A 121,964-nucleotide genomic window follows, 5' to 3' on the forward strand; every position below is an offset into this window, starting at 1 on the left:
TTTGGGCAGGGCATAGTGGCTCCCAACTATAATTGCAGCTCTTTGGGAGGTGATCAAGGTGGGCAGATCACTTGAGGTCAGGAGTTCAAGACCAGCCTGGCCAACATGGTGAAACCCCGTCTCTACTAAAAATACAAAAATTAGCTGGGCGCCATGGTATGCATCTGTAATCTCAGCTACTTGGGAGGCTGAGGCAGGAGAATTGCTTGAACCTGGGAGGTGGAGGTTGCAGTGAGCCAAGATCACACCATTGCACTCCAACCTGGGCAACAGAGTGAGACTCTATCTCAGAAAAAAAAGAAAGAAAGAAAGAGAGAGAGAGAGCAAGGAAGGAAGGAAGGAAGGAGGCTAGAACGGAAGGAAGCTAGGACGGAAGGAAGGGAGGGCTTGGAAGGTCATTAGGTCAGGGATGCTGAACCTTCATGAATGGGATTAGCACCCTTACACAAGAGGCCTGAGAGAGCTGCTTTGCCCATGTGTTGGCCATGGGAGGAGACAATGAGAAAACACCACCTAGGAACCAGGAAGCAGCCCTCATGAGACACCGAACTTGCCAGTTCCTTGTTCTTGGACGAATCACCTCCAGAACCATGAGAAATAAATTCCTGTTGTTTATAATCCACCCATTCCATGGTATTTTGTTATAGCAGCCAAAATAGACAAAGGCTAGGACAGGATAGGATAGGATAGCAAATATCAGAGCACATCACCAGTCAGTCCTATTTCAGTAAACTGGAATCAATGTGTAAGATGTATTTTTTTTTTTTTTTTTTTTGAAATGAAGTCTTGCTTTGTCGCCCAGGCTGGAGTGCAGTGGTACGATCTCAGCTCACTGCAGCCTCCGCTTCCTGGGTTAAGCAATTCTCCTGTCTCAGTCTCCCGAGTAGCTGGGATTACAGGCATCAGCCGCTGTGCCCAGCTAATTTTTGTATTTTGAGTAGAGACGGTGGGAGGGAGTTTCACCGTGTTGGTCAGGCTGGCTTCAAACACCTGACCTCAGGTGATTCACCCACCTCCATCTCCCAAAGTGCTGGGATTACAGGCATGAGCCACCTCGCCCAGCCTGGAAAATGTGTTTCTTAGTATGAATCTTCATCAAAATGGCTTGAAAAACACTGCCCTATGGGAGTAAAGAGAAGACAGCTGACCTCTGCCACCTGGACCCTGGGTGATGAAATGGGCGGGTCACATGATACACAGGTAAACCCAACACCTAACCCGTAAGGGCTGCTGGCCCCAGCCAGGATGTAGCACCCTCCCCTTTTAACACTGCAACAGGGGCAAAAATCTGTTTGAAAGTCCATCAGGAAGCCAGATTTGCAAAGAGAAAGTAGTCAGGACAAGCTGAAGGTATGTGAGCAGACAGACCTCCACTCAGATCTGTGATAACCAGTCATGGCTGCGCCAAGTCCAGAAGATCCCAAAACCTCATCCCAAAATGCCAGATGGATAAAAACAGTCACCTATGTATGCACTCATAATGCTTTAAATAAAATATTGCCTAGTTAAGGTATTTAAATACCTCTTTATCGTGTAGCTGCTGGTGGAGAAAGCTCTGCACAGAGATGGACGCTATAGGAGACGGGTCCGCAGCCCACAGCCTCCTTTCTGCACAGTCAAGTCCCCAGAACAAAGGGCTTTCCCAGAACTGAGGTTACAGAGGCTGCCAGGCCGCACAGGAGGCTTTGACCACAAAGTGTCCTTGCCCACCAGAGAGACTTCCAGCCTTTGCCCGTTCCCTGCGGTGGCCTGATGGGAGGCAGAGGCAGAGAACATCAGTGTTTGTGTCTTCAGACCTACCAAAGCTCAGGACGAACTGACAAAATCGGGATCCAGCAGCCAGGACACGGGGTTGCTAGGAGGACTTAGGGAAATGGCCTTTACCTACCTGGCCTCTCAGGGAGCAAAACCGCTGGGTGTTGTGGAAAAAAGAAGCACGTGACCTCCAAGGACCGTGAGCTGAATTCCAGGCCCCGCCTGCACCAGCTAGATGACCCTGGACAAGTCACTTAACCTGTCTGACCAACCTCAGTATCCTCATGTAGCATGAAAACAGTAATTTCAGCCCAGCACGGTGGCTCATGCCTGTAATCCTCGCACTTTGGGAGGCCGAGGTGGGTGGATCACTTGAGGTCAGGAGTTCGAGACCAGCCTGGCCAACGTGGTGAAACCCTGTCTCTACTAAAAATACAAAAATTAGCTGGGCAGGGTGGCAGGTGCCTGTAATCCCAGCTACTTGAGAGGCTGAGACAGGAGAATCACTTGAGCCCGGGAGGTGGATGTTGCAGTGAGCCGAGATTATACCACCGCACTCCAGCCTGGGTCACAGAGTGAGACCGTGTCTCAAAAAAAAAAAAAAAAAAAAAAGAAAGAAAAAGAAAACAGTAATTTCATCTTGTGAGGTTCTGGAAGAGGTTCAAGAAGAGGGATGCGAATGTGTGCATGTTCATAAGTGTGCATATTATCTCTTATACTGGTAAGAAGGGAGATGGTGTGCAGAGATGTATCCATGGGATGCAGGTCATGGTGTGCCTGTAAATTAGCTCTCCAAAAACACGAAGGTCTGATCTGTAGCATTTGCCCATCACCGTGGTGTAAACACTCACACCTTGGTTAATTTCACCCTATCAGTCTTCTAATAACTTGCAAAAGCCTGAATATGTAACAATCGGTCTCCAGGGTGCCCTAAGGATGTAAGAACACTGACACCTTCAATGACTCCTCATCTCCCGCCCCAGCAGTGGAGCAACATGAGATGGGATGGTATACCCTCCTCATGTAAAGTGCTCATGGTTCGCCCTTCAGCAGCGTCCCCCCTACAACCCATATCCCCTCTTCTGCCGCCCACCAGATCAGCAGCAGAACAAGTGTGGGCCTCCTCCTGCCTCCTCCTCTCCACACCTTGCTCTTCGTGCTAGGGTTGACTGTTCTGTATCTTCCATATAAAACAGCTCTCTGGGCCGGGTGCGTTGGCTCATGCCTGTAATCCCAGCACTTTGGGAGGCCAAGGTGTGTGGATCACCTGAGGTCAGGAATTCGAGACCAGACTGACCAACATGGTGAAACCCCGTCTCTACTAAAAATACAAAAATTAGCCAGGCATGGTGGTGCACACCTGTAATCCCAGATACTTGGGAGACTGGGCCAGGAAAATCGCTTGAACCTGGGAAGTGAAGGTTGCAGTGAGCCAAGATCGCACCACCGCACTTTAGCCTGAGCAACAAGAGCAAAACTCCATCTCAAAACAAAACACCCCAGCTATCTTGCAGTAGGTCCCTGGATGCCCAGACTCCCCAGGGATGGGGACAGGTGTTAACTGTGGAGAATGGTCAGTCCAGTGACAGCAGGCAGAATGGCAGCCCTGGCTGGGGCACAGACAGCAGAAGGCAAGTTATACCTAATTTCTTAGTGTGGCCTAGGGAAAATACCTGAGATATGGAGGGGTTGACTTTACGTCAAAAGATTCTCATTGCAGACTATGTATACAGATACAAATACATCCTGAATTACAAGAGTGGCTAAATAAATTCTGGCACATCCATTCAATGTAGACTTTTAAAATAATCTTTACAAAGTGCTTGAAATAACATGAAAAAAATACCTTAAAAGTGGAGGTTGGGCACAGTGGCTCATGCCTGTAATCCCAGCACTTTGGGAGCCTAAGCCGGGTGGACGCTTGAGGTCAGGAGTTCAAGACCAGTCTGACCAACATGATGAAACCCCATCTCTACAAAAATACAAAACTTATCCGGGTGTGGTGGCGGGTGCCTGTAATCCCATCTACTCAGGAGGCTGAGGCACGAGAATCGCTTGAAACCAGAAGGTGGAGGTTGCAGTGAGCCAAGATCATGCCACTGCGCACCAGCCTGGGTGACAAGAGTGAAACACCATCTCAAAAAAAAAAAAAAAAGTGGGATATAGGCCAGGTGTGGTGGCTCACACCTGTAATCCCAGCACCTTGGGAGGCCGAGGTGGGTGGATCACTTGAGGTCAGGAGTTCGAGACCAACCTTGCCAACAAGGTGAAATCACATCTCTACTAAAAATACAAAAATTAACCGGACGTAGTGGTGTACGCCTGTAATCCCAGCTACTTGGGAGGCTGAGGCAAGAGAATCTCTTGAACACGGGAGGCAGAGTTTCCAGTGAGCCGAGATCGCGCCACTGCACTCCAGCATGGGTGACAGAGAACCGATCTCAAAAAATACATAAACAAATAAAATTTAAAAACCAAACAGAAAAAACTGAAACCCTGATGTGTGTATAGCACTTGTGGATCGTGATCTCCATTTGATAAATCAGGAAACTGAGGCACAGAGCGGATAAGGGACAGGCTCAAGGGTCTTGCACACTGGTTTGTGGAGAGCTGGATTTGGGTCAGGTCTGACTGGCAACAGATTCTGGACTCCTACGATACCATTTCTGAGCATCTCCATGACAGAGCTGGCACTGCACAGGGCCCCTTTGGGGCGGGGTTTGTTGTCACCAACGTCACATCCCTGGCTTCCCTGGCCAGGCTTCATGAGAGGTACAGCTGGGAAGTGGCGGAGCAGGAGGAGCCTGCACCTGGCTTGTAGCATTTGTGGCGACCAATGACATACATTGCTTTCCATCCTCGGCAATGCCAGTTTGGCAGCACAAAATTGACCCTGGCATGAGTATTTACACCATGGAAATTGACAATGCTACACACCAGAGGGTTTAAAACAATTATTCTCTTTTTTCTTTCTTTTGACATGGAGTCTAGTTCTGTCACCCAGGCTGGAGTGCAGTGGCACAATCCCGGCTCATTGCGACCTCTGCCCCCCAGGTTCGAGTATTCTCCTGCCTCAGCCCCCTGAGTAGCTGGGATTACAGGCGTGTGCCACCACAGCCGGCTAATTTTTTATATGTTTGGTAGAGACGGGGTTTCACCATGTTGGCCAGGCTGGTCTCAAACTCCTGGCTTCAAGTGATCCACCCCCCTTGGCCTCCCAAAGTACTGGGACTACAGGCATGAACCACCACGCCCCACCAAAAAAAAAAAAATAGTCTTTAATATTTTTAAAGGTCAGCTTTCCTCCCTGGGCAAAAGATTTGGAGGCAGTGGGTTTCCTTGCAAGCAGCCAGGTCTGGCCAAGGGCGGGAGGCTTGGGTATTAGATAGTCCTGGCTTCAGTGCTTTGCTCTGTTGGTTAGAAGCTCAGTGCCCTTGGGAAAATCACCAAACCTCTCTGGGCTTTGCCTTCCCGCTTTGCAATATCAGCAAATGATCCTTACCCCACGGGGGAAGTGTGTATGAATCGGTGAAGACAGCATCTGTAAAACCACCAAGGGAGACTGGCACATGGAAGAGACCCAGACAGCTGAGCCTCTGCCTGCCCCAGCTTCCAGCTCCTTCTTGTCACACCCGCCGAATACCAAGCCTGTGACATCAGCATGCTCATTGGAAGCGGGTGCTGGAATTGTCACTGGCTCTTTCTGAATCCCGCAGATGCTGTCCCCAGAGCCTGCATTTCGGCATCTGGTTACATTGTACATGGTGGCAAACTTGACAGGTGCCCATCTCCCAACCCTTTGACCTCTACCTGCCCCCTCTCAGCACCCACGGTGCATGAAGCCAGCGTCGGCACCCTTAGCACCCCAAGCTGCCCCCATCTCCCACTTCCTGAGCCCAGTAGCAGGGGCTCAGGCATCAGTGGAGGAAAATGCTCTGCAGCTTTTGCAAACTGATATGGAAAAGAGAGTTTGGGATATGGTGGCTGACGCCGGTAATCCCAGCACTTTGTGTGGCCGAGGCGGGCAGATCACTTGAGGTCGGGAGTTGGAGACCAGCCCGGTCAACATGGTGGAATCCCGTCTCTACGAAAAATACAAAAATTAGTCGGGCGTGGTGGCATGCACCTGGAGTCCCAGCTACTCGAGAGGCTGCGGCAGGAGAATCGCTTGAACCCAGGACGTAGAGGTTGCAGTGAGCCGAGGTTGCGCCGTTGCCCTCTAGCCTGGGTGACAGAGCAAGACTCTGTCTCAAAACAAAAAGAAACGAGAGTTTGGGAAGCTGAAAATTGGGGACTGTAAAAGTGTTCTGCAAGCCTTCAGTGCTGTCATCCCCCTGTGCGAGCCTCCTCCCACGACCAAGGTGGCTTTAGATCTCGCGTTCTGGGCTCATCTATGTCGCCCTCCACACCCTCAAACGCCATCCTAGGATTCTCCCCTGCAGAGCCTGACGCTGATGGAAAGGAGCAGGCTCAGCGCCGCTCACACCACACCTTGAGCTTCCAATCCAGTGGGAAAGACCGCTCTGATCTGTGACACTGACTCAAATCCTTCCCTGGCCGGGAGGCTGTCGGTCCTGGGAGCAGCCCCAGCCAAACTCTGTCTGGGCCTTACAGGCAAGTCCTCCCAGCTGGGCATGCAGCCGGGGTGTGGGAAGTGTGTTGGGGGCCACTGATTCAGCTGCCCTCCCAAATGTGAGTCCGCTGAGCAGGACCCTGCCTCACTCCCACCTGCTTTCACTTATCCTGCCCTGGCAGTGCCCACTGCGCTCAGGTGAAGATGCCAACGAGCCCAGAATGTCACACAGGCCAGCCTGCTGCCAACTGCTCTCCTGACTCCCTGAGGCATGACCACAGCTCTGCTGGGTCACCGGGAACATCACCGCCCCGGGGATGGAAAGGAAGAGTGTTGCTGTCTGAATCTCCGGTGCATGCTTTCCCCCCGCTTTTTGTTTGTTTGTTTGTTTTGTTTTTTGAGATGGAGTTTCGCTCTTGTCGCCCAGGCTGAAGTGCAGTGGTGCAACCTTGGCTCACTGCAACCTCCACCTCCCCGGTTCAAGTGATTCTCCTGCCTCAGCCTCCCAAGTAGCTGGTATTACAGGCACACGCCACCATGCCTGGCTACTTCTTGTATTTTTAGTAGGGACGGGGTTTCACCACGTTGGCCAGGTTGGTCTCGAACTCCTGACTTCAAGTGATCCACCTTCCTCGCTGATCACTCGGCCTCCCAAAGTGTTGGCATTAAAGATGTGAGCCACCGCGCCTGGCCATCTATGATGTCTTTTTGACAACTTCAAGTTGACCCTAGGGGCTGCAAGACCTGGTGGCCACCCATGAGCCTGAATGGCAAGACAGCCAGAGCTGTGCTCGCACGATTATGGCATCATCCTGGGCTCTCAGCTGCCCAGGAGTGCTGGGGAGGCCAGAGCATCTAAGGGAATCCTGCCTCCCTGCAGCCCCCAGGCCTGGTTTACCACTCGTGGAAGACACAGATGGTGCCCACGGAAGTCATAATCCAGACCAGCCAGCACATGTGGGAGGCCCAGGGGCCCAGCTCCCGAAGGTTCAGCCTGGGAGAGAGACAGCCAAGGCCATGGCCCTGAGGGGGGCCCACCAGGACCCCAGCCCTTGAGGACTGGCCTGTCACAGGAAACGGACTCCAGGGAAGTCCTGTCACCTGTCGCTCCACAGCTGGGACATGGGCGATCACAGGCAGTTGGGTGAACAGGCAGAAAGGGCGATAGATAACTTGAAGCAGCAAGCAATAATTAGAGAAAAATTAGCAAAATTGATAATATCTAGAAGAAAAGGTAAGTAGCACCTCAAACTGGCGGGATTATGAACAAGTAAAGCCTGTTTGTAGGCAAATTTTGCATTCTCCGCCACTGCAGTTCCAGCAGCTAACCAAAGCAATGCTGTTTTGTTTTGCTTATTTTTTTTGAGATGCAGTCTCTCTCTGTGCCCCAGGCTGGAGTGTAGTGGCACAATCTCAGCTCACTGCAACCTCCACCTCCTGGGTTCAAGCGATTCTCCTGCCTCAGCCTCCTGAGTAGCTGGGATTACAGGCATCCGCCACCATACCCAGCTAATTTTGTATTTTTAGTAAAGATGGGGTTTCTCCATGTTGGCCAGGCTGGTCACAAACTCCTGACCTCAGGTGATCCACCCACCTCGGCCTCCCAAATGTTGGGATTTTAGGCCTGAGCCACTGCGCCTGGCCTTCAATCCTTTGTTAATAATTATTTTAAGAGACAGGGTCTTGCTACTTGAGAAACTGAGGCGGGAGGATTGCTTAAGCCTGGGAGGTCGAAGCTGCAGTGAGCCATGATCACACCACTGCACTCCAGCCTGGGCAACAGAGTGAGACCCTGTCTCAAAAAAAGTTAAAAATAATAATAATTTAGAAGTGAAAAATATGAGGAAGATCTGTTTTTACCAACATAGATAGATCTCTAAGCTATATTGTGAGGTGTTTGGGAGGTGGAGGGTATGAACCAAGAATAAGATGACTAATATTGTGTGTATGTATAAAGAGATAACCGTCGGCCGGGCACGGTGGCTCACGCCTGTAATCCCAGCACTTTGGGAGGCTGAGGCGGGCGAATCACGAGGTCAGGAGACTGAGATCATCCTGGCTAACACAGTGAAACCCTGTCTCTACTGAAAATACAAAAACAAAATTAGCCAGGCATGGTGGTGGTCGCCTGTAGTCCTAGGTACTTGGGAGGCTGAGGCAGGAGAATGGCGTGAACCTGGGAGGCAGAGGTTGCAGTGAGCCGAGATGGCCCCACTGCACTCCATCCTGGGGCGACAGAGGGAGACTCCATCTCAAAAAAAAAAAAAAAGAGATAACTGTCACTGCACAGAAAAAGATCTGAACCTCGTCCCATGTAGTTTTGTCTGGAAAGGTGTAGTTAATAGTGGTGACGATTGGGGAAGAAGAGGGTCCTTTAAGTTTCTTCTGGAATGAATTTCTATTTTTTTTTTTTTTTTTTTGGAGATGGAGTCTTGCTCTGTCACCCAGGCTGGAGTGCAGTGGTGCAATCTCAGCTCACTGCAAGCTCCTCCTCCCGGGTTCAAGCGATTCTCCTGCCTCAGCCTCCCGAGTAACTGGGATTACAGGCACCCACCACCATGCCTGGCTAATTTTTGTATTTTTAGTAGAGATGGGTTTCACCATGTTGGTCAGGCTGGTCTCAAATTCCTGGCTTCAAGTGATCCACCCACCTCGGCCTCCCAAAGTGCTGGGATTACAGGTGTGAGCCACTGCACCTGGCCTGGAATGAATTTGTGGAATGAGAATGTGTTACATAAAACTTCTGCCAAAAAAAGTGACCTGCTTGGAGTCTGTCATTATAAAGAAGTTAAGTAACATTGAAGAGTTTAAGAGTAAAAAATAATAACCCGTCTCATTACCCAAAATAACCATCAGTGAACATCATTCTAGATATCCTTCCAAGTAGACCTAAAATTAGGCCACCGGGTAGAAGGATAGGACGGAATGAAGGGAAAGGAGAAAGGGTGAGAATTAAGTTATACACATCATTTTTAATTAAAAGTATTACATTTAATTTTAACTTGACTTTAAAAGAAGAAAATGGACACTTAAAAGTTTTGCTGAAATTCAAACAAATGTTTTTTCACTATAAAATTCACTTGGATTCTGAAGTTAAGATAAATTATGTAAAGCACAAGAAAATTGGATTTTCAGCCGGGCGCAGTGTCTCACGCCTGTAATCCCAGCACTTTGGGAGGCCAAGGCAGGTGGATCACCTATGGTCAGGAGTTCAAGACCAGCCTGGCCAAAATGGTGAAACCCCATCTCCACTAAAAATACAAAAGTTAGTTGGGTGTGGTGGCGGAAGCCTGTAATTCCAGCTACTTGAGAGGCTGAGGCAGGAGAATTGCTTGAACCCGGGAGGCAGAGTTTGCACTGAGCCAAGATCACGCCATTGAGTTCCAGCCTTGGTGACGAGAGTGAAACTCCATCTCGGAAAAAAAAAAAAAAGTTGGATTTTTAAAATTACATGTAGGAGGCCGAGGCAGGCGGATCACCTGAGGTCAGGAGTTTGAGACCACCCTGGCCAACATGGTGAAACCCCGTCTCTACTAAAAATACAAAAATTAGCGGGGTGTGGTGGCACATGCCTGTAGTCCCAGCTACTCAGGGGGCTGAGGCAGGAGAATCGTTTGAACCTGGGAGGTGGAGGTTGCATTGAGTCGAGATCAAGCCACTGCATCCGGCTGAAAATCTAATTTCCTTGTGCGTTGCATAATTTATCTTAACTTCAGAATCCAAGTGAATTTTATGGTGAAAATTCTGGGCAAGAGAACAAGACACTATCTCAAAAAACATAAACAAAACAAAAAATAAAAACAAAATAAATATATACTTATAAAATGTGGCCACTGCAGTGGCTCATGCCTGTACTCCCAACACTTTGGGAGGCTGAGGCGGGAGGATGGCCTGAGGCCAGGAGTTCAGGACCAGTCTGGGCTACATAGTGAGACCCATCTCTACAAAAATAAAAGCATTAGCCAAGCATGGTGGCTTGCACCTGTAGTCCCAGCTACTTGGGAGGCTGAGGTGGGAGGATCACTGTTATTTGGATCGTTCACTTTGAATGAAGGAGAGAGTACTGTCATAGGACGATATGTTGTAACCAATCTGAGGGAGGAAGCATTCAGTCTCTCAGTCACATATGATAGCATTGGGCTTTTCATCGATGCCTTTGGTATTGTAGTAGATCGTATTACACCATTATGGTATGATAGTTTATATATTGTTTTTTAGAGTACTACAGTCTTACCAGTCAGTGACACATGATTCAGTTCCCTACCAGCCAACAGACAAACCAATCACGTACTCCTGTAGGAACAAAGGAACATCCTCAGCCGGGCGTGGTGGCTCAAGCCTGTAATCCCAGCACTTAGGGAGGCCGAGGCGGGTGGATCACGAGGTCAGGAGATCGAGACCATCCTGGCTAACACGGTGAAATCCCGTCTCTACTAAAAATACAAAAAATTAGCCGGGTGTGGTGGTGGGCGCCTGTAGTCCCAGCTTCTAGGGAGGCTGAGGCAGGAGAATGGCGTGAACCCGGGAGACGGAGCTTGCAGTGAGCCGAGATCACACCACTGCACTCCAGCAACGGTGACAGAGGGAGATTCTGTCTCAAAAAAAAGGAAAAAAAAAAAAAAAAACAAAAAGGAACATCCTCACTTTTTAATGCTGTACCACTCTCTGCTCCCAAGTTAATCCCTGTTTGGGCCTGTGGGAGCTTACACCATCCTCCTCTATGTAATTAATAACTGATGTCTGGCTTATCTGTTTAGTAATAGATGTTATGTGTTTAACGGTGCCAGTAAACGTAGGGTGCTAATTCCTTCCTCACCAGTGGGGTGCATGAGACGCTACTGAAACAATTGGCAACGCAACACAAAAGGAATGGACCAGCCCTCATAGAGGACACCTGCTCAACTTGAGCTACCTGCTGTCGGCTGATGGTTCCGTAACACATCAGCAGTCACCTAAGTCAGAACCATGAGCTGATGATGGGCCTTCCCTTTGGTCTGCACAGTGTTTTGTGGTCTTCAGGTGTTGTCATCTTCTCCCACACTAAAATGCTCTCATCTCCTAGACATGAATGTTTCATTGCACCCCAGCATGACATTTGGCCTCTGCTTAGCAGGCAGTTTTGAGGCCCTGGCTTATTAATGCACAACAGTGCAGCACACAAGCCAACACTTAAGTCCTAATTAGCAAGGATCAGGCTGTATCTCTGTAGTCCCTGCATCTACTCTGGTCACCATCTCTGTATGCTTAGGGCAGCCATGTGAACATTATTAATTATTGTACACTCCAAGACAATAGTTATTATGTAGGCAGAAGTAGTGGCCTTGTTTGTTTCTTGTGCTGCTGCTCCCCTTGCCACTGTCCCATACACCCTCCTGATGAGGTGTACATCTATGGTGTCTCATGGTTCAGGCACTGATGAGTAAAGAAAATGGGAAGAAACAGTTTGATATTAGCCCCTAGAGAAACATATGAAGAAGCGTCTCAGCTGCTTGCATTGAAAAATTCCTAGCCAGTGTGTGGGCTTTTCTTATCACTGCTGCTTATCAGCATGTCAAAAGTCGAATCTTCGGATGGCAAGTCTTGCCGGCCTTAGACATAATGGCGTTACTGCATGTTGAGCTAACCCCAGGAAGGTGGAGTGACAGTCTCTGGAGGATTAGGTGGTCTCCTCCAATGTGACTTAATGGGCTCCTGAACTCTTTCCTGTAACCATGCAGAGTGGTTTCCTGTAACCACTGCCAGTGATCATGTGCCACAAACTCAAAATATTCAAAATATTCTGAAACAGTTTCCATTGAAAGGAAAGAGAAAAGCAGTCAGGTGCCACGCTCTGGTCAAGAGGACTAGTAGATGGCTCACAAGAACACTCTGTTGCTAGTGTCTGTGTCTCTGTAACAACAAATATCCTGATCCTTCAGTTTTAAGGCTGCGGGGCCATTTTCCTCCCTTTCTTACTGGTAGTTCTCAAGATAACTGTATGATATGCCGGGAATGCAATATCCTGATAATCAGGTGACATTGGTCAGAACAGCCCAGGCTCTGTTATAGTCCCTGCTCCAAACAGAATGGCCTTTAACGCTTGTGTCTAGCAAACCACATCGTGGGAGAAAACCCAAGGTGGGCTGCTTTCTGGGGTCCCTCAGTTGTAGTGCAAGTGTTTACGTCAAAATTCCATCCATCTGCTCTGGGTAGCCTTCCTGATCTTGTTGTAGCAGTTCATATTGAATCCTAGACTTCTGTTGTGTTTTGTTTGCTATTTTTAAATAATAAATTCACTTTATGTAATTTATGTATGAATGTGTTTGGTCTCATTGTACTCAGAAAAGTTGGTAGCCATTGCACAGTGAACCCGCTTCATAATTAGTGAAACCACCTATGCTCCCCTTGTGCCACAGCAAGGAGGTTAATTCAGCCAAACATAAGCTTCATGTTCCTAAAACCCTGTAGCACAATTATTACCATGTGGGAGGCCTTTAACAATGGTGATGCTGATTTGAAGAACTCTGAAGGAAGAAATTTACACAAATGGGTTGGGTACACGGGAGTCCCCCCTAACTTAAAGCAAACCTTACTCCCCTCTACCTAAAAAGAGTGGAGAGGCCAGGCACAGTGGCTCAGGCCTGTAATCCGAGCACTCTGGAAGGCCGAGGTGGGCAGATCACAAGATATCAGGGGTTCAAGACCAGCCTGACCAACATGGGGAAGCCACATCTCTACTAAAAATACAAAAATTAGCTGGGCGTGGTGGTGGGCACCTGTAATCCCAGCTACTTGGGAGGCTGAGGCAGGAGAATTGCTTGAACCTGGGAGGCGGAGGTTGAAGTGAGTCAAAACCATGCCACTGCACTCCAGCCTGGGTGATAGGGCAAGACTCCATGTCAGGGGGGAAAAAAAAAGTAGATAAGAACTGAAACAGGTATAAAATTTCACCTAATTGGAAATGCAAAGTTTACAAAAATAATATAAAACGCTAAATGAGTGCTCATTGAATTTTATGCCTCCACAAAGTAGGTTGTGAATTAACTTCCACATCTGTTGCAAGCCACCAAAGTTGGGCAGCCTCCGTGTCTGAAATTCACATGTGGCTCAAATAAGAATTATACCTGGGGATACCCCAAAGTTTAAATATGGTATCCCCTGTGATATTATGAGGAATTACTGTACATAAAACAGGTTGTCTCCCTTTAACTCTGAAAATCATATTATCTTGCTTAAATTCTCCAGAACGCATCGCTCTGCAGTATCCTATGGTGGACATAGGTTTCCTGACCAATGAGCACTAAAAGTCAGTGTGTGCGACTCACCTATGTTCTTATCAAAATGGAAATCCCTGAATCCCACCAGTTAGAATAACATGACAGAATGTCAGATTTTTGGAATATATAGGTTTTCTGTAAGGTTATTAGGTATTGATTCCATTTTTAAAATAGATATCAATATATTTAGATGACCTATTTCTCCTATGTTTTAGTATTAATAGATTGTGTCTTTTAATTCATCCAGTTGGTCTAAGTTACCAAGTTTGTGGGTTATGGAGATTGTAATATTCTTTATTATTTTATCATCCATGGGCTCTCTAATATAAAGGCCTCTTTTAATTCTTCTATTATTAGGTTGGTGCCAAAGTAACTGTGGTTTTGGACCGTGAATTTTAAATTTTTATAACTAGGCTGCAACACATCTTTATTAATCAAAATAGAACCCACTACAATGGACTGGGCACAGTGGCTCACGCCTGTAATCCTAGCACTTTAGGAGGCTGAGGCGGGTGAATCAGGAGGTCAGGAGTTTGAGACCAGCCTGACCAACGTGGTGAAATCCCGTCGCTACTAAAAATACAAAAAGTAACCGGGTGTGGTAGCATGTGCCTGTAATCCCAGCTACTCAAGAGGCTGAGGCAGGAGAATCTCTTGAACCCAGGAGGCAGAGGTTGCAGTGAGCCGAGATTGCACCTTTGCACTCTGGCCTGGGCGACAGAGTGAGACTAGGTCTTAAAAAAAAAAAGAAACCATTACATTGAACACATTTTTGCCAATGAGAAATAAACTTGTTTATTCTGTGCTTTCAGGGTTCGATGAACTCTTGGAAAGCGTTTTCTTCATCCTGCTGGTTGTGTAAGTGTTTTCCCTGCAAAAAGTTGTCAAGATGCTTAAAGAAGTGGTAGTTGGTTGGCGAGAGGTCAGGTGAATATGGCAGATGAGACAAAACTTCATAGCCCAATTTATTCAAATTTGAAGCCCTGGTTGTATGACATGTTGTCAAGCGTTGTGGAGAACTGGGCCCTTCATGTTGACCAGTGCCAGCTCCAGGTGCTGCAGTTTTCCATACATTTCATCGATTAACTTGGCATACTTCTCAGATGTAATGATTTCACCAGGATTCAAAAACTGTAGTGGATCAGAAGACTGGCAGCTGACCACCAAACTGTGACCATGACCTTTTTTTGGTACAAGTTTGACTTTGGGAAGTGGTTTGGAGCTTCTTCTCAGTCCAACCAGTGAGCTGGCTGTTGTATGAAATCCACTTTTCGTGGCATGTCACAATCTGGTCAAGAAATGGTTCATTGTTGTTTCATAGAATAAGAGAAGATGACACTTCAAAAGGATTATTTTTAAAATATTTGGTCAGCTCATGAGGCACCCAATTATCAAGATTTTTCAGCTTTCCAATTGGCTTCAAATGCTGGATGACCATAGAATGGTCGACATTCAGTTTTTCACCAACTTCTCATGTATCTGTAAGAGGATCGAATTCAGTGGTTGCTCTTAATTGGTCGTTATCAACTTCTGGCCCAGAGCCTGGGGCTGAGGCTGCCATGACCACCCTGTTCTCTTCCTTCTGGGTCCCCAGGAAGCTCCTAGGACTGAATGATCCCCACAAAATACAGTGGCCAGGATGGGAGGCCTGGAGGTCTACTACCCCCCCGCTCCTGCCACCACAACCAAGAGGCCCCCATGAATATTGGCCCCAAGTTGTGGGTCCCTGTGGGATGCAGGCTCCCACGGATACTTCAGGGGATAAGCACTGGTCCTCCTGGCTGACAGGAGCCTGATGAGCACTGGGTGTGTGGGGCCTATATAGGAGGGTTGGACAGAACTGGGCTTAACCAGGGAGCCAGAGACTGGTGTGTCTTCCAGATTTCCTATGAGATCCCCTATCTGGTCATAGATGATGGTGATTTTTCTTTAAGTACTGAATCCCTGTAAGGTGTTAGGCACTCCATTCTTACCAAGTTTATTTTGTTACCTGGTAAAACTTGGCTCATAAAGAAGAAAATGGTGAAGAGGAGGACAGGAATCCTCATGGCTGAAGAAAGAAGAAAGTTTGGCTTCATTACCAGGAGGCAGAGAAAACTTCCATCTGTGGCTCTCTAGCACCAGTGGAATGTCTCTGTTTGGATAATAAGAGCCTTTCTGTACCTCATTCGGAATATTCATTGATAGAGGTGTTCTATGCATGCAAAATTGCTTTTATTGGAGGACTGATGTGGGTGCACAGTTTTGGCCAGGAAACCTTGTTAAATGGGAACATAAGCTACAAACATTTTGGCAAAAGATGAAAGTTTATGAACAAACAACAAATTATATTGTTACAATAAATTAGACTGTGTTGAGAAACCAGTTGCTTTTGTTAACGACCAGACATTTTGTTAGTGAACACTTCCCAGACTTCACTAGCCCTGCTAAGAATTAATCACCCCACTTGCTCCTGGTCTGAAACCCCAAAGTGCTTTGTTGATGTTACAGTGCTTACTGCCTTGTATGTTAGATTAGTGAATGTATATTTGCCTCTTCCACTACTGTATGATTTTCTTGCTTGCTAGGACAAGGCTATATTCCTCAGAGCAGAGGAGGGAGTTGAATCATGCGGCCATTTATTCTCAAATCCTCTTCACCAAGTGGAACAAAACAGAACGGCGAAAGACCACTGCACATGGAAGCAGGAGGTCTGGATTTGGGTTGTAGATCTCCAGATCTATTACTAACTGGACGTATGGATAGAGTCAGGAAAATTGTCTTCCTTAGGTGCTTCCTTGATAGCAGCTATAAAGGTTGAGATCTGTTGGATCCAGATCAGGAGATTCTCAATCATTACTATGCATAAAATCAACTGGGAGAGTTGCTTTGCAATACAGATGCTTAGTTCCATCTCATGATATTTTTACTGTTTTTTAAAATTGATCTAGTATTTTTCATTAAATAATGTAAACTTTCTTAGTCTACATCTAATAAAACTCCCACCGGCATACAAATACATTGAATGATATTAGCAGCAGAATCTTTAAATAAAGTAACCGTATACAACTATTAAACCACTTTTTTTTCATTCCTTATTATTTCATGCTGTTTGTCACCATTGTCATCATAATCAGCATCATCCTACATTGCTGAACACCCATTATGAACCATATGGCATAAACATTTTTCCTACTCGTAAGGAGCATATATTCTCTATATGCATATGAAATTAATGTCTGAACAAAGTGACTTAAACGAGGCAGAAGTTTATTTCTTTCTCACTTAAATCTATAGTTACCCCTATCATGGCTGGTACAGATGCTTGCCAAATTCATTAGGGACGCAGGCCCCTTCCAGCTGTCTGCTCTGCTGTACTTTAGAAGAGGCTCCAGTTTGGCTGCTAAATGCCCACCTATGATTTTTTAATTCCAGGCAGCAGGAAAGAAAATAGCCAAGAGAGAAAAACAAGGGAACATCTCCCCCTCCTTTTAAATTTTTTAACCAACCCCCTCTTTTTTTTTTGAACCCAATTTGTTGAGTTATGATTACATTTAAAAAGCTGTACATGTTTAAGGTATGCATCTCAGTGAGTCTGGGGATAAGTATACATCATGAACATCACTACCCTTAAGATTATAGACATATCCTTCACCGCCCAAAGTCCCCCCCATTATTATTATTATTATTATTACTGGTAAGAAGTTTTGGTAAGAACACAAAATCCACCCTTTTAGCAAATTTTAAGTATGCAATACAGTATTCTTAGCTATAAACACTATGCTGTAAATGAGACCTCCAGAACTTACTTGTATATGTGAAACTTTGTGCTCTAACCACATCTACCCATTTCCCCTGCACCACGGCCCCTGGCAACCACCATTCTACTCTCTGCTTTTGTGAGTTTGTCTATTTTAGATTTCAAATGCAAGTGAAATCATATAGTAATTGTCATTCTGTGGCTGGCCTATTTCATATAATGTAGTGCCCTCGAGGTCCACCCATGTTGTCACAAATGACAGGGTTTCATTATTATGTAACACTGAATAATATTCCAATGCATATATGTATTACCCATTTATCCTGATACTCTCCCTCCACCTGCCTCCCAACAGGCCCCAGTGTGTGTTGTTCCCCTCTCAGTATCCATGTGTTCTCATTGTTCTGCTTCCACTTGTCAGTGAGAACATGCAGTGTTTGATTTTCTGTTCCCAGGTGAGTTTGCTGAGGATAATGGCTTCCAGCTCCATCTATGTCCCTGCAAAGGACATGATCTCATTCCCTTTTATGGCTGCATAGTATTTCATGGTGTATATGTACCACATTTTCTTTATCCAGTCTATCATTGAGGGACATTTGGATTGATTCCATGTCTTTGCTATTGTGACTAGTGCTGCAATGAACATGTGTGTGCATGCATCTTTATAACAGAATGATTTATATTCCTTTGGGTATATACACAGTAATGAGATTGCTGGGTCAAGTGATATTTCTGGTTCTAGGTCTTTGAGGAATCACCATACTGTCTTCCACAATGGTTGAACTAATTTACATTCCACTAACAGTGTAAAAGTGTTCCTATATCTCAACAGCCTCATCAGCAGGTAGTTTTATTTAACAATTTTTTGAGAAACCTTCATACTATTATCCAAAATGGCCATAGTAGTTTGTATTTCCGCCACGAGTATACAAGGGTTATCTTTTATCCACATCCTCACTAATACTTGCTATTCATCTTTTCGATAACAGCTATTCTAAGAGGTGTCAGGTGACATTTCATGGTGGTTTTTATTTGCATCCCCCTGACAATTAGAGATGGTAAGAATTTTGTCATGTATTTGTTGGCCATTTGTATCTCTTCTTCTGGGACACGTCTATTCAGATGTTCACCTATTTAAAAAAAAAATTCAACTTTTATTTTAGATTCAGTGAATGCATGTGCAGGGTTTTACATTGGCACATTGTGTGATGCTGAGGCTTGGCGTATGAATGATCTTGTAACCCGGGTAGAAAACATAGTATTTCATGGTGTATATATTTTTCAGGTCTTGGTCCCCACCTTCCCTTCCCCTTCTTGTAGTCCCCAGTATCCGTTGTTCCCATCTTTACATCCATGTGTAATCAGTGCTTTGTTCTTACTTATAACTAAGAACATATGGTATTTGGTTTTTTCTTCCTGCATTATTTTAGAATAACGTCCTCTAGCTGCATCCGTGTTGGTGCAAAGGACATAATTTTTTTAATGGTTGCATAGTATTCCATGGTGTACATATACTACATTTTCTCTATCCAATGATAGAGAAAATATTCATGTCTTTGCTATTGCAAATAATGCTATAATAAATATATGAGTGCACATGTCTTTATGGTAGAACAATTTATTTTCTTTTGGATACAAGGGTCAGTCCCCATGGCTGCAGTCAAGGGCTAGCGTTGAGTGCCTGCAGCTTTTCCAGGCTCAGGGTGCAAGCTGTCAGTGGATCTATCATTCTGGGGTCTGGAGGATGGTGGCTGTCTTCTCAGAGCTCCACTAGGCAGTGCCCCAGTGGGGACTCTGTGGGGGCTCCTACCCCATATTCTCCCTCTGCACTGCTGTAGTAGACATTTGGCTTTTTCATACATCTTTTGAAACCCAGGTGAAGGTTTCTGATATGGTTTGGCTCTGTGTCCCCACCCAAATCTCACCTCAAATTGTACTCCCACAATTCCCACATGTTGTGGGGGGACCCAGTGGGAAATAATTGAATCATGGGGGCAGTTTCTCCCATATCGTTCTCGTCGTAGTGAATAAGTCTTACGAGTTCTGATGGTTTGATAAGGCGAAACCAGTTTTGCTTGGCTCTCATTCTCTCACTTGCCTGCTGTGATGTACGACATGCCTTTTGCCTTATGCCTCCTCCCAGCCACGTGGAACTGTAAGTCCAATTAAGCTTCTTTCTTTTGTAAATTGCCCAGTCTCGGGTATGTCTTTATCAGCAGCACACTCCTGTACTTTGTGCAACTGCAGGTTTAATATCCCATGGAAATTGCCAAGGCTTATGGCTTGCACCCTCAAAGCAGTGACCCAAACTATGTCTGGGGCCTTTTTAGCCGTGGCTGGAGCTGGAGGGGTTGGGAGGTAGAATGCTGTGAGCACTGTCCTGCGCTTGCCAGGGGTGGTGCAGCCCTAGGCCCAGCCCACAAAACCAGTCTTCCCTTATAAGCCTCCAGACCTTTGAAGGGAGGGGCTGCCACCAGCCAAGGTCTGTGAAATGCCTTTCAGGCTCTTTCTTCATTGTCTTCTATTAGCATCTGCTTTCCTTTTAGTTATGCAAATGTCTTCAGCCTGCTTGAATTTCAGAGGATACCAATGGCCTTAAAAGTACCATATGATGCCTAACACTTCCTGACTTCATTTCTGCAATATATTTTATTTTTTTACATCATCATGAATATTGAAACTTTTTATATCTATTCACTTTCCATTTGTTTTCAAGTCCAGTTTACTTCCAAATAATTTTAGAATATAGAGTCTCCATAAGACTCTAGTTTGTCTGGTTTCTTGCTGTACCCCATGACTGCGAATGTTTTCTAGTACATATAATACACTCAAAAGTACTTATGAGGCCGAATGCAGTGGCCCACACCTGTAATCCCAGCACCTTAGGAGGCCAAGGTGGGTGGATCACGAGGTCAGGAGATCGAGACCACCCTGGCTAACACGGGTGAAACTCCATCTCTACTAAAAAAAAAATACAAAAAAATAGCCAGACGTGGTGTCGGGAGCCTGTAGTCCCAGCTCCTCGGGAGGCTGAGGCAGGAGAATGGCGTGAACCTGGGAGGCAGAGCTTGCAGAGAGCCGAGATCGCACCACTGCGCTCTACCCTGGGCAACAGAGCAAGACTCCATCTCAAAAAAAAAAAAAAAGTACTTATGAATGAAAAAAGGAATGAATCTTCCTATTTTTCCTTCAAAATAGCCTTAACTCTTTGGTTTCCAAGTTTATGTGGGGTTTTTAGTAGTTGTCTCAAAAATCCAATCAAATCGAACCGGGTGTGTCTCCAGAATGAAGTTTTGATGAGGTTCAGTGTCTGTGCAGTCAGGGCATGTCTCTTGGAATGTAGTGCTGATTAGGTTTATTAATTGTTTTTTCCTATATAAGGGGAAGCTAATCAGAGGGTGTATTTTCCCAGAGAAGGAGCATCAGAAGAGTTTAAGACCTTGGGGGAAGAGAGTCTTGCTGCTTGCTTGTGGGACTTGCCTTGGAAGGTAGATAAGTTCACAGCATCCTCCAACTTTTTATTTTTGGTGAGTTCTCCGAGCACTGAGATGTGAACTGGCCTCATTCCCTTACAATGATACTGTTACCAGTAGAAGAGATTCGAGTTACTGGCAGCATATCTGCATGGGTCCGTAAGCAACTTCAGTCCTTGCCTCCTCAGAAGAAAGAATTCGACTGAGTGGCATACAGCGGAAAAAGAGACTAAGTTTCAGAGCAGGAGTGGAAGTTTATTTCAAAAGGCTTTAGAACAGAAAGGAAAGGAAAATTCTCTTGGAAGAGACCCAAGTGGATGCCTGAAGGTCCAAGAGAGAAAAGAGAAGGGCCTTTAACCTTGATCCTGGGATGGGCTTGCCTCTTTCCCATGATTCTACCTTTAGGGAGAGTTTCCGGCATGCACAGTGCTTTCCTTACCCTTTGGAATTGAGCATGCACGGTGTGTTTAGGGAGTTAGATGCGTGTCCATCTGAGGCTTTCTTTCCTTTTCCAGTGGAGTGTGTCCCCGGAAGATTATACTTTGCCATTTTTGTCTCTTAACATGAATGCCCAAGAAGTTGCTTCTTCCTGAAGTCTGCATTTTTTTTTTTTTTTTTTTTTTTTTTTTGAGACGGAGTCTCGCTCTGTCACCCAGGCTGGAGTGCTGTGGCCGGATCTCAGCTCACTGCAAGCTCCGCCTCCCGGGTTCACGCCATTCTCCTGTCTCAGCCTCCTGAGTAGCTGGGACTACAGGCGCCCGCCATCTCACCCGGCTAGTTTTTTTGTATTTTTTGGTAGAGACAGGGTTTCACCGTGTTAGCCAGGATGGTCTCGATCTCCTGACCTCGTGGTCCACCCGTCTCGGCCTCCCAAAGTGCTGGGATTACAGGCTTGAGCCACCGCGCCCGGCCTGAAGTCTGCATTTAACTAATATTTTTGATGTTGACAGGTGTAGACCATCATGAAATGGCCTCTCTCTGGCGCTGCCTAATTATCGTTTTTAGAGAGGCAAAGTGATCATTAACAGGCCATCACTTGACATTTCTAGTGGGTAGGGGAAGAGCCCTCTCCTGCCCTGCTCCTGCTCTTCTACCTGTAACAAGACAAGCCTTGAATATCATTAGACATGTGTCCCATCAAGGCAGCATCTCATTAGTAAATTTTACTGTGTGAATTGTTACTTCACATTCTCATATTCTGTGTTCACTATTTGTGTGCCTTTTCCATTTTTGTTTTGACCATATCTCATTATTTTAACTACCTTCTCCAAGATTCTAGATCTGCATTGACCAATAGAGTAATTACTAGTCACATGTGGCTATAAACTGTAAATTAATTATAATTAAATAACTAAATGGCATATCCTTAGTAGTAATAGCCAAATTTGTGGCCAAACTAGAAATTCTGTAACTACATATCTGTGGTAGTTACTGCATTAGAAAATGTAGATACAGAGAATTTCTTTCATCACAGAAAATCATGTTGGGCATGTTGGCTGCCACTTATTTTTATTTTATTTTTATTTTTTATTTCTTTGAGACAGAGTTTAGCTCTTGTTGCCCAGGCTGGAGTGCAATGGCATGATCTCAGCTCACTGCAACCTCCGCCTCCCAGGTTCAAGTGATTCTCCTTCCTAAGCTTCCCTAGTAGCTGAGATTACAGGCATGTGCCACCACGCCCGCCTCGTTTTTTTTTTTTTCTATTTTTAGTAGAGACGGGGTTTCTCCATGTTGGTCAGGCTGGTCTCAAACTCCTGACCTCAGGTGATCCGCCTGCCTCCGCCTCCCAAAGTGTTGGGATTACAAGTATGAGCCACTGTGCCCGGCCTTATTTTTAAATTCTATTTGTGTGCTTTATAGTTAAATTATATTCTGCTTCTCTATATTCATTTTCTTTCACTGATTTTCTCAGGCAATTTTTAAATTTCATTCATTTACCTTCTTGAGGAAAGTACTTAGATCATTTTTTAAAAATAATGTGCAGCAAATAATTTTTCCACAGATATTGTTTTAGCTTTATTGTGTTGGTACTTTTACATACTATATTCAGGCATTATTATTTTTCATAACTTACTTTAAAAATTGTGCCAAGTTTATTTAATAGAGATTTCTCCCTTGATTTTCAGAGGTCAGATTGTGTCTTCCATGGCTGTTATTTTAGTTTAATTTTATTTTATTATATGTGAATATGTTGCATATTCCTTTTTTTAAAATGTGAGATTTTTCTCTCTCTTGTTATACAAACTTTGTATGCAGTGTTCATTATGCACTTTAAAAATAAATATTTTGTTTCAGGGCATGGTGCTTTCACACATGCAACCTTAGAATAATTTTAAATTCCATTCCACTTTCACCATTCCTGAACTGCTTTGAATATATTGGATGTTGGAAGCCATGAGAGGTTTTGAATTGCAATCCAGTCAAGATAATAGGATTTTCCATTTATAGCGTAATCTGATATATATTCATTTCGGTTTCATACTTTAAAAAAAATCTATTCTCTTTTACTTTGTAGTGATCTTTGCTTTTCTATTTGTGCATTGCTAGAATGTCAGCTGCTGTTTCCCTAGCACCTGAGATGTTACTCAACACTGTATAGTGCTGGTGTTGAGAATTGAGAGAATCTACTAAATAATAGCACTTTTCGAGACCGCAGTTCTGAATTAAAAGGAAGGGAAAGGACAGGCAAAAGAATATAGACATCAGCTATTTGTACTGAAGATCTGTTGGAGAACATGGTTTTGGTGTCCAGGAACTTGAGACCTAATACTGCATTCCTAATACTTCACTAAGGTGTGCCTAAATAGCCCTGAAAGGGCTAGGAAGTCGCAAGTCAGCCTCTTAATTGTTATGGGTGTCCTTAAAATATTAAGGGAATATTGAGGATGCAGAATGTCTCCTTCCTCATGACTTTTTAAGAGATTTGGGCCGGGCGCTGTGGCTCACACCTGTAATCCCAGCACTTTGAGAGGCTGAGGCGGGTGGATCACCTGAGGTCAGGAGTTCCAGACCAGCCTGACCAAAATGGAGAAACCCCATCTCGACTGAAAATACAAAATTAGCCAAGCGTGGTGGCGCATGCCTGTCATCCCAGCTACTTGGAAGGCTGAGGGAGGAGAATAGCTTGAACCTGGGAGTTGGAGGTTGCACTGAGCTGAGATTTCACCATTGCACTCCAGCCTGGGCAACAAAAGCGAAACTCTGTCAAAAAACAAAAAAGGAGAGAGAGAGAGAGAGAGATCTGGAGGGAGATACTAAGCTGCGCAGGCTCTCATCTTGAAGTCACCAAATACGTAAGTTGTTATTCCTGCTCTGGTGAGAAGTTTGTCAATACATTTTTCCATGAATTAATGAACATTTTAGACCCATAACATAAGTTTTAAAAAATTTATCCTGAAGATTGCTTGTGTATGTATGTGTTTTGAAATATATTTAATCTCTATATCTTGAAATAGTTTTTATAGATTCCACACAATTTTATAGATTCATCACAAAATTCCTTTAGGAAATAAGTGTGCTTTAATTTTCTTATAATGTTTGTCCTTTTTGTCCCTGGCACAGTCTGTATATGACCATTTAAATTACTTTTAGTTCATGTTTGGGTTATAATCACACACAAATATTCTCTAAAGTCCAAATCTTATTTTGATATTCAAGGAAGAGTTTACATGGTAATAATATTAAGGGTTACAGCTGGTTTCACTGAAGCTTTGTAGGCATTCTCTAATACCTTATTTTTTTGAAGGAATATCTGTTCTGCTTGAATTATAGACTACATAATACATGTACTGTCAGGTACATTCATGGAACGGACAGGCAGATGGAGTCGTATGTTACTGGAGTCTTGATGAACAGATGTAGGAAATAGTCCAAGGAATAAGAAAAAAGTTGATATTGAAAAGTGCTTGTTGAAGTCTGTATATGTGCATTAAAATGTGGCAGTAAAAATAGACACAGTGAAGTTTGGGAACTGGGGTCTAAATCCTGGAGTCCCCAGAATCATAGAGAACCTTGGTTAGGGGAGGAATTTTGTAAAAAAGCAAGAAGAGGCAGTGACAAGGCAGAATATAATTAAAAGTATTGCTGTGTCATTTTCTAGTTTTGTAATTTTGTCATATTTGTCAAACTCTGTTGATCATTTATTAAACTGGTAAATAAACTATAATCAGCAGGGTTATTATAAGGGTTAAATAAGGAAATTTATGTATATCTGTAAGCACAATGTCACAAGTAATACAAGACAATACAAAAAAAAATACAATGTTTTTATTTTTCCTGGACTTCATGTACAAATGGGTCAGTTAACTTTTTGTTTATGACACATAATTATCATTTGTACATAAAATATATTTAATTATTTTTATATTTTTAGCAGAGAAATAATACATGCATGTTTTCCCCATCTCAAACACATGCGTTCATATAAACATATCCATCTATATACCTACATATCTATGTATGAATATACACATGGACATCACTATTTCTCAGCAAATATGTATCATGATAATCAGAGATATTGCAACTAACAAAAACTAATATAAACCATGATTGAAAGAATTTTAGATACTACCTTAGTAAAAGATCAGATTGAGCTGCTAAATTTCTCTCAGCCCTAAGTCATTTTGTATTTTCTGAGCATCGTAGAGGATTGTGACTGTATACACAGGATAGAAACACCATGACCCAGGGTACTGCTGCGAATTTCCGATGCAGGGGATTTTAAGGGCTAGATCAGCAGGATGGGAGTGTTGACCCTCCAAGTGAAATAAATTCCTGAATTGATTATCCCCATCCTAAAACAGTTTTTTTTTTTTTTTTTTTTTTTTTTTTTGTGCTACAGAGTCTTGCTCTGTCGCCCTGGCTGGAGTGCAGGGTTAGGATCTCGGCTCACTGTAATTGCCTCCTGGGTTCAAGCAATTCTTCTGCTTCAGCCTCCTGAGTAGCTGGGATTACAGGCAAGCACCACCATGCCCAGCTAATTTGTGTATTTGTAGTAGAAATGGGGTTTCACCATTTCGGCCAGGCTGGTCTCAAACTCCTGACCTCAGGTGATCCACCTGCCTTGGCCTCCCAAAGTGCTGGGATTACAGGTGAGAGCAACTGCACTTGACCGTAAAACAGATTCTTACTTGATTGATTTCCGAGTTCCAAGGGGAAATACAAAAGTTGAATTTGAGAGAAAGTAAAAGTGGAGTAAGGCTTCAGAAGGCTGTGATTGGTGTTGGAGAAACATTGCTAGGGCATAAAGCTGGGATAATAAAATCTGAGAAATCCCACAGTGTTTATCTACAAGTAGAAATCATATTCCACATGTGGGCAGAGTCAGGGATCCCTGTGTTTTAAAATCAGTGAGGGAATTGAATATCTGGACTTGTGTCAATTAACATACAAAACTCAGTGCTTTTGATGTTCTCATTCACAAGATATCTGTGTTCCTTCTTTGTCAGAAACCATCGTCATAGGCTTCCTAATTTTGACCATGGGAAAAGAGGAGAGGCCTGTGTGTGTTTGTGTCTGTTGGTTGGGCTGTGGTGCAGCTGGTGTCACACTTCAGTGAAGGTCTGGCTTTTCATCACAGGTTGGTCTGAAAATTATGTACAAGGCTGGTGTCTCACGTGTTCTTTCCCCAACCTCAGCTTTTCTTAGTGCCTGAAGTGTCTGCAAGTGGAAATCCAGAAGAAGACAGAGAGAAACTGAGTTCTTGACAATGCATTCACTAGTGAGTAGGGGATGCCTCTTTCTACTGAAATTATACCCATATTGCTGGCAAATGGGCAGTTTTCTCCAGTTTGCATGGGTGTTTCATTTTTATTCTTTTGTTTGTTTGTTTTTATGATGCAAAATCCACCCAGCCTGGGTGTTCCAAATGCAATCAGGAGAGTTTCAGATATCTGGCCTCCAATTAAGTTTTCTCAGGACTCTAGGTTGGGTATCATGTGTCAAAGATTCCTAAATTATCAACATAATTTCTAATATTACACTACTTTATTCCAGCCCCTATGCAGGCTATTTACAAAAAAAAGACATGAGAGGTCTCATTTATGTATTTGTTTTTCTTCTATCCATCCTATAACCTCATAGGGAAACAATTGACCCATTAACTGTCCCGTTGGCTGAAATAGACTTAGGATTGTGATGCATGCAGGCAATAGAGAAGTGTGAAGAGCAAAAGATCACAGCCCAATAATGAGGCTGATGTTCTAGCAGCTGAGTTCAATAAATCCCGTGTGATAGGCCTTGGGCAAGAGCTGCACAGTGTTGAGGAAAAAGGAGAGTTTGATAAAATATATTTATGCTTTTAAAAACTTTGCAAAAGGACAACTAAAGAGCCATTATTATTCTTATCCCCGTTCGTTTTACCTTTTGTAATTAACCTTTTTGCCTTCAGGTAACTGAAAGTAACATATAAGAAATACAATTACTTAATTATGGTTGCACACTCAGGAGAAGGAATATAGTAGATATAGTACAATTTAGGGTTCTGTGGAAATGCTTTATAAGGGCTGGTTAGAAAAAAACAAAACAGTAAAGAGGCCTTTTTATCCTTGAACAAGCCAAGTGACAAGGTGAAGTTAAAAGAGAGGCAGTGATAACTGATGTTTGGATTGCCCAGAGAAAGTTGAGAACAGGAGGCTTCATATCACAGAAATCATCAGACTAAGACTTCCTCAGTATAACAGCCTCAGCGGTCTTGTCTTGTGCTGCTGGACTGTCTTTGAGCCTTGTCATGAACACCTGAATTACATAACATTAGAGTGACTCTATGTATGAATTGAATCCTCTATTCTGCGTAAAACTTGTTCAGTTCTGAAGAATGCTGGAATCTGGTTCATTACTTTCTAACTTTTTAATGAATAAGGGACCAATGACCTGTATTTAATAAATATTTGCTAGATAGGAAACATGTTTTCTATTACTTCTTTAGATTATTCAAAGCACATAATAGGTCTTTTAACCATTTGATTGGTGAGAAACCTGTGGTTTATCTAGAGAAATAATTCATTTAATCATGGTCATGTTTAAAAAGTAGTAAATCATGGTTATTTGCCTTGTGACAAATCTGTAATTTACTTGAAATTCATGGTAAATTTGTTTTATTTATGAAGGTTCAAGCGAAATTTTATAATCAGTTATGTACAGGTGATTAACACATTACTGAAAAATATCTGGGCTATATTATGCTACATCTCATGCGATATTTCTTCGTAGTAAAGTTTAATGGATTAAGAGTGGGTATGTCTCTGTGAGTGAATCTGAAAGGCAGATATCAGCTTAGTATTGAGAATGAACTGGCTGGAACCTAAAACACTGAGTGTTCTGCATACCCAGCTCCTACCTATGTCATCTCAGCCTTCCTCCTCTGGACATTAAAAGGGATTGTCTGTCTAAACGAAAATGTCTGTGATGTTTTAGAACAAAGTGACTTTTGAAGATGTAGCTATTGACTTCACCCAGGAAGAGTGGGCCATGATGGACACATCCAAGAGAAAGCTGTCCAGAGATGTAATGCTGGAAAACGTCAGTCACCTGGTGTCCCTCGGTGAGTCCCTCAACATTCACATACGTATGTAGACACACATTGACTCATTCATTCAGTAAGTGTTGGAACAGCTTCCCCATATCTCACTCTAATCTCTTCTCTGATTCTCTCACAGATCTTATCTGAAAAAAGTTCGAGCTCTCTAAATCTGTCTGAAAGAAATAACTTTATTTTATTTTATTTTATTTTGTTTTATTTAGTTTGTCACTCAATTAGAATGTAATCTTGACAAGGATTTCATGGTTTCGTTGGTACTCAGTCTCTAATACTCAGAACAGACCTGGGAACTTAATGAATATTTTCAATGTATTTAATTAAATATTTTCTAAGTAACTCTTGTGCTTTAGTCGCTATGCTTAGGCTGAGACCAATTAGTGAAAACAATAGCAATATCTTTTCTGTATAGAACACCAATTATTTTTGTAAATCGAATTTTTTTTTGTTCTGCACGAGAATAATAATAAACATACTGTGCAGAGATTTAATTAATCTCTTTCTGAAAAGACTGTGTATTATGCATTGTGTCTTGGAACTTAGGCATGGACTCAGCATTGATAGGTCCTGACTGTTTTGAACTTCCTTTTCCTGATGGATCTTTTGTTTGGATTTATTTTCTAGTCTCATGTTGGGTCAGAAAAATCCTGGGGAGTTTTCTGTGTTCTAGGTCTTGTGGCCTGAGCTGACCTTCACTGTTTTTATTCTTCCTTGACAGCTTGCCTTACAGTTGGTGATAATGCACATTTATTGACAGTGAACTCAAAACACACGTACTGTTTCCACTAACAGGGTACCGGATAAGCAAATCCTATATAACTTTGCAGCTGGAGCAAGGAAAAGAGCTCTGGCGGGAAGGAAGAGAATTTCTCCAAGGCCAGAATCTGGGTAAGCAACAGGGTCCTGTGCTCTAATAGGAGGAGGTGCTTTGTCAATGAATAATATCAGTCAAATATTAATTAGCGGTTTTATTAAATGAGTGGTAATTTCTAAAATGTAGCTTAAGTTACTGGAGCAGAATTCCTTAGATGTTATTATCATTTTGTTCATATGTCAGATGCTACTCTTGTGTCCTCTTGCCTTTTCTTTTACTTTCGGGAAAAGGATAATTCATGTACTTGCTGGGGTTAAACTGTCACATGCTGACTCTTTTCCCGATACCCCTGTGAAGACTATCCGTCTATTTACCTGCCTGATATCTCATCTCCATTTTAACTCTTTTCACGTTTTAATTTTAAAACTCTTTTCTAATTGCTGACGCTGTACAATCTCTTTCTTCTATTGAAGAATTTTCTTTATTTGAGACATTTGCCACATCTAAGTGTCAATTTTTGAAAAAAGTAAATGGGCCTTGGGGTTTTTCAAACAATTTTATTACCATAATATCAAAGTAACAATTTATTTTTCAATTATTTCAGACAAGGAAAGTGCCCTTAAGAAAAAACACACAATATCCATGCATCCTATCAGAAAAGATGCATCCACCGGTATGACAATGGTGAGTTTTATAGCTGTGTACACCAGTCATCTAAGTTAAAGATCTGGTAATGAATTAAGTTAGTAAAGACGCACAGTCACCTGAGTGTAATTAGGCTGGCATTAAGTGCTTTCTAAGCAAAAAACAATTTGATAGTTTGAATTCAGTGAAAAAAGTGACCTGTGTTCTAAACTATAACATGAGATCTTTAAAATAGAACAAGTGCATTTACATTGCTCATGCTCAGACTTTGAAAGATATTGATATCATCACAATTAGTGGAATAACTCTGCAGTTGGGATCTTACAAAAGAGAAAATATCTGTGTTTACAGATCATGTGTATGCAAGTGTTAATCGAGAAAAATGATGAGACAAGTCTCAATAATTTTAAGAGATTTCTTTGCCAGAGTTAAGGACATACACCTGGGGGACAGGTGTATACCTTTCTCCAAAGATGATTTTCTCTAAATTTAAAGGGGGAAAGGATGGGATATTGAGAAGTACACAATTTTCATGTAAAAGGTGGGTAGAAAAAATAGTAATTCATCCATTTTTCTGGCTCAGTGAATCTGGATTTTTTACATAAGATGACATAAACAAATGAGGCAGAGGAATAATGCAGGAGAGCTGCATTTTATATAAGACAATATAGGCAAAATGGGGCAGGGAAACAATCGGATATGCATTTGTGTCTGGTGAACTGGTGATGACTGAGCCTGTAAAGACAAGCTATCAGTTTGCATTGCCATGGTGTACTTTTAACAGCTCATGAGGAATTTCCTTGTGGGCAAAATATGGGGGAGGCGTGTAGCTTTTCATCTTGTAGCCATATTATTTAGGAACCAGAACGGGGAGGCAGGTTTGTGTGACCCTGTTCCCAGCTTGATTTTTCCCTTTGGTTCAATGAGTTTGCGGTGCCAAAATTTAATTTCCTTTCACAAGTAACATTGGAAAGATTTCAACTGGGCTCTACCACTGAATGGTTGGTCTAGGATTCAAAGTTGGTGAAATGAATGTATAGATGTATGTTGGTAAATCATTAAGAGCTTTTAATCTTTGTCCCTAAAGGAGAACTCTCTCATTCTGGAGGATCCCTTTGAATGTAATGATTTGGGAGAAGATTGCACTCACAGTTCCACAATGACTCAGTGTTTGTTAACTCAGAGTGGAAAGAAACCCTATATCAGCAAACAGTGTGGAAAATCCCTTAGTAATCAGTTGTCCCCCAAACCACATAAACAAATTCATACTAAAGGTAAATTATATCAAAGTAATATATGTGAAAAGGCCTATACTAATTACTTTCACCTTAGACGGCACAAGATGACTCACACTGGAGAGAGGCCATATGCATGTCATCTATGTGGAAAATCCTTCACTCTGTGTTCTCACCTTAGAAGACATGAGAAAACTCACATGGGAGAGAGGCTGTATAAGTGTCATCAGTGTGGGAAAGGCTTTATTCAATCCTTTAACCTTCGAAGACGTGAGAACTCACCTTGGATAAAAGCGTTATGAATGTGATAAAAGTGGGAAAGTCTTTAGTCAAAGCTCTGGCTTTAGAGGACACGCAAGAATTCACACTGAAGAGAAACCACATGCTTGTCTTCTATGTGGGAAAGCCTTTAGCCTATCTTCTGACCTTAGATGATATGACAGAACATGCACTGGAGAAAAGCCCTATGAATGCCATTTATGTGGGAAAGCCTTCAGTCAGTGTACTAATCTTAAATAACATCAGAAAATTCACCCTGGAGAGAAAATTACAAATGTCTTCAGAACATATTCTGACTTTAGATGACATGGTGTTAGGAATGATGAATGTAAGGAATATGGAAGAGACTTCAGCTGTAGTTGTAACATTTAAACATGCCAAAGGACTCACATTTTGAAGAATTACTATAATCAACATGGACGTTACTTCAGTTACCTTTATTCTTCAGTCCACATCAATAAATTCATATGGAAGAGAAATTGTATGACATGTATGTACCAAAGACTTGTTAGTGATCTGATCATAAATGACATGAGAGAGCTGAAACTGTCAACATAATAAACTAAAAGTCTTCAGCAACAGTTTTAATAACTTAAAATACGGGGGACTTTCAGGTAGAGAATCTCTAGCTCTGCGTTCAGTGTGAAAATGTTTTTATGTGCAATTTGTTGTCAAATAACGTAAGAAAACTTTACTTGGATGAACCTTTTATTTGTATTTTCTGTGAATAAACATTCAGCCAAGCACTAGGCTTGATGTTCACAAGAAAACACAGTGATAAAATGCTGCTAAAATGGAAAATAAGAGAGGAAATCCTTTATAAGCTAAGTAAGAAGGGAAAGTCTTTCCAAGGGCAATGAATTCTCTTGGAATTCCAAACACTTCTTACTGGAGAAGTTATGCCTTGAAAAATCACGAGAAATCCTTTCTTCACAGAGAAACGCTTGTGGCACATGTGAGATTTCACACTGGACAAAACACGGTTAGCATCTTGAAAGGAGAAGATTCTTTAGTGGTAATTCATTTCTTAGTTGACGTTAAGTTTCTCACATTGAGGAGCTATCAAACTTGAAAATCACTGTGGAGAAACCTGATAGATTTCTCATCAGAAAAGTGAGTCAAGAAGATGGACCTCTAGAAAAAACTCTTAACACATAGTTTAGCAAAATAATTCAGAAATTTGAGAAAATATCTACTCATAAAAATGCAGCACACAAATGTATAATAGCAAAGTGACCTGGGCATAAATTGAATGCAGAATTATATAAGAAATCTCATTAAACATTTCCAAAAGATCAATACTTACAAATATTCAAAGAATACAATCGGTTGTTGAAAAAACTTAGTGTGTTGGTGAAGTCCTTCTTTCATTTATGCAGCCCTAACAAATCGATTTGTGTCTGCACTCCTTGGCTTATGGGTCGAGATTCTACCCCAACTTCTGAGTCTCCCCAGTCTTCAATGGCTCTTTCCTCACAGCTCACCTCCCTTTACTTCAATGTCCACTAAAACCACTTGTTTCCATCCAACCCTGGAACTGACACATCAGGGATCTTCAGCCCCACTTGCCAGATTTCTCAGTGTGTCATTGCATAGATTTAGCAAGGAAACGGAGGCTGGATCAAAGACACCTAGTATATGCATTTGGGTGTTCCCAGTCCTTGCCTCTGTCTCTGAGTAGTTACCTGGGATCAGAGAATAAGGCAGCCCTGCTCTTCTATTCCTCAGAAATCTCTTGAAATTTTGTCCCTGAAGCCTCTCTAAGTGGAGGTAGCAGTTCATCTCATGACACCCCAGAGTTTACTCAGGTAAGTCCTGAGTTATTACACAGAGACAGACACAGCTGTGTTCCTGTTACTTCTGTCCAGAAGATAAAACACCAGCACGATAAAACAGCCGAACCTGTCAGCCACCATGCAAGCCTTTCCTATGTTTGATTCAATGTACTTTTCCAAAAGCAAAATGAAAGTTCTCACAGATGGGACCTCCTCTGCCTTGTCCTCAGAATTGGAAAATGTATTGTCCATCAAGGAGCCTCAGTACTGAACCTAAAACTCAAGAGAAAACGTTTCCTGAATAATAAGTGGGATGATGACTTGATATTTTGCAAAACAGGCACAATCTTAATACGATAGGCCTTACTAAGGCTAAATGGCCTTATCCATGGTTGAAATTGACAGATCATTACATTAAAAACTCTCCACAAGTGATTGATTTTACTCAGAAGCCAGGGTTTATGTCAAGTGTGAGGATAACGAGCAAGAAATTCGAGCCCTTGGCAAACTGGTTGGAGAGGCAAGGATTGTGTCCAGGTAGAGCTCACAACATTATTTATTGTTTAATCTATTTAATTAAATATGTAATTTACCCTCAAACTGTGGCTGACATTATATGTAGTCCTGAGCCACATGAAGATGTACTATTCGTGCTGTGAAATTCTACGGGATTTGACAAATGCATGGTAGCAGATCTCCAGCATTAAAGCATAACACAGAATGCTTCTCTTATTCAAGCTCTTCTTCCCTTCACATAGAGGGAATCAATCGACTTTTGTATACTAACTTTCGAATTTGTTTCTTTATTCTCATCTTCTTTAATTAAAACACAAGATATCGTACTCAATTTCCATTTGATCTTCCAAAAAAAAAGGTACTGAATAATCCATACCTGAATTTCAGTGATTCAGACTCAGGTCCACCGCTAAGCAGTAAAAGCCAAACGTCCTGTGCTGCCACCTCATGGCCGGCAGAGGGCAATGAAACCCATCGTTCCGGCCATGCAAGGCTCATGTGAGGTCTGCTTCCCGCGGCGAGCTGGGTCTCCTGGGAGGACCTGAGTTTTCTTTACCCAGGGTGAGGGAGGCGCCGCCGCCCTGGCTTTGGGGCTGGGGCCTCCGGGGAGGTTCCAGGTGGGGGTGTAGAAGCGGCCACTCTTTTTGCAAGGCCCAAGATGGCAGGCCCTGCGCAGACCGCGCTGTTCCGCGCCCTCAGGGCGTCAGTATCCCGTTGGGGCCGGATGCCCCCACTGGGCCCGGAGCTTCCTTGGCCCTGCCCTAGCAGAGCCGCGCTGAGGCTGAGGTGGCGCGGGGGGCACGGGCTCCGCGAGGAACGGCGGCAGCGAGGGCTGGAGGACCCGGGCTCCGGGGCTCCCGGGCTCCGGGGCTCCCGGGCTCCCGGGTGTCTGGCCTGGGTGGGACTGACCCCATCCAGGGACTGGGACTCCCGGGTTCTGGTGCGCGTGGATCCTGGGCAGGCTCAAGACCAAGTCCCTCTCCTTCCACCAAGGAGCGCCCAGAGGCCGGCGAGAGCTCCAGGTTCACCTCCTCCTCCTTCAGGTGTTTACTTTTCCTTTATTTCTGTAAGGCCAGAAATTGGCGCCATCCTTCACATCGGTGAATCGGGACCCTAACATCCATTACCTCAGGTTTATTGTTATTGCCATTAACAGTGTTGGTGGCATTATCACTAAGATCATCATTGTTGTTATTGTCATCCATGATTATTAGCAGGTGTGTTCATCATTTCGTCTCACTATGCATTTTTTTTTTTTTGGTGATTGGTTTTGTATGACGTTGAATTGAACTTCTCTAATCTTGACTAGTGTCGTCAGATTCCTGAAGAGCATTCCGGAGGACAACTCCTGCCTTTAGTGCAGCCGCAGAATTTCGTGGGCACAGGAGAGCACCTAGAATATTCCCCTTTCATTGCACAGCGGCTTTGGGAAATGGTGGCTGCCTGGCTCTGAGATGAGGTGGAAAAGACCGGACACTGGGGCAAGTGATAACACCTCCACTGGTGTTTTTATGAAGCCAAGTGCACTGTCTCCCACGTAGACTTAGAATAAAATCTGATGGCTCTAAAAGGCCATGTTTGCCCTTCCTGGACTTCCTGGGAGCCTTTAAACCTTGTGTGGTTCCTAGAGTGGCTAAGTTGCTATATCTGTGCCTCGTATGGCAGCACCAGTCTTTTCTGGGCCAACAAGGGCACTTAGAATGTTTCCAGAAGCTCAGGCATGCTGTCTCAGTTCCTCCCTTCTGTTCAATGGCAATTCACTGGGCCCCTGGCTGACATAGAACATCCTGCAAAGGGGTGGGCTTGGGTGACTTCCTGGCCAACCTTTCCAGGCAGTTATCTTTGAAAAACTTGAAGAGACTCACAGAGGCCATTCACTGGTATTTCATGACTGCAAGTGGGGTTTCTGGTTCCTTGAGTTTACTTAGAATATTTGAATGGCACTGAATGGCCAAGAAACCCTCCCTGGTCTTGGAAGCTGCCAAGAGCTATTACTGGGACTTGGAAGAGTCTTTAAAATTTTTCCAGGTACAGCTGAGAATAGGAAACTTTTCCAGGTCCAGCCCAACCAGCTCAGGTCGAGTCCTGAAAAACTGGTGGGTATTGGGGGAGCTCATCTTATGAAAGAGCAATTGGTGGCAAAGCTGGGTCTCCAGGACAGCTGTGTGTGTATATGTCTGCAGAGCATGCCTTGTAGTCATCTTTAGTAACTGAACACCATTTGTGAATGGATAAACTATATTCCTTGCTGTACAATAATGAAGAATCCATATTAATGGTAGTAATAAAAATATTGATGAAAATTAACAGGAATGATGATCATCATCATACTAGTACTAGTGGTTATAATACTGATAATAATACTAACCCTATGGGCTTGGGACATACAAGTTTTCCCTAAGTGGATAATAGGCATAAATAGTTGGTGGTGTAGGGTTATTTCAAGTCCCAGAAAGCAAGGATGAACATCTAGAACGAGAAGAAAAGCAATCTGGAGGTTGGCATGTGCACACCTGGGGACTCCTGTGTTAACTTCTGGTGTTTCAGCCTAAGAGGGAATGCTAATATAACCCTGGTCCTGCAACACCATCCTGACCAACACCTACCAGCTTTCAGGAGGTAAGATAGCTGGCTGATGGGGCAGGGATCCAGAGAAGGTACGTGTCCAGACCCGTACATGTTGCCCAGTGGCAGAGTTCATGACAAGCAATAAACCCCAGGACAATGTCATTCCCAGCCACCTGGCTGTCATCTGCTCTTTCACGGCCCCTCTCTACTGGTACCTCTAGGCACTGGCATGTCCTCCAGAGGCTGTAGGAGGGCATCATACTCAGTACTCTGCCACCTGCAGGAGGCAAGAAAGATAGAAAGAGCTAAATACCATGGCTTCTGGATTCTTTTTGGTGGGCATGGCATATTTTGCATTTGCTTTAATAATGGTGGAACCCAGTCAGTGGTTTGCAATACAGCTCTGGATGACTCTGAACACCTGTAGAGATTTTGACAATTTCCAGGAGGTCATAAGTTCTTGGAGGACTTTTTCATGAGTTCTTTGACTGAAAAGGTGGTTCAAAGAACTACTGTACTGACTTAGAAAATGTTGCAGAGGCTGGGCGCGGTGGCTCATGCCTGTAATACCAGCACTTTGGGAGGCTGAGGCGGGCAGATCTCGAGGTCAGGAGTTTGAGACCAGCCTGAAACCCCGTCTCTACTAAAAATACAAAAATTAGGTGGGCGTGGTGGCATGCACCTGTAACCCAGCTACTCAGGAGGCTGAGGCGGGAGAATCGCTTGAACCTGGGAGTCGGAGGTTGCAGTGAGCCAAGATTGTGCCACTGGACTCCAGCCTGGGTGACAGTGTGAGACTCTATCGCAAAAAAAAAAAAAAAAAGAAGAAGAAGAAGAAAAAGAAAATGTTCCAGAGACTCTGGTGAACAGGTGGTCCCTCTCCTGCCACTCCAGGTAAAGGTTTCTTGACCACAAACCTGATTTAGCAGTATCCCTTCATCTTAGGTGGGTAACAGAAAGCCATTCACGACCTATCCAAGCATGGAGGGGGAATTTGACTTAGAAAACTTTTAGGTGGACTAGTTGGTGAAAGAAAGTGCATTCTAGGGCTCACAGGCCTACACATAGAGTTGCTAGCACATAAAGCATATGTATGAATTCTTTCTGAGCCCATGGCAAGACCAGGGTGCACTTCATCCATCTCCTATGCTGGTATGAATAGGTACTTGCCCATAGGTACTTGCCCAAAAAATAAAAGAATAACTCAGGAAGCCTATTCTTCTACAGGACACCAGAGTAGGAGTCTTGGGGTTGCTGTGGTATGTATGTTTTAAAGTTGTCTTTTAATCATCTTCAGCAAAAACAGTCTTCAGAACATAAAAAAAAATATTCAACATTGCATAATAACTACCACAAATATATCCATGATAAAGAACTGTACCCACATAATAATAACATTAATAACAATCACAATGGTGATGATATAAATGTCATTTTAATGAAGAGAATAATAAAAAAGCAGATATTTAAGAGCATATTCCTGTAAGCCTGTGACATTGTTCCCATATGAGCCCTCATGTTATTGATTACAGGGAGAGGCTTGGGGCTGCATCTTGAAATATCTTCTGTGATGGCAAAGAAGAGTGGCAGTAGGGAGAATAATTCTGAGCCACATGAGGGCTTGGGCAAAAGTGAGATGCCTGTGCCACGTGGAAATACATTACAAATGCACTATGGAAAAGGGTCTGGCCAGAGTCCTGCCTGACGCAGGTCATACAAAAGCTTTCAGTAGTTCACCCCAAGAAATGGCTGGTCCAGGCTGTAGATGAGAAGCACTAGGCAGACAGATCCACACCTGCTTCCTGAGTCTCAGAAGTCTGGTGTGCATCGAACATTAAGCCCCCAAGCCTACTGAGACTTCACCTCCTGGCTGGTCTTCTACCATGTGATTCTTGAGCCCCATCACGTAAGTGCCATCTCCATACTGGAATTGCTGACAATGTCTGATGGAGGGTTTCACCCTGGGTACTCAGTACCAGCAATGGATGAAATACCAGAAGGGAGGCTCCAGGGCTTCCATAGAAGACACATTCTAAAGTTGCTTGGGTGATCAAATGGTCATCTCATAGATTTTCAGCAGAACTGCAGCATTTTGTGAATACCTGAGTGAATGCAGAAAGTATCCAGACGCATGGGCATTCTAGGAAGCTCTCTGTGTAAATCAAATACAAGGAATATGTACTTCTGGGCTCAAAAGCTAACTTAGAAAATAAAAAAAGTGAGATGCTGGCAGAAGGCAAATAACCCCACTTCAGTTCCTGAGAGAAAAATGGTTCTGTAACCTCTGAGTTTATTTAGAAAATGTTTGGAGCCTCAGGAAGACCAAGTATATCATTCCTGATGTTTCCAGGGCAGATTGGACTCCTTAGGCCTCTGGGATTATTCTAAGTCCTCTCACGTTTCCATGGGAGACTGTAACTCTACTCCTAGAGCTCACACCACCCCCAAGCAAGCTCATTGTTTTCTAAATATTCCAGGGAAGTCCATCCAAGGTATGCCTGTATTGGTGAGTTTCACCTTGGACTGGCAGGAGAACTCTGAGAATGATACATCCTGACTTCACTTGATAAAGGTAGGGGAGCCAAGAAGTCCAGATTTGGAGAGCACTTGAAACACCAGATGGCAGAAGGACAGTAAGGAGGTGAAGTCAGCTATGGAGTTGGAGCTTCATGTTTACTGCATGTAGGATTCTGAGTTCCAGAAGTGATGGGCTGGTGGGGATCAGATACATGTCTTCTTTGCAGGGAGCCAAGCCAAACCAGCCATCTGGTTGCACTACTGAAAGCTTTTGTGTGCCCAGTGGTAGGCAAGACACAAGCCAAACTCTCTTCACCTCTGGCTGGTAGTCCTTGACTAGAAAGGTTTGCACACAAGTGGTCCTATTAGCCCATGCTCTCCTGTGGCTTGCTTTCCTTTCACCTCCTGTTTCTCATGTTTGCCGTCATGGAACACATTTCATAGTGAAATTCTTTGACTCTGACTCCAGATTAAACAAGGAGGACCCAATTTGTGAACTTTTCATATATTTAGGAGAATCTCCACATTGATTTTTGTATCCTTATGTTCATATTGTCACCAGTATTAAAATTCTTACTATTTAGGTCATTGCGTTCATTATCATAATTATTAATTATTTTTCATTTATCATTTATTTTTATTGGTTAATTTTTGTGGCAGCTGTTACATAACAATCACTAGAGTTTCTCTATTCATGAAAGATGTCCATGTTAATGGAGGGAACTAGGAGTGTTACTTTACAGGTATGTAAACACAGATAATCTTGGCTGAACTGTGGCTATATTGTCTGGTGTCCCTTTGAAGGTGAAGCCTCTTGTGTTATTCTAAGTGACTTCTGGAGACAGAAACTGTCTCATAATTGCAGGGACGACTTGAGAAGGCATCCTGAGCCTATGCAGAAATGCAGAAACACTTCCATGATCTACGCAACCTATGTGAAGGCCTGAAATCCAAAGCAAAGCTGTCCAACAAAAAGTTTTCCTAGTAACACTAGAGGTCTATCAGTCACTCCTCCCGGTCTGGAAATGCCAGAAATGTCCTCCATGGTCCTTTTGAGAGTCCAGATCTTTTCAAAATCACCTCAGGAGCCACAGAACCACTCCATCTTACCTCAAATTGCAGAATGACTCTTTTTTTGACCAGAGTCTCAAAAATATATTCATTGATAGTTTTGATTCCTGGGAGCCACCATTGCTTGCAAAAGATGTGCCAGAGACTAGACATTTTCTGTCTCCTCACTTGTCTGGGGAAGACTGAAGACTGAAGTTTTTCTGAAACACAGAAATGGGAATCTGACCCTCTGAGCAGCCTCAGGATTTTCTAAGTCTTCCAAGCTGTGTGGAAGTTCTGGTGAGGACCCATTGTACCCCCTGATGGTCTGGAATCACATAGGATGATACGTTTAAACAACTCTAGGTGGAGATACATTTTCTGAGATATTCCAAGGAGGAGGGACACAACTGGACCAGATGTTAAAAGGGCAGCTGAGCATTAAGTGCCTATGTAGTGTTTGCAGCTTAATGTCCCATGCAGAAGGGGACTCTGGGCTCTTGAGTTAGAATTCAGTGTAATTCTGGGGTCCTGCTTTTCTTCCAGGAAATCCCACTTCCATCTGGATGTCTGGATGAACTACTGAAAGCCACTGAGTGTCCTGCAGCAGGTGAACTGTGGCCAGAGCCCAAGGATGAAGGGGGCTCCCTCTGTCTGTGACTGTGAAGAGGAAGCCTGAGGTATAGCAGACCCAGGCCCCAGAAGGATGGAAAAAATGAGGTAGGGAGTGAGGGGACCTCAGGAGAAGACTGAGGTCTGCAGAATCCCAGAGTCAAGGAGACAGTGCGGTGTCCTGGTGGTGTCCTTGATGTTCCAAGAGGGGCGATAATCCATCTCCTGAGTAAAAGCTTCATATGGGGTGAGGAGGGGAGAATTAAACAGACAGGAAGCAGGGAAGGCCAAGACAGCGACCAGCCTTAGAGCAATTTTAACCAGAAATGGACACAGACCCTGGACCCCGTCGCGGGGTTGCAGGCCAAGGACTGTCTCTAGGCAATGCATAGCTCCCTTGTCAGGTTAGTGGGAGTAGGGATTGTGACGTCTCAGGTCTGGAGATTCTGTTCTCCCTCTCCCTATATAATTTTCTTTATTTCACACTTGATATGATTTTTTTTTATTATACTTTGTGTTCTAGGGTACATGTGCACAATGTGTAGGTTTGTTACATATGTATACATGTGCCATGTTGGTGTGCTGCACCCATTAACTCGTCATTTACATTAGGCATATCTCCTAATGCTATCCCTTCCCCCTCCCCCCACCCTACATCAGGCCCCAGTGTGTGATGTTCCCCTTACTGTGTCCAAGTGATCTCATTGTTCAGTTACCACCTATGAGTGAGAACATGCGGTGTTTGGTTTTCTGTTCTTGTGATAGTTTGCTGAGAATGATAGTTTCCAGCTGCATCCATGTCCCTACAAAGGACGCAAACTCATCCTTTTTTATGGCTGCATAGTATTCCATGGTGTATATGTGCCACATTTTCTTAATCCAGTCTGTCACTGATGGACATTTGGGTTGGTTCCAAGTCTTTGCTATTGTGAATACTGCTGCAGTAAACATACATGTGCATGTGTCTTTATAGCAGCATGATTTATAATCCTTTGGGGATATACCCAGTAATAGGATGGCTGGGTCAAATGGTGTTTCTAGTTCTATATCCTTGAGGAATCGCCACACTGTCTTCCACAGTGGTTGAACTAGTTTACAGTCCCACCAACAGTGTAAAAGTGTTCCTATTTCTCCACATCCTCTCAAGCACCTGTTGTTTCCTGACTTTTTAATGATTGCCATTCTAACTGGTGTGAGATGGTATCTTGTTGTGGTTTTGATTTGCATTTCTCTGATGGCTAGTGATGATGAGCATTTTTTCACATGTCTGTTGGCTGCATAAATGTCTTCTTTTGTGAAGTGTCTGTTCTTATCCTTTGCCCACTTTTGGATGGGGTTGTTTGTTTTTTTCTTGTAAATTTGTTTGAGTTCTTTGTAGGTTCTGGATATTAGCCCTTTGTCAGATGAGTAGATTGCAAAAATTTTCTCCCATTCTGTAGGTTGCCTGTTCACTCTGATGGTAGTTTCTTTTGCTGTGCAGAAGCTCTTTAATTTAATTAGATCCCATTTGTCAATTTTGGCTTTTGTTGCCATTGCTTTTGTTGTTGTAGACATGAAGTCCTTGCCCATGCCTATGTCCTGAATGGTATTGCCTAGGTTTTCTTCTAGGGTTTTTATGGTTTTAGGTTTAACATTTAAGTCTCTAATCCATCTTGAATTAATTTTTGTGTAAGGAGTAAGGAAGGGATCCAGTTTCAGCTTTTTATTTATGGCTAGTCGATTTTCCCAGAAGCATTTATTAAATAGAGAATCCTTTCCCCATTTCTTATTTTTGTCAGGTTTGTCAAAGATCAGATGGTTGTAGATGTGTGGTATTATTTCTGAGGGCTCTGTTCTTTTCCATTGGTCTATAGCTCTGTTTTGGTACCAGTACCATGCTGTTTTGGTTACTGTAGCCTTACTGTATAGTTTGAAGTCAGGTAGCATGATGCCTCCAGCTTTGTTCTTTTGACTTAGGATTGTCTTGACAATGTGGGCTCTTTTTTGGTTCCATATGAACTTTAAAGTAGTTTTTTTTCCAATTCTGTAAAGAAAGTCATTGGTAGCTTAATGCGGATGGCGTTGAATCTATAAATTACCTTGTGCAGTATGGCAATTTTCACAATATTGATTCTTCCTGTTCATGAGCATGGAATGTTCTTCCAGTTGTTTGTGTCCTCTTTTATTTCATTGAGCAGTGGTTTGTCGTTCTCTTTGAAGAGGTCCTTCACATCTGTTGTAAGTTGGATTCCTAGGTATTTTATTCTCTTTGAAGCAATTGTGAATGGGAGTTCATTCATGATTTGGCTCTCTGTTTGTCTGTTATTGGTGTATAAGAATGTGTGTGATTTTTGCACATTAATTTTGTATCCTGATGCTTTACTAAAGTTGCGTATTAGTTTGAGGAGATTTTGGGCTGAGACAATGGGGTTTTCTAAATAGACAAGCATGTTATCTGCAAAGAGGGACAATTTGACTTCCTCTTTTCCTAATTGAATACCCTTTATTTCTTTCTCTTGCCTGATTGCCATGGCCAGAACCTCCAACACTATGTTGAATAGGAGTGGTGAGAGAGGGCATCCCTGTCTTGTTCCAGTTTTTAAGGGGAATGCTTCCAGTTTTTGCCCTTTCAGTATGATACTGGCTGTGGGTTTGTCATGAATAGCTCTTATTATTTTGAGATATGTTCCATCAATACTGAATTTATTGAGAGTTTTTAGCATGAAGGGTTGTTGAATTTTGTCAAAGGCCTTTTCTGCATCTATTGAGATAATCATGTGGTTTTGGTCTTTGGTTCTGTTTATATGCTGGATTACATTTATTGATTTGAGTATGTTGAACCAGCCTTGGATCCCAGGGATGAAGCCCACTTGATCATAGTGTATAAGCTTTTTGATGTGCTTCTGGATTCGGTTAGCCAGTATTTTATTGAGGATTTTTGTGTCAATGTTCATCAGGGATATTGGTCTAAAATTCTCTTGTTTGGTGTGTCTCTGCCAGGCTTTGGTATCAGGATGATGTGGACCTCATCAAATGAGTTAGAGAGGATTCCTTCTTTTTCTATTGATCGGAATAGTTTCAGAAGGAATAGTACCAGCTCCTCTTTGTACCTCTGATAGAATTCAGCTGTGAATCTGTCTGGTCCTGGACTTTTTTTGGTTAGTAGTCTATTAATTATTGCCTCAGTTTCAGACTCTGCTATTGGTCTCTTCAGGGATTCAACTTCTTCCTGGTTTAGTCTTGGGAGAGTGTATGTGTCCAGGAATTTATCCATTTCTTATAAGTTTCCTAGTTTATTTGCAAAGAGGTTTTTATAGTATTCTCTGATGGTAGTTTATATTTCTGTGGGGTCAGTGGTGATATCCCCTTTATCATTTTTTATTGCATCTATTTGATTCTTCTCTCTTTTCTTCTTTATTAATCTTGCTAGTGGTCTATCAATTTTGTTGATCTTTTCAAAAAACCAGCTTCTGGATTCATTGATTTTTTCGAAGGGTTTTCTGTGTCTCTGTCTCCTTCAGTTCTGTTCTGATCTTAGTTATTTCTTGCCTTCTGCTGGCTTTTGAATGTGTTTGCTCTTGCTTCTCTAGTTCTTTTAATTGTGATGTTAAGGTGTCAATTTTAGATCTTTCCTGCTTTCTCTTGTGAGAACTTAGTGCTATAAATTTCCCTTTACACACTGCTTTAAATGTGTCCCAGATATTCTGGTATGTTGTATCTTTGTTCTCATTGGTTTCAAAGAACATCTTTATTTCTGCCTTCATTTCGTTATGTACCCCGTAGTCATTCAAGAGCAAGTTGTTCAGTTTCCATGTAGTTGAGTGGTTTTGATTGAGTTTCTTAATCCTGAGTTCTTGTTTGATTGCACTGTGGTCTGAGAGACAGTTTGTTATAATTTCTGTTCTTTTACACTTGCTGAGGGGTGCTTTGCTTCGAACTATGTGGTCAATTTTGCAATAAGTACAATGTGGTGCTGAGAAGAATGTGTATTCTGTTGATTAGGATAGTTAACTCTTCTTGTTGATTTGATCCCTTTATCATTATTTAATGACCTTCTTTGTCTCTTTTGATCTTTGTGGTTTAATGTCTGTTTTATCAGAGACTAAGATTGCAACCCCTGCCATTTTTTTTTTCCATTTGGTTGGTAGATCTTCCTCCATTCCTTTATTTTGAGCCTATGTGTGTCTCTGCATGTGAGATGGGTCTCCTGAATACAGCAAACTGATGGGTCTTGACTCTTTATCCAATTTGCCAGTCTGTGTCTTTTAATTGGAGCATTTAATCCATTTACATTTAAGGTTAATATTGTTATGTGTGAACTTGATCCTGTCATTATGATGTTAGCTGGTTATTTTGCTCATTAGTTGATGCAGTTTCTTCCTAGCCTCGATGGTCTTTACATTTTGGCATGTTTTTGCAATGGCTAGTACTGATGGTTTCTTTTCATGTTTAGTACTTCCTTAAGGAACTCTTGTAGGGCAGGCCTGGTGGTGACAGTCTCTCAGCATTTGCTTGTCTGTAAAGGATTTTATTTCTCCTTCACTTATGAAACTTAGTTGGCTGGATATGAAACTCTGGTTTGAAAATTCTTTTAGAATGTTGAATATTGGCCCCCACTCTCTTCTGGCTTGTAGAGTTTCTGCCAAGAGATCTGCTGTTAATCTGATGGGCTTCCCTTTGTGGGTAACGCAACCTTTCTCTCTGGCTGCCCTTAACATTTTTTCCTTCATTTCAACTTTGGTGAATCTGATAATTATGTGTTTTGGAGTTGCTCTTCTTGAGGAGTATCTTTGTGGAGTCCTCTGTATTTCCCAAATTTAAATGTTGGCCTGCCTTGCTAGATTGGGGAAGTTCTCCTGGATGATATCCTGCAGAGTGTTTTCCAACTTGGTTCCATTCTCCCCATCACTTTCAGGTACACCAATCAGATGTAGATTTGGTCTTTTCACATAATCCCACATTTCTTGGAGGCTTTGTTCATTTCTTTTTACTCTTTCTTCTCTAAATTTCTCTTTTCACTTCATTTGATTCATTTGATCTTCAATCTCTGATACTCTTTCTTCCAATTGATCGAGTCGGTTACTGAAGCTTGTGCATTTGTCATGTAGTTCTTGTGTCATGGTTTTCATCTCTATCAGGTCGTTTATGGACTTCTCTGCATTGGTTATTCTAGTTATCCATTCATCAAATCTTTTTTCAAGGTTTTTAGTTTCTTTGTGCTGGGTTCGTAGTTCCTTCTTTAGTTCTGAGAAGTTTGATCAACTGAAGACTTCCTCTCTCAACTTGTCAAAGTCATTCTCCGTCCAGCTTTGTTCTGTTGCTGGCGAGGAGCTGCGTTCCTTTGGAGGGGGAGAGGTGCTCTAATTTTTTGAATTTTGAGCTTTTCTGCACTGCTTTTTCCCCCTCTTTGTGGTTTTATCTACCTTTGGTCTTTGATGATGGTGATGTATGGATGAGGTTTTGGTGTGGATGTCCTTTCTGTTTGTTAGTTTTCCTTCTAACAGCCAGGACCCTCAGCTTCAGGTCTGTTGGACTTTGCTTGAGGTCCACTCCAGTTAGGCTACTCCCAGTTAGGCTCTCCAGTTAGTCTACTCGGGGGTCAGGGACCCACTTGAGCAGGCAGTCTGTCAGTTCTCAGATCCCAACCTCCATGCTGGGAGAATCACTACTCTCTTCAAAGCTGTCAGACAGGGACATTTACATCTGCACAGGTTTGTGCTGCTTTTTGTTTAGCTATGGCCTGTCCCCAGAGGTGGAGTCTAGAGAGGCAGGCAGGCCTCCTTGAGCTGCAGTGGGCTCCACCCAGTTCGTGATTCCTGGCTTCTTTGTTTACCTACTTAAGCCTCAGCAATGGTGGGCGCCCCTCCCCCAGCCTTGCTGCCGCCTTGCAGTTAGATCTCAGACTGCTGTGCTAGCAATGAGAGAGGCTCTGTGGGCTTGGGACCCTCCGAGCCAGGTGTGGGATATAATCTCCTCATGTGCCGTTTGCTAAGACCCTTGGTAAAGCACAGTATTGTGTGGGAGTGACCCAATTTTCCAGGTGTTGTGTGTCACTGTTTCCCTTGGCTAGGAAAAGGAATTCCCTTCCCCCTTGCGCTTCCTAGGTGAGGCGATGCCTTGCCCTGCTTTGGCTCTCACTCGTTGGGCTGCACCCACTGTCCTGCACCAACTGTCCAACATGTCTCAGTGAGACGAACCCGATACCTCAGTTGGAAATGCAGAAATCACCCATCTTCTGTGTTGCTCACGCTGGCAGCTGGAGGCTGGAGCTGTTCCTATTTGGCCATCATGGCACCAACCTCACTGGATATGATTTCTAAATTTAAATACTTTTGAGACAAATGTGAATTGTGAAGGGATTTTAAAATGTCAGTGAAATATTGATTTAAAAATGAAAATATATATCAACTTTATTTCTCAGTATAATCTCTACTGAGGTCAAGACACTGCATTAAGGGATGATCCCAACCATTCAGTCCATTGCTAAAGAACTGAGGGTCATGGGAATTTAATCATGTCAATGCAGTCTTCTACTATTAACTAAGGAAAAATGGGTGCCCTTTAGAGTTATTTTAAGATTAGGAAAAATAAGTTCAGAAGAAACCAAATCAGGACTGTAATGTTGAAGCCTAATAATTTCCCATGAAAACTCTTGCAAAATTACTGGTGTTTGACAAGAGGAAGGAACAGAAGTGTTGCTGTGGTGCAGAGGGACTCTCTAGTGAAGCTTTACAGGGCACTTTTCTGCAAAAGTATTTGCTAATTTTCTCTAAGAACTCTCCTACTAAGAAGATATGGTGCTTTGATCCTACAGAATGTCAACAAGCAAAATGCCTTGAACAGCCCCAAAACCTCTATGGCTTTTGCTTTTGAGAAGTTTGCTTTTGCTTTGACTGGACCACTTCTACCTCTTGGTAACCATTGCTTTAATTGTGCTTTGCCTTCAGGATCCTATTGATAAAGTCAGTTTCACTCCCTATTATAATTCTTCAAAATAATACTTCAGGAACTTGATTCTGCTCGTTCAAAATAGTCACTAATAGCTCTGCTTTTGTCCTTAGCTGATCTAGGCACAAGAGTATTCGGGACTCATCAAATGTAAAGTTTCTCAACTTTCACGTTATAGTCAGTATTGTGTAAGCTGAACCAATTGAGATGTCTGTGGTGTTGGCTATAATATCTCTTGTTAATAGTCAGACCTCCTCAATTAGGGCATAGAAACAATTTTTTTTCTCTCAAAAATTGGAATGGATGCCCCTCCTCTGTGGGCTTCATCTTCAACATTGTCTTATCTCTTCTTAGAATCAGGTATCCGTTTGTAAACGACTGATCCTTCAGGTCATTTTTCCCATAGACTTTTCATAAAGAATAATTTATTTCACCGTTTTTTGTACCCCAGCTTCACCATAAATTTGATGTTTGTTCTTGTTTCAGGTTTGGCAGAATTCAATTTGGCAGAATTCATGTGGCTCTTTTCAGACTGATGTTTTAAATCCTGTTCAGATATGTTAAAACAGGGCCGGGCATGGTGGCTCACGCCTGTAACCCCTGCACTTTGGGAGGTTGGGCAACATGGCAAAACCCTGCCTCGACAGAAAATACAAAAATTAGCCTCTACAAAAAATACAAAAATTAACCAGACAAGGTCCCAGCTACTTGAAAGGCTGAGGCAGGAGAAGCAGAGCATGGGAAGCAGAGGTTACTTTGAGCCAAGATTGCTCCACTGCACTGCAACCTCGGTGAGGGGAGTGAAACCCTGTCTCAAAAAGAGAAAAAAGTTAAAATAAACTAGTATATGTGTGTTTTGATGCAAAAGCTAAAAGTTCATGCATAGTTTTTTCATAATTGTTATTTTGCATGAACTTATTGAAGCCCCCTATTGTTTGCCATAATTTTCTCATCTTATTAATTTCTATATACATACAGAATTTCCGATTTGTGTAAACCTTTCTTCCCAGTTACTGAACAATTATTTTAAATTCGAAAAGTATGAGCTATTTTAATCTATATTTTTGTTTTCTATTTCTGAATATTTTAGAGAAAATATGGATAATGAGACTTGTAAAATGGAGATGTTTGGAAGTTTCTGTTACCAATGACAAATGAATTTTTAAATAATTTCAGGAAAATTTAGGTGAATGTCTGTACTTTCATATGAACATTCATAGTAAAACAGATTTTTGAATTTCTACCCTTGATAAACTTTAATGTAAAATATGTGAATAAATGTGTACTTCTCCATTTCTCATGAACATGCTCAAGTTTATGCTGTCTGGATTTTCTCAGGAGGAATTCTGTATATGCTGCTGAAGTGTCTCAAAGATTATGTCCCAAAGAGAGTGCCCTACTGTTTTTCCAATATTAATTTCTAAGTTTTACCAAGTTACAAGGTTTTTTTCCATAAAATATAAAAAATTTTGCCTCCAGCAGAAATACATTTTGGAAGATAACTTTCCTGTGGGTAAGGGGTATAAAGGAAGCTTGGATTTGTTCTGAGAAAGGGAGAGGGTACTTCTGCCCATTGCCATGCACATCTGATTTTAGGGCTGAATGCCTTTCTGAGCTTGGCTCACTCCTCTCAAACTTGCTGGTAAATGGACACCAATTAAAGAGAAATAATTGTACACCATTTGGGATCAAGGAATCCAGATATCTGAACCATTGTTTATTATTTGCCCCTCCCACCCTCTCACCCTTCCAGATATCTAGTGTCTTTCATTCCACTTCTATGTCCAGGTGTACAATTATTTAACTCACACTTACAAATGAGAACTTCATGTGTTCATTTGTACAGATTCTCTTCCACCTAGCTACCTCTGAGACTGCAAGAACAATCACTCCTCCCCCTCCTCCTTCTCAGCCTACTCAAACAGAAGACCAGGAGCATTATCTATCTATCTATCTATCTATCTATCTATCTATCTATCTATCTATCTGCACACACACACATGTACACATATATATACACACACATATATACACACAAATATATATACACACATACATACATACACACACTCATAAAGAATTTGCATTTTAAAGAATGGCAGAACCATAGTTGTTCAAAAATCAACTATATAATTCTATATATGATAAATGTCTACTAGAAAGTTCACGTTGAAAATTGCAAACAGGACTTAGAAAAAATAAAGTTTTTAAAAATTTTATTTTATTTCATTTTAAGTTCCAGGATACATGTGCAGGACGTGCAGGTTTGTTACATAGGTAAGTGTGTGCATGGTGGTTTGCTGTACCTATCAACCCGTAACCTAGGTATTCAGCCCCACATGCATTAGCTATTTATTCTGATGCACTCCCTCCTCACTCACCCTCAGACAGGCTCCAGTGTATGTTGTTCCCCTCCCTGTGTCTATGTCTTCTCATTGTTCATCTGCCACTTATAAGTGAGAACGTGTGTATTTGGTTTTCTGTTCCTGCGTTAGTTTGCTGAGAATAATGGCTTCCAGCTTCATCCATGTCCTTGCAAAGGACATGATCTCATTCCTTTTTATGGCTGCATAGTATTCCATGGTGTATATGTATCAGATTTTCTGTATCCAGTCTGTCACTGATGGGTATTTGGGTTGATTCCATGTCTTTGCTATTGTGAATAGTGTGGCAATGAACATATGCATGCAAGTATCTTTATAATACAAGAATTTATATTCCTTTTGGTATATACCCAGTAATGGCATTGCTGGGTCAAATGGTATTTCTGATTCTAGGTCTTTGAAAAATCACCACACTGTCTTCCACAGTGATTGAATTTACATTCGCTCCAACAGTGTAAAAATGTTCCTGTTTCCCCACAGTCTCACCAGCATCTGTTGTTTCTTGACTTTTTAATAACCACCATTCTGACTGGCATGAGATGGCATCTCACTGTGGTTTTGATTTGTATTTCTCTAATGATCAGTAACGTTGGGCTTTTTTTTTTATATGTTTGTTGGCTGCATAAGTGTCTGTTCATATCCTTTGCCCACTTTTAAAAATATTTTTATTTTCACTTTTTAAGACAGAGTCTTGCTGTGTCACCCAGGGTGGAGTTCAGTGGCACAATCTCGGGTCACTGCAACCTCTACCTCCCAGATTCAGGTGATTCTTCTGTCTCAGCCTCCTGAGTAGTTGGAATTACAGGCACCTGCCACCACATCTGGCTAATTTATTGTATTTTGAGTAGAGACTGAGTTTCACCAGGTTGGCCAGGCTGATCTTGAACTCCTGGCCTCAAGTTATCTGCCCACCTCACCTTCCCAAACTTCTGGGATTATAGGCATGAGCTACTGCACCCAGTTTTTGCCCACTTTTATATGGAGTTGGATTTTTATAGTTTTGAGTTTTACATTTAAATCTTTAATCCATTTTCAGTTCATTTTTGTATAAGGTATAAGGAAGGGGTCCAGTTTCAGTTTTCTGCATATGTCTAGCCAGTTTTTCCAGCACCATTCATTATTAAATAGGGAATCCTTTCCCCATTGTTTGTTTTCCTCCAAAATAAAATGGTTGTAGACGTGCAGTCTTATTTCTGATATCTCTATTCCATTCCATTGGTCTATGTGTCTGTTTTGTACCACTACCATGCTGTTTGGGTTACTGTAGCCTTGTAATATGGTTTGAAGTCAGATAGCATGATGCCTCCAGCTTTGTTACTTTTGCTTAGGATTGTCCTGGGTATATGGGCTCTTTTTTCATTTCATATGAATTCTGAAGTAGTTTTTTCTAATTTTGTAAAGAATGTCCATGGTAGTTTATGGGAATAGCATGGAATCTATGAATTACTTTGGGAAGTATGGCAATTTTCATGATATCGATTCTTCTTACCCATGAGCATGGAATGTTTTTCCATTTGTTTGTGTCCTCTCTTACTTCCTTGAGTAGCGGTTTGTAGTTCTCCTTGAAGAGGTCCTTCACTTGCCTTGTTAGCTGTATTCCTAGGTAGGTATTTTACACTCTTTGTAGCAATTGTAAATGTGAATTCATTTGTGATTTGGCTCTCTTCTTGTCTATTGTTGGTGTATAAGAATGCTTGAGATTTTTGCACACTGATTTTGTATCTTGAGACTTTGCTGAAGTTGCTTGTAGCTTAAGAATCTTTTGGGCTGAGGTGATGGGATTTTATAGATATAGGATCATGTCATCTGCAAATAAAGAAAGTCCGACTTCCTCTTTTCCTGTTTGAATAAACTTTATTCTTTCTCTTACCTGATTGCCTTGGCCAGAACTTCCAACACTATATTGAATAGGAGTGGTGAGAGGGCATCCTTGCCTTGTGCCAAATTTCAAATGGAATACTTCCAGCTTTTGCCTATTCAATATGATAATGACTGTGGGTTTGTCATAAATGGCTCTTATTATTTTGAGACATGTTCCATCAATACCTAGTTTCATGAGAGTTTTTAGCATAAAGGAATGTTGAATTTTATCAAAGACCTTTTCTGAGTCAACTGAAATAATTATGGGGTTTTTGTCTTTAGTTCTGTTTATGTGGTGAATTACATTTATTGATTTGCATATGTTGAACTAGCCTTGCACCCAAGGGATGAGGCCGACTTGATCTTGGTGGATAAGCTTTTTGATGTATTGCTGGATTTGGTTTGCCACTATTATATTGAGAATTTTGCAACAAAGTTTATCAGAAATATTAAGCTGAAGTGTAGTAAATACATTGAAAATAATAACAGACTGATTAAAAGACTAAATAATATGAATCCTAAGTGTTTTCACAACTGATTTATAGAGTAAAAGCATTGCCAAACTACATGAGCTTGGCCAAAAACTGTACAGGGTCTGAGATGTTGTCTCACCTTCCATTACTCGTTGTGAGGTGGACCTGCAGTAACTATATTTGATGCAAAATTTCATGTTGATGGAAGCTGAGATGTCCTGCAGTCTCAGAGGGACAGAACTCTGGTGTATCTCCCTTTGCCCTGTCAGGAAAAAAGATCTAGACTCTACAGGTTTTGTCAAAATTTACAAGATGTAGGAAATGGGGCAGGATTTAGGTTGTGAGGAAAATCCTAGAGATATAAAGAAACAGCTTCTGACCCAGGGCTCATGGAGTCAGGATAGTTTCAGAGGGGATGGTGGAGTGAGCATAGTACAGTCTTTGGAACCATTCCTTCCCCTTATTTGTTCATAGGCCAGATGTGCTCAACCAGGGGGCATCTTGGGTCTGATGAACAGAGTCCTGAAGAGACAAAGGGGCAATCCTGAGGAAGAGGCTCAACAGGGAGGAAGGAGCCACCATTTTCTCTCCTGAGAAAAATCCTTCTCCCTAGGAAACCATAGGATTTTCCTTGGTCCCAGTGAGACTTTTCCTGAGTGAAGAGGGCAGAGAGAGCAAGGGACTGATGTGTTATCTGTTTCCACCTCCTGCAATGATTCTGAAACCATGGGGGACAGAATTATCTTCAGAATCATGAGCAATCCAGATGCCATGGTTTCACACAAGACACTGGAAGTTCTTATCTCTGGGGGGTAGGCACTGGTCATTGATACTCTTTAAAGCTCATTCACTGATTACAAAGTGATCAAATTAATAATCTACTGCAAGTTGTACTAAGCTCACTTTACTTCACACACAATTCACACAGACACATTGTTAATATACACATTTTGATGCTTGGACAGGGTTGGACCCAAGATTCTGTACTTCTATGGAGCCCTGTGTTCTGCCCAGGTGTCATTTACTCTCAGGTAAGTAAACCGATCACCATAACTAACAAGAGATTGATCTGTGATGAATAGAAATGAGAAGAGCTGTTGGTTATGTTTTATTGGGATGGATTCTATTAACATTTAAATACAGTTTAAAAACACAGATTTACAATGAAAAGTAACAAGCAAATATAAAAAGTGAAGGGGCTATTCCCCAAACTAGTTTCCACTGAAATACCACCAGAGAAAAACAACTCTCAGAACAGGGATACTGCTTCAAAGATATAGATTTCACAGCTGGATGGTTGATCTAGAATTTTAGAAAATTCCATCCTTTACTCATGAAATGCACTTTATTTAAGAACTTTCTAATTTGACTGTAGTTTCATACTCACACACTTCAGTGTGTTGTGTATTATTCCATTTATGATAAGTATAAGTTATTTGAAAATGAATTACATACTGGTGAGAAAAATTTCCCTTTAAATTAAACTTAAACTGACACCATAAAATTAACAGCATCTGTTTGTCTGTTCCAAGAATTACCTAGGTTCTACCCAGGGAACCTGATGTCGGTTGAAAACAAATGCAAAAAAAGTTGGGATAAAAAATAAGAACACCCTTCCAATGTTACAAATGCATCCCAGTTTCAATTATTCATATTCATGAGAATGATTCACCTATATCCCACGTTAGCAAAATTTCACCTACTTTCACCTACCAATTGACTAATCAAAAGAAACCAAGACAGAATAATAAACTCAAATCCATCCAGTAACCTGAGGGGGAAACCTACACCTCAAAATGTAGTATACAGATATTCACATAGGATGTCATCCACTGTGAAATCACATGAACAGAGACAGTCCCTTCAAATGATCAGAATACTCACAAATCCACAACAACATATTAGATATGGGATCATGTTGAAATGCAATACTCACTAACCAGTTGTCCCTTCTGCATAGACAAAAACCTGAAGACCACATTATGTTATGTAGGAATGACTGTACACCTGTGTGTGTGTGTTTGTGTAGGGATCCGGGTAATCCATTAGATATTCCAGAGATTACATTTCTATGTTCAGCCTCTTGATGCTATATCCGAGAGAAATGACTTGCCAGTGGGGAACAAGATAAGTCTTTGCAGGAAGCGCTCTGGTGGGAGCTAGATACCCAAATCATAAAGCATCGAGTGTTGGAAACATGCACTGAAGTTAGACGAAATACTCAGTGCACAATTTAGATGGTGAAAGATTTTCGGATAATCATGCAATCACCGAGAGGCTGATTGATGACATTCCCTGAATTTATGATTGCAAGAAGAGAGAAATACTCATGACATTCTATTTCCGGTGGTTGGGGACGTTCGAGGGCAATTGAAGAAATCATGAAATCAAGAAACTTGAGTAATCGGAAACTATGCCAACTAAAACCTTCGGTTCATTTAACAAAGGATGAAAATAAAAACCACATATCACACAGCATGGGAGATGACATTTTCATATGTATGTGATAATGGATCAACATTTGAGAGAGATGCAATAAAAAGTTGTAAATTTGACAAAAGCAAACAACCAGAATTAAACACTGGAAAAGCCTGGGTTATGGGAGTGGGGCGCCCTGTCTCAAGAAGAAAGAAACAGAGAGATTTAAAAGCAGGGAGTGAAACAGAGGTTTGTACACCATTGTTACTACTGGCCTTTGTTTCAGGAGGAAACGGCGAAAAGAATTTATCTCATGGATTCTTGCATGGATTGTTCAGGATCTGCGATGTTGCCTCCGTTTCCAGTTAGGCATTGTGTGGTGGACTGGCAGTTCCCACATTTGGTGCAAAATTTAAAGCTGATGAACGTAGACATGCTCCCCAAATTAGGAGGGACAGAATTTGGTTGTGTCTTCAGGTCCTTTGACTTACCAGGAATGAAGATCCTGGCTCCAGGGATTTTGTCCAAATGTCTTAGAGAGTGAGAAACGGGGCAGATTTTAGGCCCAGCCCCAAGGCCTCGGCGAGGTGTAAAGAAACACGCTGGCCTCAGGGCCCATGAAATCAGGAAGATTTTAGGGAGGATGGTGGAATGAGAGGACTGTGACCTTTGGCCCCGTTTCTTTCCATTGACTTTTCATGGGGCAGGTGTGTTGAATCAGAAGGCGTCCCGGGCCCGATGAAAAGAGTCCTGGGGGAGGAAAGAAGCGCTGCGTAGAGCGTTGCTCCACAGGGAGAAAGGAGCCACCATTTTCAGGAGAATGATCCCCAGAAGCATGAGCAGTCCAGATGCCGTGGCTTCACACAAGACGCTGGAGGGTGTTATGTCTGAAGCGGGGACCTGGGCGTCGGTGTTCTTTCATGCTCATAACTGATTTTCAGGTGAGCCCAATGGATCACCTGTCGGCCAGTCATGCTCATCACACTGTACTTTGCACACACGTCATACAGAGACACTGTTAATACGCACATTTGTGTGCTTGAGCAGGGTTGCACCCAAGATTCTGTGGTTGTACGGAGCCCTGAGTTATGCCCTGGACACGTTTCCTCTCGGATTGGTCAACTTGGATCACTGTACCGAACGAGAAACGGAGCCTGAAATCCAATCAGCGAATACACAAAAGGAAGGGGCCGTTTCCCACAATCATTTCCACTGCAACACCACCTCGGATGAACAAGTCTCATTGCAGGTCAGGGACTGTGCTTCAGAGATGCACCTTTCGCAGCTGGACGATTGACCTGGAATCTCCCAAATGCCATTATTATACGCACCAAATGAGATTTATTTCAGTGCTTGCTGATTTTATTTTAGTTGAATACACACGCGCTTGTGTGTTTGATTTCCTTTATTATCAATACGACTTACTTCCAAATGACTCACGTACCAGTGGGATGATTTTCTGCTTCAATTCATTGGAAATGGACACCATTCAATAGGCAAGTGTGTCTGTCTGTCTGTCTCCAGCATTCTGTGGGTTCCACCAAGGGCACAAGTCCTAGGGCGCCTGACATCCATTCAACAAGCAATGTAAAAACGGCGAGGCAGGTTCAAAAGAAGAACACCCTTCCTCTCTTCAAATGCATTCCAGCTTCCACTACTCAAGGTAGCGAGAAGGATCCACAGAAGTCCCACGTTCGCAAAATTTCAACTTCTGGTGCTCACCAACAACTGACGAATGAAACACACGCCAAGAGAAAATAGTCAACCCCGTCCCCTGCAATAACCTCACGCGCAACCCTACACCACAATATGTCATATTCAGAAATTCACACTGAATGTCATCTACCATGAACACAAACACACAGACAATCCCTCCACAGGTTCAGAAGACTCACGACTGCAAAACTCGATGTTTCCCATGTCTGGGCTCATCCTGAAACGCAGCCATCACTATCCAATTGTCCCTCTTGTGTAGACAGAAACCTGTGCTCCTCATTACTTTATGTCGGATTGACTGTGTATGTGATGGGGTGTGTGTGTGTGTGTGTGAGTGAACCCCTGGTGGGTGTGTGTGTGTGTACGTGTATGTGTGTGTGTGTCAGTGTATGTGCGCATGCACTCCTGCGTTTGGGTGGAGACTTTTCCTGAGATCACTGGCACACAAACAGAGCCCTCTTGCTGTGTTTGTTCCTCCCTTTGGATCTCCTGATCCTCCCTTGCAGAGAAGTGAGTGTGCCAGTGTTCATGGACTCCTGAGGTGTCAGGTTCCTTGAAGAGAGGTTCAGCAGGGAGCTTTGCTGTTCAGGATGATGGTTGTTCATCCCACTCTTGTATTTTGATGGATGAATCACAAGCACGTTGGGAGGCAGGGTACATTCGACTTTTCTGACGTTGAAGTCAGGCTTGGTTTTGTTTTGCTCTTGGAGGAGCTTCCAGTGGTCTAAGGTGCTTTCCTGAGTGGCTCTTTCCACCAAGTGCTCCTCCAAGTCGGGTACCTGGAGGCAGGGTTCTCTCTGGAGCTCCCCTTGCGTTGCTCGCCTGTCTTTGTGTTCAGCGCCAAGGGCTCCTGGTTCCCTGCCTATTGACACACTCTCACTGCATCTTTCCAGTTGACTCTTCTGGATGTAAAAGAGGACATAGGCCTGTTGACTCAGGACAGAAGCGATGCTACAGGCAGTGACCTCGGCGTCATCCATTTTATACCACTGGCCTCCTGGAGCTTTGACATAAGAGAGGTAATGTCCGTTGTGACAACTCCACCCAGCATGGACCAGCACAGCATAGAGGACATAGACAAGAGGTCCTGCGTTCTGCTGAGACATGTATGGCTGCATGTCAAGGCACTCAGGGTATTGCACATTCTTGGCAAGTTTGTTGCCTGTGACATCGGAGAATCTCTTCAATACAAGGATGAGGACCTTGGCAGAAGAGTGTAGAGTGAACGTCTTGGAGGCAGGCGCCTTCTGGAGACAAAGACCACAATGATAGGCATTCTCTCCATTGAGTTCTTCGGGCTTCACCACCTGTTCCAAAGCTTGCTTCACACTCTGAGCTGCCTGGATATCCAGGGCGATGTCCAGGTAAAGGTCAAAGGTGTCCGAAACGCCCTGGCAGTGGAGACACTTGATTTGAGATCTCCAGCAGCCTCCAAATATCTGGTGGATGAGGGTGGTGTCCTCAGAGTCATGATCTACCTGCGTGTGCCCGGGAAGGCATGCCTTTTTCATGGCATCCACAATGAACATCAGAAATTCATGGGCGTCTTCCTGCTTGCCTCGATGGAAGCCAGCAGCCAATGCCTGTGAAGGCTGGATGACGTGGCCAGGACAGTGGAGGGCCCGTGTGATGTGAGCTTCCATCGTACACAGCATGCAGGACTTGTGACGATGACAAAGTTGAGAGTGCTCCCGGGACAGCATGTAGTTGGCAAGGGGTGGTGTGTATGTCAGGCACTGCAGGGAAGCATTCACGTGGCAAGTATTTCCCATATTCTGGAGCCCAGCCCCCACCGCAGCAGGTCTCCTGCTATTGAGAGGAAGCTTCTCCCCAGGGGCAGGCTGTCTTGCCACAGGAGCCAAACCATCACAGAGGTCGACATGGGTCTCAGATGACAGTGGTGACTTCTCAGGTAGAGAAGTCCGCTGGATTTCAGCAAAAGCTGCATCTGGCCGAGAAGATGTGAGTTTTGAAAAGTGGTTGAACTGCCACTCACCTCCCAAGTGGAGTGAATCGGCCTCCATGTCGCCAGGAGCAAGGATCACAAGCTTTCTCTGCTGGGACCGCACGTTGCAGAAAGACGCTATCTCTTCCGAGAGAGTCTTCAAATGACGTGCCATCTGGCCGCATCAGCCCTTATATAACTCACCCCCGCCTACCTCGAACACCCCACCCACCCATCAGGTACGCGGTCCACCAATCAAATCTCAGCACCCAATTAAGGAATGAGTCATAGGGTGTGTCCCCTTGTATTCCCCAGGGAGTTCACTTAAAACTCCTGGGGAATGCGTTAGTTTCCTTAAAACAGTGGTAGGGAATAATTCTGTCCTTACGAAACAATGTGTGTGCTTGTGTGTGTGTGTTTTGCTTGCGTGAGCTTGTGGGCACGCAGAATCATGCCCATGTGAGTGTTTCTTTGTGTTTGTTTATATGTCTGGGTGTGTGTGTGTTTGAGCTGCGATGTGCTTCTAACTATGTGCTTTTGGCAGATACGATCATCCTTTCAGGCATTGAAGGACAGGAAGTCAGACCTGTACTTTCTGACTTGAGAATCATCAATGAAGTACAGTTAGTAACAGTGTATTTGTTTCCTTAATATCAAAGAATAGATCTGTGCAGTCTAATAAGTATTCTAGCAAAAACCTTTCCATGTTCAGCCTATTGATTCTGTGTTCGAGTGAAATGACTTACCAGTGAGGACCAAGACATGTCTTTGCAGGAAATGCTCTTGCGGAAGCTATATACCCAAATCATAAAGCATCAAGTGTTGGAAACATGCACTGAACTTAGAGAAAGTAAGTAGTGCCCAAATTAGACTGAGTAGTGCCCAAATTAGACTGTGAAAGACTTTCAGGAAATCATGCAATCACCGACATACCAATTGATGACATTCCCTGAATTTATGATTGCAAGTAAAGAGAAATACTCATGACATTCTATTTCCAGTGATTGAGGTCATATGACTGCAATTTAAGAAATCATGAAATCAGAAAACTTGACTAATCACAATCTAATCCAACTAAAACCTTTGGTTCATTTAAGGAAGGATGAATATAAAAATAACATATCACGCAGCATGGGAGATAATATTTTAATACGTATGTGATAATGGATCAACATTTGAGAGGAATGAAATAAATAGTTGTAAATTTGAGAATAGCATATAACCAGAATTAAACACTGTAAATGCCTGGGTGATGGGAGTGACTCCCTGTCTCAGGAAGAAACCTAGAGATTTAAAAGCAGGGCGTCTAAAAGAGATTTGCATACCATTGTTAATACTGGCAGTTGTTTTAGTAAGAAAGGGAAAAATAAACCATTTGTCTTAGGGATTCTTGCATGTATTTTTCATCGTCTGAGATGTTGCTTCCAATTCCAGTTAAGCATTGTGTGGTGGACTTGCAGTTACCACATTTGGTGGAAAATGTCATGCTGATGAAGGTAGACTTGTTTCCCAAACTAAGAGGGACAGAATTTGGGTGTTTCTTGGGACTTTTGGCTTACTAGGAATAAAGATCCTGGCTCTAGGGATTTTCTTAAAATTTTTCAGATAATGAGAAAGAGAATAGAATTTAGGTCAGGCGCCAAGGCCTCGAGGTGTACAGAAGCATCCCCGGTCTCAGGGCCCATGAAATCAGGATGATTTTAGGGAGGATGGTGGAATGAGGAGAGTGTGACCTTTGGCCTCCTTTCTTTCCCTTTTCTTTTCATGGGTCAGGTGTGCTCTATCAGAAGGCTTCCCCTTTCTGTTGGACAGAGTCCTGGAAGAAGAAATGGGCGCTGCTGAGAAAGATGCTCCACAAGGAGGAAGGAGTCACCGTTTTCAGGAGCATGATCCCTAGAAGCATGAGAAATCCAGATGCCGTGGCTTTACACAGGATGCTGGAGTTTCTTTCCTCTGGATCTGGGAACTTGGCATCAGTGTTCTGTAATGCCCATAACTGATTTTGAGGTGAGTCCACTTGATAACCTGTCTGCGTGTCATGCTCATTACACTGCAATTCACACACATGTCACACCGAAACACTCTGAATGAGCATATTTATGTGCTTGAACAGTGTTGCACCCAAGATTCTGTGATTCTACAGAGTCCTGAGTTCTGTCCTGGACATCTCTACTCTTGGGTAGGTCAACTTTGATCACTATACCTAATGATAAATGTACCATTAAATCTAATCAGCAAATACACTAAAGGAAGGGGCCATTCTCCAGAATTGTCTCACTCTGGTAGGTCAACTTTAATAACTGTACCTAAGAAGAAATTGATCCGTGATGATTCCACATCAAAGAACCTGTTGATTTTTTGCCATTTGAATGAATTATGTTAACATTTAAATAGAGTTTAAAACCCCAGACTTCCCATGAAATCTAATCAGCCATGAAATCTAATCAGCAGATACACAAAAGGAAGGGGCCATTCTCCAAAATCGTTTCCACTGAAACACCACCACCAATAAACAAGTCTCATTGCAGGAAAGGGATCCTGCTTCCAAGATCCAGTTTGCACAGTTGGACGATTGACCCAGAATCTCCCCTAATGCCACTTTTTTACACCCCAAGTGAGATTTATTTCTGGGTTTTCTAATTTTATTTCAGCTGAATATACACACTCCTGTGTTTCAATTTCTTTCAAACACCTTTTAATAATGAAGTATCTTGCTGCTTCACCCCTTATATAACTAATGCCCACCCACCGGTTCCACTACATTTACCCATCAATTACCCAATTTACCAATGAAATATCAGCAGTCAATTAAGTTTTGTGTCTTAGGTTGTATCCTTTTGCATTCCTCAGGGAATTTAATGGACACAGCTTAAATTGTGATTATAGAACAGTTGAATCAGATTTACTAATCAGTGTTATGGGCAAATATGATAGGAGTGGAACTGGGTTAGGACAGTGGCTACACATTTGCCTTATTTCCTGTAAAACAATGCCAGTTAACAATTGTGTACATATTAAACAGTTTGTGTCTGTGTGTGTATTTGTATCTTTGTGTCTGGATGTGAGTGTGTGTGTGTGTGTGTTGAGAAGTACTTCCAAGCATGTGCATCTGGGAGATAAGATCATTCTTTCCGCGATTGAACGAAAAGAAGTTGGAACTACACTTTCTGATTTGAGAATGTGCAGCAATGTTATGTAATTAACACAGCATATTCTGTCTTAATTAAAATGGAGAGATCAATGGAGTCAAATAGACATTCCAGAGATAACCTTCCCATTTTTGACCAATTGATTCTATATCATGTTGCAATGATCTGGCTGTGGGGTCAAAACAAGTCTTTGCATGAAATGGTCTTGTGGAAGCAATATATGCAAATAATAAAGCATCAAAAGGGACTATGCCTTCAATTTGTAGAAATATTCACTTAAGTTTGATGAAATTCTCAATGCCTAAAATGGACTGCGGAACGCTTTCAAGAAAACATGCTATAACCCAGAGATTAATTGATGACATCCACCGAAGTTATAACTACAAGAAAAGATAAATATTCATGGAATTTTATATCCAAGGGTTTCTTGTATATGACAGCATATTTTAAAAAGTCAAAATCAGAAAAACTTGACAAACAGGAAGATATCTAAGCTAAAACCTTTTGTTCATTAAAGGACCGATGAGAGGCAGTTCCAAGATGGCCGAATAGGAACAGATCCAGCCTCCAGCTCCCAGCGTGAGCAACACAGGAGACGGGTGATTTCTGCATTTCCAACTGAGGTACCGGGTTCATCTTACTGGGGCTTGTTGGACAGTGGGGGCAGGACAGTGAATGCAGCACACAGAGCAAAAACCGAAGCAGGGCGAGCCATCACCTCACCCAGGAAGTGCAAGGGGGAAGGGAATTCCCTTTCCTAGCCAAGGGAAACCGTGATACACAGCACCTGGAAAATTGGGTTACTCCCACCCTAACACTGTCCTTTATCAAGGGTCACAGCAAACGTCACACCAGGAGATTATATCCCGCATCTGGCTTGGAGAGTCCCACGCCCACAGAGCCTCCCTCATTGCTAGCACAGTAGTCCAAGACCTAACTGCAAGGAGGCTGCAAGGCTGGGGGAGGGGCACTCGCCATTGCTGAGGCTTGAGTAGGTAAACAAAGTGGTGGGGAAGCTCGAACTGGGTGGAGCCCACCACAGCTCAAAGAGGCCTGCCTGCCTCTGTAGACTCCACCTCTGGGGAGAGGGCATAGCCAAACAAAAGGCAGCAGAAACCTCTGCAGATTTAAATGTCCCTGTTTGACAGCTTTGAAGAGAGTAGTGGTTCTCCCAGCATGGAATTTGAGATCTGAGAACAGACAGACTGCCTGCTCAAGTGGGTCCCTGACCCCGGAGTAGCCTAACTGGGAGACACCCCCACTAGGGTCCTATTGACACCTCACACCTCACACAACAGGGTACCCCTCTGAGATGAAGCTTCCAGAGGAATAATCAGGCAGAAACATTTGCTGTTCAGCAATATTCACTCTTCTGCAGCCTCCACTGCTGCCACCCAGGCAAACAGGGTCTGGAGTGGACCTTGAGCAAACTCCAACAGACCTGCAGCTGAGGGTCATGACTATTAGAAAGAAAGCCAACAAACAAACAGAAAGGACATCCACACCAAAACCCCATCTGTACATCAACATCATCAAAGACCAAAGGTAGATAAAACCACAAAGATCGGGAAAAAGAAGTGCAGAAAAACTGAAAATTCTAAAAATCTGAGCACCTCTCCCCCTCCAAAGGAATGCAGCTCCTCTCCAGCAATGGAACAAAACTGAACAGATAATGACTTTGACGAGTTGAGAGAAGAAGGCTTCAGACGATCAAACTTCTCCGAGCTAAAGGAGGAAGTTCGAACCCATAGCAAAGAAGCTAAAAACCTTGAAAAAATATTTCCTGAATGGCTAACTAGAATAACCAATGTAAAGAAGTCCTTAAATGACCTGAGAGAGCTGAAAACCATGACAAGAGAACTACGTGACAAATGCGCAAGCTTCAGTAACCGACTCAGTCAACTGGAAGAAAGTGCGTCAGTGATTGAAGATCAAATAAATAAAATGAAGTGAGAAGAGAACTTTAGAGAAAAAAGAGTAAAAAGAAATGAACAAAGCCTCCAAGAAATATGGGACTATGGGAAAAGGCAAAATCTACGTCTGTTTTGTGTACCTGAAAGTGAGGGGGAGAAAGGAACCAAGTTGGAAAATATCTGCAGGATATTTTCCAGGAGAACTCCCCCAACCTAGCAAGGCAGGCTGACATTCAAATTCAGGAAATACAGAGAACGCCACAAAGATACTCCTCTAGAAGAGCAACTCCAAGACACATAATTGTCAGATTCACCAAAGTTGAAATGAAGGAAAAAATGTTAAGGGCAGCCAGAAAGAAAGGTCGGGTTACCCACAAAGGGAAGCCCATGAGAATAACAGTGGATCTCTCGGCAGAAACTCTACAAGCCAGAAGAGAGGGGTGGGGCAATATTCAACATTCTTAAAGAAAAGAATTTTCAACCCAGAATTTCATATCGAGCCAAATTAAGTTTCATAAGTGAGAGAGAAATAAAATCCTTACAGACAAGCAAACGCTGAGAGATTTTGTCACCACCAGGCCTGCCCTACAAGAGCTCCTGAAGGAAGCACTAAACATGGAAATGAACAACTGGTACCAGCCACTGCAAAAACATGCCAAAATGTAAAGACCGTCGATGCTAGGAAGAAACGGCATCAACTAATGAGCAAAATAACCAGCTAACATCATAATGACAGGATCAAGTTCACATGTAACAATATTAACCTAAATGTAAATGGGCTAAATGTTCCAATTAAAAGACACAGACTGGCAAGTTGGATAAAGAGTCAGGAGCTCTTGTAGGGCAGGCCTGGTGGTGGCAAGACCCATCAGTTTGCTGTATTCAGGAGACACATCTCATATGCAGAGACACACATAGGCTCAAAATAAAGGGATGGAGGAAGATCTACCAAGCAAATGGAAAACAAAAAATGGCAGGGCTTGCCATCCTAGTCGCTGATAAAACAGAGTTTAAACCAACAAAGATCAAAAGAGACAAAGAAGGCCATTACATAATCGTAAAGGGATCAATTCAACAAGAAGAGCTAACTATCCAAAATATATATGCACCCAATTCAGGAGCACCCAGATGCATAAAGCAAGTCCTTAGAGACTTACAAAGAGACTTAGACTCCCACACAATGATAATGGGAGACTTTAATACCCCACTGTCAACATTAGACAGATCTACGAGACAGAAAGTTAAGAATATACAGGAATTGAACCCAACTCTGCACCAAGCAGACCTAATAGACATCTACAGAACTCTCCACCCCAAACCAACAGAATATACATTCTTCTCAGCACCACATCACACTTATTCCAAAATTGACCACATAGTTGGAAGTAAAGCACTCCTCAGGAAATATAAAAGAACAGAAATTATAACAAACTGTCTCTCAGACCACAGTGCAATCAAACAAGAACTCAGGATTAAGAAACTCAATCAAAACTTCTCAACTAAACGGAAACTAAACAACCTGCTCCTGAATGACTACTGGTTACATAACGAAATGAAGGCAGAAATAAAGATGTTCTTTGAAACCAATGAGAACAAAGATACATCATACCAGAATCTCTGGACACTTTTAAAGCAGTGTGTAGAGGGAAATTTATAGCAATAAATGCCCACAAGAGAAAGCAGGAAAGACCTAAAATTGACATCTTAATATCACAACTAAAAGAACTAGAGAAGCAAGAGCAAATACATTCAAAAGCTAGCAGGAGACAAGAAATAACTAAGATCAGAGCGGAACTCAAGGAGACAGAGACACAAAAAACCCTCCAAAAAATCAATGAATCCAGAAGCTGGTTTTTTGAAAAGATTAACAAAATTGATAGACAGCTAGCAAGACTAATAAAGAAGAAAAAAGAGAAGAATACAATAGATGCAATAAAAAATGATAAAGGGGATATCATCACTGACCCCACAGAAATACAAACTACCATCAGAGAATACTAAAAACACCTCTACATAAATAAGCTAGAAAACCTAGAATAAATGGATAAATTGCTGGACACATACATTCTCCAAAGACTAAACCAGGAAGAAGTTGAATCCCTGAATAGACCAATAACAGGCTCTGAAATGGAGGCAATAATTAATAGCCTACCAACCAAAAAAGTCCAGGACCAGAAAGATTCATAGCCTAATTCTACCAGAGGTACAAGGAGGAGCTGGTACCATTCCTTCTGAAACTATTCCAAACAATAGAAAAAGAGGGACTCCTCCTTAACTCATTTTATAAGGCCAACATCATCCTGATACCAAAGCCTGGCAGAGACACAACAAAAAAAAGAATTTTAGACCAATATCCCTGATGAACATCCATGCAAAAATCCTCAATAAAATACTGGTAAACCAAATCCACAGCACTTCAAAAAGCTTATCCACCATGATCAAATGGGCTTCATCCCTGGGATGCAAGACTGGTTCAACATACACAAATCAATAAACGTAATCCAGCATATAAACAGAACCAAAGACAAAAACCACATGATTATCTCAATAGATGCAGAAAAGGCCTTTGACAAAATTCAACAGCTCTTCATGCTAAAAACTTAATAAATTCGGAATTGATGGAACATATCTCCAAATAATAAGAGCTATTTATGACAAACCCACAGCCAATATCATATTGAATAGGCAAAAACTGGAAGCATTCCCCTTGAAAGCTAGCACAAGACAGGGATGCCCTCTTTCACCACTCCTATTCAACATAGTGTTGAACTTCTGGCCAGGGCAACCAGGCAAGAGAAAGAAATAAAGCATATTCAATTAGGAAAAGAGGAAGTCAAATTGTCCCTGTTTGCAGATGACATGATTGTATATTTAGAAAACCTCATCATCTCAGCCCAAAATCTCTTTAAGCTGATAAGCAACTTCAGCAAAGTCTCAGGATACAAAATCAATTTGCAAAAATCACAAGCATTCTTATACACCAATGACAGACAAACAGAGAACCAAATCATAAGTGAACTCCCATTCACAATTGCTTCAAAGAGAATAAAATATCTAGGAATCCAACTTACAAGGGATGTGAAGGACCTCTTCAAGGAAAACTACAAACCACTGCTCAATGAAATAAAAGAGGACAGAAACAAATGGGAGAACATTCCATACATTCCATGCTCATGGATAGGAAGAATCAATATAGTGAAAATGGCCATACTGTGCAAGGTAATTTATAGATTCAATGCCATCCCCATTAAGCTACCAGTGACTTTCTTCACAGAATTGGAAAAAACTACTTTAAAGTTCATATGGAACCAAAAAAGAGCCCGCATTGCCAAGACAATCCTAAGTCAAAAGAACAAAGCTGGAGTCATCACGCTACCTGACTTCAAATTATACTACAAGGCTACAGTAACCAAAACAGCATGGTACTGGTACCAAAACAGAGCTATAGACCAATGGAACAGAACAGAGCCCTCAGAAATAATACCACACTTCTACAACTATCTGATCTTTGACAAACCTGACAAAAACAAGAAATGGAGAATGGACTCCCTATTTAATAAATGCTGCTGGGAAAAGTGGCTAGCCATATGTAGAAAGCTGAAACTGTATCCTTTCCTTACATCTTATACAAAAATTAATTCAAGATGGATTAGAGACTTAAATGTTAGACCTAAAACCATAAAAACCCTAGAAGAAAACCTAGGCGATACCATTCAGGACACAAGCTTGGGCAAGGACTTCATGTCTGAAAGAACAAAAGCAATGGCAACAAAAGCCAAAATTGACAAATCGGATCTAATTAGACTAAAGAGCTTCTGCACAGCAGAAGAAACTACCATCAGAATACACAGGCAACCTACAGAAAGGGAGAAAATTTTTGCAATCTACTCATCTGACAAAGGGCTAATATCCAGAACCTACAAAGAACTCAAAGAAATTTACAAGAAAAAAAAAAATGCCATCAAAAAGTGGGCAAAGGATATGAACAGACACTTCTCAAAAGAAGACATTTATGCAGTCAACAGACACATGAAAAAATGCTCACCATCACTAGCCATCAAAGAAATGCAAATCAAGACCACAATGAGATACTGTCTCACACCAGTTAGAAAGGTGATCATTAAAACGTCAGGAAACAACAGGTGCTGGAGAGGATGTGGAGAAATAGGAACACTTTTACACTGTTGGTGGAACTGTCAACTAGTTCAACCATTGTGGAAAACAGCATGGTGATTCCTTAAGGATCTAGAACTAGAAATACCATTTGACCCAGACATCCCATTACTGGCTATATCCCCAAAGGATTATAAATCATGCTGCTATAAAGACACATGTACACATATGTTTATTGCATCACTATTCACAACAGTACAGACTTGGAGCCAACCCAAATGTTCGTCAATGATAGACTGGATTAAGAAAATGTGGCACATATACACCATGGAATACTATGCAGCCATAAAAGAGGATGAGTTCATGTCCTTTGTAGGGACATGGATGCAGCTGGAAACCATCATTCTCAGCAAACTACTGCAAGAACAGAAAACCAAACACCACATGTTCTCACTCATGGATGGGAACTGAACAATGAGAACACCTGGACACAGGAACGGGAATATCACACACCAGGGCCTGTTGTGGGGTTGGGGGAGGAGGGAAGGATAGCATTAGGAGATACACCTAATGTATATGACGAGTTAATGGGTGCAGCACACCAACATGGCACATGTATACATATGTAACAAACCTGCACTTTGTGCATGTATTCCCTAGAATATAAAGTATAATAAAATAAAATAATAAAATAAAAAATGTACGATGAAAATAAATGAAACGTAACACACAGCATGTGAGATAATGTTTTAATACATATCTAAAAATGCCTTAAAATTCAATAGAAATTAAATAAAATCTTCTAAAACTTGACAAAAGGAAACAACAAAAATTACAGACTGGAAAAGCCTGGCTGACTGGAGTGATGTCCTGTCTCAAGAAAGAACAAACAAACACACAAACAAACAAAGGATTCTGAAAGCAGAGAATCAAACAGATATTTGTACACCATTCTTCCTTCTTCCTACTAGCACTCTTCATAGTAGGAAAAGGCAAAAACAACCCAAATGTGTCACGAATTGCTTCATCAGTTTTTTAGGATCTGAAATACTGCCTCAATTTTCAGTTACTCATTGTGGGGTGGACCTGCAGTTACCACATTTGGTCCAAAATTTTATGCTGATGAAGGTAGACCTGTCCTGCATTTTCAGAGGGACAGAATTCTGGTGTTTCTCCAGGTTCCTTGGCTTACCAGGAATGAAGATCCGGGAAGAATGTATGTGTGTATGTATGTATGTATGTACATAATTATTTCCTGTTTTTAAATTGAAAAAATATGGGATACATGTGCAGAACGTACAGGTTTGTTATATAGGTATCCTTTGCCATGGTGGTTGGTTGCACCTATTGACTCATCCTCTAAGTTCTCTTCCCTCACCCCCAGTCCCCAGCGGGCCGTGTTGTGTGTTGTTCCCCTCACTGTGTCCTTGTTTTCTCAATGTTCCACTTTCACTTATTAGTGAAAACATGCGGTGTTTGATTTTTTTGTTACTGTGTTAGTTTGCTCAGTATGATGGCTTCATCCATGTGTCTGCAAAAGACATGATCTCATTCCTTTTTATGACTGCATAGTATTTTATGGTGTAAATGTACCACATATTCTTTATCCAGTCTAGCACTTAAGGGCATTTGGGTTGGTTTAATGTCTTTGCTATTGTATATAGTGCTGCAATAAACATACATGTGCATGTGTCTTTATAGTGGAATGATTTATATTCCTTTGGGTATATAGCCAGTAATGGGATTACTGGGTCAAATGGTGTTTCTGGTTCTAGATCCTTGAGGAATCACCATACTGTCTTCCACAATGGTTGAACTAATTTACAGTTTCCCCAACAGTGTAAAAGCGTTCCTCTTTCTTCTCAGCCTCACCAGCATCTATTGTTTCTTAACTTTTTAATAATCACCATTCTGATGGGTGTGAGATGGTATCTCATGGTAGTTTTGATTTTCACTTCTCGGATGATCAGTATTGTTGAGCTTATAAAAAATACATTTGTTGGTTAGGTAAATGTCTTCTTTTGATAAGTTTCTGTTCATATCCTTTGCTCACTTTTGATGGGGTTGTTTGTTTTTTTGCTTGTAAATATGTTTAAGTTCCTTGTCAATTTTTGTTATTAGGCCTTTGTCAGATGGGTAGGTTGCAATAATTTTCTCCCATCCTGTAGGTTGATTGCTCATGCTGATGATAGTTTCTTTGCTGTGCAGAAGGTCTTTAGTTCAATTAGATCCGATTTGTCAATTTTGGCTTCGGTTGCAATTGCTTTTGACATTTTTGTCATGAAGTCTTTGTCCTTGCCTGTGTCCTGAATGGTATTGCCTAGGTTTTCTTCTAGGGTTTTTATGGTTTTAGATTTTACATTTAAGTCTTTAATCCATCTTGAGTTAATTATTGTATAAGGTATAAGGAAGGGGTCAAGTTTTGGTTTTCTGTATATGGCAAGCCAGTTTTCCCAGCATCATATACTGAATAGGAGATCCTTTCTCCCTTGCTTGTTTTTGTCAGGTTTGTCAAAGATCAGGTGGACATAGATGTGTGGTGTTATTTCTGAAGTCTTTGTTCTACTCCATTGGTCTATATGTCTGTTTTGGCAGCAGTAGCCTGCTGTTTTGGTACCGTAGCCTTCTAGTACAGTTTGAAGTTAGTGTAATGCCTCCAGCTTTGTTATTTTTGTTTATGATTGTCTTGGCTATATGGGGTATTCTTTGATTCCATATGACATTTAAAATAGTTCTTTCTAATTCTGTGAAAAATGTCAACGGTATTTTGATGGGTATAGCATTGAATCTATAATGTTTGGGCAGTATGGCCATTTTCACAATATTGATTCTTCCTATTCATGAGGATGGAATGTTTTTCCATTCACCTGTGTCCTCTCTTATTACCTCGAGCAGTGGTTTGCAGTTGTCCTTGAAGAGGTCCTTCACATCCGTTGTACTCCTAGTTGTATTCCTAGGTATTTTACTCTCTTTGTAGCAATTGTGAATGGGAGTTCATTCTTGATTTGGCTCTCTGCTTGACTATTGTTGGTGTAATGGAATGCTTGTGATTTTTGCACAATGATTTTGTATCTTGAGACCTTGGTGAAGTTGCTTATCAGTTCAAGAAGTTTTTCAGTTGAGATGATGGGGTTTTCTAAATATGAAGTCATGTCATCTGCAAAGAGAGACAAGTTGACTTTCTCTCTTCCTATTTGAATACGCTTTATTTCTTTCTATTGCCTGATTGCCCTGGCGAGAACTTCCAATACTATGTTGAATAGAAGTGGTTACAGAGGGCTTCCTTGTCTTGTACCAGTTTTCAAATGGAATGCTTCCAGCTTTTGCCTATTCTTTATGATATTGGCTGTATGAAATAGCTCTTATTATTTTAAGGTATGTTCCATCAATACCTAGTTTATTGAGAGTTTTTAACAGGAAGGGATGTTGAATTTTATCAGAGGCATTTTTGCATGTATCAAAATAATTGTCTGGTGTTTGCCTTTGGTTCTGTTTATGTGATCAATTACATTTATTGATTTGTGTATGTTGAATCAGCCTTTCATCCCAAAGATGCAGCGCACTTGATCGTGGTGGAGAAACTTTTTGATGTGCTGCTGGATTCGGTTTGCCAGTATTTTATTGAGAATTTTTGCATCGATGTTCATCAGGGATAATGGCCTGAATTGAGCAGGGGTGTGTGTGTGTGTGTGTGTGTGTGTTTACCTCGGTTTGCCAGTAGGTTGATGTGTGTGTGTGACGTGTGTGTGTGTGTGAATGTGTGATAGAGGGCCAAAGTAGGGCAGAGGAGGCTCCCCGGCCTGCCATGACATTGAATGTTCTGAATTCAAGATGCTCTAATGGACTGTGTCAGTTGGCCTTCAGCCAGGAGGTGATGCTTGAAAAAGACTGGCAGCTGCGGTGGTAGTGGTGAGATTTGGACTTGCCTTATGTTACCCATGGTAGGTACTCTGGTGTCTCAGGGAATGGGTAGAGCCAAAGGGCTTCTAAAAGTTTCTTCTGTTATTTGTGTTAATCTACCAGGGTAGGTGGTTGAGCAAAACCAGGTGGGAACTAGGTCAGGTAAAGTGATGCTCTGGCTCTCTACATGTGGGACAAGCAGTGGCTCCAGTGGGAATTGGAAGGCAGTTCTTGGGCCACTGGGGTAATTTTCCAGAGAGAAGTGAAGCTGCCTCTGCCTCTGTACAAGGAGAGTCCATATGAAGAATGGGGAGTAGCAGCTTGGCAGTAAGCCCCATCCAGCTCCCACACCCTTGGCAAGGCAGGTGTCACACCCACAGTGTTCCACTGGGAGTAGCTAGCTAAGTTTCAAGAAGTCTGAACTCAGAGCTCAAAACTGACCCATACCATAAGCCTCTCGTATTGAGACAGCAACTGCAGCTTTCAGGCCACACCCCTCCTGATCCACCTGCAGAGCAGGGGCATCCAGCTCCTGTGCTTGTTGCTGCATCACACGTCCCACTCACCTCTCAGTTCTGGCCTGGGGAGTTTGTCCCCTCACAAGATTATATCAAACATTTCAGTTGGGAGGTTCTCTCAACCTGTGACCACCATTTGAGTTAGCTGGCAGACTTCTGGGAGGTCCTCCCTGAGGTAGAATCAGAAATGGCTTCCCTCCATCCTGCCAGAAACTGGGAACGTGCTGGAGACTCAAAGCACATCCCAACACCACTCCTCATATACTCGTCACTCTTCACTAAATCAACTCCAGCCCTGAGTAGGATTAAGGCCTTCCCCTATGGCCTAGATTGATAGGTTTCCCAATGGAAGTGTATATCTTACAGTCAGTTTATCCCCCTCTCACACCCTCGAAACCCAAAATTTTCTGCCTAGCTTATAGTGTAACCTGCATCCTGCTGCTTCTTTCAAATGGTCTGTGGCTTATTTCAATTTTCCTGTTAAGTTCCTCTGTTGCTTCTTGAAAGAAAGTTCAGTGTGAATCTCTACACACCACTTTGTCTTTCCAAGTGCATGAGGCAGGCTAACAATGCCTTCAATCCACCATCTTGGAAAACAAAAATAACAGTTTTCTCATTTTTAAAGGTTTTGTTAAGATCTGTTAATGACTCACAAAGAAAACATATTGGGTATATTTGAAATTAGTATTTATTCATTCATGTTGATAAGTGAAAATACAAGATGGTTATCAAGATGGAAGTACTTAATATGTATATTTCAATATTCTTAGATGCAAAGAACTTCACTTTTGATGTATTTTTATTTTACGTCAGTTTCATTTCAACTTAGGTTTAAGGGGTTCTTGATAATCTGACATGATAAGTGGTGTTGGAATTGGCATTAAAATCCACCATGCTCTACCGCACTTCATCCTTCTTCGGCAGGCACCAATTTGATCTTCTACTACTTTGCAGACATCTCTTCTGCAAACACCAGACAAATTGAGACAATGACCTTCAGCAGCACCCAAACCACCTCTCACTGCAGGAAAGAAGATCCAGTGAGATCTACATAGTCCACAAATGGAATGTAAATCCATAAACACTCTTAAGTAAGAGAATAAATTTAGTATGAGCATTTTTACGTGGGAGTTTTTGAAATGGTTGCTGCTCACATGTCAGAGACACATGCAGATTAAGAAAGGTAGTAGTTCTGATCCTGGTTTGGCACAACAGTCACGGTCTTTTTGGTGGGGGAAAAGGGATGTGGGAGGGGACGGTACATCTTCATCTTTTCCTCTAGGTTTTCTCTCAGAAATGGCTGTTGCTTACCGCAGGGCAAAAATGCCAGTGTCTTCTGCCAGAGTGGGTTACTGAGGGCCATGGTGGTTCCACCTTGTGGCTGATACTGATAGTCCCTTTCTGCTTTTTTTTGTTCCTAGCCAAAAAAGATGTTTCTGCAGTCTCAGGTATGCTGATTTCAACAGTTGTTTTTTCTATATGGCTATTCAGTTTTTTTTTTTTCTTTCACTGTCTCTCTCTCTTTTTCTTTTCTTTTTTCTTTTTTCTTTTTTTTTTTTTTTTTTTTTGGCTTCACTGTGTTGCCATAGTTTCTTAAGTGGTCCCTTGAACCCTCCCAGTGCTATTTTGGTTTGCACATAGCTATCTATATATTTTTTCTTGGGGGAAGTATAGAGTTAAAGGCTGGTGTATCCTGCTCTTGCTCCCCCAAGTGATTTCATTCCCCCAAGCTAATATTTCAGGCTTTCAATTTATCCGTGCTTTTATCTGTCCAAACGTAAGTGGAAATTACTTTTTCTCTCCACATTTAGATTTGCTCTGTCTACTTTAATTGCTAATAGTGTCTTAGTCATAGGATAGATTAGTTAGAAAAAAAGTATATTTTTGACATTATAAATGATCCTTTCAATTTGTGTCTAAAAGTGGAAAATATTAGAAAGCTTAACATTTATTATTGTGTCCAGATCAGTATTTCCTCCAGATGACCTTTATTACAACAAAGATAATTTAATGAAGATCTCTCTAATGGTAAAGCTGATGGCTTTGTGCTATTATAATATCCTTAAAATAAAGTGACAGTCTAGTGGAAAGACGAACTAAAGCAAGGGTTAGGAAAAAATCAGTTATTACCTTCATTTTGGTCTCACTCTGCATTAAGAGTTTTCATTGTGTCAAAGATTTATTATTCATTAAGTAAGCAAATGTTCATTTAATAGTAAATGGATCCTATTAAAGATGATTTTTAAAATTATAATCACATTACTTTTATTCACATCTGTCTACTGATGTCATTCACAGATGAGAATGGTATAACGTTATTTTATTTTTTTCATTTTGCCACATCTTTATTTACTTAGGTTTATGCTGTATCAAACAATGTATGTGTGGGAGTAATGGGTGATTCAGGAATGCATGAGGGGGAGGTTTAAGCTCTTTAACTTCGAACAATTAAAATTAGCAACATAATATTGAAATATATGCATAACACTCAAGTGGTACTTTCAAAATAGTGTATATTTCCTCTGTTTATTTGTAGCTTTTAAACCCAGCTAGAAGTATTCTATTTCTTTTAGGCACCATAAGTCTGAAAGTCTGTAGTGAAAGCTACAAGTAGTAAATGATGCTAATTCATGTGCTCCCACCTGTGGAAGAATTGAATGTCTTAGATAAAAAAAGATGGTGCAATTGGTGTACCAAGTATCTTAGAATATAATTTGGTGGTGGCTTTTCTGTTTCTGTAGCAGAGTAACATATATAATATATCCAAGTCATCAAGTTATTTAAATATGCCTTTAAACAGGGAGAACTGAAAATAATACTGTGAATCCTGGTAAGCATTTAAAAATAATGAGGAGAATATTGCCTTTACAAAGTCAAAATTTGTCTGAATACAACCCATATAGCAATTTCATAGCAAAACATTTCCTTCAATCCTATTAAAGTCAGAAGGAAAAGAAGAATGTCCACTGTCAATGCTGTATTAATATAGTTCTAAAAGTATTGAACAATGAAACATATTGTAAGAAGAGAAGTCAGAGGAGACTTGAGCCCATTGTTTTTCCTCTCCTTCTATACCTCCCAAAATACCATTGGAATGTTGTATCATTTTGAAGAATCTGTAGTAGTGTCCCAAATCATAGAATACTATGAATGCATCTGAATCTGAGATATCCCCAAAAGGTACAAAATAGGTGTGACTAGAATGAAAGAAAGATTTAGGCTTTTGGCCATGACTGCAAGTGAGCTGCTCTCAAGTGACTGCTGCTATAGAACAAATATATAGTAGAGGATCTCTTTGAAACACTTCTATCCCTGAAAATGGTTAGGCAAGTTCTTAAAATATCTCCTCTTGCAAACACAAAAATAGTCTGTGAACTGGAGCTTGAGCAGTGGGCACTTTGTATTGGATAGCTGATGGAGGGGGGTAAGGGTTTCCCAGATCTTCTGGGAATATCTGCTATGATCAGTAATGCTAATGATGGTACTACTGACTCTTGGGCCATCAGAAATTCCAGTTTGTTAATGCTGAAACTTCTATATTGAGTTAAAGCATTGTGTCAGCTTCACAGAGGAAGTCTGGATAATAGCATTCTCATTTTCAGACCATAAAATGATGTCAGGTTAAGGATGAACAATGAGTTCAGTATTAAAAATGATCAGGTAAGCAAGAAACCATGAATAAAAGTTAATGAAATGAATAGCATATCTAGACCCTTTAAAACTAAATATATTGAAATCATCAATGTGGAGAAATAATTAAGCAGGTGTGTATCAATTGTTTAAAGAAACAATCTACTATTACAAAGATGTAAAAACAATAGTAAAACAATATAGATGATAGAAAAAATGGGCAGGTCTGGCTGGGCATGGTGGCTCATGCCTGTAATCCCAGCACTTTGGGAGGCCAAGATGGGTGGATCACGAGGTCAGGAGTTCAAGACCAGCATGCCCAAGATGGTGAAACCTTGTCTCTACTAAAAAATATATATATATAAATTAGCCGAGCATGGTGGCGGGTGCCTGTAGTCCCAGCTACTCAGGAGGCTGAGATAGAAGAATCGCTTGAACCCAGGAGGTGGAGGTTGCAGTGAGCCAAGATCGCACCACTGCACTCCAGCCTGGGCAACAGAGTGAGACTCCATCTCCAAAAAAAAAAAAAAAAAAAAAAAAAAGGCAGGTCTGAAACAAAAAATAATTTAAAACTAATGCAGGTTATTAATGATATATTAGACACAGGTAAGAGGATAACCAGTGAAGAAAAAACTGTTTAAACGATATACCCAGAATGTAGCATGGAAACACAAGGTCTAACATTTATTTAATTCAAATATGGGGGGAGAGAAGTGTAAAAGGATTCACCATTTCAAGAGATTCTCAGAAAGAAATTAAGAAAAGGTATAAATCCATTGATTCAAAGAATATATTTCTAACAGATGATATAAAAATCAACTCACTTTAGTTAAATTATAAAATATTAAAACCAAACACCAGACCATACAAACATTGAAAAAAGGATAATTTATAATGAAATAATATTTATCTGATTATTAAAGAAAGAAAGAAAGAGAAAGAAAGAAAGAAAGAAAGAAAGAAAGAAAGAAAGAAAGAAAGAAAGAAAGAAAGAAAGAAAAAAGCATTAGTGAGGGAGAGTGAGTGAGAGTGAGTGTGTTTGGGCCCCTACTGATGATGCTAAACTATCACAAGCCCACATTCAGCCTTTCAACATTTGCTGGAGATTCACTTGTTCACTCATTCACTAAAAATGAGTAAACTAGTATCAACAAATGTCGAGAGAAAATAACTGTTAATACAGAATTGGGTACTCAGTAATGCTGTCTTTCAAGATCAAAAATAACAATATGAAATTGACAGATAAAAATTAAAATTGTTCACTACCAAGAGATCTGCAGCAAATAAAATTTCAAAGGCTACATATCAGAAAGAAAGAATTTAACCCAAAAGCTGATACTAGAGTCAACTTGGAATTCCATAAATATCACTAAACTGATGATAATAATAACACTTTCTGACACGTGGGGATTCTGAAAAGAAGTGAACTTTTACTTTTGTTTAGAATTTAGAAAGTTGTAGAAAAATGCTCTTGCCCTGACAAAGAGAATAAGCTGGATAATCTATAGATCATAGATTTCATTTTGAAACATAGAACTGAGGTCTCAAACAAAGCTAATTAACTTAAATTCAGAGTGATGAAGCCCTGCTGAAAAAAGAACGGATCCACAGATGCTTTGTGCCTAGCTGAGTTGCAGCAGCAGAAGCAGGAGGAAGCTGCCCTTGATGGAGATAACAAGGAAACAAGTGAATCTCCAGCAAATGTTGAAAGGCTGAGTGTGGGCTTGTGATAGTTTAGCATCATCAGTAGGGGCCCAAACACACTCACTCTCACTCACTCTCCCTCACTAATTCTTTCTTTCTTTCTTTCTTTCTTTCTTTCTTTCTTTCTTTCTTTCTTTCTTTCTTTCTTTCTTTCTTTCCTTCTTTCTTTCTTTCTTTCTTTCTTTCTTTCCTTCCTTCCTTCCTTCCTTCCTTCCTTCCTTCCTTCTTTCCTTCTTTCTTTCTTTCTTTCTTTCTTTCTTTCTTTCTTTCTTTCTTTCTTTCTTTCTTTCTTTCTTTCTTTCTCTCTCCTTCTCCTTCCTTCCTTCCTTCCTTCCTTCCTTCCTTCCTTCCTTCCTTCCTTCCTTCCTCCCTCCTTCCCTCCCTCCCTCCCTCTCTTCCTTTCTCTCTCTCTCTCTCTCTCTCTCTCTCTCTCTCTCTCTTTCTTTGGAGTCTCACTGTCGCCCAGGCTGGAGTGCAATGGCGCGGTCTTGTCTCACTGCATCCTCCGCCTCCAGGGTTCAAGCGATTTTCCTGACTCAGCCTCCCAAGTAGCTGGGACTACAGGCCCATGCCACCATGCCCGGCTAATTTTTTGTATTTAGTAGAGACGGGGTTTGACCGTGTTAGCCACTGACCTCGTGATCTGCCCACCTCGGCCTCCCAAAGTGCTGGGATTACAAGCGTGAGCCACAGCGCCCGGCCCCACTAATGGTTTTTTCATGACCTATCTTGTGTGCTCCTGGGTAAGATCGGATGGAGAGCAGAACTACCAGATGCACTTTTGAGGGACAGCCATGTAGGAACTGCTGCAATTTGAGGTGAGAGCAAGGTAAAGGTCTTACTGTGAGAATCAGGTAAAATCCTCTGTTACTGGGGAGTGTGTGAAGGAGCTGAGACAATCCCCCTTCACTCTCTTTTCTCACAGGTGCATAAGCAGAGGGGCCTGATGAGGTCTGAAGGCAGGGCAGAGCAGGTAGATGAGAGAAGCAGATTCTCTGTTCTTTCTTTGAGTGTGAGGCAGCTACTGCCCAAGGCTGGGCAAGGGATGGGAGCCCTGAGAGATTCTTGAGGTGCAGAGATAGAGGCTTGCTGAGGATGAAAGTGTACAGGAGAGCTAAGAGAGGCTCCAGTGCTGACCATGGCATTCTGCAAGAAGAGAAAATCTGTATGTAGTGGTTTATGAGGGAAAATCATGAGTTCAATTTTGGATATCTATGACTTTTGAAATTCAGTGTCCAAGTAGATATACCAGTTATGCAGTTGGATAATTTATTATAAGCCTGCAGTTCAAAAGGAGGTCCAAAAGGAGAATTGAAAAGGATGAGACTTGCTGAGCCCCTCCAGAGTGTGTGGTGAGGGAGAAGAGAAAAGAATCAGGCACTGAGCTCCGGAGCTCTCCAATAGGAAGTGTGATGGGAAAAGATGAGGAAGAAACAAAGGAAGCCGAAGTGGTAGCTCCAGTGAGATAGGCTGAGAATCAAGTGAATGTGCTGTCCTGGAAACCAAGTGAAGAAAGTATACTATGAAGAAGGAAGTGATTATTTGTGTCAAATGCTGCTAATAGGCCAATTAAAGTTGTAGTGAAAAATGATCATTGGACCTAGCAATATGGAGATTATTGGTAACTTTGACAAAAGTGGTGTCAATAACATGATTGAAAAAAGGGGAGAGAGCCCAACTGGGATATATTTAAGAGACAATGAGAGGAGAGGAATTGAAGACAGAGAGTATGGACAACTCTTTTATGATTTTTACTGAAAACTAGAGCAAAAAAATAGGATGACAGCTGGCATCAGAAGAAAAGCAAGGACATACTTAACAGCATATTTGTATGCTGATGGTAATAATTTACTAGCATAAAAATTGATGACACAGTCACAACTGATGACACATGATATAGTGAACTGCAACAGGAAAATCCCCAAGGTACACAGCAAAGAGGGAATATAATACACAAATACATTTTTTTAAAAATGATGTGAATCTCTGAAACATCTGTTTTGACATTAACTTTTCATTCCTGCAATAGTTATTTTAAGCATGTTCTCATTTGTCCAGTGTTGCCAGGTTATTATAAAGTATATTAGACTTTATGAAAAACATTTTTTAAATTACTAGTTTTATCTCATTCGTTTCATTAATTTATATTTTGTATTTATAACTTTCCCTTTATCTTGTTTAGGTTTATTATGCTTTTTTTTTTCCAAAAGCCCTCAAAATGCATGCTTAGACCATTAAATTTTAGCCGGTTTAGTATTGAAAGTGATGTTACCCATTTCTGTGTGGTTACCTGTAATATACCACGAGCGGCACTTCTTGGTGTCTTTACTTATTATTAATTCACTTGTCTGAAGTTCCTTTAACTCTCCTTTCTAGTCCTAAGTTTCACTTTGCAAATCATTTTTTATTCATAGCCACGTAAAATAGAATTTATTTTGAAAAGTCTCTCATAAAATTTTCACTTATTCTAGGATTATAAGTTTTCTGTTTGTCTCTTTGAATAAAACTTTCAGATTTGTCAACACTTATTTAGCAGTAGCTCCTATTGATAGAATTCCATCCATCTCTTTTGACCTAGTGAGCAAATATAATAATAAATGCTGCTGAAATTCAATCCTGTCAGATCTAACTGCCTGCATATAAATTTCCAGGTCCCACAAAGGCATCTCATTGAGGTCACATTCTGTTGTATCCTTACTTTGTATCTTGAGATGCCTTGGTGGGGCATGGAAATTGATATGTAGGCAGTTTGATCTGACAGGATTGAATTTCAGCAGCATCTATTATTATATCCACTCACTAGATCAAAAAACATGGATTGAATTATCAACAGGAGCTACTGCTAAATGAGTCTCTTTTCTATTTTTCCCTATTATAATCCTAGTGAAGCTGTAAATATTAGGTTCTTGAACCCACAGGACTGATTCTAGGATCTTGTCTGGCCAGGGATATAGCCTTCTAATCTGCAGAACCTTATAGTAATCAGCTACCAACTTACCTGGGGATAAAAGAATTGAAAAAAGAAGGAGAATAAGAAGAAGTAAATGGAGTCTCATGGCTGAAGGGCCAGCATCAATGTGGGTTGAGCCTGGAGTCTCTGGACATCGTGGGTCTGGGCCTTTTTGTGATGCTGTCTGAGTCTGTGATTTGTTCTTGGTTAGTAGAGACTAACGAAAAAAGAATAACTAAATCTCCCACAAGAAACTTCCAGGGACACACAAGTATATAAATGTGGTGATATCTCAATGGATGAGAAAGCAGGTGAATGCTATTTATTTCCAAAAGACTCAGGATGTCTTATTGTCACCTGCTTTCTTTATTATTTTCAACATGCACATGCAATAATCATTGCTCTTACTTTAAGTATAAAGTATTGTTTGCCAGGCAATATAGTAGGAACTGAAGTAAAATTGTTATACAAAAACTGTACGTAATTAATGGATATAGTTTGGCAAATTTGCACATATATATTACTCTTGTTACCACAACCAATATCCAGGTAATAATATACCCATCACCTCCAAATGTTTCCTACGTCCCTTTATTGTTGTTGTTGTTGTTGTCAGAACCCCTAAGATCGACCCTCTTAACAAATTGTTAAATACAAAATACCTCAGTAATAACTATAGGTACTATGTTTTAGAGCCTATCTCTGTAATTGACTCATTTTGCATAGCTTCAACCCTTGAACAATAACTCCCCGTATTGCTCTTTCCCACTCAATAAAATACCAAACTCTTTCAAAGCACATTCTATATAATCCACTTTATGAAGCTTTTTCTAACATTCTTTTGTCTGCTCTCCCTCAGTAAAGGGAACTACTAACATAACAATTACCTATTTTGGATTTTTGTGTCTCTTACATATATTCCTGCATGAACCCATTTAACACTTTATCTCCCATTATCTTAATATGAAGTAAAATAAAACTTGAAATGATTTTAAAAATGAAATCACAGAAGGGCTTTGTAAAAGTATGATGTACCATTGCTTATTTGTAAGAATTCAAGTGACATTAGGGGTTTTAAAACATCTTTTGTTTTGATTGGTTCTTTGCTTGTAATCCTTGTGTCTTGCATATTGTGGGCACAGGGTCTTTCCCAGCTATTTGCTTGGGGAAGATTAGTTAGAGTTACAATGAACACCAAAGGCTATCTTGTCTAGTAACTTACCTTCCAGATGAGGAAATGAGCTGAGGGAAAGGAAGAAACTTGCCCAAGATCACCCAGTGATCAAGTGAGGAAGGTGATAGGGACAGCACTAACGCTTGGTATTCTGAGCCTCATTCTATTTTCCACTCTTGCCCCTTCTCTGTTTCCTCCTCTCTTCCCCAGCCTTCTAAAGAAAACTTTGCAGTTCTGCTGCAATGTCTACCTAAGGACATCCTGAGGAGACCCCACTTTTCCTTAGACTGCTTTTTTAAGCACTGTCCTGCATTTTCTTCTTCAGTCTTGTTGCATCCCATTTTTGGCTATAAGTAATGCTTCTGCTGTGCTGTTCTATCCAATTAGTTTTTTTCTATTTTCATTGAGTGAAAATTAAAACAACAAAAAACATGAGTTTATCTAAATTTGGAAGTTTTAAAACTTGATTAAAATTTCCTGGGGATATGGATGTAAGACATAGATTTTAAAATATTTTTCATTTTCAAAATTAAAAATCAAACCCATATGTTTAGCCAGGGTGACTACTCGATAACTACTAATCAGATGGGTCTTCAGTAATGCCACAAGGTTAATACTCTTATAAATCAATTCCCTGGTGTTTCGTGCTACTGAGTTAATACAATTTGATACGGTATCACCCTTAACCAGGCTTTGAGGAGTCACACAAAGGAACAGCACAACAGAACCATAGGGTGGGATGTGTGGGGAAACCGAGATGTAAAACACAGCCTCGACTCTGACATTTACTCCACTGTTGGGAAAAGTACTTCAATTCCCAGGGCCTTAATATTTTCCTGTATAAAACAGGAAAAATAGAGCCATCTTTAAGGTTTTGTCAAATCTTGTTGCTGAGTGATTTTAGTGTCTGCAGCTATCCTCTCTGCTAATCACAACAAGGTTAACTAACTGTTCTTTTGTTTAAAGATATTTTTGCATTTGTTTACAAATACTTATTCTTCCTTTCACAAAAAAGGAAACATTTTAAAGATAATATACAAGATGTTCAGAGTCCCTTACATATCAACTCTTCACAATGTGGTAGAGTAGCTTAACCCCATTCCTAAGAGTAGAGATTCAGATCAGCCTGTATGTAATTAACCCCCAAACCTATGTGGAGTGTGGGATAGATAATATATTTCAAACACATGAAAAGGCACACGCACATACACACACACAGACACGCACACACACACAGTATTACCAAGGCAGAGGTGCACATGAAAATATTGGATAGACAGCTCAAAACTCTTAGTATTAAAATAATCCTAATAATAACTTTCCTTCCAAAGTCACCACCGACAATCAGATCTCTTAAAGGTTGGTGCCTTAGGTTTGTGAACTTTGTGTAACTTTTGACTTTCTTATTTGGTTGTATGCTATTTATCTCATAGAAAGAAACTTCTTCTTCATCCTATGCCAGTGCTGTATTGTAGGGGTTTGTGGACGTTTTCCTGGTCTATAGCAATCCAGGTTACTGGCCTCTGGCTTCTTAGGAGCAAGGCCATCACATGCTTTTGTTCTTTGCTTGCTTCCTTGTAAGGGCCCGACATACAGTGGGTGCTAAACAAATGTTTGGTCAACTGAACTCATTTTCCACCTCCGTTCTCTTCCACTTCAATCTCTCCCTTTTACTTCTTCCAGATTAGTTTTCCTACAGCAAAATGGGAATTGTCCAAAAACTGTCCTTCATCTTTACAACTTGAAGGATTCATTACCCTAAGCAGTCCTTCGATATTGACTATCACAGACTAGATAAAAAGTCTGGGTTCACCAAGAATAGGCATGTGTGCCATTATATTTTCTGTTGAAAGCTTTGGAAAGTGTCTTTTAGCAAACAACATAAAGCATAGAGTTTGACCGTTCCTGACAATGTAAAAGGATCATCCACATTCTCACATGTCCATGGCTACTTTCCCACTCCTTCCCCAACCTTGAAATCCTGAATTCAAAAGAAAACATAAGAAGATAGTATGTCTCATGTAAGGCAACAGGTTGCTTAATCTTTCTTGCCTATACACATTCAAGAGCTCCAGAAAAATTTCTGAGCTACTTAGGATGCCTGATCCTCTTCTTGGGTAAAAGGAATAAGTCCTACATGTAGTCACCAAAACCATGTCTGTTCAAGGGGCCTTATACCTGTGATTCATGATTGCATGCTAAATGTAGAAGGATATGCTGTGTTGCAGGGCCATGTCTGGTCATTGTTTAAGTTCTACTTTGGAGGACTAGTTACTGAGAAGGAAGAGGGAATGATAATGTTAGAAATTGGAATAAAACTTAAGGGGAAAAATCAAGTACAAGGGACCAACAGTACTGAGGGGCAATAGGTTGAAGATTTCTTCGATGATTGTAATATTTTCAAGGAGACCTCCATGAATCCTTCCTGGCTGACCCCCAACATAGCTTTGGCATAGCCCTTATGCCAAATGTCTTAGGCTAACTAACTTTTCCTAAAGAAAATAGAGGAGTTATGGAGACCAATATTTAGTAGAATAATGCCTGATTATCTTGCTTTTGAGGTCTAGTAACTGCTAGTAAACTTGCCTAATTAATTCACATTTATTTATTTATTTATTTATTTATTTATTTATTTATTTATTTTTTGAGACGGAGTCTCGCTCTGTCGCCCAGGCTGGAGTGCAGTGGCCGGATCTCAGCTCACTGCAAGCTCCGCCTCCCCGGTTTACGCCATTCTCCTCCTCAGCCTCCTGAGTAGCTGGGACTACAGGTGCCCGCCACCTCGGCCGGCTAGTTTTTTGTATTTTTTTAGTAGAGACGGGGTTTCACCGTGTTAGCCAGGATAGTCTCGATCTCCTGACCTCGTGATCCTCCCGTCTCGGCCTACCAAAGTGCTGGGATTACAGGCTTGAGCCACCGCGCCCGGCCAATTCACATTTAGAGGAAGAGTAACGAGGGTTTCAAGCACTTGAAACACCACTGACTTCATTTCACGTGAGAGTTCTTATGGAGAGCTAATGAACTAGGAGGCTGCAGGTCTCTTGGCCAATAAGTCTTCTAGATTTCCTGGGACTCCCTTTTCTGGTCATAGGTGATTTTGCTTTTGCTTTGAGTATTATAGCACCATAAGGTGTCAGACACTCTGCTCTTACCAAGGCTTACCGAAAGTTTATCTTGTTATTTGGTAGAGTTTGGCCCGTTAAAAAGAGAGAGAGAGAGAGAACGATAAAGAGGAGGACAGCAATCCTCACTGCTGAAGGAAGAAGAAAGCTTGGCTTTATTTCCAGTAGGCAGAAAAAACTTCCCTCTGTAGCTCTCTAGCACCAGTGGAATGTCTTTGTTTGGATAATAAGTGTCCTTTCATACCTCATTAGGCATATTCACAGACAGAGATGTACTATGCACGCAAAATCACCTTCATGGGATGACTGAGAAAGTCCATGTTTTATTGGACACTAAGTTCGTTAGAACGATTTGGGTGCAGTTTTGATCAGAAAACCTTGTTAAATGGGAAAATAAGTTACAAATATTTTGGCAAAAGATTAAGGTTTATGAACAACCAACCATTTATATTAAGTTACAATTAATTAGGCCATGTTGAGAAACCATTTGGTTTAGTTAACGATTAAACATTTTGTTAGTGAACACTTCCCAGACTTTACTAGCCCTGCTAATCCCTGCTTTGCTCCTGGTCTGAACCCCCACAGTGCCTTGTTTATGATACAGTGCCTACTGCTTGTATGCTAGATTAGTGAATGTATATTTCCTCCTCTACTACTGTGTGAGCTTCTTGTTTGCCAGGACAGGGCTATATTCCTCAGAGCTGAGGAGAGAGTTGAATCATGTGGTCCTTTATTCTCAAATCCTCTTCAACAAGTGAAGCGAAACAGGACAGTGAAAGGCCACTGCACATGGAAGCAGGAGGTCTGGATTTGGGTTCTGAATCTCTAGATCTATTACTAACTGGAGGTATGGACAGAGTCAGGAAAATTTTCTTCCTTAAGTCTTGATAGCACCTATGTAGGTCCAGATCTGTTGGGATTCTCAATAATTACTGTGCATGAAATCAACTGAAAGTTATTTTTCAGTGCAGAATCTTAGCCCCATTCTATGAAATGTTTACTGTTTTATAAATTGATAAATAATTTTTATTAGACAATGTAAATTTCCTTACTTGCACCAACATACAAAAATATTGAATAATATTAGCAGCAGAATCTTTTAACAAAATAACTATGTATAGCTATTAAACCACTTTGTTTCACTGCTTTTTATTTTCTTTTATTTATCACCATTGTTTTATTTATAAACATTGTTTCTGCTCATAAGGAGTGTGTATTCTCTACATGTTTATAAAATTAATGCCTGAATGAAGTTGCTTAAACAAGGCAGAAGTTGATTTCTTTGTCACTTAAAATTAACCTGTAGTTACACCATTCAGGGCTAGTACAGATACTTTCTAATGTCATTAGGGATGCAGGTCCCTTCCAGGTATCTGCTCTGGTATACTTTAGAAAATACCCTAGTTTGGCTGCTAAATTCCCACCTATTATTTCTGAATTCTAGACAGCAGGGAGAAAAAAGGCGTGGGAGAAGGGCAAAGGAACATCTACCCTTCCTTTTTAAATTATTTAACCAACCCCCCCTCAAAAACACCTTGTTGAGATACGAGTACATTAAAAAAGCTGTACCAATTTAATATGTACATCTCAGTGAGTTTGAGGATAAGGATACATTCTGAAAGCATCACTACTATCAAGATTGTAAACATAATCATCACCTCCTGAAGTTCTCCCTCCCATCCGAATGATTATTTCTATTAGTAAGAACAATTAACATAAAATTCACCCTCCTATTATATTTTAAGTATGCAATACAGCATTCATAGCTATAAGCACTATGCTGTAGATTAAACCTCCTGAACTTATTTATGTTTGTATATCTAAACTTTGTACTATAATCACACCTACTCATTTACCTACACCACAGCTCCTGGCAACCTCCAGTCTACTCTCTGCTTCTGAGTTTATTTGAGATTTCAAATACAAGTGAAATCTACAATATTTGTCATTCAGTGTTTGGTTTATTTCACATGACTTCATGCCCTTCAGATTCATGGATGCTGTCACAAATGACAGGGTTTCATTATTATATAATACTGAATAATATTCCATTGTGCATACATATATATATATATAAAACGTTAATTCATCCATCCGTGAATGAATAACATGTGTGTCTTCTTCATATATCTTGACTATTGTGAACAGTGCTGAAAAGAACATATGAGTACAGATATCCCTTTTACATACTGATTTCAATGACTTCATATATATATATATATATATATATATATATATATATATATAAAATAAGTGGGATTGCTGGAACAAAATGATATTTTTATTGTTAATTTTTTGAGAAACCTCCATACTATTTTCCAAGCTGGCCATACTAATTTACATTCCCACCACCAGTATACAAAGGTTCCCTTTTCTCCACATCCTTACCAACACTTGTTATCATCCATCTTTTTGATAATAGCTATTCTAACAGGTGTGAGGTGATATTTCATGGTAGTTTTCATTTGCATTCCTGTGATGACTAGAGAGGGTAAGAATTGTTTATATATATGTCGTCCATTTGTATCTCCTCTTTTGAGAAATTCCTACTCATATCTGTTTGTTCATTTTAGTTTTTTAATTCTAATTTTATACACAGAGGATACATGTGCAGGTTTGTTCCATGGATGTATTGTGTGACGCTGAGGTTTAGAGTATGAATGATCTCATCACACACATAGTGAACATAATACCCAATAGACAGCTTTTAAGGCCTTGTACTCAACCCTCCCTCCTCCCTCTAAGAATCTCCAGTGTCTATTGTTTCCATATAAGTGAGAGCTAAACAATGTATAACCCAATGTTTAGCTCTCACTTATAATGGAGAATATGTAGTATTTGGTTTTCTGTTCCTGCGCACAATACCACACTGGGCTAATTTTTGTATTTTTGGTAAAGACGGAGTAGCTTCAGCATGTTGGCCAGGCTGGTCTCAAAATCCTGAGCTCATGCGATCCACCCACCCCACAAAGTGCTGGCATAACAGGCATGAGCCACTGAACCTGGCTTTTCTAATTTTTTTTTAGCTTATATTAGGCTTGTCTGTTCTAGAATTTTGTACACATTTGTTTATATTATAGGACACTTTTTAGCTTAGCTTTCTCCACTCAGGGTGAGAAAGATTATATTGATCCAAGATGTTGATTAATAGAGTGGATTATCCCCCGTTATTGCCCAATATTGCTCTATAATATGCATATAATTTGTTTATCAATTTCCTCTCGATAGACATTAGAGTTGTTCCCAGGTTTTAGCTATTGTTAATAGAACTCAAGGACATATTCTTAAAATAAAAAATTTCAATCCAAAATGTCCTTTCCTTTTGACTCTCCAATATTGTGTCAGGGTTACATTTTTGTTGTCATGAAAATCCAATTACATTGAACAAGATGTGTTTCCAGAATCAAGGTTCAGTATATGTGTGGTCTAGCTGTGTCCCTAGAATGTAGCCCTTATTAGTTTTATTAAGCATTTTCCTATATAAATTGAAATCAAGTAGAAGATGCATTTTTCCACAGTAGGAGAAATAGAACAGTTTAAGACTTTGGAGAGATAGCAACTTGCTCCTTGCCTGTGCAACCCACCTCAAAAGATACAACTCTTCCAACTTTTGGTTTCTGGTGACTTGTCCAAACAATTAGATGTGAATTGACCTTATTCCCCCATAATACTACAAGTCGATCTTCTGCACCTGGCCAAATACAGTATAAAATTGATGGGCATACATTTCTTTTGTTTTCATGCTTTCTATTTAAAGCTATTCTCCTTGGCTGGGCACTATGGCTCATGCTTATAATCCCAGCACTTTGAAAGGTCGAGGTGCATGGATCACTTGAGGCCAGGGGTTTGAGACCAGCCTGGCCAACATAATGAAAGGCGTCTTTCTGAAAAATACAAAAATTTTCTGGGCATGTTGGCACATGCCTGTAATCCCAGCTACTCAGGAGGCTGAGGCAGGAGAATCGCTTGAACCCAGGAGGCAGAGGGTGCGGTGAGCTGAGATCGCGCCTCTGCGTTCCATCCTGGGTGACAGAATTAATCTTCATCTCAAAAAAATAAAAAGCTAATCTATACTTTTCTTTTGTTGCATTATTAGAATGTAGGAGGTAATAAGGCAAAACTATTGTGGGTATGTTAATGTGTATCTGTAGCACCTAGAATAGTGCCTAGCCCATCACTTGTGTTGAAAATTGAGAGAACCTTCTTAATATAACTTTTCCACACTCTAGTTCTGAATTTAAAGACAGAAAAAGATAGGTTAGCAAATATAGGTATCAGTTATTTCTATTGACAGATCATTTGGAGAACATGTTTTTGGATGTGGGAGAATAAAGGTCCCTAGCTCTCCACCCCAGAAATAATTTTGCTGATACAAAAATCAGTCAGACATGGTGGCACATGCTTATAATCCCAGCTACTTAGGAGGGTGAGGTGGGAAAATCACTTGAACCCAGGAGGCAGAGATTGCAGTGAGCCAAGAGTGCCCCACTGCACTCCAGCCTAGGCAACAGAGAAAGACTCTGTCCAAAAAAAAAAAAAACAACAACAAAAAAAAGGTTGTTACTATATAGCAGATAATTTTATTGTCATCTCATTTAAAATTGAATAATACATTTGAGTCGAATTCTTATGCCTGCAGAGACATTTGCCTCTGGCTTAAAATCACTGGCTCCAGGAGGAAACTCCACCAGAGGGCGTCGAAAGGATTTCATAGTCTCTAAGTTATCTTGGTAATTCTTCAAATAATTCCTGGCAATTCTGTTAGGTCTTGAAATTCACTTACTTCTTACATGTTTAATAAAAAGAAGTTCAAAACATTGCCATGGCTGTTGAATTCCCACAGGCTTGTCTTCCTTTTAAAATTCATTACATGGTTTGTACTCTTTTGCAAATATAATACATAAGTTTGGAGGTGGATGCTTTCAGCCATTAAGTTCAAAAGTACTGCTACATGGGCCGGGCATAGTGGCTCATACCTCTAATCCCAACCCTTTGGGAGGGCAAGTTGGACAGATCACAAGATCAGGAGATCGAGACCATCCTAGCCAACATGGTGAAACCCCATGTCTACTAAAAATACAAAAATTAGCTGAGTGTGGCGGTGCGCACCTGTAGTCCCAGCTACTTGGGAGGCTGAGGCAGGAGGATTTCTTGAACCAAGGAGGTGGAGGTTGCAGTGAGCTGAGATCACACTATTGCACCCCAGCCTGGTTACAGATCAAGCTTCTGTCTCAAAAAAAAAAAAAAAAAAAAAGTATTGCTACATGGACATCCATCACTCTGGCATCTCTGCCATAACAACTGAGTATCGAGAATGTCTGTTAGTTTCTTTAACTCCAAATTTGTGTTGTGTCCCTCGGTCTCCTGTCATACCATAAAGTGTATTATTTACAAAAAAGATAATTTATCTATAGTTATTTCCTCTCAGTATGCTACATCCTTTTAGAATTTAAACATAGTGTCTCCCAACCTGAAATTTGATTTTTGAAAAACCAGAAAAATGTTTTTGGACACCTTTTATTTCCAGCTGTTTTCATCTTCATCTCCTCTCCTGAACTCAAGTTGAGGGTGAAGTTCATTCGTCAAAATTTCTCCTCAACTCACAACAACCTCATCCCACTCCAATATGATTTTTGTCCCCATGAATTGATGCACATAATTCTTGATGGCAGTGGTAATGTCCTAATAAAAAAAATCATGAGATGGCATCAGACTTTACCTTATTTTCTAGCTCAGCAGAATTTGATTCCTGTCTGATAAGGAAACCATATTTTCTCTAGAAACTTTTCACTTTTGTCACAGGTTTGGTTCCCAGGGAGCTGGATATAGATGAAGTTTAGTGTGCAGGATGTTTATTAGGAAGTAATGTCAGGATCCACATCTGTGGAAAGGATTGGAGGGAAGCCTTATGTGCAAAGGGACAAGTCTAATGGCAATGCAGCCTGACTTTGTCAACTTCTTCTGTTCAGCTAAGAAGACCTCCCCTATTTGTCCCATTTGAATCAAATGGCAAAGCCTATGCATCCCTTGCCTCCATTAATAATTGTGTGCTTGCCACTTGTGGAGGGTGAGACTTTGAAGCAGGTGGCTTTCTGTGGCTGAAGTAAACCTTAAATGTGCTGGCAAAGTTTTCCAAAGAGACAGAGAATGGCATCTGCCATGTATGTTGCCCCTTTCCAAAGAGGAAGCAACAAGGGTAACGTCCTCCAATGGCTCTGTACGCAGATGGGTGGACAGTAATGTCTGTCCCTCCTGTGACCTAAGAAGAACAGAGGACAGACATGCAGCCAGGCAGTTAGAGGTGACACAGTGTTAGGAGAGAAACATCTGTCATAAGCAGTGCTTCTTTGAATCAGGTGTGACACAAGTCTTGCATCCCTTTCATGGACTCCATCCCCATTATCCTGCTATCCTACCTCATGAAGGTGAGTGGGGGCTGGATGGTGGGCAGTCCCAGGACGAGATACACTTTGCCTGCAGTGTTCCCACATGAGTTCCAAGGTAGCCCAGGTGGTCATCCATGAACTTTGTATTTTCCTTATGCTTCTTGTCTTTGCCTTTGAGGAACACGTTTCATTGGACTCTGAGTCCAAACAACTCATGTATCCCTATATCTTCCCATTGTCCTTCACTTAAGGGAATCTCTAATCTCTAATGCCTTTGTTTTATTTTTACTATCAATATTATAATAATTAACATTGTCGTTATTATCTTCGTTGTTGATTTTCAGTTATTTTTATTAATGGAGTTAATATGAATTATTCTTTTGTGGCTACTTACACCAAGATGAAGATAATTTATTAGTTCAGGAAGAATCTGCATTCTGAAGGTGAATAGAAGTTCACACTACAGATGGGCAGACACATGTCCTCCCAATTCCTGATGGACCTCCTAGTGCCTCCTAGACCTAAGGGGTCTCCTGCAATGCTCCAAGATGCCACCAAGGCAGGAATCCCCTTGTGCATGCCTGAGAGCATCCAGGATGAAGTGAGGCTCTGGAAAAATGCACGAGTTTCCACATAATCCCCAAAAACCTTACAGGTGAACTGGATGCCACAGAAACAGGAGTGGTCATTGACACAACAAAGTCACCAAAATTGTTTTGAAGTCAATTAGGAAACCCAGGAATCACTCTTACCGCCATTAAGAGGAAGAACAGGAGCGTGTGAATGGCATCCCTGTCCTGCCTGAGACTCCACAGATATTTCTATGTGGCTTCAGGTACCAGGAATCTCCGTGATTTTCAGAAAGGCAGGGACAGCTTATGCCAGCCCATCCCTCTGCAGAATGTGCCCCAGCAGATCAGAGGCATGGAACCATCATGGACTGCACGAAGTCTCAAGGGCAGCTTTCCAGACTTGCCTGTGACTCTAGGTAAGTTCTGAGTCCACGTGGGTGCCGAGGAAATGTTAATGATGACCTGGAAAGATGGGACAAGCAGACACCACCCCTAAACAATCTGCAGGATTCCAACTTCAACAGGAAGCCAAAGACCAGCTCATGCCACACTAGTGCACCTTGAGAACCCCTGGATGCAATGCCGCTCTGCAGAGTTCAACAAAGAAGTGGCTGGGAATTTTGCATTCTAGGCTGCATTTTACAGTGCTTCTGGACACGTGATCAGAAATTTAACACTGGCATATCTAACTCTGATATTTTTCACAAAATGGTTTTCTAAAATGAGGTAATATAGACAAAATATAATATAACCATATGTATTATATGCCAAAGTATGCTTCACTGGCATCAAGTAGATTCACCTTGAAATACAATCTAGGACAACCTCCATCTTCAGAGTATTTTCTTTTCCAGAGTGAAACTCTCCCACCAAAAACCAACAACATCACAGGTTTTTGCCGCCAACAAACCGACAGAAAGCCAATACATTTATTCTACCACTGTGAAATGGACTGCGGTGCAACACATACGTGTGAAGCCCCACACGAGGCATCGCGGTGAACCAGATGGGGACTCGTGGTGCAAGCAACGCTCCCCATGTGTTAGCGTGCGTGAGATTCACTTGGAGGAATTTGACTAGGTGCGTGTTGGTAGAGTGGGGCTGAGGTTCTCTTGCCCCTGTGGATGTTTAAGAAGTCACAGGTCCTGCGAAGACCTGCGGTCCCCTCAATCAACTCTGTTTCAGAGACATAATGACTTGGATTACTGACAAGTCAAGACATTTTCAAGCCCTTGGAAAATCAGTTACACACAAATACGGAATGAAAGTCAAAAGAGAGTACGTCATCTTTTTGAGAATTTTATTCACTTCAAAACAAATTAAACACACCTATTTCCAATGGTATTCCAGAGCCCAATTTTCCAGGCTGAGGAAACACCTGAAGAACGCTTTGCGCAGAACGCTTCACAGCGTCCAAAACACTGCTGTCAGGGCGGGGCACAGCTGAAGGCCTGCATCTCTCAGCGTTCTCTAACTGTTCCCTGAATCAGTCATCTGGAGAGCAAACACACAGTCATTCCCCAGTTTCCTACTGACATCACAGCTGAAGTCTGACTCCCGCGTGTCGCCGTCACCCAGTTTCTGAGGCAACGAATCACTGGCACAGAAGCTTCTGGTGGCGGGTTTCCAGAGAGCCCTGCAAACTACGATGTCCCTCACCAGAATTTGATGAAGCAGAGTCTCTGCATCTGGTCCCTGCCTGGCCTGGGCTCCAACATCCACAGAAGCACCACAGCTGGGGAGCTTGGGAGTCACCACACACAGTCTGCTCTCTGCTCTGTGCGCCTCAGTCCCACAGACCCCTCCAAGTCAAGGGAGCTGGATGCAATGGAGCCCCGGCCACCTGTAGCCTCACTCCAGGTCAGAATCGCTGTCCTCTGAGGAGGAGGAAACCTGAAGGTCCTCATAGAGGACACTCAGCGGGACAGGAACACAGGGAGCCTCAGACTTCTCTGAGACATGAGGGCTGTGAGCGAGGAAGGCTCCCGGCTTCTCAGGAGAGGGAAACGAGGGAGCTGTCAGGCGGCTTGAGCTCCACCATCCGTTTTCCAGTCTCCGGAAGAGCATTCTGAGAGGCTGGGCCCCATCGTGGCTGGCCGCTGGGTGATGGGACATGGTGCAGGCCTGGGCAGTAGGCAGGCAAGGTCTGCTGTGCAGAGGCTGCCGGTCGCTGCTGGGCACCTGGGCGGTTGTCCCCCTGCTCATCTGGGGCGACGGACTTGGTCTGAGTTCGGTTGCAGCTGGCGGAGGTTGGAGAGTCTCCGGGGCCCCCAGCTCACCTCCCTGGATGGCATTTTCGGGCACCTGGAAGGGACCCATTCTCGGTTTCTTGGGGAAGTTCAGGCAAGCCTGAGTCGGAGCCTGGGCAGGTTTCTTGGCTCCTGGCCTGAAACTGAGATTGGAGCCGAGGCCCAGGCTGTGTGTGTCGGCTGGTGCACAGGGCTGTGAGGTCACCGCAGGACGTTTGTCTTGTGCCTGGGGGCTGATGACCCGGATCAGGCCGTGGGGCTTGGAGGCAGCCTGGGGAACCTCTCGGCGGCCACCCTGAGGTCTGCTGTGTGTCGGCTTCACCACGACGAGAGGCTCCGGGCCCTGCTGCCTGACTCCAGGCTGAGGGATGTCGGCCATAGCCCCTGTCTGTCGTGCCTTTGGTTGGAGACTTGACGAGGAGCTCAGACTGGCTTTTCTGAGGGGAGACAGTGAAGCCAAGACGCATACCGTGTCAGACATTTTAGTAGCTGAACCATCAGTGAGGGCAGGGTCCACGCGTGGCCTCTTATTGGTTGTGTGGAATGGCATTGGCCTGCTTGCAACCTGAAAGAAAGGAGACCACCCATGTTAGAAGTTCCTCGGCATGGAGCCAACATGGAAATCAACCACATCCAAAGACAAGGTGCACACAGCAGGAAATTCTTAATACGGTATGGACAGGCGGTCCTTGGAATTAGGGACAGATCCTCAACGTGAGTGCTGATCGGGACAAGACCCATGAAAAATGCACTCTCCAGCTGTGATCTAAGAATACCATTTTTCTAAAGACTGTGTCTTGGGCATTCACTGGATCAAAGCGCCTCCACTCAGCCTTCCATGAAGTGGGACGGACTAATGCCCTTCTGAAGGCAGGTTGGTGGCTCAAGGGTTCCCAGGACGTCTTTTCTGAAAACATGCATGTTCCTGGGGTGAGCCTCCTCCATGTTTGGGGCCCCTGAGGGACTAATTTCCTCAGGTCGCTAGGAAGATGTTGTTGGCAGGCTTGCCGTCATTGCACAGAAAGAAAGCAACAGCAAATACAGCACCTTCAGATGCCTTCACCTGGAATCAAATGGACCTGGAAGGATCGTGGAGTCCCTGACCCCAAGAAGGCAGGGAAGAGGGGTTCCCCGATCCCCTCACACACACGGGAACCTGAAAGTAAATCAACCAGGGTGACCTAGAGGAGAAAAAGACCAGGGACCCAGGGTGACACTCACCCTCAGATAATCACAAGATTCCATGGATTCTTTTCGATTTGGCGGCTGCTTCTCCGGAGATGTCCCGGAAAAGATCTGGAGGAGAGCCTTCCTCTGCGGGTCTTGTTGCCTGCAGAAGAGAAAAAGTTCAGGCCCTGCTCCCCGCTTCTCCCCATGAGACAGGGAGAACCCTGTCTGGGGCCCAGTCCCGTTCTGTGTTTTGTGATACATAAATAGAACTTTTGTTCCCTTTCCGTCTCTGCACCTTCCCTCATGTGCCAACCTTCCCATCCTGCCGGTGGCCCTCTAGGCTTCCCAAGTAAGGATTGTCGTTTGGATTCCGTTGCTTTTCCCTCTGTCATGGGGAACCTGCACAAAGCGCCCCCACCTGGCCCCCGTCCCTGAATCTCCCAGAGCCAAAGGAGCTCCTGGGTGGGGAACCCGGGAGGACACGGAGCTCTGGTCTGTTTCTCTGCAGCGTTCCTTCCCTGTCCCGGAGACGGAAAGGCACACGGTGTGCAGGTGCAGAGACACCGTGTCCTTAGGTGGCAGTACCCTAAGGATGGTGAAAACCCCTCCCGCTGCTCACCTTGGTCTCTCTTCCTTCTCTCCCTTTTCCTTGTTCCAGGGCTCAGGGTTCCCTCGAACCTGAGGCTTCCATGGTTTCCGGTTTTCTTTCCCTTCCTTTCTCCCAAAGGTCTGGGGAACCAGGGCTCCGTTCCAGCACTTCATGGGGCACCTGGTACTTCTGGCCGTGTGCCCAAAGGCCCCGCAGTTTTTGCACTTGACCTGTGGGTGGAAAGGAAGTGATGTCAGTGAATGAGCTGAAGCCACAGGCAGTGATCCAATGTCAACATTGAGACGGATTGTGAATTCAGAACTGAGTGAGGATTCCAAAGAGGGGACACCGGCATGGGGGCCCTGAAGTGGAGGGAGGGTTCGGTTACGATGTTCCCTCCCAAAGCCCATGTGACGGAGGAACTCTCAAAGGAAGGACTCAGGATTCTAGCAGGGACGATTGTGAACTCGATGTCCGCAACACAGCCCAACCTGGCTACACAGGATTCTGAGTGGAAAGGGAGGTTGTTCCCAAGAGTCTCTCAAGGGACCTGTCAGACCGGGGAGGAGGTCCCAAGCCAGGTCCACCTTGGATGGGTAAAGCAACCCGGGTGGTGCTGGCAGAACTCTTTGGAATCCAACCCAGTCTCTGAGGACCGTGTGACACTCGCCCCCTTCTCCCCTCTCAATACCCAAAAGATTCCAGGGCTACACGTACCGTGGGATCTTCTTCATCGGGTGGGGGAGCCCTTGGCCCAACTGGGGCCCTCTGCTGCTTCTGGAGGGTCTGGGCTCTCACGAGTCTGTTTACCCCACTTTTGGGGTCACGACGTGCCATCATCTGCATCTCCTGGGCGTTTTATGGCCGCCTTTTTCAGGGATTGATGGTTGGGTCACCTGAATCACACACAAACACACGCAAAGCGATGGTTAGGCACATTGGATATTCACACACCCACAAGAAACCCCCAGCTAATTCCGTGACGGTGTGGTCATGAGGACACCTCACCACCCGTCGGTCAAATCTGTGGATCACAATGTGGTGTGTGCATCCTCAGATATTGTGTGTTCCTCTGCCGTGACTACCTGGTCCAAGAGTAAACCTGGCCTGCCACACGGCCCACGGCCTAGGTATGTGGAGTTGGAGTTGAGATTTCAATCCCAACCAAACAACTGATTCTGGAGACTGGACTTAGGTCTATCACCATTCACTCCAGTAGAAGACACAGTGATTCTCTCTCCCCTGAGGGACAAAAGAATCGAAGCTACAGGGCATGGCCGATGTCACCCCTTGGCAGGTCTGCTTGAAGTCAGGGATAAAGGATGCTTCCTATCAGAACTCGAATCGCTACTCTTGCCTTTTCATTTGGCAACTTCCAAACACAAATTCATCGAGAGAAGTTAACTCCCTCTCTACCACACTAGCAGGTGATGGTCTTTCCCGCTCTGTCTTTTTGGCTTTAGCTCCAGCCCCTCTTTATTTATTTTTCTGGTATTTTACACGCGCCATACGAATTCATCTAAACAAATGCTGAACAAGTGGCATATGAATTTCTTACAAGGCTAAAAAGCAAACCAACCCTTTTCCAAAGTTCTTTTTCCATTTACCCGCCAATTCAGCGTGCTGGAGTAAATTTCTTTTTGCATTTCCATCTGGCTCTTATCCCAGGCACGAAGATGGAAATGTTTTCTCGCTTTCTGTTCCAAGAATTACGGATAAGGAGAACACATCCTACCCCACCAGCGAGCCCCAGTGTGATCTGTTTCTTCCACTCTCCTTTGTCTCTTTTCCCCCAACCCCTCAGGGCTTACGTGAAACAAACAGTCGTTCAGGGAAACTAACCTGAAATTACAGGTCTACTTTCTTTCCTCGGCTGGTGCTCAGATGGACAGGTGCGCTGGCGCTCAGATGGGCAGGTGCTTGAGCAGCCCTGCTGGAAGCGGTGCAGCCTTCAGGAAGCCAGAGGAAGGGGCGGAGAGGGACCTTTGCTTTCCAGGCTGCCTTTTATACAGCCTCTGGACCCCTGACGCGAAACGGACCCTAACCTAATCAACTTAATCCAATTACATGACCTGGAAAGGTCTATTTGCCCAGCCCATTCTAAGACGATGTTCACTAGGGACAGACATTCTAAAACCTACCTGTACAGCCGCAAGCTTTGAAGAATAGATGTTTCGAGTCAGGTATGTAGCACTGGTGCATGTACCCCTGTCTTGTTTTACGTCTTTTTTTTTTTTAAACAAGGTGCTAAAATAGGCACAGTGTAATTGGACCATTTTTACTCTATTTCAACGTAGGCCTCAGTGTCATCAAGGAGGTGCACCTTGACATGCAATCTCGGCCGTTATCCATCTTCAGAGCTTCTCCTTCTTCCCCACAGTAAGTGTGTCAGCAGAAAACCCTGACCACACCCTCACGTGCTTTCTCCTCCAGGAGGCCCTTGGAAACCACCGTGAATTGGACTGCACTGGGAAACCCACATGAAGAACGTCAACACCGCTTTGTCCTTCGCTACCTGGCTCCTTTTTCAGCTCGTCCTGCGGCTCCAGGCATTATGCCTGAAGAGTCTCCAGGACACTGGTGGGGCTCTATTTCCTTGGGTCCCGTTGCCATTTCTCTGGATTTGCGAAGATCCAGCGGACTTTCTGCGGAACTCTCTTGTCGGGGAACTTGGGTGCCTCGTCCCCTCATTCTGCCCTTCGTCATCTGCACCTGCACAAGTTAGGGTCCAAGTTCCCTGGGCGGGAAGAGACAGGCAGGAGTCAGAATGCTGAACCAGCATACTGGGGGCATTTTCTCACGTGGTCCAAGTGACCCCATGGGCTTCTAGAGCTTTGGAACCAGTCGCGTCCCACTTGATACTACAGCCGACTCTCAGTTGCTGAATCTTGTTGGCCCTCCGGCGATCTCCCGTTGGATGAGTTGCACCTGCTGAAACTCGATTCCCCCTGGATTTGCGCTTCATTAATTATTCATGATCAGGTGGGAACGCCTGCTTACATCCCCCTGTGGCTGTTCTCTGAGCTTTCCGGTCATATCGTTTGCTGCCATGCTCTTTGGTTCCTTTTGGTCATGCTCCTTCTGCTGTCAGAGGAGCAGAGAGTTGATCTTGTTGATTCTGGATACTGATACTTTCTAGGTGATCTGGATAATCAAGGTAACGACCCTCAACGGCGGCGCAAAGGGAGCAGCCATTTGGTGTCGCTCAGAAAATCCCACTCAGTTCCGAGGCCTCCTAGACGTGGAATCCTGGTCAGAGTTGTTCCCAGGTCAGAGAACGGAGATAGCCTGTGCATGGTGGGATATCTTTACCTAGAGCTTTCAGTGAATCTCGACCTCAGCTACACTTAGGATCGGGGGAGAAGCATGGAAAGGCCCGGTGCTCAGGCATCCAGAAAGAAGACGGGATGAATATTCTACCTCTGAAGTACATCCCAAATCTGGGAGTTTACTTCAGCTTTACTGGGTTCTACTTGGCGAATGAAAGTGTGCCTCGTTCATACGCACATCCGGAAACCACTTCATGGGGTCGTAACAGTTTGAACCCCACACGTGGCATCGCGGTGAGCCAAATGGGGACTCGTGGTGCAAGCAACGCTCCCCACGTGTTAGCGTGCGTGAGATTCACTTGGCGGAATTTGACTAGGTGCGTGTTGGTAGAGTGGGGCTGAGGTTCTCTTGCCCCTGTGGATGTTTAAGAAGTCACAGGTCCTGCGAAGACCTGCGGTCCCCTCAATCAACTCTGTTTCAGAGACATAATGACTTGGATTACTGACAAGTCAAGACATTTTCAAGCCCTTGGAAAATCAGTTACACACAAACACGGAATGGAAGTCAAAAGGGAATACGTCACCTTTTTGAGAATTTTATTCACTTCAAAACAAATTAAACACACCAATTTCCAACGGCATTCCAGAGCCCAATTTTCCAGGCTGAGGAAACACCTGAAGAACGCTTTGCGCAGAACGCTTCACAGCGTCCAAAACACTGCTGTCAGGGCGGGGCACAGCTGAAGGCCTGCATCTCTCAGGTTTCCCTAACTGTTCCCTGATTCAGTCATCTGGAGAGCAAACACACAGTCATTCCCCAGTTTCCTACTGACATCACAGCTGAAGTCTGACTCCCGCGCGTCGCCGTCACCCAGTTTCTGAGGCAACGAATCATTGGCACAGAAGCTTCTGGTGGCGGGTTTCCGGAGAGCCCTGCAAACTACGATGTCCCTCACCAGAATTCGATGAGGCAGAGTCTCTGCATCTGGTCCCTGCCTGACCTGGGCTCCAACATCCACAGAAGCACCACAGCTGGGGAGCTTGGGAGTCACCACACACAGTCTGCTCTCTGCTCTGTGCGCCTCAGTCCCACATACTCCTCCAAGTCACGGGAGCTGGATGCAATGGAGCCCCGGCCTCCTGTAGTCTCACTCCAGGTCAGAATCGCTGTCCTCTGAGGAGGAGGAAACCTGAAGGTCCTCATAGAGGACACTCAGTGGGACGGGAACACAGGGAGCCTCAGACTTCTCTGAGACATGAGGGCTGTGAGCGAGGAAGGCTCCCGGCTTCTCAGGAGAGGGAAACGAGGGAGCTGTCAGGCGGCTTGAGCTACACCATCCGTTTTCTAGTCTCCGGAAGAGCATTCTGAGAGGCTGGGCCCCATCGTGGCTGGCCGCTGGGTGATGGGACATGGTGCAGGCCTGGGCAGTAGGCAGGCAAGGTCTGCTGTGCAGAGGCTGCCGGTCGCTGCTGGGCACCTGGGCGGGTGTCCCCCTGCTCATCTGGGGCGACGGACTTGGTCTGAGTTCGGTTGCAGCTGGCGGAGGTTGGAGAGTCTCCAGGGCCCCCAGCTCACCTTGCTGGATGGCATTTTCGGGCACCTGGAAGGGACCCATTCTCGGTTTCTTGGGGAAGTTCAGGCAAGCCTGAGTCGGAGCCTGGGCAGGTCTCTTGGCTCCTGGCCTGAAACTGAGATTGGAGCCAAGGCCCAGGCTGTGTGTCGGCTGGTGGACAGGGCTGTGAGGTCACCGCAGGACGTTTGTCTTGTGCCTGGGGGCTGATGACCCGGATCAGGCCATGGGGCTTGGAGGCAGCCTGGGGAACTTCTCGACAGCCACCCTGAGGCCTGCTCTGTGTCGGCTTCACCACGACGAGAGGCTCTGGGCCCTGCTGCCTGACTCCAGGCTGAGGGATGTCGGCCATAGCCCCTGTCTGTCGTGCCTTTGGTTGGAGACTTGACGAGGAGCTCAGACTGGCTTTTCTGAGAGGAGATAGTGAAGCCAAGACGGATACGGTGTCAGACATTTTGGTAGTTGAGCCATCAGTGAGGGCAGGGTGCACGTGTGGCCTCTTATTGGCTGTGTTGACCGGCATTGGCCTGCTTACAACCTGAAAGAAAGGAGATCACACACGTTAGAAGTTCCTCGGCATGGAGCCAACATGGAAATCAACCACATCCAAAGACAAGGTGCACACAGCAGGAAATTCTTAATACGGTATGGACAGGCGGTCCTTGGAAATAGGGACAGATCCTCAACGTGAGTGCTGATCGGGACAAGACCCAGGAAAATGCACTCTCCAGGTATGATCTAAGAACACCATTTTTCTAAAGACTGTATCTTTGGCATTCACTGGATCAAAGCGCCTCCACTCAGCCTTCCATGAAGTGGGACGGACTAATGCCCTTCTGAAGGCAGGTTGGTGGCTCAAGGGTTCCCAGGACGTCTTTTCTGAAAACATGCATGTTCCTGGGGTGAGTCTCCTCCATGTTTGGGGACTCTGAGGGACTAATTTCCTCACGCCACTAGGAAGATGTTGTTGGCAGGCTTGCCATCATTGCACAGAAAGAAAGCAACAGGAAATGCGGCATCTTCAGATGCCTTCACCTGGAATCAAATGGACCTGGAAGGATCGTGGAGTCCCTGACCCCAAGAAGGCAGGGAAGAGGGGTTCCCCGATCCCCTCACACACACGGGAACCTGAAAGTAAATCAACCAGAGTGACCTAGTGGAGCAAAGAACAGGGACCCAGGGTGACACTCACCCTCAGATAAATCCAAGATTCCGTGGATGCTTTTCGATTTGGCAGCGCCTTCTCCGAAGATTTCCAAGAAAAGGTCTTGGGAGCCTTCCTCTGCGGGTCTTGTTGCCTGCAGAAGAGAAAAAGTTCAGGCCATGCACCCGGTTTTCCCCAGGAGACAGACAGAATTCAGTCTCTGGCCCAGTCCTGTTCTGTGTTTTGTGATAAATAAATGGAACTCTTGTGCCCTTTCCACCTCTGCACCTTCTCTCATGTGCCAACCTTCTCATCCTCCCAGTGACCTTCTTGGCTTCCCAAGTAAGGACCAGTATTTGGATTCCGTTGTTTTTCCCCCTGTCATGGGGAACCTGCACGAAGCTTCCCCACCTGACATCGTCCTCCCCCAGCTGGATATCAGGAACAAGTCTGTTAATTATTATTATTATGAAATACAATAGAAATTAATAGTAATCATTGATAATAATAATCACAATAAAGATAGTAAAAATTAAAACTGGTTAAAAATGTTAATATTAGTAATAATTAATACAATATCACTATTAGTAATTAAATAATGATATCAGCAATTGTTACTTAAGTCAATACTAAGTGATGTTGGTTATAAAATAATGATTATTTTATGAACTACTAGCATTGCTAAATGACATTAATAGTAATAATTAATTTTAAACATGCATAATCATAGATTTAAAATAATTATCCATAATTAATAATGGTATCCTATTATTAGTATCATCGATAATTGTTAAAATCAGTCATTGATGTTTAATAATTAATCATATTATTTCTCCTAATACTGCAGTGTGTATACAGCTACCTGTGATCGCAATAAGTGTACACTCACCCTGTGACACAGATCCTAATATCCAGTGTAGTAGAGTATGACATGACTCCCAACATAGCAATGAATAGATAGCCACCCGGTGAAATAGCTCCTAATGTTCATGGAAGATGCGTATGATATTACTCCCAATATCGCAGGGAGGGTACAGCTCTTCTGTGTTATGATTCCTAATATCCGGAGGGGGAGAGGATGACAATAATTCCAGTGTCACAGGCTGTGTTCACCGGCCCTGTGACATTGTTATTAATATCTTGGAAGGGAGAGGATATTACTCCCAATGTGGCAGGGGGTGTACATCCACCCTGTGATATTCTTCTTTATATTTCAAGCTGAGAGGTTGATATTACTCCTAGTATTACAGACACTGTGCATCACCATGTTTTTAATCCCTGCGATATTGGGAGTAGTATCATCCTCTCCCCAGTGGAAATTAGGAACAGTATCACTGGGGGTGTGTACACCCCCTGTGATATTGAAAGTAATATCATGCCCTCCCCTCCTGGATCATGGGAACAACATCACTGGGGGGTGTACACTTTCTGTGATATTGGGAGTAACATCATCTTCTGTGCCTTGGATTATTAAGGACAATATCATGGGGAGACATGTGTACATCTTCTGCAATATTGGGAATAATATTATCCTCTCTCCCCCTGCATATTAGGAAAGATATCACAGAGTGGGTGTTCACCTCCTGCGATATGGGGATTAAAACCATCTTCTCCCGTTCTGGATATCAGGAAGAGTATCACACGGGGGTGTACAGTGTCTGCGATACTGGGAGTAATATCAAACTCTCGGCCTTGGAATATTAAGAAGAATATCACAGGGTGGATGTACACCCCCTGCCATATTGGGAGTAATATCAGCCTCTCCTCTCCATGGATATTAGGAACAATATCCCAGGCTGGGTGTACGCCTCCTGCTCTACGGGGAATAATATCATCCTCTCCCTTCCAGGATATAAATAACAATATCACAGGGCAGGTGAACACAGCCTGTGATACTGGAATTATTTTCATCCTCTCCCCTTCTGAATACTAGGAACCATATCACAGAAGAGCTGTACCCTCCCTGCGATATTGGGAGTAATATCATACCCTTCTTCCATGAATATTAAGAGCAATATCACTGGGTGGCTTTCCATTCATTGCTATGTTGGGAGTCATGTCATACTCTACCCCCTAGATATTAGCATCAGTGGCACAGGGTGATTGCACACCTACTATGATATTAAAACTAAAATCATGCTCTCCATCCTTGGATATTAGGAACAACATCACAGGTAGGTGTATACCCCCTGCGGTATCAGGAGTAATAATATGATTAATTATTAAACATCTATGTTGATTTTAATAATTATCAATGACACAATTAATAGGATACCATTATTAATTATGGATAATTATTTTAAATATAAGATTATGCATGCTTGAAAATAATTAGTAATATTAATGTCATTTAACAATATTAGTACTTCTTAATATTAATTATTATTTTATTACCAACATCACTTAGTATTGATTTAAGTAACATTAATTGCTGATATCATTATTTTATTGTTAATAGTGATATTGTGATTAATTATTATACTAATCGTTAACATTTTTTACCAGTATTAATTTATACTATCTTTATTGTGATTATTAGTATCGATGATTGCTGTTAATTTTTACTATATTTATTAATATTAATAATTAATAGACTTGTTCCTGATATCCAGCTGGGAGAGGATGATATTACTCCCAATATCGAAGAAAGTGTACACCCCTCTATGATGTTATTCCTAATAGCCAGGGAATAGAGGATGACATTATTGAAACTATCGCAGTGGGTGTCCATCCCTTCGGTCATCTTTTTCCTTATATCCTGAGTGGGAAAGGATGATATGACTCCCAATATCGCAAGAAGTGTACAACCGCCTGTAATATAGTTCCTAACATCTAGGTGGGGAGAGGATAATAATACTGACCATATCGCACGAGTTGTAAAACCCCTTCAATATTTTGCCTACAATCCTGAGGGGAGAGGATGATATTACTCCCAATATCAAAGAAGGCGTACACCCCCCTGTGACACTATGCTCAATATCCACTTTGGGAGATGATGACATTACGCCCAATATCCCAGGGGATGTACACCTACCTTGGGATACTGTTCCTTATATCAAGAGGGGGAGAACATGCTATTGCTCCCAATAACGCAGGGGCTGGGGCTGTACACCCCTCCTGTGTTATTGTTCTTAATATCCTAGGGAAGAGAGGATGATACTACATCCAATATTGCAAGGGGTGTACACCCACCCAATGATGTTGTTCTTAATGTACTCCACCTCCCACCACCAGGGATATCGTTCCTAATATCCAGGGGATGAGAGGATAACATTATGCCCAATATCGCAGGGGAGTGTACACACCCTCTGGGATGTTGTTTCTAGTATCCAAAGGTAGATACGATGATGTTACTAGCCATATTGCAGGGGGTGTACACCCTTTTGTGATATTGTTTTTGCCATTCAGTGTGGGAGAGGATAACATTAATCCCAATATCACAGAAGGCATACAGACCCCTGTTATGTCGTTCCTAATGTACAGGGGAAAGAGAATATTGCTCTCAACATTGCAGGACGTGTAACCACCCTGCCCCCCGTATATTATTCCTAATATGCAGCGAGGTGGAGGCTGAGAGTACTACCAATATCCCAGAAGGTGCACACACACCTGTGATATAGTTCCTAATATCTAGCGGGAAAGAGGCTGATTTTACTTTCAATATCGCAGTGGGTGTACACCGCCCCCAGTCCCGGGGTATCATTCCTAATATCCAGGCGGGAAGAAGATGATATGGCTGACAATATCAAAGGGGGTGGACACCTCTTCTCTGATATGGTTCCTGATATCCAGGGGGTGAGTGGATGATATTACTCCCAATAAAGTAGGAACCGTACAGCCACCCTGGGATTTTGTCCTTAATAACCACAGGGGAGAGGTGACATTACTACCAACATTGCAAGGGGTGTACACCCTCCTGTGATACTGTTTCTCATATCCAGGAAAGGAGAAGATGGTATTAGTACCAATATTGAAGGGATGGATACCCCTCATGGGATATTGTTCTAAAGTTACAGGTTGAAAGAGGATGAGATTCCATCCAATATAACAAGGGGTGTACACCCCGCCTGTGATATGAGTCGTAAAACCTAGAAGAAGAGAGAATGACATTGCTTCCAAAAACACACAGATTGTACACCCACCCTGTGATATTGTTCCTGTTATCTAAAGGAAGAGATGATGATACTACTCCCACTACCGGAGAAGATACACACCCCGCTGTGATATTGTTCCTCATGACTTGTGGCGGAGAGCATGATATTACTTCCAGTATGACAGTGGCTTGACACCCAGTCTCTGATACTGCTCCTAATTTCCAGTAGGTAAAGTATGATGTTCCTGCCAAGAGAGTAGTGGGTGTATAGCCACCCTGTGATATTTCTCTGAATATTCAGGGAAACACAGGACGACATTATCCCAAACCTCCCAAAAAGTGTACACCCATTGTGTGATGTGGTTCCTAATATCCGGAGGTGCAGAGGATGGTATTCGTTCTCGTATCGCAGGCTGTTTACACACAACCTGTGAAATTATTCGTAATATCCTGAACAAAAGAGACTGCTAATAATGGACACACATTGCAGAAGGGAGTAATTGGCTATTACGATCCACATCTCAGGGGGTGAGGCACTCCCCACGATATGGGGAGTAATAGCAACCCCCTCTCCCCGCTGGCTATTACGATCCACATCGCAGGGCAGTTCAGGACACCAGCCCTGCCCCAACCTTGACCGAGACAGTGGGTGTCATTGGACCACCTCAGGGTGGGTGGCAGCTCAGCACTAAGCTATCCTTGCTGCCAAAGACCAACTGCTCCTGCTAGTTTGAATCTGGCCACAGGGTCTCTCTTGGTGAGACAGGTGATCATGAGGCAGACACCCTGAAATCTAGACCAACAGAGCTCAACGCCCCATGAGAGGCACCATAGCACGCAGACTTTGCAGACATACTAGCGAAGGCCACAGCAGGCTCTGAGTGAGGAACAAGCTGACCAAAATCCTGGGGTTCTGCCACACAGCCCTTATACCAGGGACTGGAAACTGTTTCCCTAAAGGGCCAGGAGTCAATATTTTCAGCTTTGCCAACTGATCTTTGCCTCAAGGATGCAACTCTGCCATGGTTGCACAACAGCAGCCTTCTGCAGATGGCCTGTGAAGAGATGGGCATGACCGCACCCCCATCAAACTTTACTTATGGACATGGAAACTCCTCAGTGTCATGAATTGTTAGTATTTTATTTGTTCAACCATTTGGAACTGTAAAATCCATTCCTTATTCACGGGCGACAAGAGCAGGCGGGGACAGGCCGCCCCTTGCCAACCTCTGGAATGAGCTTAGAGAAGGAAATGACAGGCTGGGCCAGCACAGCCTCCTCACAGCAGATCCACTGCAGGAGAGTCCTTCGTAGCAACCACTTCTCATCCTTCATCTTGGCTTCAAGTGCAGTTCAGGTGGAGAAAGAGAGAACAGAACTGGCCTCAGCAACAAGAAGGAAGGAGATGCAGTGTCAAGCAGCCGTGTGGATCGATCACACTTAACATTCACACCAAGCGGAGCATAGGCAGGACCAGCCCAGCGGGGGGAGAAGTGGAGGCTCTCTGGGGTGGAGGCCCTCTGGGTGGGCAAGATTCTCTACCTAAAACTCAAATAGAAGATCTACACAGCAGTAGTTACAGAAAACACACACTAAGAAAAAGGCCAACATAAAAATAGGACACCAAGTTTGGCCAACCGTGTCTCACAAGCCAGTAGGTAAGAAAGCCCAGGAGGGCCCACCAGAGGAACTGGGGGTGGGTTCCTGCCTGCAGGGGGCCTGGGACACCCCATTCCAACAGATGAAGACCCAAGCTTTGGGGAGGAAGCTGTCAGAGTCACCCAGTGAGCTGTTCAGGGCTGGAGCCACAGAGCAGGTGAGGAGCCCTGTCCATGTCCCCATGTGCACTGAGAAGCTGGGGTGGGGCACACCCCCAGGGGTCGATGGAAACAGTGGACCACGGGCCCTCCTCCTGCCCAGAGGATATTCAGCTCCCAAGGGACCACCAAGGCTTGGAACCCAGGGACACACCACCAGACCCTCATACCCAGGCCTCCTGGACCAGGCAATATCCAGTACAGGCAGGCCGTATGGACTTGGGGCCAGGACAGGGGTGGATGGTCCTGCTAGGCAGGCCTCCTTCTCCCTCCCAGCTGGGCTGATTGCACTGTAGTTTTGTTCTGGTAACATATTGTTGCCCACTTTGGCCACACCAGTCCCCGGCTCCCTGGCTAGACTCAGTGCTGTCCAACCTACCTACACAGGCCCCACACACCCAGTGCCCACCAGGCTCTGTCAGCCAGGAGGACCCATGCTCATCCCCTGAAGTTTCCGTGGGAGCCTGCATCCCACAGGGACACACAGCTCAGGGCCAACCTCCATAGGGGCCTCTTGGTTGTGGTGGCAGGGGTGAGGGGTAGTTGACCTCCAGCCCTCCCATCCTGGCCACTGTATGTTGTGGGGATCATTCAGTCCTGGGAGCTTCCTGGGGACCCCAGAAGGAAGAGAACAGGGTGGTCATGGCAGCCTCAGCCCCAGACTCTGGGCTAGAAGTTGATAACGACCAATTGAGAGCAACCACTGAATTCAATCCTCTTACAGATACACGAGAAGTTGGCGAAGAAATGAATGTCGACCATTCTATGGTCATCCAGCATTTGAAGCCAATTGGAAAGCTGAAAAATCTTGATAAGTGAGTGCCTCATGAGCGGAACAAATACTTTTAAAATCATCCTTTTGAAGTGTCATCTTCTCTTGTTCTATGAAACAACATTGAACCATTTCTTGTTCAGATTGTGACATGCCATGAAAAGTGGATTTCATACAACAGCCAGCTCACTGGTTGGACTGAGAAGAAGCTCCAAACCGCTTCCCAAAGTCAAACTTGTACCAAAAAAAGGTCATGGTCACTGTATGGTGGTCAGCTGCCGGTCTTCTGATCCACTACAGTTTATGAATCTGGTGAAATCATTACATCTGAGAAGTATGCCAAGTTAATCGATGAGATGCATGGAAAACTGCAGCACCTGGAGCTGGCACTGGTCAACATGAAGGGCCCAGTTCTCCACAACGCATGACCACAAGCCATACAACCAGGGCTTCAAAAGTTGAATAAACTGGGCTATGAAGTTTTATCTCATCTGCCATATTCATCTGACCTCTCGCCAACCAACTACCACTTCTTCAAGCATCTTGACAACTTGTTGCAGGGAAAACACTTACACAACCAACAGGATGCAGAAAATGCTTTCCAAGAGTTTATCGAACCCTGAAAGCATGAAATAAATAAATTTATTTCTCATTGACAAAAATGTGTTCAATGTAATGGTTTCTCTCTCTTTTTTTTTTTTTTTTTTTTTTTTAAGACCGAGTCTCACTCTGTCGCCCAGGCCAGAGTGCAAAGGTGCAATCTCGGCTCACTGCCACCTCTGCCACCTGGGATCAAGAGATTCTCCTGCCTCAGCCTCTTGAGTAGCTGGGATTACAGGCACATGCTACTACACCTGGCTACTTTTTGTGTTTTTAGTAGAGACGGGATTTCACCACGTTGGTCAGGCTGGTCTCAAACTCCTGACCTCCTGATTCACCTGCCTCAGCCTCCCAAAGTGCTGGGATTACAGGCGTGAGCCACTGTGCCCAGTCCATTGTAATGGGTTCTATTTTGATTAATAAAGATGTGTTGCAGCCTAATTATAAAAATTTAAAATTCACGGTCCAAAACCACAATTACTTTGGCACCAACCTAATAATAGAAGAATTAAAAGAGGCCTTTATATTAGAGAGCCCATGGATGATAAAATCATAAAGAATATTACAATCTCCATAACTCACAAACTTGGTAACTTAGACCAACTGGATGAATTAAAAGACATAATCTATTAATATTAAAACAAAGGAGAAATAGGTAATCTAAATATATTGATAACTATTTTAAAAATGGAATCGATACCTAATAACCTTACAGAAAACCTATAGATTCCAAAAATCTGACATTCTGACATGTTATTCTAACTGGTGGGATTCGGGGATTTCCATTTTGATAAGAACATAGGTGAGTCGCACACACTGACTTTTAGTGCTCATTGGTCAGGAAACCTATGTCCACCATAGGATACTGCAGAGTGATGCGTTTTGGAGAATTTAGGCAAGATAATATGATTTTCAGATTTAAGGGAAGACAACCTGTTTTATGTACAGTAAATCCTCATAATATCACAGGGGATACCATATTTAAACTTTGGAGTATTCCCAGGTATAATTCTTATTTGAGCCACATGTGAATTTCAGACACGGAGGCTGCCCAACTGTGTTGGCTTTTAACAGATGTGGAAGTTAATTCACAACCTATTTTGTGGAGGCATAAAATTCAATGAGCACTCATTTAGCATTTTATTTGAAATATTATTTTTGTAAACTTTGCATTTCCAATTAGGTAAAATTTTAAACCTGTTTCAGTTCTTATCCACTTTTTTTTCTTTCTTTTTTTTTTCTCCCTGAGATGGAGTCTTGCCCTGTCACCCAGGCTAGAGTGCAGTGGCATGGTCTTGACTCACTTGAACCTTTGCCTCCCAGGTTCAAGCAATTCTCCTGCCTCAGCCTCCCAAGTAGCTGGGATTACAGGTGCCCACCACCATGCTCAGCTAATTTTTGTATTTTAGTAGAGATGTGGCTTTCCCATGTTGGTCAGGCTGGTCTTGAACCCCTGATCTTGTGATCTGCCCAACTTGGCCTCCCAGAGTACCCGGAATACAGTCCTGAGCCACCGTGCCTGGCCTCTCCACTCTTTTTAGGCAGAGGGGAGCAAGGGTTGCTTTAAGTTAGGAGGGACTCCCGTATACCCAACCTATTTGTGTAAATTTCTTACTTCAGTGTTCTTCAAATCAGCATCACGACTGTTAAAGGCCTCCCGCATGGTAATAATTGTGCTACAGGGTTTTACAAACATGAAGTTTATGTTTGGCTGAATTAACCTCATTGCTGTGGCACAAGGGTGGCATAGGTGTTTTCACCAATTATGAAGCGGGTTCACTGTGCAATGGCTACCAACTTTTCTGAGTACAATGAGACCAAACACATTCATACATAAATTCCATGAAGTGAATTTATTACTTACAAATAGCAGACAAAGGACAACAGAAGTCTAGGATTCAATAAGAACCACTACCACAAGATCAGGAAGGCTACCCAGAGCAGATGGATGGAATTTTGACATAAACACTTCACTTGCACTACAACTGAGGGACCCCAGAAAGCAGCGCACCTTGGGTTTTCTCCCACGATGTAGTTTGCTGGACACAAGTGTTAAAGGCCATTCTGTTTCAAGCCGTGACTATAACAGAGCCTGGGCTGTTCTGACCAACGTCACCTGATTATCAGGATATTGCATTCCCAGCATATCATACAGTTATCTTGAGAACTACCAGTAAGAAAGGGAGGAAAATGGCCCTGCACCCTTAAAACTGAAGGATCAGGATATTTGTTGTGACAGAAGCACAGACAGTAGCAACAGAGTGTTCTTGTGAGCCATCTACTAGTTCTCTTGAACGGAGTATAACAACTAACTGAGGCACCTAAGTGAGCCGAGACTGCACCATTGCACTACAGCCTGGGCAACAGAGTGAGACTCCATCTAAAAGAAAAGATAATAATGAAATAAAAAAAGTTAAACATACCTTCATATTAGAAAAACATTAAAATTCAACCATGAATCCAGCACATTATCAAATGAATAGACAAAAATTCTACCAACAAACTTAATATCATTATCTATGAAACTCAAGTACTACTGCTTAAAGAGCATTTACAGAACTCTCACCTCAAGCTTTCCCTGCAAAACAAGGTGAAATGCATACTCAAGACTCTTTAAGAATGAGCCACTGATAAAAACAAAATACTTGTAACTTGTGTAACATTTCCTACATTTTTTTCAAGCACTGCACCATAATTAATTTACATCAGGCTTTCCAAACTAGAAAAGCTTCACTTATAGAACTTCTTTCCCATGGGAGTTTTCACGTGACTTTTCAAGTAAATGTGCAAACTGAAAATATTCTTGCAGTTTCTAAACTATTAGAGTTTTAATCCTGTGTACGTTCTTGTATTTACAAGGTCCAGCCAGCTACAGTGTGCATTTTCATATGTCCCTGAGTGGGTATGAGAGAAATGAAACATTCCCACATTCTGGACATTCATAGCGTTTTTCTCAGGAATCAGCTGATGTCTTCAAATGGAGCTAACACAACTGAAGGCGTTACCACAAATTTAGATTCAAAAGGCTTTTCTCCACTCTGAGTCCTCCCAAATCTTCAAAAACAGGAAAATCTGAAGGCTTGACCACATTTCCTACATTCTTAAGGTTTCTGTGCAGTGTGAGCCTTTTCATGTTTATGAGGGAATGAGAAAGAGTAAATGTTTTACCACATTTCTTACATTCAAGGGGCTTTATTTATTTATTTATTTTCTTTAATTTTGAGATGAAGTATCACTCTGTCATCAGGCTGCAGCGCAGTGGCGCAATCTCGGCTCCCTGCAATCTCCGCCTCCTGGGTTCAAGCGATTGTCCTGCCTCAGCCTCCTGAGTAGCTGGGATTACAACCATATGCTACCACACCCAGCTAATCTTTGTATTTTTAATAGAGACGGGGTTTCACCATGTTGGCCAGGATGGTCTCGATCTCTTGACCTCGTGATCTGCATGCACAGGGCTTTCCCCCAACCCCCCCTGGCTCTTTATGTCCTTGAAAAAGAACTAAGACAACTGAAATGTGCCACCATGCCCAGTTTTATTTGTTTTTTTTTGTTTTGTTGTTGTTGTTGTTGTTGTTGTTTTGAGACGGAGTCTCGCTCTGTCGCCCAGGCTGGTGTGCAGTGGTGCGATCTCGGCTCACTGCAAGCTCCGCCTCCCAGATCCACACCCTTCTCCTGCCTCAGCCTCCCGTGTAGCTGGCATGAGCCAACGTGCCTGACATTATTTTATTTTTTCTAGAGACAGGGTTTCACCATGTTGCCCAGGTTGTTTCACATTGTTTTAATCCGGGCTGGTTATGAACTCCTGGGCTCAAGCAATACACACACCTTGGCCTCCCAAAGTGCTGGAATTATATGCTGAGTCACTACACCCAGCCTCTATATCATGACTTCTTTCATGGCGAGTAATGTGACTGGAACGAATGTAGCCTTTACCTCATCTCTTACATTCACAGGGTTTTTCTCCAGTATGAATTCTTTCGTGGAGGTGAAGGGAACTGAGATGACTGAAGGCTTGGTCACATTGTTTACATTCATAGGCTTTCTCTCCAGTATGAGTACTTCTATGGTTACAAAGGGAACTCAAATGACTAAAGGCTTTGCCACATTGTTTACATTCATAGGGTCTCTCTCCAGTATGAATGCTTCCGTGGTCACGAAGGGAAGTGGAACAGCTGAAGGCTTTATCACATTTGGTACATGTATAGGGTCTTTCTCCAGTGGGAGTCCTTTCACGCATCTTAAAATAACAACAAGAAAATCTAAATGTTTTCCCACATTCCTTACATTCCTAGGGTTTCTCTCCAGTGTGAGTTCGTTCATGTATTACACAACAACCGGAAACAGTGAACGCTTTACCACACTGTTTACATTTATAGGGTTTTTCTCCTCTGTGAGTTCTCTGATGTCTTTCAAATAAATTGAGAAAATAAACCCTTTCCCACATATCGTACATTTATAACTGGATTTCCACTGTGCATTATCATGTGTCTTCTAACACCTGGAACAGAAACAAAGAGTTTCCCACATTGTTCACATTTATATTGCTTCTCTCCATATGGTTTGTATCCTGAGTGAGCCAGGATGTGCCTATTAAGGAGGGAATGATGTACAAAGACTTTTCCACAAACACTGCTTTCACATTGTTTTAATCCAGTAGAAATGTTCTCATTCAGATCAAGATTTGGAATTTGGCTGACAACTTGTCCATACTGTCTACCTTCTTTGCTTTCACACACATGTGGTACAGAACCACATGTTTGCTGTAAAAAAATGACAAGCACATATTAATTGGTTAGTTTAATAACTTTCTATTTATCAATAGGTCTTGGCCTTACACTGTTACCAATACCAAGGAAAATGCATTATTATTATTAATTTTTTTGTGTGTGTGTGCCATGATTGAATTATTTGAAAGTAAATGGGTTACTACTGAAAACACAGCTACCACCTGCATGGCTATGACCAAATTAGTAACATTCATATACACAATTTTGTAGTGCTATTTTCAAGTAAGTTGTTTTCCAAACACTGACTGCTACACTGAAGTACATTACATTTTGGGTGAAATTTTTCTTAAAAAAAAAAATTTCAAGTGACTCTCATTTGTTTTGATTGCTTGTTTTTAAGTTCATGACAAGCTAAGATTCCTTCAGAGGACTTTATTTCCTCTTCTCAGTGCAAATTATCTTATATCTTTCCCAGGTTTTTCGAAGTGATCTTCAATATTCTGGTCTTTCCATTTGTTGCCTAAAATGCAGACCCACAAAATTATCATGAATTATTACAAACTACAGAAACATTACTAGATTTAATGTTCATTGTACACAGCGCCCATGCCTGATTTCTTCACCAAATCATTCCCTTGCCCCATTCCAAATCACAAATAGCACTGATGATAGGGAAATACTTCTGTAATTAAGTGAAATGTGTTGTCATTCTCACCTACAGAAGCCAGGTTCCTGCAGGTTTCCTGCATCACTTCTCTGTAGAGATTCTTCTGAGAAGAATCTAGCAAAATCCATTCCTGCTGGGTAAAGTTCACAGCCACATCCTCAAAAGCCACGGAGTCCTAGAACATTCCACACATGTGGATAGAAGGATGGGTGAGACTGAGAGTACTGGGAATCTATACTCAATCCATAAGCTGTTTACATGATTCTAAAATTTCCAAGCATTTATTCTATGACTTAATTGTCACCACTCTTACTCTGTTCACACATACTCCCTCCCACACAGCAGTTCTAATGCTAGAATTGAACTATTCAAAAAGGCAACAGCAAAGTAGAAACACCCATCTCATTAGAGAATCCAGGGAGTAAGATGTGCTGCTAGGAGTTACCTTTTAACTTCACTTTGTACATTTCTAATATCTGCCATAATAAAGTCCTACCTGATGTGCATAAGGGAGTTAATATTATCAGTCCTGAGACTACTTATTCTTAAAAACGCCTGCTCTCAAATTTCCATCTTTGTTTGTATTAGTAACTTACATTTTGAAAAGGATTCCACCAACCCAAGTAAAAGAATGACCCACTGCATCTAAATGGCTTATGCAATATATTTGCCAAAACTTTTTCTGCTAAAAGTCTATTATTTTGTGTCACTGCAGTGGTGCTTAGGGAACCAGACACCAAAACACAGTCTGAACACTAAGTGTTCAATGAGTTTCCCTGGTAGACAATATTTTACACGTGCTGTCACTTGTTAACTGGGGAGTTGAGCCCACTCCATGTGACTACACCAAGACAGAGTAGGCTTACTAAATTCAATTGAGTAGTAAATAAAACCAATAATTGACATTTAACAATACTAATACAATAATTTTAAAAATTTCTATTGCACAATGTCAAGGCAACAAGGAATAAGAGGAAATATGACACATTTTTTAAAAATGATATTAAAGTCACCACTTCTAGATGTTATTCCTATGAAATCACATAAATTCCCAAATCAGGTTTTTTTTTAGGCAAGAAAAACTACTTTTTCATACGTAGTAAAAATGGCAAATGTCTAATGATTTTTAGTCATCTAAAAAAAGAGTGATGGCTTGTCTAACATACTTCTAAGATTTTCAAATGAAAATACTCAGAACAGCACAGTATTAGCAGAGAGATGAGCAAACAGACCAAGGGGAAAAAAAAGTCTTAATGACCCAGCATTTATATGGAAAGTTGACGAATGATAGAGTAGGCACTGTAGAATAGAAAAAGAAATCACATGCACTTTAAAATATGAGGCAAACCAGGCTGGCATCTACTTGGGAAAATACATTTCATTCTTCTCTATTCCATGATCCATAATCAACTTATACATTCAAATATGAAAGATAAAACCAGAACATTTTCAGAAGTCACAGGAAGATTTTTTTATGGAGGATTAGGCAGAATTTCTTTTATGTAAGAAAACAGTGATAAAGGAACAGACAAACTCAAACATATTAAAATTTAGGGAATAAAAAGAAAATAGAGTGGGCCGGGTGTACTGGCTCAGGCCTGTAATCCCACCACCTTGGGAGGCTGAGACGGGTGATCACCTGAGGTCAGGAGGTTGAGACCAGCCTGGCCAACATGGCAAAACTCCGCCTTTTTGCTGTTGTTTGTTTGTTTGTTGAGACGGAGTCTTGCATTGTCGCTTGGGCTGGGGTGCAATGGCAAGATCTTGGCTCACTGCAAACTTCATCTCCTGGGTTCAAGCAATTCTCTTGCCTCAGTCTCCCAAGTATCTGGGATGACAGGTGCCTGCCACCAGGCTCGGCTAATTTTTTTGTATTTGTGGTAAAGACAGTTTTTCACCATGTTGACCAGGCTGCTCTGGAACTCCTGACCTCGTGATCCGCCCACCTTGGCCTCCCAAAGGGCTGGGATTACAGGCATGAGCCACTGTGCCAGGCCTAAAACACCGTGTTTACTAAAAATACAAAAATTAGCTGGGTGTGGTGGTGGGTGCCTATAATCCCAGTAACTCGGGAGGCTGACACAGGAGAATCACTTGAACCCGGGAGGCAGAGGTTGCAGTAAGCAGAGATGGCGCCACTGCACTCCAGCCAGGCTACAGAGCAAGACAGTGTCTCCAAAAGGACAAAAAAAAAAAAAAAAAAAAAAAAAAAGAAAACCAAAAAAAAAACCCTCTGATATCCAGATAAGAGGATACAGATGTGTCCACTGTCATAAATTCTTCACCGTACTACAAGAGGGGAACTGACATTTTGGTGAATCTTTGTAAATCATCAATTTATCTAACACACTTTTATTTCACCAGTAACATTGACAAAGCTAAGTCTTAAAATTCCATTTGAAATTACCCTTGAAAAGAACAGATCTTTGAAACTTACTACACTCACTCTGGGGAAGAAAGAAATACAAATTTTTAGCATATAAAATGCATCATTTTATCTTGCCTCTTTGGAAATAGTATTTTTATCTTTCAAGCTGTACTGACAACATGTATCTTACAGTCAATGAAAAACTGAAACTCAAATAAGCGGACAAGCCTTTTCAAGGTAACAAACTCAGGGAGAGGCAGCGCTGACTCCAACACAGACCTTTCTAAGTGTCACGGCAGGCCATTCTATCCCTCGGGACACCCATCCTGTTCAGTAAAGTCCTCAGTGACCACCTAGGAGGCACTGGCGCTGCTCTTTGTCCTCCTGTGCGCCTTCAGTGCATTTTCATATTCAGGTTCTTGCATATCCTCTCTGGGGTGGGTTTTCCTTGTCCTTTGGGACAGTTTTTCTCTCTTCACAAGTCTGAGACAATCTAGAGAGCAGAAATCATTTCTGCCTTTTCCTCTCAATATCAGCATCCCAGGCCGGGCGCGGTGGCTCAAGCCTGTAATCCCAGCACTTTGGGAGGCCGAGACAGGCGGATCACGAGGTCAGGAGATCGAGACCATCCTGGCTAACACGGTGAAACCCCGTCTCTACTAAAAAATACAAAAAACTAGCTGGGCGAGGTGGCGGGCGCCTGTAGTCCCAGCTACTCGGGAGGCTGAGGCAGGAGAATGGCATAAACCCGGGAGGCGGAGCTTGCAGTGAGCTGAGATCCGGCCACTGCATTCCAGCCTGGGCGACAGAGAGAGACTCCGTCTCCAAAAAAAAAAAAAAAAAAAAAAAAAAAAATCAGCATCCCATTGGCAGACCATCAATGTGTCTCCGAGGAATAAAAACTCCTCGGCTGGAGGAACAGTTTTAATGACCCAGCTTTAATGGCATTATGTTGTATTGTCCATTCATTTTAATGTCCTAAAAGTTTAATAACCCTAAGGGGTCACCATTTTAGATGAAACTATACCAGGAGATTCCTCTAAGGCCAAGAGCATCCAACTGCTCCCCTGAGAGACTCTACCCCCTACCTCAGGCTGTCCTTGGCGATGAGATGACCCCGGGGCTGATACTCACTAGACCCTCCAATAGACATGGCCACAGTGGGTATCCTGGGTCATCCCCAGATCGTTCTAAAATACCAGGACTAGGAAAAGACAGGAGGGTGGCTGAGGACACAACATTCTGTAATGTTTTCACAAGGGGACCTCAACTTAAAGATATTTTGGTAATATGTACACTTAGGAAAGATGGAAAGAAGAGAGGCACAAAGTTTTTTTTACAGTAGAATGACAGATGATTTATTCTCCGCTTTCCTCTCTTGTAAAATGTTTGGAAACAGAAAAATATTTTGGCCAAGGTGGCTCACGCCTGTATTCCCAGCGCTTTAGGAGGCCGAAGTGGGCGATCAGTTAAGGTCAGGAGTTCGAAACCAACCTAACCAACATGCCAAAACCCTGTCTCTACGAAAAATACAAAAATTAGCTGGTCGTGGTGGTGGGCGCTTATTAGCCCAGCTACTTGGGAGGCTGAGGCAGGAGAATCGCTTGAACCCGGGAGTCAGAGGTTGCAGTGAGCAGAGACTACGCCATTGCACTCCAGCCTGGCGACAGGGCGAGACTCCGTCTCAACAACAACAACAAAAAATATATATATATATAATATACATTTAAAATTATTATATGTAGATAGTATTTGAAGTCATGGGACTGACTGTAGGTAGAAACAAGGGAAGGCAAGGAAAATTTTTATATTTATATTTATATATGATTATATAAAATTAATATACATAATTATAATATATAAACATATCATATAGGCTGGGCACAGTGGCTTACACCTGTAATCCCAGCAATTTGGGAGGCCACGGTGGGCAGATCACCTGAGGTCAGGAGTTCGAGACTAGCCTGACAAACATGGAGAAATCCCATCTCTACTAAAGATACAAAAATTAGCCAGGCGTGGTGGTGCGTGTCTGTCATTCCAGCTACTCAGGAGACTGAAGCAGGAAAATCACTTGAATCCGGGAGGTGGAGGTTTCGGTGAGCCCAGATTGTATCATTCCACTCCAGCCTGGGTGACAAGGGTTAAAATCCATCTCAAAATAAATAAATACATAAATAAAACAAGAAATATATATTTATGTCTAAGTATATAATTATAATAAATAAATGTGTATATGTATACATTTATTATAAATTTATTAATATATGAAATATGTTTATTTCTGAGCCAGGGTCTGGCTCTGTCACCCAGGCTGGAGTGCAGTGGCACTATCATAGCTCATTGGGGCCTTGAACAGATGGCTCAAGCGATCCTCCTACCTCAGCCTCCTGAGTGGCTAGGATTGCATGCACACACCACCATGTGTAGCTAATTTTCAAATTTTTTGTAGAAACAGGGTCTTCCTTTTTTGCCTAAGCTGGTCTTGAACTCCTGGGCTCAAGTGATCTTCCTGTCTCAGGCTTCCAATGTGTTAGATGTGGGCCACTGCATGTGGTCTAATGCATTTTTTAATTTGCGAGTTTATATTATTTAACATTTTGAAGTACTGAATGTGTTGAACAACCAACTTGCAGAATTCCCGAACAATGGACGGTCAGCTGTCATGTCCTGGTTCAAATCGTCCCAGCACACCACGGCTAGAAACCTTTCAGCCAACTTCCACTTATGTCTCCCGGGGCAGGACAATGTCACTTGGCCAATCCCCACTAAGAGGGACTCTGGAAAGGCAAGAAACTATTCTGTTCTCTATAATGGAATGTGACCAGGAAGAAGGCAGTTGGGAGGGCCAGTTGGGCCCTCTAACCAGCAGCCTCCACCATCGACTACCTTCCCTAGACTATACCACGCTGGGCATTTGGGACAGTTATGAGCAAGAGTTCCCATTTTTCTTCTCATGGGACTTTCATGCTAGTGGCAAGAGACAATTTTTTTTTTTTTTTGAGACAGAGTTTTGTTCTTGTCACTCAGGCTGGAGTGCAATGGTGTCATCTCGGCTCACTGCAACCTCTGCCTCCTGGATTCAAGCAATTCTCCTGCCTCAGCCTTCAGAGTAGCTAAAATTACAGGATTGCACCACCACGTCTAGCTAATTTTTGTATTTTTAGTTGAGATGGGGTTTCACCATGTTGGCCAGGCTGGTCTGGAATTCCTGAGCCACTGCACCCAGTCAAGAGGGAGATTTTAAATCAATAAGTAGAATTGTGATGAATGCCAGAAGGAAGAATGTGTGTGATGGGGAGGACACCTAAGTTATTGTCTCATATTTTAACACTTTCACAGGCAATAATTGGAAACTTAGAAGCTTAAAACAACACACACCTTTAAGCTAATTTTAGCAAGCTAGGAGTTGAGCACATTTTAGCGGGTCCTGTGCTTGGGATCTCACTCTAAGCAGCTGGGCTGCATCCTCATCTGAGGCTCCACCAGGGCAGAATCCATTTCCAGGTCCGCCGAGGTTATTGGCAGAATTCATTTGCTTGGACCCGCTTTGCAAGGGCCCAGCTTTTTGCTTCCTTTCCTACGGGGCTCCTACAAAGGTCCTTTCTCAGCAGAGCATCTCCCTCCTGGAGCGCCTGCAGGTGGAACCTTTCTCTCTAGTGTGCGAAGGTGATGCACTGTGACAGTGACATACCATTGCTTTTGCCAGGCTCTATGGGTTAGAAGCCAGTCACCGGTTTTGCTCATACCCAAGGTCAGGAAGACTATGCAACGGCATAGGTCATTGCGGGGTCAGTCACTTAAGGGTGTGGCTGCCACCACTGAACTTGGTGAGACTTTAAGGGCTGGTAGGAGCTGGCCAGGTACAGGGGTGAGGGTGTGTCAGGCAGGGGTGAGGGCATGGAGGGGGATGCAGAGGCCTGCACCCTGGAATGTCCTTTCACTCCCTGAGGTTTTGTTCTCCTTATCCCTGAGTACATCCCAGAACACGGTGGGGCCCTAGCAGGGGAGAGGTAGGGAAGCCTGTGTTGTTCATCTGGGGATATTTTTAGGCAAATCAGATTAGGGGCCAGGCTTTCAGTGGTGGGTGTGAGCGTGGGAGTGATGAGTGTGCAGGTGTGTGTGGGAAGAGCGATGGGGATGGGGTCAGCCCCAGCCACCATGAAGACCTTAACTGTGCATCCGCCCATCCCAGCAGCCTCCCTCAGTGAGTGCATTCAGGGTGCAGGTCCTGTTTTACACATGGAAGTGAATCAGAGTGGGACACTGCCTTGCCTTAGAGAGGTCACACTTCTCCTACTTCTTCTTCTTCGTTTTTTTTTTTCTTTAAATTTGCAACAGAGTCTCACTCTGTTGCCCAGCCTGGAATGCAGTGCTGTGATGGTGGCTCACTGCCACCTCTGCCTCCCAGGTTCAAGCAATTTTTCTGCCTCAGCCTCCTGGGTAGGGGAGCTGGGACCATAGGCACGCATTACCATGCCTGGCTAATCGTTGTATTTTAGTTTCACCATATTGACCAGGCTGGTCCCAGTCTCCTGGCCTCAAGCGATCTGCCCACCTCAGCCTCCCAAAGTGCTGTGACCACAGGCGTAAGCCACCACAGTGGGAGAGAGGTCACACTTCATGCCAAGTGGGTGGCAGTGACTGAGACAGCACCCCAGCTGGTGCTGGAAGTGAGGGGTGCTCAGTGTCCTAGAAGGCAGAGGGCTGCATGAGAGGTTCGGGGAGGAAGGACTGGAGGAGGATTTGAGATTTTCACCTGAGCAGCTGGGTGGATAGAGGGACTGTTTACAGACAATCACAAGAATGTAGATGAGCAGGTTAGGGCACTAATAAAGCACTCTGTTTTGGCCCACGGAAAATTTGAGATGCTTCCCTGTGTCCAGCTGGGGCTTTGGGAAAGGTCAGGGCTGGGCATCTGACTGGGATGGATGTCTCTAGCAGGCAGCAGAGCAGGTGGATGGTTTGTGAAGCCCGGAAAGGCATCAGATTTCCTGTGGCAGTGCCCACTGCAAATGGAAGGGCATTTGGCCTGAGCCCAGATAAACACAAGTTTGGCAGAGCAGCTATGGAGGTACAGGAAAACCAAGGGTGTGGGGGCACATGAAGCAGGAAGCTCAAATAAGATGAGGAAAGAGGTTTTAAAGATAATCAGGGCTGGGGACAGTGGTTCATGCCTGTAATCCCAACACTTTGGGAGGCTGAGACGAGAGGATAGCTTGAGGCCAGGAGTTTGAGACCACCCTGGGCAACATAGGGAGACCCCATTTCTATAAATAAATAAATACCATTGGTACTTGGCATTTCAGGTGGGGAACAGCAAACACATGAAAGCTCTGAGGCAGGAAAGGGAAGTGATTAGTGCTCGCTCCTGGTTCCTTTATCAGACCTTAAAGAGATGCAGAGACATTTCAGGTACTCCTTGGCCGAGCTCCTTCAGGGAAGGTCTAAGTTCGCTTCTACTTCCCATCTATTAATTTTTTTTTTTTTTTTTTTTTTGGAGACAGAGTCTCACTCTGTCGCCCAGGCTGGAGCGCATGCAGTGGCACCATCTCAGCTCACTGCAACCTCCACCTCCCGGGTTCAAACGATTCTCCTGCCTCAGCCTTCCCAGTCGCTGGGATCACAGGTACGCGCCACCACGATCGGCTAAGTTTTTGTATTTTTAGCAGAGATGGGGTTTCATCTTGTTGGCCAGGCTGATTTCGAACTCCTGGCCTCAAGTGATCC

General features: G+C 42.7%; 2 protein-coding genes, 1 long non-coding RNA gene and 2 pseudogenes across 4 annotated transcripts; 2 read left to right on the forward strand and 3 right to left on the reverse strand.

The window, feature by feature from the left end:
- Nucleotides 1-26,506: 26,506 nt before the first annotated feature.
- On the forward strand, nucleotides 26,507-31,462 carry LOC139362582 (zinc finger protein 705A-like; annotated as a pseudogene).
- Nucleotides 31,463-34,079: 2,617 nt separating this feature from the next.
- Nucleotides 34,080-59,929, forward strand: LOC139362583 (uncharacterized). Of its 2 annotated transcripts, none has more exons than XR_011621727.1 (4): nucleotides 34,080-34,158; nucleotides 40,279-40,452; nucleotides 52,954-53,019; nucleotides 59,841-59,929. It is a non-coding gene; the product is annotated as an uncharacterized lncRNA (long non-coding RNA). The 2 variants fall into 2 exon arrangements; XR_011621726.1 differs by lacking the exon at nucleotides 34,080-34,158 and adding an exon at nucleotides 34,587-34,640.
- Nucleotides 59,930-72,475: 12,546 nt separating this feature from the next.
- On the reverse strand, nucleotides 72,476-80,050 carry LOC139362584 (beta-defensin 109-like). The gene is made up of 2 exons (XM_071094103.1): nucleotides 79,993-80,050; nucleotides 72,476-72,681 (listed from the first exon to the last, which is right to left on the reverse strand). Exons 1-2 carry the CDS (start codon nucleotides 80,048-80,050, stop codon nucleotides 72,476-72,478), a joined length of 264 nt encoding a protein of 87 aa, XP_070950204.1.
- Nucleotides 80,051-93,049: 12,999 nt separating this feature from the next.
- LOC139362585 (protein FAM90A5-like) lies at nucleotides 93,050-96,046 on the reverse strand. The gene is made up of 4 exons (XM_071094104.1): nucleotides 95,924-96,046; nucleotides 95,237-95,436; nucleotides 94,669-94,777; nucleotides 93,050-94,012 (listed from the first exon to the last, which is right to left on the reverse strand). The coding sequence occupies exons 1-4, from the start codon at nucleotides 96,044-96,046 to the stop codon at nucleotides 93,050-93,052; spliced, it is 1,395 nt and encodes a 464-aa protein (XP_070950205.1).
- Nucleotides 96,047-99,486: 3,440 nt separating this feature from the next.
- On the reverse strand, nucleotides 99,487-107,117 carry LOC139362650 (protein FAM90A5-like; annotated as a pseudogene).
- Nucleotides 107,118-121,964: the final 14,847 nt, after the last annotated feature.

The sequence above is a fragment of the Macaca nemestrina genome, chromosome 4 (assembly GCF_043159975.1).
Source record: "Macaca nemestrina isolate mMacNem1 chromosome 4, mMacNem.hap1, whole genome shotgun sequence".
Lineage (NCBI taxonomy): Eukaryota > Metazoa > Chordata > Mammalia > Primates > Cercopithecidae > Macaca > Macaca nemestrina.

What these genes read in the sequence shown, in the direction of transcription:
- LOC139362584 (XM_071094103.1), bottom strand. Translation starts at nt 80,050, where the DNA reads ATGAGACTCCATTTACTTCTTCTTATTCTCCTTCTTTTTTCAATTCTT. An exon ending in TTCAATTCTTTTATCCCCAG is followed by an intron (nt 72,682 to 79,992) that starts GTAAGTTGGTAG and finishes TCTTTCCTGCAG; the next exon opens with TGAGAGGTGGTTTGGGTGCT.
- LOC139362585 (XM_071094104.1), bottom strand. Translation starts at nt 96,046, where the DNA reads ATGATGGCACGTCGTGACCCCAAAAGTGGGGTAAACAGACTCGTGAGA. An exon ending in CCGATGAAGAAGATCCCACG is followed by an intron (nt 95,437 to 95,923) that starts GTACGTGTAGCC and finishes TTCCACCCACAG; the next exon opens with GTCAAGTGCAAAAACTGCGG. An exon ending in AATCTTGTGATTATCTGAGG is followed by an intron (nt 94,013 to 94,668) that starts GTGAGTGTCACC and finishes CCTTTCTTTCAG; the next exon opens with GTTGCAAGCAGGCCAATGCC.